This window comes from Chelonoidis abingdonii, chromosome 3 (assembly GCF_003597395.2).
Source record: "Chelonoidis abingdonii isolate Lonesome George chromosome 3, CheloAbing_2.0, whole genome shotgun sequence".
In the NCBI taxonomy this organism is placed as follows: domain Eukaryota; kingdom Metazoa; phylum Chordata; order Testudines; family Testudinidae; genus Chelonoidis; species Chelonoidis abingdonii.
Genome location: NC_133771.1, coordinates 203,601,551 through 203,745,729, shown reverse-complemented (window position 1 = coordinate 203,745,729; position 144,179 = coordinate 203,601,551). Strand labels below are relative to the sequence as shown.

Below are 144,179 nucleotides of genomic sequence, written 5' to 3'. Positions count from 1 at the left end.
TACTGCTGAAAAAGTGTGAGACTCTGTGTGGCAAGGCACATGACTATTAGAGCATGGTTTGGTTGATATATATTATGAAGAACAAAATAAAGACTGTATTATGTGACCAGAGGTGCTGCTCCACATAGCACTAAAACTCATAGGAAAATGATCTCCTTTAAAAATTATGCCTTTGCTGCCCTTTAAAAATTGTGGCTTTCCTTTCTTGTACGGAATGGTCAGATGATCGTGAAAGCAGCCCCAGACCAGATGACTCTCACTCATAAGATATAGGCTATGTCTACAGTATGGACCTTGCAATGGCAGCTATGCTGCTGTAAGGTCTCCTGTGTAGCTGCTCTTTGCCGGCAGGAGAGCATAATTAAACAACCTCCAACCCATGAGGTTAGCTATGTCTCCTGCTGACATAGCACTGTCCACACTACCACTTTTGCCAGTGAAACTTCCATCCAGCGGGGGATGGGGGGGGTGTTTTTTCACATCCCTGACTGACAGAAGTTTTATCGACAAAAGTGGTATTGTAGACAAAGCCATAGTAAACAAACGGTGTCTACTTTCTTTCCAGGGCTGGTTCTCATGCATTGTGAAACTGATAGAGGAAGCTGTGCTCTGGGCTGGGAGTAGCCCCAATAGGAAGACAATGTTATCTGCATGTTCCTCATTTATCTAGACCACACTGAGAGCAAAGGTCTAATCAGGCTTCCATTAAAGGCCCATGTGCGACTGCTGCTAGCAAATACCTCCAGTGGCTGGAGATGGGGACACTAGATGGTGAGGGCTCTGAGTTACTACAGAGAGTTCTTTCCCAGGTGTCTGGCTGGTGAGTATTGCCCACATGCTCAGGGTCTAACTGATCGCCAGATTTAGGGTCAGGAAGGAATTTTCTCTCAGGTCAAACTGGTAGAGACTCAAGGTTTTTTTTTTGCCTTATGCAGCATAGGGCACGCATCACTTGCTGGTTTGAACTACAGTAGAATGGGAGGTGGATTCTGTGTAACTTCAAGTCTTTAAATCAGGATTTGGGGATGTTAGTAACTCAGCCAGTGGTTATGGGCTATATAGTAATGGGTGGGCGAGGCTCTGTGACCTGCGATATGCAGGAGGTGAGACTAGATAATCATGATGGATTCTTCTGTCCTTAAAGCCTAAGAGTACAGTCAATAGGTCTTCAATAATAATAGGGTGGCATGAGCTATCTGTACTGCACATTACCTTCTGGCAGTGCTCCTGATGCTTGAATTTCTAGCAAGGACTTTCTGGAGCTGTCTGCTGGTCTGCATTTAAATTTGCCATCTAAGCCCTCCACTCTTTCCCTTACTCCTTTGACTGCTTCTTTTGCACCTTGCGCCTCTAGTGGTGTGCAGGAAACTGAATAACTGATTATAAGAGAAGTGGCAGGCAATCAAATAGCCTAAATCGCAGTAGGAGTGTGATGTGCTAGAATTGGTCCCGTTTACTTCTCACGTAAATTGCATATTCATTGATGGGGAAAGTATCACCAATCAGGGCTGCTGCACAGTCTCCATCTCTCAAATGCGATGGAAGCGAGATAAACTGGACAAGTGAGGTTTCAGGTAATCAAGCACATGTAACGAAATAAAAGATGGGGGAGAGAAATATGGCCTTTTAGGAAAAATGGGGTGTATGATGACAGATTTGGATAATTCAGGCTGTACTTTCTATCTTAACAATTAAGACGATAGGTGAGAGGTGTCAGACTGTAACGATACAGAAGGCATAGATACATTCATTTGTCTTCCTCCATTCTCTTACTATTAATTATAACCCACTTGAAAGATTCAAGGGTGCAATGGAAGTACAGGATGTAAACTGCTGGGAATTCTTGTCAACTGAGTCCACAAAATTAAATGTTATGCAGGTGCCCCTGGTCTAAAAACACTGGAAATTGTCCAATAAAATAGAGGTGAGAGCCTGTTTTTTTATTTGTTTGCTTTACTAATGACATCAAAAAATGATCTGACCCAGCCAACCAACAATCTTACTCAGGGGCGGCTCTAGCCATTTCGCTGCCCCAAGCACGGCGGCACGCTGCAGGGGGCGCTCTGCTGGTCACCAGTCTCGCGGCTCCGGTGGACCTCCCACAAACCTGCCTGCGGAGAGTCCGCTGGTCCCATGGCTCCAGTAGACCTCCCGCAGGCATGCCTGCTGATGCTCCACCGAAGCCGCGGTACCAGCAGACCCTCCACAGGCAAGTCTGCGGGAGGTCCACCGGAGCAACCTGCCACCCTCCCGACAACCGGCAGAGCGCCCCCCGTGGCATGCCGCCCCAAGCACACGCTTGGCGTGCTGGGGCCTGGAGCCGCCCCTGATCTTACTATAATCCGAGTCAGATTGGTGTGCTTGGCAGAATTCATTTAAATTTTTTAGAATTTAGATGGATAATATTGCTGCTTATTTTTAAGCATTTTTAAAACTTATTGATTTAACTTTTCAGTTGAGCAAAATTCTGTGGTTTTAGCATTTTTTTTATTTTTATCATTTCAAATGTTAAGAATTATGGGAAATTATGGGAAGCCTCAGACAATAATTATGTAATGACATGAAGTTATGTAAGATTCAAAAAGTTAAAGCTTTCTAACTGTTAAAACACAAATGGTCAACATGTGTAAAAATATGCAAAGTAAAGATCCTTAAATCAAACTCTAATAAGTTCTCAAGCACCATTTTTCTTCATTGCCTATCTGTAAATTTCAGTGATCATAGATAGAAATATGTTTCTGTTGGTTTGTGCACATACTGCAAAATGGACATTTACCAACATTTACCAAATATGTAAGACCACTGCTTACCACAACTATGAAGTTCCTTTAGTGGTACATACATGTTTTCCCTTTTGGATTAAGAAACAACGTCAGTTATAGTCAATTGTATAGTTTTACTGCCTTATTCATTTTGCATTTTGAAGTGACAGTCAACACATTGTCACAAGGGGGAAAAATCAGATGCAGACTAAACATTGACACATTAAAAAAACACTGAGCTCTGCCATTGTTCCTGTGCAGTAGAAGGCTGGAATAAAAAACCAATATGAGATTTAGTAAAGAAATCAAGAGTTAAAAAGAGACATGTACCCATGTCTACAGCAAGGGGGTACATGGAAAATCCAAGATGAAGTTTTGTACATGTCAATAAATCAAGAAAGAAACAAATATTTTCCATCCCTCTTCCTCAGTGGGAATTTTTCCATCCCTTGACACACACTCCTTTTGATTGAGAGCATCCTGGGCGATAGTTATCAAGTTATTATTTAATGTAATAAAAGAAATAGAGGAATCCAGGTACGGTGAAGAGACTATTGATATGAAATGTCAGCGTTGGGCTTCTGCCTCCACACAAACACCCAACTCTCCAGCCAGAGTGCCATCCCTGATTCCTCATCCAGGGTCCTGTCTAATTTCAGGGCCATTGAGTGCAGCAAAGATTTCATCCCCAAACTGCCGCCTTCTCCGCTTTAGCTTAGCCCTCTGGCTTACTGGTAGAAAGAGGTCTCTGTCATCACTAGGTGACTGGGTGTGTGGCCACAGGCTGAAGGCCAGTTGCAAGAAGACAGGAGGCGGTCAAGTGTGTTGTGGATACACAGAGCTGGAGAGATGGAGATGGAGGAGGAATTGGCTAGGCTCTAAGGTATAATACTTTACATAGTCCCATCAATCCTTGGGACAGCTTGGGATAATTATACCAAACATACAAGGTGCATGGAAACTTATCAATAAAAATAAATAGACCCATCAACTACCACCAACAGAGAGAAATAGAGAGGAACTCCCTAGAAAGAACTGATTATTCTAACCTGGAGAGAACCCTTTGTATACTTGGACATTCGAGACTGAGGACCAGAGAGTCTGGTATTGGTGTCTCAGACAAATTAAAGGCTTTTTCAATGAGAGCCAAGTCTGGCGCAGCATTAATCCAAAGTAAATGTGCAGGAGGTTTGGCCTACTTCCAAAGCAAAGAAATAAAAATACATGGAGATCAATAAAGAGAGATGAATGTGCTTGCATTTATAGCGACTTTCAGTTGTCATTACAATATCTTGACAAAGACAGATGGTAGCTTAGCAGGAAATGAGCCCCTTGCAATATTGTATACAACTCCTGAACTCTGCAAACTTTCTGTCTTATTATAATCTTGATTATTTATTATTCTACAGTTCCATAGTTGCTTTGCAGAGAGAGAGTCGACAAAGGGCCAAATTCAGACACAAGTAAGTTTAGAAGTAATCTAAGCTGTAGTTTACAGTGTCTGATCACTTTGTATGATTCATCACCTCATGTACTGGAAGGGACAAATTCCCCTCTACACCCCCACCCCCCACTGTGCCTTCCTGATCTCACTGTGTTGCTCCTGCGTCCTCTTTGTGGAGCTTGTGGCCTGCTGCTGGCCATAGAAGGCATGCTGCCTGCCCCGGGATCTGTTTCTTTGGAAGCAAAGCCTGCTCAGCTGCCTTGAGAGCTGGTGCTGCTTGGTGTTGTCCCATGGAAGAATATGTACCCTCTGGAAAGGGGAGGAGGGGAAGGGAGACGTATAGCTTGCCAAAGGGTTTTTGTGGATTTTGAGGCAATTTCCACTGTGCCCACAGCTCCAAAATTCTTTAATCTGTCCCTGCCTACACTGGGGAGTCTGCTGATGCATACATCCGTTCAGCGGAACTGGTGGTAGCATCTGCACGTAGACATGGCCAAGACCTACTTATTCTCTCATAGTTGCTTAAACTCTCACTCACTTATCGACATGAAACGTGCCTTTCCCCCAACACAGTATCCTCTCTCCATTTTCTCCTCTCTGTCTAAGGGAATCTAAACTGATATTACTGACATGCCAGCAAAAAGGAGTGGCGCAAGAAAAGCATCTAACAAGAGCAGGGAAGTAATACCTTCTTATAGCTTCTCAGACTCTGAGTGTAGACTCTTTCACACTCTCACAATGGTAAATGGTGCAAGCAAAACCACATGTTCTGTGTATCATGGTGGGCCTAAATTAGGAAGCGAGAACACACAATTATGTGATACTGTCATCCATTCTACTCTCTGCCCCCCCCCCGCCCCCTCCGCACACCAGTCCAATCAGTAGAGCTGGTCGGAGAAACTTTGACAGAAATATATTCTGTCAGAATTTGCTGTTGAAATTGAAACGCTTTGTGAAATTGGGTCAGTTCACCGGAATTTTGTTCAGAACTCGGAGGGAAAAAGTTCCAACAATGTTGATACTTTGGGAATGAAACTTTTTTATTTGTTGTTTTGAATTGTTTATTTTAGAGTATTATAGATTATAACATAATCCAAAATAAAGTCAAAATTGAAATGTTTCAATTGACCCAAAATGATTTTTTCCTCCCCAGAATTTCCCTTCATGGAGAATTTCAAAATGTTCAGGTTTTGTTCCAATTCAGAATGAAGCTAGATTTAAATTCAGTGAAACAGAACCACTCTACCAATCAGCACAGTGTCCATTGTAATTTATTTTCATGTTAAATGTGTTTTGTGCTGCCACCAAACTATCAGTGTACTGCAGGTTTGTGTATTGAAAATGCATAACAGCAGGAGGTGACTGAATTTGGGAGAGGGTTTTGAATTCTTCATTCTTTTTGCCAGTGAACCTGAACATCAGGTCATTGCCCCACTGCATCCTGTCCCTACCACATCTATCAGTGAGTGATAAGCGCCTTATCATAATGTTTCTGCACTGGATACTTCCCTGACCCACTGATCATTACATACGGTGCAAAGTAAATACAATTTATTAAACAGCAATCAATTTTTAAAAATAAGGAAAAAATGAGAAAGGTGAAAGGAAAACACATAACCCTGCTCTGTGGCAAGGGGACATCACAATCAGCATCTCTGGAATGTAAGGGAAGTTCATACTGTTCCTCACAAGTCTCCTTCTCAGGCCCTCGCTGTGCTGCAGGTCGGACGCTTGTTCTGGTGGTGGCGACACATGCTCAGGCTCTAGGAGGCAGGACCCTTCTTCTCAATGTTGCCCCCACCTTGTTGGGGTTACAGTCCCCCTCCAAGTCTGGCCTGCAAGGCGTCTTGGCTGCTGGCATCTCCCTGTGCTGGTCCTGCTGCCCAGGTTCACTGTCCCCAGCTGTTCACCACACCTGGCTCCAGACTGCTCCAGCCCAACTCCACTCTGCCTCAGCATTGCTGCTGCTGCTCTGCATACAGCTCCCTGGGTTGCTTTTCATAGAATACCCAGGTTGGAAGGGACCTCAGGAGGTCATCTAGTCCAACCTCCTGCTCAAAGCAGGACCAATCTCCTGACAGATTTTTACCCCAGTTCCCTAAGTGGTCCCCTCAAGCATTGAACTCACAACCCTGTGTTTAGCAGGTCAATGCTCAAACCACTGAGCTATCCCTCCCCCTGACTTTGGTTGCTGCAGCTGGGCTCCCAGCACAGGTCTGCTTTCTGGGCTGCTTCTGTAACTCTGCTTTCAGCATTGACCTGCTTCCTGGGCTGCTTTTCTGGCCTCTCTGGCTGGCCCGGCTCTGTTCCCCAGCTCAGCTTGGGCCCTTTCTCTCTCCTTAGCTCAGCCCCACTCTGTCTGACCCAGGCAATTCCAGCTCACATGGTCAATGGGACCCCCGGCCTCCTGACTCCCTGATTAGCCTGCCCGCCCTGCCAGTCAGCCTGACCTGGAGCATTGGCCTCTCCCCATTGTGCTTGGGGACTGTCAGTCTCAGGGTCCTGATTTCCCAGACCCTTTCCCTGTCTTTTGATACTGGGAGATAGCCAGCCAAAACACCCCCCGCTTGAGTGTTAGTAAAGGGACAACAGTCCCCTTACACCTAAACTAGTCAAAAAATGAAAAAAACACACTTTGAAAGAAGTATCAGGTAACAACAACAATAAAACAAGTTTGTGTTGGGAGGTGAGTGTGAAAGTGTGTGTGTGTGAGAGAGACGGAGAGACAGAGACACACTCTGTGTGTGTGTGACAGACACGCGCTGCCCCTTTAAGTATGCTGTCCTTTTAAGTGGATTGGCACCCAGCAGTCTGAAGCCTGCTTGTTCAGACATAGCAACAGCTACCAGCAAGCTCCCTCCATCCTGAGCCCTGTTGTGTCTTCCACGCCCCCGCTCTGTGGAGATGGGGTACACAGGCAGGGGGGAGGGGGATATCCTGACATCAGTGCCCTATCCTCCCTCCCTGCAGCTCTGCACAGCAAACAGGAGGCTCCTGCGAGCAGCTAGCCAGGGGCTCCAAGGCAGAGGGCAGGAGCAATATGGCAGTGGCAGGAGGGACACCTGAAGTGCACAGCACTTGACAGCCTGCTGGGAGGCCATGCAGCCACGCAGCTTAGAGGGAACTGAGGTGCTGAGTCATGCTAAATCATGAAATGATCCACCTTAGTGCACAGCTAACATCAGGTATTAGACAGTGACGCTACAGGCCAGGCTGAGTCATTGGCCAGAGCAAAGGAGGAATCAGAAAGGGAAGAAGTGAAACCAGGTGGGGACAGTCAGGCAGAAAGAAGGAAAAGGAACTGGGTCAAGATAATTAGGGCAAGGAAGGGAGGAAGAACCGGGAATGGAAAAAAATCAGGCAGAGGGACAGGCAAGAGGAAACAGACCGAGTAGGGGAAAGTGGAGGAAGGTGAGAACCAAGCACAGTGTGGAAACTAGTAAAGGAGGAAGCTAGACAAATGGGGTAGAAAAGAACCAGTGTTTGGGGTCAAGAACCAGTTAGGGGGAGACAGGTTTGTTGGGGAGGATAGAGCAGAGATGGGAATTACTCCAATGCGGAGCTCCCACTCCACTGACCAGCAGCAGTGCTATGTGGGTTGGCCCAGGAGCCCTGACTGTGGTTGGCTCCATGGAGCCGGGGCCATGCTCAGAAGGGGCCCCTGCCTGCTCCAATGCACTGTTCCCCAAGACCCCACTCCTCCCCTCACCCACCGCTTGCTCCTCTTGGCCTGTCCACCGGCTGGCCAAGGGTTCCTCTCCGCCCCCTTCTCCTTTCTGCCCGCTGGTCCAACCCCAGTGCACCTCCGACTCCAGGCAGTCTCTGCTTCCCACCACCTGTAGGGCCCTGCCTGCCTCCCCAGAGCTGAGCCGCCTGGGACTGGTGCAGAAGCCTGGCCAGTTTCAACCGGGGACGTAGGGGACGACAGTGGGGGGGGCTTGGCTGGGCCCCTCCAGGCAAGTGCGTCCGGAGGGATCCTGGCTGGTGCAGGCCCTGGCCTGGCTGATCGTGCCATTCCTGAGGGGCTGGAACGATTCCCAGCCCTGGGACCAGCCCTGGCTATGCTGCTGGCTCAGCCTAGCAGACACAGTCGCCTCCCAGCAGGGCCGATGAGTGGGACCAAGAGGCAGGGCGTGGGGGAGTGGGTCGGTGGGGATGCTCGGCTGTAAAGTAGTGGGGAGGATCTGTGTGTGTTGGGGCACTAGGGAGTGGGGTTTCTCGGAGCGGGGAGCTGGACAGTTGTGGTGAGGCTCTGGGCAGGGGTGGGGTTGTGCAGGTTGCTATACATTTGTGGGGGAAGTCTAGGGGAGCACTGGGCATAATGGGTCCGGGGGGGAGCTCTGGCCATAGGGATCTGGGCAGTTGTTAGGCTGGGTGTGGATGGCATGGGTCTGCCCCTGAGGGGAAGGGGCATGATGCCAACACAGGGCCAGGCAGGCCACTGTGCATATGGCAACTGCTGGTTTGTAAATAGTGCCCTTGCACTGGGCTGGGTGAAGCGGGGCCACCCTTGCCATGCCATGCCCCATTGACTCTGGCTGGCCCCTCGCTCTGGGGACTGACCTCCCTGCGCCATGCTCCATTGCCTCGAGGGGGCCCACAAATACGTTAGGGCACCAGGCCCACAGAAGGTTAATCCGGCCCTGGTTGGGCCAACAGGAGAAACTGGGTCTTTACCACCTTCCTTCCAACATGAGCCCAGAATGGCTAGAGGGCTGGCAAAACAAAATCCCACCTCTCCTTTCATATCTCCTCTGACTGGGCAGTGGTGCTGCCATTTAAAAAGGGACTGCATGGGCTGTGGGAGAGGGCCCAGCAGGGGCACAACAGGCTGGGTGTCTGAGTTTAGAGCTGGAGGACAGGCCTGGCAAGCCCTATGCATTTAATAACTATAACAAATGGGAGGAGGTGCTTTAGTCCAGGATTAAAGAACCAAGCCCGAATGTGTGGGCAAGGAGCCCTCTTACTAAATCAAGGAATCCACCTACACTGGCTTTATGAGGCCCACTGAGGCATACTTGAAAAGTGAGGTACAGAATCATATTCTCATTGTTTTGGTTGCTTTGAACTACACCGGATGAACTGCCGGGCAAAAAGATCCTAAATTACGTGACTTTTCTTATGTGCATCTTTTTAGTGCTTTGCTAAATAGAATTGGACTGTGGGAGTTGGAAGCTAGAGCGAGCTTTCTGCCAGACTTGGAAAGGAAAACTCCAGGTCTGGTAGAAATTGAGTTATACCTAGAAGGTAATGTAAGGATAGCGTACCAAATTAAGGGCTCACCTGCACCAAAAGATGGTATAGTTAGTGGCACAACACCTCAGGTGAGGGGACAGTTACATTGGTATGAAAGTGCTTGTACTCATGTACCTTATTCTTCTTGCCGTACAGGGATAAGCTATGAGCTCCCGTCTATTGATATAATTGCATCCACAATATAGGTGGTAGTAGTCTAACTCTTCTGGTTAATAAAAATAATCAGATCTTTGATAGTGATACCAATATTAATATTGTACGTAGTCCCAGGCCTCAGGCTAACAGAAGCTGTAGATCTGAGTCAATGTTCATTCCAACAGAAAATGCTAAATACTTTCAATCTTAAGACTCAACAATAACAACATTAATTAAACAAAAAGTTAAAATGTAATAAGTGCATACAGGGAAGATAAGCTTTAGTCCTGCCTCAAAATTTCTATGCACCATGACTTAAAGAAGGTTACAGAAACTAGGAATTTGTCAAATCAGCTGTGCAGTAGCCTGTTGTATATTCAGTTTCAAATTAACTCTTTATTCTCCTGGAGTACCGAGCAAGCCCTTCTTTTGGTTGCTCCACAAAAAAATTGAGATGAAACAGTAAAGTTTGTTATGCATCATGTACCTGACGTAAACCCAGAAAAGATAGGAAATGAAAAGTTAAGCCACCTAACAATACATAACCTTTACTTCTCCACCCATGAGCAAATACCCACAACTACCATACACAACCACCCACCAATACCTTAACTCTACTTACCCAGCCCTGCAGCACCTCCTTTACCAATCACATCAGGCTACCTCAGTCCTTATCTTCTGCACACCCCTTTCCCACACTGTTGTGAATGTTTGGTGTAGTAGTTTTGGTGTATTTGTCTACTTTCCCTTTGTAACTTTTGGAGCACAGACCTTTATTACTGAGCCAGTGATTGAGTCCAGCCAATTTCCATGATACACCACAGCGGGAGTGCTTCTAACAAACTATTGGAACTTTTTTTTGCCCAAGACTCCGGCTGTGCTATGGCCTGAGGGGAATTCCAAGGGTAGTAGGGATTGTAGTGGATTGGGTGTGAGGGTGGGTAGTAGAAGCAGCACCTCCCTGTTCCATCCACTGGTTTGCCCCATTTGCATTCTCCCTCCATTCTCCTTTCACATGCCCTGAAATTCCCAGCTTCTCACATTCTCTCTCCTGCCAGCCCTATATTCTCCTGAACCCACAATTGACTGCCCGTGCTGCCCTGCATATTGATGCTGGAACAAATGATTAAACAATCTGTTTGTAAGTGGGAGGATAATAGAGTTCTAAGGAATAGTCAACATGGATTTTTTAAGAATAAATCATGCCAATCCAACTTAACTTTGTTCTTTGATAGGGTTACTGGCATAGTGGATGGGGGGGAAGAAGTAGATGTGATCCATCTTGATTTTAGTAAGGCTTTTGACCCAGTCCCATATGATATTTCAGAAGCAAACTAGGGGAATGTGGTTGAAAGACCATACTCAAGAAGTAGATATCAGTGGTTCATTGTCAAACTAGGAGGACATATCTAGTGGTATCCCAAGGGGTACATCCTGCATCTGGTATTGTTTAACATTTTCATTAATGACTTGGATAATGGAGTGGAGAGTATGCTTATAAAATGTGTGGATGACACCAAGTTGGGAGAGGTTGTAAGCACTTTGGAAGACAGAATTAGAATTAAAAAACTACCTTGACAAATTGGAGAATTGGTAAGAAATCAACCAGATGAACTTCAACAAGCACAAGTGCCAAGTACTGCACTTGGGAAGAAAAAACATCAAATGCACAAATACAAAATGGGGAATAACTGGCTAAGCAGTAGTACTGCTAAAAGGGATCTTGAGGTTATAGTGGATCACAAATTGAATATGAGTCAACAGTGTTATGCAGCTGCAAAAAAGGCTAGTATCATTGTGAGGTGTATTAATGAGTCATATGTAAGGCCTGGGCACCAGAGACGACCATACCTGATGATGGGGAGTGGGGAGAATGGACAATTTAAAGGTTCAGCCACCCCTGGAACAGCTCAAGTCATGCTCCTGCCCATGGCACTTCCCCTGTTATTCCCAGTCTCCCCTCCCAGAAAGCAGTGGCCCCTCCCTGCAGCTCTGAGTTATTGTTCCTGCCTCTCCCCATGGCAGCTGCCATGCAGGGAGGGTGCCCAGCTGCACCATGTGACTGAGCAGGACTGGCAAACCCTGGCAGAAATCTGGGGGGCCATGTGACCACATCTCCTCCTTCCCCCATGTATCGCCTCTGCTGGGTACCAAACTTTAAGAAAGATGTGGACCAATTGGGGAGAGTCCAGAGGAGAGCAACAAAAATGATAAAAGGTTTAAAAAAACTGACTTATGAGGAAAGGTTAAAAAACTGGGTGTGTTTAATCTCAAGAAGACTGAGACGGGGACCTGATAAGTCTTCAAAATGCTAAGGGCGGTTATAAAGAGGATGGTGATCTGTTGTCCATGTCCACCGGAATTAGGAAAAGAAGCACTGGGCTTAATCTGCAGCCAGGGAGAATTAGGTTAGATGTTAGGAAAAACTTTCTAACTGTAAGAATAGTTAAGCACTGAAATAGTCTTGGTGGTTTTAAGAACAGGGATGGGAGGTATACTTGGTCCGGCCCCACTGCAGGGTTAGATGACTTTTCGAGGTCCTCTCAGCTCTACATTTCTGTGATTCTAAGCCTGGCGGGGCAGTGGAGTTGGAGACTGATGGAGGCAGAGTTTCTTGTAGGCACCTGGGATTCATGCCATACTCCTATTGACTATTCTTCACAATGACAGTGGGGCTTCGTACATGCTAATAAAGGCACTGAGCTAGATCTGTGTTTTGCAGCAATTCCTGGGGGACTTCCTCTCTACCCAAAGGTAGTAAGAGTTCGGAAAACCCAGCAGAGAGGGGTATCTAAGTACACCAGCAAGAGTCCTTACCTGACACCTCAAAAGACCCAGCTCCTATGGACTATCCATCAGATTACTAGCTGGTTTATAAGGAATTAAAATAACAAGGGCTGACTGAACACTGAATGGCAGAACCTGTACTTTATCTGTAAAGCGCCATGCTTGTCTATAGCATTATATAAATAACACAAACTACGGTAAACAAATATTATTCAGGTTGCAAATTCAACATGCAAAAATTAGGAAATGCAAGAGTTAAGGTTTCCTGTGAAAGGATATAGGGTTCTTTAAAGCAAAAATGTGAACTTGAACATGTTTCTGCTATTAACGTGAAATCCACTGTGAGAAAACCAAACAGAATTGTATTGTCCCACCCAATCCCACTCCAGCAAACCCCTGAGTTCCCGTTGACATGCTATAGGAAGAAGGAGCTTCCATGTCTTCCCAAGCACCATCTTTAGTCGGACAAATCTGGAGCTGTCTTGAACAGTGACAGGAGCAGGACAGCGAGTCACAAGTGGCAAGATAACCACTCAGAGCAAATGTCAAATGAGCCTTTCACTTCACACACAGGGAGGAAGGCTTCCCCCTGACTGACAGTTACACCACCTCCAACTTGTTTGTTATTTCTATTGTGGTAACACCTAGGAGGCCCAATCAGGGACCAGGGCTCCGTTGCGCAAGGTGCTGTACAGACACAGAATAAAAAGATGTTCCCTGCCCCAATGCAACGATAAGTAGCTACAGGCAGACAGATTGGGAAACGCAAGGGAAACAATATTGGTCAGCATGAGAGGCAGTGGTCATAGCACATCAGCTGCCCAACTTGTCAAGTTGTTTTATAGACATCATAGCAAAGAAGAGTTTTAAATTCAACTGCTATGGAAACTTGAGTCCACTCTACAGAGCATGCTTGCATTAGCGTGAGTTGTTCACTTCTCAACCACATGACTATTCTTACAGCTCAGTGGAGGAAATGGGTTACACTAACATTTGAAAAGGGCCAATTTAAAAAAAAATAATCCAGGGGGTCTGGAGAGCTTTGTGGGTATCCTGATGAATACTAGGTCATTTTTTTTCTTTTACGATATATAAAATGTATTCAAGTATTATTTTAAAGTGTCCCCTTAGCTGGCTTTCTATTTTTGTCTATAGAAAATCTATAATGTTCTAGTAAATTAATTATCTTAATTTCTTATAAACCAGTTTCCAATCTTGACTTCTGCTTAATGCTTTTATGTTACATGCACGGTACACAGAGTGGCTGGGGACAAAGTTAAGGCTGTCTAAAGTATTTTACCTGTGAATTTCCGTAATGCCAAATTCCTGAGTTGTTTTAAAAATGAAGTTGTAACATGGGCAGACCCGGGTTGTTGGCAGCAGGGATTGAACTTGGGAGCTCTGCAGCTTAGTGCATGAGCTTCTACTGCATAAGCTAAAAACCATGTGCTTCTTAGCCAAGGCTGTAGAGTGGACTCATTAATCTCACTCTCTAAGTGGTCTTGCTGCCACTAGATGGTACAGAGCACCACACTGAGGAGATGTCTGGATTACACAGTGTAAACTGGGAGTGTCTTAGCTTTCTAATATGTGTGCATGTTTTTTTAAATGGCAATGTTCTAATAGGTTGTTCTCTTAAGTTGTTCCTGGAAAAGATACTGTCCCAAAACACACTGAGAACAGCTGGTGCAGCAGCCTCCAGGCATTTCAGTCTGGGAGCTGGCAGCTTCAGTATCTTGTGATCTCAATTGCTGAGGCAGGGTGCCAGCAGGAGGGTGGTCCTGCAGATAGCCAGGATCCAAATCCCCGTGTGCAGCCCATTCTAAGGCTGAACATAAAGATGTGTATGCAGATGATGAAGGGAGATGAGAAGAGCCAAAGGATGTCAAACCGCACTGTCACATTTTTAAAGCAAGCTATGCTCTCTCTGAGAGGGAGATCAATAAACCAAAGCCTCCAAAACGTCACCTAGAAACAACTTACTAGCTGACTTTCCAACTAAAATTATCCTTTTTTATTTCTGTCACATGATCTTGCTCGTTTAGGGCTAATTACTGCCTGAGTAGTCCTAGTCCCATGTTAGACTCATCTGGTTTTCATTAGGATCTGCTGCCATAGCAATGCTGCTAAAATACTTCTGAATTTAAAGAATGTGGTTGGTCCTCTCAGTCACTCGGGTCTACTCTAAGCATATTGCTAATCAACAGCTTGTAATTTGTGAGCTACCAGACACATAAATGAAGAGTTATGCAGCTGTGTACGAGCCAAGAAAATATCCCAGCCAAATCTTAAAGAAGTTGACTGGAAGGAAGGCACTTCACTGACAGAGGCAATTTAATATATTTATGAGGGCTCTCGTGCTGTCTCTTTCTAATGTTATAATGTGTTCTGCCCACTCTTTGGGTGATGCTAGCAAGGTGCCTAGTATTTTAAATGTCAGGTCCTTGCTCCAAGGAGCTTGCTGTCTGTCCAGGTCTACATTGGGACGGGGGAGACCGATCTAAGTTATGCAACTTCAGCTACGTGAATAACGTAGCTGAAGTCGACGTACTTAGATCTACTTACCGTGGTGTCTTCATTGTGGTGAGTCGACAGCTAACACTCCCTTGTTGACTCCACCTGCACCTCTCACTCTGGTGGAGGACCAGAGTCGACAGGAGAGCATTCAGTGGTCGATTTATCGCATCTAGACTAGATGCGATAAATCGACGCCGCTGGATTGATCACTGCCTGCCGATCCAGGGTAATGTAGACAAGCCCTAAGGGTCTGATCCAGCTTCCATTGCAGTCAGTGACTGATCAAACCCTAAATGAGACTTAACAGAGCAAGTGATGACAATAAACAAAGGGAGTCAGGAAAGGGTAAAGAAGCATGCAGGTTGCAAAAGTGAAAGATTATGAGATGTGCTTAATATCATGGCTCCTTTAAAAAAATGTATTGACTGTTAATGAGATTTGGAGCCCATTACCAGCCCTGCTGAGCAGTTACTTTCACAAGTGCTCCCACTGACATCAGAGGGACTGATCTCCTGAGGAATTTCTCACCAGTGGGAAGAAGGGGTTCACAGTCTTGTCCTGTGTTAGGGCTTGTGGTGTGCACAGTGTTGTCTCATGAATTTGGTGCAGGAATAGATGCATGTTCTTTGGGCCACCATAGCTCAGTATTTTTAATATTTTCAAATACTGTTTTAAAATGTGCCCTTAACTGGCCATCTAATTTTTCTCTTTAAAAAAACTGGACCACTCTACTAAATTCATTCTCTGAATTTCTTACAAACCAATTTGCAGTCTTGACTTCCGTTAAAGATTTTTGTATGGGAATTAATCTAACTGCCTGAAATCATTCAACTAGTGCAAAACTTACTCTGTGCAAAATCAGGATCTATATATAGCTGGATATACCCTCATAGATTTGCATTTAGATTATTCAACCGAGAATGCACTTGTTACATCTGGTTCAGAATAGCCCTTTGGCATGCATATTATTTTTAACATCTGGAATTCCACACCTGTAGCAGCAGTAAAAGAGATTAGAGGTTGAATATTGGGGGTGTGGGGGGGAATCTGCACAATATTTCTTTAAATGTTTTGCTTCAAGCATATTCATACCCTTGGTGTTCACTTGACCTGAATATTCTTGCAAACAAATTTAATATGACTGTAATATTCACCAAAACAGACAGTTTTAAACTATTATTGAATTTTAAATTTTTAATTGCAAGTGTTTGTATCAGAAACATGATTCTAATGCATCTGACGAAGTGGGTATTCACCCACGAAAGCTCATGCTCCAAAATGTCTGTTAGTCTATAAGGTGCCACAGGACTCTTTGCTGCTTTTACAGATCAAGACTAACACGGCTACCCCTCTGATACATGATTCTAATTGTCACACTCCTCCAACCAAGGGAGCAGAAACACACAATATGACTTATGTCCAATCAAAACAGGTTGCATTTAGAACATCAAAGGTAAAATCCTGGCCCCTCTGAAGTCAGTGGATGTTTTGCCATTGATTTAGTTGAGGACAGGATTTCACTTCAAATACTTGTAACAAACTGCTTGTTAACAAACCTGTGACCAAGAATTAGTCACTGAAAATATTCAACACATACTTTTGAATATCAGAGGGGTAGCCGTGTTAGTCTGGATCTGTAAAAGCAGCAAAGAATCCTGTGGCACCTTATAGACTAACAGACGTTTTGGAGCATGAGCTTTCGTGGGTGAATACCCACTTCGTCAGATGCATGTAGTGGAAATTTCCAGGGGCAGGTATATATATGCTAGCAAGCAAGCTAGAGATAACGAGGTTAGTTCAATCAGGGAGGATGAGGCCCTGTTCTAGCAGTTGAGGTGTGAAAACCAAGGGAGGAGAAACTGGTTCTGTAGTTGGCAAGCCATTCACAGTCTTTGTTTAATCCAGAGCTGATGGTGTCAAATTTGCAGATGAACTGAAGCTCAGCAGTTTCTCTTTGAAGTCTGGTCCTGAAGTTTTTTTGCTGCAGGATGGCCACCTTAAGGTCTGCTATAGTGTGGCCAGGGAGGTTGAAGTGCTCTCCTACAGGTTTTTGTATATTGCCATTCCTAATATCTGATTTGTGTCCATTTATCCTTTTCCGTAGAGACTGTCCAGTTTGGCCGATGTACATAGCAGAGGGGCATTGCTGGCATATGATGGCGTATATTACATTGGTGGACGTGCAGGTGAATGAACCGGTGATGGTGTGGCTGATCTGGTTAGGTCCTGTGATGGTGTCGCTGGTGTAGATATGTGGGCAGAGTTGGCATCGAGGTTTGTTGCATGGATTGGTTCCTGAGCTGGAGTTACTATGGTGCAGTGTGCAGTTACTGGTGAGAATATGTTTCAGGTTGGCAGGTTGTCTGTGGGCGAGGACTGGCCTGCCACCCAAGGCCTGTGAAAGTGTGGGATCATTGTCCAGGATGGGTTGTAGATAACAGCGTTTTTGAATAACAGCGTTGAAAATATTATCTGTACCTGCATCATTTATTATTTATCTGTCATTTGCCCTGCTCTAATAGACATTGAGTATTAATCTGTTTAGCGGCTTTAACTGTTTTGACACTGCAGTCCATAACAATCTCTGCTGTGATGAATGTACTGTGGTGTGTTTGGTAGCTTTTGATTTATTCTGTTTGTCTGATTTTCCCCAAGACAAACTCAGTAATGTTGAGAACAGGAACTGCTGTCTCCTTACCAAGAGCAGCTGCCATCTGCATGTAAGAGGAAAAGGTGGTGACATGTTTTTAATCTTATGGTTTTGAAAAAAAATGTTACTGCTTCCTGATGCAGCACAATGTTCAAAACATCAACCCTTTCACAAGTACTATTCACACTTTTCCTGGAAATACTTTAAAATGTCTTTATTAAGACCCCTTCACCAGCCCTCGCAGCCCTTACTCAGTGTCACCTAGTCCTTACCCTTGCAAACTCCCATTGAACCAGTCAGCCATACTGGCAAGATTTTACTTTGTGCTGGAGGCAATGAGATTTTTGCCTGAATAAGGATTACGTGAAAACTGAGCTAGTCTGGCTCCATATCACTAAGGAAAGAGATGAAATGAGTTTATTTGATCGTTTGACATATTTGCGGAATTTTCTTAATTTAATTAAGGCAAATTCTGTACCCTGGGTACCTACATTTGTTTTCTAAGATATTTGAATGTGTTTCAACCAGTGATAGATTTTGTTTAATCTATTCGGCTGTGCCTTAATTCACAGCCATTTGATTGGGGTGCTGCAGCCCTTAAAGGAATTCTGGTTAACTTGATGTGACATACTCAGGGTACAGCCTAGACTAGTGAGTGGCTCTGTCATCCCTGACCTGGGACCTGGGATGCCCTTTAGGCTACTTTGCTGTTGTTGCCTCCAGTCCTGGACTGCTCACAAACTGCTTCCAGCATGTTATGTCTCTCTATACACTTGCAGCCTGCCAGTCACACTCAGGGTTTTACCAGCCTGAATTATACTCCAGGGTGACCCCAACACACTCCCAGTCACAGGCTTTTCCCCAGTACCAGTACGTCTTACATTGCCCATCTCTCACCTGGAAAATACAACCTCATATAAAGTCCATCGTTTTATTAATGCAAATGATAGGTGCAAATCTTGTTACCCCAGATAGTCTCCCAAACACTTCAATTCAAACACACTGGTTTAGATAAAACAATAAAACAAGTTTATGAAATACAAAGAGACAGATTTTAAGTCAATACCAGTAACGAGGCACAACAGAAATGTAACAAGAGAAGAAAGATAAAACACAACTAATGCCTAACTTAACAAACTATGCTAAATTCAAAGCAAAGTTTTTCTCACCACATGCTCTCAGTAGTCTGACTGGCTGCTTCCTTTATTCCTTCAATGGACAGAGAAGAGGAGCAGGGGTGTTCTTAGATTGTCTTTGGGAAGAATCTCCAGCTAAGATTCAGGAGACAAAAGGTCTGTGTGGATGGGAACCGCATGCTGTTTGGTAAAATGTAGAATTTCTGCCCACGCCCCCTTTCCTGCCAAAGAATGGCCATTTCACAGGTAATGGCTCATTGACCTTGTTTACACCTGGCAGAGGTGTCAGCTTGCCCTTTGTCTCTAAGGAACTGGTTTGGCCACTCCCCAGACTTGGAGCATGTTTTAGTAACACCATATCATGAAATCTTATAACTTTACATACAATTTTGCTACACATGTTTTACCAGGACAATAATGACCAGCAAATTATGTGTTTTCAAATGGCACTTCACAAGTCATTCTCTTTACAAAGATTATTACAATAACTTGCAAGGGATGAATACAGGGGTACAGTTTGTCACATGTGGCCACCACTCAAACCGGGGCTATGGGACAGCACACACTGCACCAGAATCGCTTCTAGCTTTGAGTCGGTCCCATCTTCCATCAATGCTGGGACAGCTCTGCTGGCTGATGCATGACCTGCACACATCCCTCTGGGGAATGCAGTGCTAACCTAGCATAGTGCCGGTGTTGGTATTGTGGGTGCCCTCTGCACAGATGTATGGTGCATGTCATCTTCTCCACCTTGCACTGGCGCAGGGCCAGACCCCAGCTGTCGCTAGGGTTCTATTTGTTTTCAGTCTATGGATTTTGATACCAGTTACTCCGAGAATATAAATACAGATATTTGAAAAATATTGCAATCATCTCTCCATTTTTACATCATTTCTTATATAAAAACAGTTTTCTCATTTAAAATAAAGTTTGTAAATCTAAATGGCTTTTCATATCCTGTGCCAGTGGGGACTAAGGCGAGAGACTGCCTAGCACCTGGCTTGAGGCAAGTAGAAGGGTATTGTCAACCAGAACTCCCTAGAGATGCTCTGCCCACTCTTTACATCAGTACTGGATAATTAAAAGGCTACACACCCCTATGAGGAGCTATTAATAAGGGGGTCAGACCTGGATGGCTCAGGAAATTGGTGTGATCTAAATCACTGATTCCAGTTGCACTCAGATGTGCAGTAGCTGAAAGTTGTTACCATCTCTCGACAGTTCAGTAGCATGTTTGAAATGAGTTTGTAATTTCCCAGTAGACAGGCACCACATATTTTACGCTAATTAGCACTTTCCCCTCTCTGTCCCCCCCACGCCACCCTCATTGGCGGTCTCAGCACAAAGACCAAGAACTGAATGGTTGTGGGGACTAAATACATCTTATTTCCTGAGGGTGGTTTCTCACATCACTGCTGCGGGAGGATGACGACAGCAGGGCTGTGAGACTCGTTTATCTTTGGGCTTGCTGTATCTGTTCTGTGGATAAGTAAAGGGCTTTATTCTCCAGGACTGTCACTCCAGTACCTTTCCTTCGCAGGACAAAAGAGAAAGGAAAAAGATTTTATAGAACATGGCAGTTAAATGCAATTAGGCATGTACATAATCAAATCTGTATCATGTATCCAGTTAGAGCACAACAAAAGCCAGTATGTGAGTAATGGACTGTGTTTATTAAGCAGAACCATAGACATGGACAAGGTGTGTCTTGGCCAGAGATGGGCTTGAGGAGTTTTAAGTACTGCTGTGAATTCCTTTAAGCTGAGGTAAGGATCGGTTTACCCAGGACCCTCCTCAGATTTTTATGGAAAGTCACTTTTATATTTCCACTGGGGGTTTGCCCTGATTACAGCCAGCAGAGGCCAGCCATAAACGTGACTGCATCAGTGCAACCCCTAGTGTCGACAGGAAACCTCCTGTTTGCAGTGGTGGAATCAAGTTGTGCTTGAAGCTAGAATAACCTTCACTGATACAGCTGTATCTCAGTGGTGAATATGTGACAGCTCCCTCTCTGTGCCAGACCACAAAGGATCTGAGTCGTTAGAGCCCTTAGCAACAGTGGTTTAGCTCAAGCTATAATCTCTTGTGCTTTTAGCTCTGGAGATCCCCATTTCAATCCCCAGTGTCTTGGCCACCAGGGTGGCCATCACACGAACAGTAGCTTTTCCTGTCTGCACAAGGGAATGCACTGGGGCAGGTACAGGGGTTGCTGGAATCAGGTAAACAGTATAGAGGGGACCTAAGAAATATTGCGATCCTACTTCCAGTGTTTTTCATGAATGGGGACTAGTGACATATTTTTTACTTAGGTAAGATGGATAGTATGGAGAAAGTGGCAGGAGGAACGGCTATCAAATAGCAGCGTAAGAGTGGCATAGAGACCTTACACGGTTTTAGAGTGACTTTGCTTGACCAGCTTGAATAGAAAAAGAGTTTCTTTGACTCTGATACGGCTTTGGGCAAGAGTTTGTTTCTGGTGCTTGGACATGATTTTGAACATTTTCAGGTTCCTGAACCGTTCCACAGGGATCAATTAGAAATGTTAATGCCTAACGAAGAGTGAACTTAGGTGTATATATAGACTATAGAGATAAACACGGCCAGCATACAGCAAGCGCTTTTCTTTTTAAGAGAACTCCACTGCAGCCAGATGTAAATGATATTTTTTTGATTTCATGATCACAAATAAAGGCCCCTTCATGGAGCAACAGCTTGTGTACACAGAGTTTAAAAATTCTTCTTGTGATGGGGTTTGCTTTTGGCTCTCAAACAAAGATTAGACTGTGCAACTTGATTGTGTTGAGTCTATGGTTTCAGTGGCTTTTTAGCTAAGGTGCAGATTTTTACGAAATTTCAGGCAGATTTTTTTTTCTTTGTCCTCATGAAGCCAGCGACAACTCAAATATTCCGGCACAAAGAGGAAATGGAAAAGCATCTGAAACCTGTAATTATGTTTGATGGTAATACATATGAATCTTTTATAATAGAGTGACAGAGGAAGAGATACCATGGTAAAAAAGATGCTTCTCCTGAAATATATATTTTTTTGGCATATGTATCTCTGGGCGGTATTCCTGAGACTGTCACACATGAAAGCCAGCAAGCTGGGTTTCCCCAAGGTACCTAGAATACTGTACCTAGAGGGAGATAATACAATGAGTCAATCCAGTTTCATTGTACGATACTATATCTATGTCAGAAGATCATCTTTGGGAGCCATATTGTTGGTTTTTCCCCCTGTGGCATAAAGGGATGATGTTATATCAGGGGAAAATGTGAAGGAGATATTGGGCGAGCTCTCTTGAGGGCCTGAGTATCTGTAATAGTGGTTGTGGATTGTCAGCACCTACAGGACCAAGCCCAACATCTGGAGGGGGAAATAAAATCCTGGCGGCAAATCCTGAGGCCTTTATTTTTATCCAGGAAACCTTCCCTTCCCTGCCTTGGGTTCAGCGAGAATTTGTCTGAGTAAAAACTGAGTCAGGACTCAGAACTTTCCCAAAATAAGGAGAGAAGAGGTTAAAGAATATTTAGATGCTGGATGTACTCAAGTTGAGAGGGCCTGACAAAATTCATCCTACGGTACTTAAGGAACTAGCTGAATCAATCTTGGAATCATTAACAAGTATCTTTGAGAACTCATGGAGGATGGGTGAGGTCTCAGAAGACTGGAGAAGGGGAAACATAGTACCTATCTTTTAGAAGGGGAACAGGGAGGCTCTTGGGAATTAAGTCAGACCAAACTTCAATACCTGGAAAGATATTGGATTTCAAATATGTTAAGGGATGTTATAAAGAAGATGGGGATCAATTGTTCTCCATGTCCGTTGGAGGTAGGACAAGAAGTAATGGGGCTTAATTTGCAGCAAGGGAGATTTACGTTAGACGTTAGGAAAAACTTTCTAGCTATATAGCTAGTTAAGCTCTGAAACAGGCTTCCAGATACTACAGCGAAGATCATGGCACAAAAACACATATAGACTAGAATTTTACTCTTTTCCCCCCTTTGCTTTAGGACCAGATTGTGGTTTGCCTCTAGACATGTGTGCACAAGGGAGGAGGCACAAGAACTCTACATTCTGGAGCTTGCAGCAGCAAGCCCATATGTTCCATGACCAGGGCGATGCTTCTTGTTAGGGATTCTGCGGGTGCTAGTCACCAGGGAACAGGTGTGGCCACAGCCTCCTAAGGGTATAGCATTGGGTTTGCTTTTCCTCCATGCTTGAGACCCAAGGGTTTCCCTAAAGCATAGTGTCTGTCTCAGCATCACCTGGGATGGTCTAAAGCTGCCACCGGTTGTGCTTTTGAAAAAACAATGGACTTTAAAATTGCACATTTCAATACAACCAAGAAACCTGCCTCAAATGATCATTTTCAGATAATCATGACCAGGCCAGATCTCATGGTAATTCCACAGGCTCTGAGTTCCCTGGGCAAAGCACTTACTCAAATTAGTGAAGTACTGTACACAAAGTAGTGGCATCACTGACCAGATCTGTACTTATATAACACTGGCGAAGCTCCCAAGGTCCTCTACTAGCACGTCCTAGTCTCCAGGTAAAAGCTGGTATAAATTCTCTGATGTCAGTCTCCTAATTGGTTGTTCTAAAGTCCTAATTCAGAATAGGGAGGGAAGATCCCAGGACATTACAATGAGCCAGCAAGAACACAGAGGGCTTTCCTATGTAGCCTGTTTACCTTTTTGCTTGTCAAAACCTATGTTGTGCCACATTGTTCTAAACATGCCATCGCTGGATATACAACGCCAGCTCAGAAAGTCCCCCTGGGAAACAAGCATTTCCAAATTGCTTTCAGCTCCATAAGGCTACTTTCTTTAAAAAAATGAAAAGAAATATTCATCCTCAGCCTCAATGTATTGTCATGGAATTAAAACATGACAGAGTGGAAAAAGCTGATCATGATGTCATTAGGGATTGTGAAATTATTAAGGACTCCTTGCCAGAACTCCTTTTGTGCACATTTCCACCCAGGGAAACTAGGACAATTCCTCATCTTTCATTTTCATTATAGCTGAGAGACACATAAGAGGCATGACAGATGAGCACCCTGCAGGATATTTGATTAGTCACAGGCAGAGTTGCTTTTTACTCAGCACAGCTGCAGTCATTTGCATGAATTACTCCACAACAAAGGTAAATAGGAAGGCAGCGGTGTAAGACTTGTTCTCTAAGAACAGAAAACCCTGCTGCGGATACTCAGCATCATGCAGCCAAGAATGGCTCAGTGTAGATGCAGTGGTGATGCTGCTGCAGGTGATGACTTAGCAAACAGAAAAGACAGCAATTACTATTAGAATAACAACTACCTCTGTTCTTCTAGTACCATTCAAGCCTTTATTGGTCCCAGATGGTTCAATTACAGCTTGCTCGTATGAAACAAAGGTAATAATGTTATTTTCAATGCAGTTACATAAAACCCCTTCATGACAAAGTCCCTATTAGGAAGCTGCATTGTATCTTATGTAAGGAAAATGTGGATTTAAAGGGAAATAGCCAGGTAAACTCTCTGAGGCAGGGATTGATTTTTGAGTAATTTGTCTGTATAGCACTTAGAACAGCTGGGCCCTGATTCTTCTAGTGAGAGACAATGGTCACACAAACCATAAATAACAATGATAATACCAGTACTAGTGCATCTCAAAAGGATCAGGCTCCTTCCAGGCTGGTGGCAGATGCAGGTGCTCAAAAATACTTGAAAAAAATCACTTGCCCAGGGGGTAGAAACATGGAGTGGGCTGACCGGGGCCAGGAAACAGAGCCCTGAGGGCAGCTGGCATCTTCTCTGAATGGAGGAAAACTTAGTTAAAGTGTGTCCCAGGGTCAGCTGCTCCTTTAAGAGGATAGGGAGCAGGAGCTGAAGCAGAAGAGTTCAGGAACTGCAGCTGTTTTTTTTTCCAGGAGGGAGCAGGAGCAAAATGACCCAGGGATGGGAGGAAGAGGGCTGTGGTGCAGAGCAACTGGAGCCACTCCTTGCTGTGGCTGTGCAGGTATTTTTCACAACGGCTTGTAGGTTATTCCTTGAACTAATAGGTATTGAGGGAATTCTTCTAGTCTGGATTCAGCCCATCGCTAAGAAGTATTTTTCTCCTAAGCTGCCCTCCTCAAAACAGTTTAAAATATTGATTTCTCTTTTGAGCATGGCACCACCCCAGAATGGAAGAGTGCAGCCCCTACAAACTGAATTCAGCATGGCACAACAAGCGAGGGATCGAAACAGACAGAGAAGGACAAGGTATCACATGACTCCTCAGTAAGGTATATACACATCCTGGTAATTCCATTAAGTAGTGTGCAGGGTCGGCTTTAGGCCAATTCCACCAATTCCCCCGAATCGGGCCCCGCGCCTAAGAAGGCCCCGCGCCCAGTGAGAATTTCTTCCCTGGCTTGAGGCAACTTTTTAATTTTTACTCACCTGGCGGCACGCCAGGTCTTCAGCAGCACTTTGGCAGTGGGTCCTTCAGTGCCGCTGAAGATCTGGAGCGAGTGAAGGACCCGTCGCCGAAGTGCCACCGAAGACTTGGAGCACCACCCAGTGAGTACAAGCCCCACATGTTTTTTTTATGTGTGTGTTGTTTTTTTTTGTTTTCCTTGCCGGGGCCCCATCGAAACTGTTCGAATTGGGCCCCGCACTTCCTAAAGCCGGCCCTGGTAGCGTGTGTGAGAGAGAAAGAGAACTTCCTCCCCCCTCCTTCCTCAGGCTTCATGGCAGAAGGGAGTTTCTGGCAGGGATGTGAATGTGGGGGAGATGTGGCTTGGCAAATAGGTTCAGGGAAAGCATCCCAAGAATAAGCAGTAGCCTGACAGAGATCCTGGAGACATCTGTGTGAGAAGGAGACAATGGAGGGATGGAAGCTGGTGTTTGTTGGGGGAGCGTGTGCAGAAAGAGACGAGAAAATATTCAGCAAACTCACTGCAGCTCACATAAGCCATGCTATTTCCTGACTCTCAGCAGCTTATCCTTCCTGTCCTGCCCCCCTCCTGCCAACGACCCCTCTCCTTTACCTCACACCAACAATGCTCTGAACATCAGAGTGCAGAGTTTACTGCTAATAATGTGACTGTTGTTCTGCTTTTGTTCCCTTTGTAGCCAACTGCAACATTCCCATAGACTAAATGGGAGACTGATGCAGAGTTAGCAGCACATCAGCAGAAAAATTATCATAGTACAGAGAACTGGAAGCAGCCTTCCTTGATCATTTCCAACAAAGGCTGAATTCCACTCATGTACTCCCTGTTATTTAGCCAGAAAAATGCTCTACCCCTTTCAAACATTCTCTTCCTGGACTGGGTCTTCTCTTCTCAAAAGTTCTGAACCTCAGCCAGCTCTTGTGTACATTCATCTCTAGGAGCTATTTCCAGTATGACTAACCGAGCACCAGCTGACTCAACAACTCCAGTTACAGATTGGCCATATCCCTATATGGCTTTCATAAAGATTTGCCGTAGGAGGTTCCAGCAGAACAGTCACGTGATCATGTTCAAATATGCTTTCTGTATTGGTAAATTTATGACTTCACAGTGGGAAGAAAACTTGTCAGCCCATTCTGCCTCTGCTGTTCAGAGTGCTTCCATGCCAAGCCAACAAAGCATTGAAGTCGGAAGTTTACAAGAGGGCCGGGCCCAGGAGCTTGGAGACATTGCACAAATTAAAGCAGATTTTCAGATGACGGAAGCCATCAAACCCATTGCTTTTTCCAGCGATTAATTAAAAGTAGGGAGGACGGTAGTGGCAAAGGGAAAGTCTGTAAACAGCCTTGTTGAATTATTTATTAGCCACTTCTGGGTGAAAGGACTCTTCCTTTTACAGTCCCCATGGCACAAGCCCTGAGAAGGCTGTACATTGATGTATTTAGGGTTCATGTAAATCCCAAACCCTGACTCGTGATGCATGTCAATCTGAGTTATAATATAATATCAGCGATCAGGTTGAGGTGTTTCCTAAGAGTCAGATGTTTGGGTTTTACTTGCAAGAGCATTATTGGAGAGAACCAACTCCTGCTACGCATCATGTCTCTTATGTATGTAGAAAGCCCCAGACCAGCGGTTCTCAAACTTCATTGCGCTGCAACCCTCTTCTGACAACAAAAATTACTACACGACCCCAGGAGGGGGACCAAATCTGAGCCTGCACGAGCCCTGCCAAAGCCCAAGCCCCACCACTCTGGACTGGGGCAGCCAAAGCCCAAGCCCGACAGCTTCAGCCCCAGGCAGAGGCTGGACCTGAGCCCCACCACCCAAAGCTGATGCCCTCAGGCTTCAGCTTCAGTCCTGGGTGGTGGGGCTGGGGCTGGGGCTGAGGCTGAGGCTTTGGCCCCAGCAAGTCTAATGCCAGCCCTGAAGACCCCATTAAAATGATGTCCCGACCCACATTGGGATCCCTACCCACAGTTTGAGAACCGCTGCACTAGATGCACTGAAACTAATGCAGTGCCCACCAGACAGACAGACAGTGCCTACAAACCACAGTGATGGCTGTGCAGGCAGACTCCATGCTCCATGTGTACCACACAGGTTGACTTCTCTTTGCAGCAGCAAGGGGTGGAAATGGATTGGATATGACCTGGGCCTGTCAGTTTGCCCATTGGAGTCAATCAGGGTTTCATCTGAGTAACAACTTGAGTAAAGAGTGCAGGATGCAGCCCATAGCATGGAATCATTGTTGACGACAAATTGGGTTGCTTTCACCTTATTGCTTTGCAAATCTGTTGTAGCCACACACCCCTCATCCACCCAGAATCTGGGCACTGATGATGACTCACATTTCTTGAATAGCCTTCGGCATTGCAAAATGTGCAAGTGTTCAGGTTGGTACAGGTGTTTTTAGAGAAAGGAGTGGGTGTGTTGTGTCAGAGAAGAGGAGACAGGACAGATTTTGGTGTGGGAGTGGCAGTTATGGTGTGTGTTGAAGGACCAGGTCTTTCTGTAGAGGTGAGGGGCAGGCTTGTGTGTTTGATATACAGAGCGAGATGAAGGGGAGACTAGAGGAGGGGCTTGTCTGGGTGACAGGAGGGGAAGGGTGGAAACGGAGCAGATGTTTTGAGTGTGCTGCCATGTGAACAGAAACAAACTCTTAAGCCTGGATGTGAGAATTATGTAGTCACATATTTACTGAAGAAGTGAGTGACATAGCAGATTAAATGTTGGATTTATGGAGGAAAATGAACTCGAGAACCCTTTTCTCTCTCACCCTCCCACGCCACTGCTGCTTAAGGAAAAACCAAATGCTTATTGCTAAAATGTTAAGTTTTTCTAAGTAAATAGGAGAGCCGAAAGCATGCCATGTGTACAAGATTCAGGAAGTATGCAAATGCATTGCCAATGCACTTGTTAGTTGGAACTTGGAACTTTCCCTCAAAAGTAGTTGGTACTTAGAATCTTGTTTGTTAAAGGGTTGCCTGAAATGCTCTGGCTTGCTAGTGCTGGAAACTGAGCTAAGCCGCTGAACGGTATGCAGAGAGTATGGCACGGCTATTGCTCCCCGCACTGCCCAGAGAATGTGCCTCAGTCCTGAACATGGAGGGACCATGTCTAGGGCTGAGAAGGGTAGTTCAGTCTCCATGCTCCATTAATACTGAGATTGCCAGTCTGTGCTTTCTTGCAATGCTTCTCTACTTGGAACTAGATTGAAACCCACAAACTCATAACGCCTGAGACACTGAACAACTGTCGAATGGTAGAAAATGTTCATCACTATCCAACCACTGGGCTAGGGGGAAGATTCCCATAACTAGAATTTATGGAGTAACTCTTCTCTGAATTGCTGGGACTCAGTGTCCTCGCATTGTCTATGCACAAATATTTCTCATGGTAATTGTGAAGGATCCTTGAGATGATCTGCATGAAGTGCACTACAGAAATGCAATATTTCTGCGTTAACTTCCCTGATTGTATCTTAGAAACATTCTTTGAGACTTTGAAGGAAGCTCTGCTCAGTTCTTCTGATCAGAGGAAAGGTTGTGTCAACACAGGACCAGTTCAGCAAGGAAGTGGGAGGCAGGGGCGGCTCCAGGCCCCAGCACCCCAAGCATGTGCTTGAGGCAGCATGCCGTGGTGGGCGCTCTGCCGGTCGCTGGGAGGCGGCAGGCAGGCTGCCTTTGGCAGCATGCTTGCGGAGGGTCCACTGGTCCCGCGGCTCCGGTGGAGATGCAGGACCAGCGGACCGTCCGCAGGCACACCTGCGGGAGGTCCACTGAAGCCACGGGACCAGTGGACCCTCCGCAGGCATGCCTGTGGGAGGTCTACCGGAGCCGAGGGACTGGCAACCAGCAGAGCGGCTCCTGCAGCATGCCACCGTGCTTTGGGCGGTGAAATGTCTAGAGCCGCCCCTGGTGGGAGGGCAATTGCAAAGTGATATAATCAGCCTTCATGAAGGTGTCTAGATATAACTCAGCCTTTCTTAATGTAAGGGGCCTGTCTATACCAGAACAGCAACCATGTCAGAGGACTCAGATACAATATCATTGTCTCCTTACACAGTTAAACACAGTTCCATTTTGTACTGTAAACAGGATTACAGTATGTTGTAATGATGTTCCTGAATTGTGCTGTTGCCTTGGATAGAAAAGGGAGTTAGTTCCCATCTGTGCTGCAAAGCAAAGACATGTTTTACTCATGTTTGGGTACAACATGGTGATTTTTTTAATAGTGTAGCTGGGCTCTGCATATCATGGGTTTCCCTTTGTGATGCAAACAATGAGTGATTGGCATGGCTGACACACGTAAGCTGGATTGTCTTTAAAAGGCCTCATTACTAGAAAATGACCAAACATATCCAATAAGGGCTGGATTTCCACATGCATTTGACCTAATGTGTAATTTCACAGACTTCTTTGGAGTTACCCTGATTCACAAAGGAGAATCGGGGCCTCGCAGTGTAAAAACATGAAGGAGAAGGCTAGAAGAATAAATGCCATATACAGAGAAAATTAGGATAGACAGTAAGATATTCTTCAAATACTGAAGAATCGGGGCCAGCCGACTGGTCTAATGCATATAGCGCCCATGCTGGCTCTGTGCAGAGAGCTGCTGATCTCATGGCACTGGATCTCTCATTCCCAACTACCAAATCTTTCCTTAGCATTACTTTTCCACGTAAGCATTTGCTGTGCTTGTCACAAGGATGGTAGCTGATCATCCATGGGAAGGGAGGTGATGCACAGAATTAGGAACACCAGTGGGAAGGGAGATGTCGTCCCTTCGACAGTCTATTCAGATGTGATCCATACTACACATGTATGTGAGAACCCCTGCTTTAGTGATAAGGTAACACAGTGTCCCTTGTGCGTGGGGTCAGAATCTGAATCTAAAGGCTCAGTCCTTTGCTCCCAGCCAGGAAGGTTTTGCAGAGACCATGGCCCCAATTTTGAGCTGTGTTCAAACTCTGCTGTGTGCGGTATTGTGTGGGACGCAAAGGTGGTTGTATGTTACCTATGTGCCCCCTTGCTCTGGACTCTGGGGCCACCTGGGGACCAGTCTGATCTCTGGGATAAACTAGGGCAGCCAGCAGGAGCCATTGCAGCAGCTAAGAATACCTGGAATAATACAGAAGCCTTCTGTCTACCCTCCACTTCTCTGGCGAAACCCGGAACATGCACCTAATGAGTGCACCTAGGAACATGCACCTAGGGTAGGTTCCACCAGTTGTATGACCCCTTCTCCCCTGCAGAGTCAACATACAGGGGGTCCAGTGTCAGCCAGAAATCAGGGCCATTCAGCCCTAGGTGTGGGATGGGAAGGAAAGCACCTTGTATTACTGGACAGTGACCCAGACCTCCTGTAGGTTCAAGAGTGGTCTTGACAGATTCCAGAGACATTTGAAACAGGTGTCTGTATCTTGAAGGACAGTTTTCATAAAGAGGAGTTCGAGTTTGAAGTTAGAGAACAGAAGAAATGGGGATAAATGCTAGAGGCTCTGAGGCCTTCCTCCAAGGGAATGATCTCTGCATGTCAACCAAAAAGCCATGCAAGAAATCAGGTATGATTCATAGACTTTAAGACCAGAAGGGACCATTGTGATCATGTAGTCTGACCTCCTGCACATTGCAGGCCAAAGACACTCTCTCACTCCTCTATAGACCCCTAATCTCTGGCTGAGTTACTGAAATCCTCTAATCATGATTTAAAGATGGAAAATTACAGCGAATCCACCATTTACATTGTTTTAAACCTGCAAGTGACTTGTGCCCCAAGCAGCAGAGGAAGGCGAAAAAAAACCAAAAACAATCTGGGATCAGGAAAAATTCTTTCCTGACCCCAAATATGGCCGTCAGTTGGACCCAGAGCATTTCAGCAAGACCTACCAGTCAGACATCAGGAAAGAATTCTCTGTAGTAACTCAGATCCCACCCCATCTAGTATAACATCACCAGCCATTGGGGGTATTTGCTACTAACAGTTGCAGATTGACTATATAACATAGTAAGCATCCCCTGCATAGACTTATCAAGCTCAGTCTTGAAGCCAGTTGGCTTTTTTTTGCCACTCACTGCTCCCCTTGGAAGGCTGTTTCAGAACTTCACTCCTCTGATGGTTAGAAACCTTCGTCCAATTTCAAGCCTGAACTTGTTGATGGCCAGTTTAAATCCATTTGTTCTTGTGTCCACATTGTTACCTAACTTAACTCCTCTCCCTCTCTAGTACTTATCTGTCTAATGTATTCACCTATGTGAAGCTGCTGAAAGATAAGCTTGATGTTGTTAGGAGAGGGAAAGAATCCTTGGCTCAGTATCTACAACAAAAGCTGAAGCGTTTTGGAGTAAGGAACACCCAAAAAGCTCAAAATCAGGGCCATGGTCTCTGGCGAGCCTTCTTGACTGAGAGCAAAGGACTGAGCCCATAGATTCAGACTCTGGTCCCATTCATGAAGGGACACAATGGGGTCCTGGTCTATGACTGGAGCCCCTAGGGTCTATTGCAATACAGCTAATGATGATAATGTCACAGTCTGGCCACTAAGTGTGTGTGTTTGTTTTTTCCTGGGAAGGGAAGGTGAAATGTTGAAAGGGTAGTTGATTAGTGATAAGAAAGGGACATCTCTGTTACATGTAGACAAAGCATCCACCCCAGGTGGATTAGGGTCAGAATTCTGAAGGATGGAGAAAGAGGAAATAAGAACTCCTTTAGCAGAGATTTTGAGAACTTGCTAAGGATGGAGGATGAGTCGATAACATTGCTAATCAGCTTGCATCTTAAACCAAGGCCCTATATACGCGACAAGTACAACCATGTTTTAGTAAACAGTGGGTGACACTTTTATCTAGTTACCTCAAAAAGAATTGTTGCTGACACCTCCATGTGTTAATAATGTTTATGAATTCCCCCCACCAAGCATCCCAATCATGTTTGTTCTGGTGCATTCTAGAAAGAACGGGCCAGCTGCTCCTTACCACCTCAGGGGGGATAGAGCATTCAATGCACATTGAGTGCCAAAAATTACACATGGGGCAATGGACTCAGGGATGCCCTCCTACACTGGGCACTGGGAGCAAGGAGGATCAGCCAACCTGGTTACAAAGTGATAGTCAAGGCTCCTGTGAACACAGCAAAATCAGGGTTACAACTTGGGTAAAAAGCAACAAAGAGTCCTGTAGCACCTTAAAGACTAAGGGCTGGTCTACACTAGGGGAGGATGTCGATGTAAGATATGCAACTTCAGGTACGGGAATAGCGTAGCTGAAGTCAACATATCTTATTTCAACTTACCTCCCGTCCTCACGGTGCAGGATCGATGGACGCGGCTCCCCTGTCGACTCCGCTTCCGCCTCTCACCCTGGTGGAGTTCCGGAGTTGACGGAAGCATGTTTGGGAATTGATTTATCATGTCTAGACAAGATTGATCGCTACCCACCGATCCGGCAGGTCGTGTGAATGTACCCTAACAGATGTATTGGAGCATAAGCTTTTGTGGGTGAATACCCACTTCGTCAGACGCACGAAAGCTTATGCTCCAATACATCTGTTAGTCTGTAAGGTGCCACAGAACTCTTTGTTGCTTTTTACAAATCCAGACTAACACAGCTACACCTCTGATACTTAACTTAGGTAAAGAAGACAAACATGCCAACCAAGGCTGCTGGCAAAGGCAATAGCTAGTTAATATCCAGAGTTACGAACTGAGTATTAACCATGTGATGTGAAGACATAAAGCACACTTAGCGTCAACAGCGCCTCTGCGGTGTTACAAACTCTATCAAACGTTATAGCATAGGATGGCCTTGCGGGGAAGGGACTGGATTAGACCTCAGGAGACTTAGGTTGAATTTCTATCACAAACTTCTTGCCTGGGCACGGGCAAGTCGTTTGATCTCTCTGTACCTCCTGTCAAATGGGTGATAATACCCACTTCCTCGCCTCACAAGGTGTGGTGAGGAAAGATTCATGATATCTATTAGGTGCTCAGATACACTAATGGGGGTTGTGTAAGTACCTCGGAAGTCAGAGGGGACACCGTTAATCCCCATTGTCATTAATTATTTGCATTGTAGAAGTGCCTAGTACTGGGAAGTAACGGACTAGCCCAAATGAAACTAAACTAAAAAATAAAAAGCCCTTCAAAATGAAAATGGCCTACAAGGCTTCCAATGATTTGCAAACATGGTGCTGGGACTTTGAGTGAGAAGTCGCCCGCAAGCCCTTGTTTGGCAAAGATAAGGAAATTCTGACATTAAAGATCATGTTATCCCCATAGCCCCTACATTGCTGAAATAAAAATCAAAGGTTCTGATGATATCTATATACTGAATTCTGATACTGAAATACAAAGATGAAGAAGTTGCTGAATGGTTACAAATAAGGGTTGTGTTCGTTTACTTTAATAGTTTATTATTATGGTTAATGAATGAGTTTGAATAGGGCAATAATTATGCAAAGGCCTTGGCCTAGCTTTTGCCTGGCATGTGTGTTGTCTTGACAATCTCCTTGTCTTATATAGACGTGTTCAGATACTGCTTATTGCTGACAGGCCATAGGTGATGTTTTGTTTCTGCACTGGAGGATTTAGATAAAAGGAAGCTAACTAGGGTAATAAATACACAAAAAGTAATGCTAAAAGCCTTTATAATGGTAAAACAACAGCAAGGTGACATGAAAACATAATGCCATGAAAAGAGTGTAGACAGCAAAAGTTGTGTAAATTGAAGCTTGTACATGCGTATTGTATGGGTTATCTGAGACATAATGCTTAACGTAGACTGGAAGAAAGCTAATGATTATGTAATATGAAAAAAATATAAGAAACCAAGTGAACAAGGGTCCAAGATGGAGAAATAGCGGACCAGAAACTGAAGGATTAAGACTGAAGGACAAGACCAGAGGCAAGACACTGAGATGACTATCATGAAGTGCAGGAGACGTTCCTGGTACCCCGGAGCTCAGTAACTTGGGCCCAGCGGTTCTACCTTATCCAATTATTCTCTGTCATTAATATACGGTCAGAACCGATACCTGACAATAATTCTGTCTGAACATTTATAAATAAAGGTGAAAATTGATACTGTCTAAATTGGGTGGACTTGTAACTCAGTTTCCCACCTTACACTAGGAGCGCCAGTCTTGGACCAGGCCCCTAGTCTGTTAGGTGCTGTGTAAAGAGAACAAAAAGATGGTCCCTTCTCCCAAGAGCTCACAGTGCAAGTAAACTCATAGGCTGTAGTTGGAGACGATTATTTTATCCTTTCTCATCAGCTCAGTTTAGTGTTCAGAACTCTGCATACTTTTCTGGTTCTTTTGACATATTTCACTCATGGGGGGGAGCGGGGGAGGAATCTCCAGCGTGATTAGCAAATGGGCTAAGAAAACTGAACAACGCCTCAGAAAATTCACTACAATGCTGTTCTAGCCCCTGGGGGACATGGTGTAACTGTGGGAGACTTACCTCTGAGAACTGTCTCATTTGATGTGGTCAAAATGAAGCCCATGCTGGCTTTAGTAACAGCGGGCACCTTCCCCTTACAACACTTGAGTTAGTGGAGTCGGCCGAAGGGTTTCTCCTCTATTAGTCAGCCAGGCAAAGACACTGGAGGTTCAAGATGGAGGATGGGCAATTCAGTAATGATCTAATTAACACAGAGAACAGGTTGCAACATCATTGTCTCTGTATTTTGGGAGTGCCTAGAGAGGAGGACTGGAGCATTCTTACCCTTTAAAATCAGTTCAGTAAGATCCTGTTCCCCCCCCCCCCCAACAAATTGTAAAACATGGCGATTGGGGGCCTGCATTGTGAAGGAGGTCAGACTAGATGATCATAATGGTCCCTTCTGACCTTAAAGTCTATGACTCTAAACGACTTTCATTTCAGATTGTGGCAAACATCCCAGCGAGAATGAGTGGAGTGACTCACTCTGGAAATGAAACCCAGAAATGGCGGCTACCTCTGCAGCACATGGGAGTGTTTTTGCCACCTTTCGAGGTGCAGTACACACACCAGAATGACACTATTTCCTTTAATTACATAGCTACATGCAGCACAGCACATCCCTCTTGGTCATCTGCCGTTCTGTGCTGTAGAAACCCCATCTGTAACAACTAAGCTATCAGCGGTAATGGCTGCTGTTCAGCTAGAAGTCTGAGTGTTATGCCCCTTTTTGTACTCTAGGTGTTCCACAGAGCCTGGCTTTTTCTGTGATCCAAAGTTTGCTAGCTGCACTTCAGCTGCTTCCTTTCCTCCTTGTGTATTTTCATCTTACCACCATTCTTGACTGCTGGATTGGAGCCAGACTTTACAAAAACTCTTTTCATTTCTTCAACCCATTTCGATCAGACCCACCATAACGGACTCTCACTCCATCACTTCATTCTTTCCTTATCTCTTCCAGATAGTGCGCCTTCCTCTATCAGATTTATTTTTGTAGTCATGTAAGATACCCAGTGCATAACTGATTGAAATGCTTATCTATAGGGCTCTACCAAATTCACGGTCCATTTGGGTCAATTTCACGATCATAGGATTTAAAAAATCATACATTTTATGATTTAAGCTATTAAAATTTGAAATTTCATGGTGTTGTAATTGCAGGGGTCCTGACCCAAAAATGATCTGTGTGTGGGGGGGTAGGGTTGCAAGGTTATTGTAGGGGTTGTGGTACTGCTACCCTTACTTCTGCACTGCTGCTGGTGGCGGTGCTGCCTTCAGAGCTGGGCAGCTTGAGAGCCCATCTCTGAAGACAGAGCTGGTACCAGCAGCAGAGCAGAAGTAAGGATGTGTTTTTCATGGCCAAGAATTTGATAGGGCCCATAGGCGCTGACTCCAGGGGTGCTCCGGGGCTGGAGCACCCATGGGGAAAAATTAGTGGGTGCTCTGCACCCACTGACAGCCAAGCTCCCCACCCAATCCCCTCCTCAGCTCCTCCCACCTCACCTCCTCCTCTGCCTCCTCCCAGGGCGCCGCATCTCCGCTCCTCTCTCTTTCCCTCCCAGTGCTTGCCACTGTCAAACAGCTGTTGCAAGCTCTGGGAGGCAGGAGCGGGAACGTGGTGCACTCAGGGGAGGAGATGAGGAAGAGGCGGGGCTGGGGTGGGGATTTGGGGATGGAGTCAAATAGGGGCAGGGAGGGGGTGGAGTCAAGACGGGGCTGGGGGAAGATGGGGGTTGAGCACCCGCCAGTGCCAGAAGAAGTCAGCGCCTATGGTAGGGCCCTACGTATTTACAGTGCAGTTGCAATGCAGGCAGTCTCAGTAATCCTGATTGGAATGCCTACTCGAACTCTATTCAAAGACTGTGGTGTGCAGCCCCATCTAGGAACTGGGCTGAGGTGACAGGACTGATCTAATCACATAGGCCACTGAAGTGTTATTCGATTCTCGTGACATTCAGTTGTTACTGGACTGAACCACTGTTAGGATCAGTGACCCTCCAGGAAAAGGCTGTGTATCCTCCCCCAGGGAAAACAAGGAAAGCCACATACATGAAAGGGATTATCCCAGATTTGTGAGGAAACTGGCAGAAGCCAAAATTGCCTTATGTGGCTTTATGTGCAAATTGCTTCCTCAGAAGCTGTAACTGTGCTAAGAAGATCCTTTTTATCTGCTCCTGAGCATTAAGGGACGGATTCTCAACTCAGCTCCCAATCCCGGTCCCAGTAGCTGGGCCTGGGAGCTATGCTGGAGGTGCTCCTCTACTCTCACCACAGCCCTGACACTGCAATGGCCCCTAGTGAGGGGATGAATGTGGGTAGGATACGCATAGCAGCATAGCCTCCAGCCCTGCCCTGCCTCGCCCCTCGATTGCCCACGTGGTCCCACACATGCTAGTGCACAAATTGCAACTTGCAGAGCTCAGCAAAGCTCAGGGGAACTCATCCTGTTTACATTCCCCTCCCTCAACTCCTGATCTTCTCCCCAGGGAAGAAGAGCCGTAGCCAACAGCCCCTTCCAAGAGATAGGGAGCAGGACTTGCCATTGACCTAGACTATTAGATTTTTTCCAGGACTGTATTTGTTACACGAGTGAGAACCAGACCTGGCTTCCTTAAGCAACTGTAGTGTATGGCACACTATCATTAACTGCTGTATCACGTCTTGAAATACCACATGCAAATCCATAGATAGGAAGCAAACCCCGCCCCATACTCTGCTCTCTGGGTAGCGTATTGCTAATGAGATGAAGCTCACAACATCCTGCCAAAAACTGACATACATTTTCCATCGGCTACAGTACGAACTGAAACTAAATATGAGACCCAGGATAACCCAACCACTGCTTGGAAAATGACTTTGCCAGGGTTTGTCCGACTACGGTAAGGGTTTGTCCAACTACGGTAACGTTGGCGTTGCTGCGTTGAATGATAGAACATCATCTGATCTGGGAACACTTCCGTCGTCATGGAGTTTTTAAATCCTCACCCCCATCTGTGTTCATGCTGCAATTGGCAGTGATGTCTGACTGCTAAGTGGGACTTAAGATAATGTGGTTAGAGCTAGATCCTTCCTCCCTCTGCTACACATTGCTTCTTCCCAGGGCCTGCTTATGCCTATTCCACCAATTCCCCCGAATCGGGCCCCGCACCTAAGAGGGCCCCGCGCCCAGTGAGAATCCCTTTCCTGGCTAGAGGTGCCTTTCTAATTTTTACTCACCTGGCGGTGCTCTGGGTCTTTGGTGGCACTTCGACGGCAGGTCCTTCAGTGCCGCCGAAGACCTGGAGCGAGTGAAGGACCCACCACAAAGACTCGTAGCACTGCCCGGTGAGTACAAACCCCACATGTTTTTTTTTACATGTGGCTGTTGTTTTTTTTTAGTCATCCCTGCTGGGGCCCCGTCAAAACTATTCGAATTGGGCCCCACACTTCCTAAAGCCGGCCCTGCTTCTTCCCTTCTGGTACAACGAGCAGAACGAGCTCTTTCCTCCGCTCTCAGAACAGCGATTACAGGCCATTCTCCAGGCTGGTTGGCACATCAGAGGGGGTTCTCAGGACAAATTATTTGGTGGCCTTAGCGTGTGGCCACCAACTCTTGCTGGTGGCCTCTGTCACACTTTTCCCTAAAATATTTAATTAGCTTTAAGAAAAACAAATAAATATGCACATAGACACATCCAAATCATTTTAATTTATTTATTGCCAGCTAGTAATTCTGTTGTGAAAAGTGATACTAACAAACACACAAGTATCACTTTTCACAGTAGACTTAGGCTATGTCTACATTACTGCTGTAAGTCAACCTACACTGCGCAACTCCAGCTACATGACTGACGTAGCTGGTGTTGACGTACCTTAGGTCGAGTTACTGCGAGGTCTACAATGCTTTACTCTTCTCGTCGGGGGTTCAGTACAGGGGTCGACTGGAGAGTGATTTGCAGTTGGCTTGCCCAGTCTTTACTAGACCAGCTAAATCAACCACCAGTGGATCGATCTCAGAGCGTCGATCCCGGCTGTAGTGTAGACCTGCCCTTACTCAGCCCCAGCAAACCTGGGGACAAATTAAGCCCTAGATGTGGGGGTCGAGGGAGGCAGCAAGGCCAGGGGCAATGAGGGTGCATGGATGGGTGGCCAGGGGAGACAGCAGGGGGGCTGGAGCCTGAAGCCCCATTTCTGGAGGATGGGGCTTGCTGCCATGAAGCTGTAACCCAGGGCTGGAGCCTGAAGCCCCGTGACCTGAGCCGCTCCACCCCTGGGAAGTGGGACGCTTATTGGCTGCCTGCTCCTCCAGCATTGTGCCCCAGGTGTCTCCAGAGGTGGACAAGACCAAGTCCTTGCTGGTGGCCCCAGCAACCAACACTAAGGCGGTGGAGCCAGGAGCACCACGGAAAGGGATGGACTGCTGCTTCCTTCCACTCCACCTGCATCACAGCCCAGGAGGCTGTGGCCACAGGAAAAGCCCCTGGTGGCTGCATGCAGACAGTGGCTGCATTAGAGAATCTACGGAGCCTGGTCTGCAGTGCAAGGGGTCAGCTCACTTGTGTGCGGCATGTGCTAGCGAACGGGGCACGAGATTCAAAATGTGACCCAGTGTATGTTCACTTGGCTTGCCCCATGGAATTCTATCCTGGCTGGTGACCTCTAAGAACTAGAGAATGAAGCCATCAGCATCCCTGCTCCTCTAGAAGTGCTGACAGAGGCAGGACTTAATAGCAAACTCCCTCATTGACTTATGATTTCTTGCAACGGGATTGAGCTTTATGGTTCTTAATAATCTGAATACATGTTAAAGATCCAGGCCAAACATGCTGTTTGGGATTGAAATGTGACATACATTTCTAAAATGTTAAAAAATTAATTGTGGCCTGTGCAGTAGCATTAAAGGTAACATTCATTTTATGGCTTTGTTGCAGACACAAAATTTCTCCTAGTAATGCGAGTGATCGTTAATGTAGTGACATTTCTCTGAGCACAAAATGGGCCAAAGCCAGCCCTGGTATAATGACAGGGAAGTCAATACAATTATACCAGGATAACTTTGGCCCGTAATTTTCAGCTGTGCTAAAATATCATATGTTTTCCATTCCAGATTAGTCTCCCCTCATTTTGCAGGCAGAGAGCTACTTAGTTAAAAGACATTACATTATCACCAGCCCACTCTTAGATCAGAAGCCTTCAGTGAAACTTAGTTCCTATAAATATGATTGCTGCTTAGCAAACATCTTGTCTGCCTCTTGTTTGCCCCAGTCTTCGTTTTTATGTGACAGAAAGGATGTGTAAGACCAGAGATTATTCTTCATTGTGGGGTGACAAAAGGGGATTTCTGATAGACAAGTGATCTGAGGCTATTCACTAGAGCGAGAAGATTATTATTATTTTTGTTTATTTATTAGAGTAGTATCCAGAGGCTCCAGCTTTGGTGAGGGCTGCATTGTTGTAAGCATTATACAACTACATAATACGTGACAGGCCCTGGCCTGTAGTACTTTAAAATATCCAAATAGGCAAGACAAACAAAGGGCGGCAGGAAGGAAATATTAGCTCCATTTTACAGATTCGAAACTAAGGCACTGAACTAATATAATGTGTCCAGTTTGAGAACCCTTGTTCTCATCATCTGCATAGTTGTTTGTACCAGCCTCATGAGCTGGAGGGTGACAACCCTTCAGGCAGCCCACTCTGAGAAACCATGACTAAGGTCATCAAACCGGTGACCAAATGTTAACGGTTGACCTCTCGTTCAAAAGAGCAACTAAATAAGCCTACCATGCTCATCACCATTGTATCGAAATGTGTACCATTCCCGTGTTGCCAACTTTCATGGTTTTCATGGTGAGTCTTATGACAGCTGGTGTTTTTCTAAGTTGCCTCAGCTCCTGGAGTCTTTTGAATACATGAGAACCTCGCGCTTTCATTTTTTAAAAAAGGTAACATGACCCTGGTGTAACCTAAAGGCTCAAAACCCAGAAGACAGAGAAAGAACCCAGAATGTCGGGTTCTTTTAAAACCAATTTCATGATTTTTGAACATTTGGGGGTGGTACTACTGTGTTCCCACAGAGAAAGTCAATTGCCGGGTGCAGGTTTGAAATCCTAACCACTTCGGCTTGGTCTACACTACAAAGTTAGGTCACCATAAGGCAGTTTACATAGACCTAATTATGTCAGTGTCTACACTAGCATGCTGCTTCCACTGAAGTAAGTGGCCCATACCCCAACGTCATAACTTCCATCTCCACGCGAGGAGTAGCACTGATGTCGGTGTAGTTAGGGCGATGCAGTGTTCAAGTGGGGCTGACAGCTGGGCTCCCCACCACCAGCTGTCAGCTGGGCACTGGACTCACAGCTGGGGCCCCCTTCTGCCCTGGCACTGAAAGCCCAAGTGCTGGGCTCACAGCTACCCCCCCCCCACATGTCAGCCTGGCACCGGGCTCACAGCTGGAGCCCCTCCCCTGGTGTTACATAGGGCCACCCAGAGGAGTCAGGGGGCCTGGAGCAAAGCAATTTTGGGGGCCCCTTCCCTAAAAAAAAAAAAGTTGCAATATTATAAAATACTATATTCTCATGGGGGCCCCTGCGGGGCCCGGGGCCTAGGGCAAATTGCCCCAGTTGCCCACCCCTTTGGGCGGCCCTGGAGTTACACCCCAAGCTGTAAGCCAGGTGCTGGGCTCAATTTCACAGCTTGGAATCTACCAGCAATGAATTTGACATTCTTGGCAGTTTCACGGCTCCAGCTGTGAGCCCCTTGCTGCTGACAGCTGGAGCAGAGACAATAGCAGCCATGAAACTGGCAAGAATGTCAATTTCCTTGCCGGTAGGCTCTCCTCCAGGATGGAGGACTCCAGCTTTGAGCCTCACGCAGCTGTCAGTGCCCCACAATGCCCCACTTCAGTCAATGCAAGCGCTTCTGGTGAGGACGTTCACCATCGGCAGAAGGAGGGTACTGTGGACACCAACAACTGATTGAATTACTGCAGAAGCTGTAGCTCGACCTAACTGCAGTTGACCTAATTTTGTAGTGTAGACAAACCCTCAGCCACTTGCTAAGTTCTACTCTTAGGAAATGCAGTTGTGTGAACCAAGCTACCTCTCTTCTTTCCCCAACCCCATTCATGTGCAGGTCTAGAGCTTAGAAGTTACAATACATCCCTGCTGCAGAGTTGATGGTGGAGGCTAATCGAGATTGCTGGATTTTGCAGGTTGTTGCTGTGCAGTTATGTACTTGTGTGTTTTATGCCACTTCCAGCCATGCTGTATCACTTTTCTAGGTGCAGTGAGGCTTTGGCAGCATGCACATATTGGGGGGGCAGTCACTGGCTGCCATGCCAAGTGAATCTCTTTACTGCTGCATTTTGGGCTTTTGTATCACAGACATTTAATCTTGTACTTGGCAGATGTACTGCAAACTGCGGGGTTTACTCAGATGGGGTTGGCAAGCAACCAGCACTCACTCAAGAATGAATAACTGGTCCAGGGAGTTAGTCCTTCCCACAGCCAGCCCTGCCCCATCTTGTGTTCCAGCAGACAGCTGCAGATTTGCACTTTGCAGTTCGGCAGTGTAGAGTCTGCCCCCTTTTACTTCTTATGCAGGTTTTACCCTGCACACCAAAGTCCTTCCCTTGTGTAAACGTATGGGATTGTTAGTCAGCTGCGCACCTTACAAAATTATTTGAATTCAGCTGGAAGAGAAGAGGGCATCTTTTGCCATGAGAATGAAACACTAAACTATATCCATGAATTGTGCATGATCAGTTATGTTCTTTAATAACACATCTGGAATTGGCTCTTTGTAACTGCAGCTGAAATCCTTAGAATCGTAGAATATCAGAGTTGGAAGGGACCTCAGGAGGTCGTCTAGTCCAACCCCCTGCTCAAAGCATGACCAATCTCCAAATAAATCATCCCCACAACGGCTTTGTCAAGTCTGACCTTAAAAACCTCTAAGGAAGAAGATTCCACCACCACCCTAGGTAACCCATTCCAGTGCTTCACCACCCTCCTAGTGAAAAAGTTTTTTCTAATATCCAACCTAAACCTCCCCCACTGCAACTTAAGACTATTATTCCTTGTTCTGTAATCAGGTAACACTGAGAACAGTCTAGAGCCATCCTCTTTTTGGAACCGCCTTTCAGGTAGTTGAAAGCAGCTATCAAATCCCCCTCATTCTTCTCTGCTGCAGACTAAATAATCCCAGTTCCTTAAGCCTCTCCTCATAAGTCATGTGCTCCAGCCCCCTAACCATTTTCATTGTCCTCTGCTGGGCTCTTTCCAATTTTTCCATATCCTTCTTGTAGTGTGGGGCCCAAAACTGGACATAGTACTCCAGATGAGGCCTCACCAACGCTGAATAAAGGGGAATGTTCACGTCCATCCGTCTGCTGGCAATGCTCCTACTTATACAGCCCAAAATGCTGTTAGCCTTCTTGGCAAGAAGGGCACACTGTGACCCATATCCAGCTTCTCGTCCACTGTAACCCCTAGGTCCTTTTCTGCAGAGCTGCTGCCTAGTCACTCAGTCCCCAGCCTGTAGCGGTGCCTGGGATTCTTCCTTCCTAAGTGCAGGACTCTGCACTTGTTCTTGCTGAACCTCATCAGATTTGCACTTGTCCTTCTTTGTCTTTTAATAGCCAGGCAATAATGACCTCCGGTCTGGCAATTATCTGACATTTAATGTCTGCCTGGAAGAGTTTGATTTCAGGTCCTAAACAAGCCAGTCAGCATGATCTAACAGACTGAGTATAGGACAGAAAGCTGGGAACTCCTGTGTTCTAATCTTGTTTTTGCCATTGATGTAATGTGTGGTGTGAGGCAAATCACGTTAACCTTTCTGTGCAGAGGTAGTAGTAATTAGCTAGGTGCTTTGAAAACGAAGTGCTAAGCAGCTAACTCATGATAGGGTGTGGGTGGCAGTCAAAGAAAAGGCACATCCCGTGGGTGCACTGAAATGAAACTGAGTGCCCAAGGTGTGAGTGTGTGTGTGTTTGTGCTCATGCTTTATTAGATCATACACCCTGGATGAAGCTCCCTTGCTTATAAAATGGCATATATTTGAAATAGAATCATTATTTTAGAAACCTAAATGTTTGTCAGCTGAATCCATTGAAGGAGATATAGTTCCTTTGCAGCGTGTTCACTTGATACAACGATAGGTTGCAAATCATTCAGAGGTAGCACGACTCCTGCCCCAGCAGCTGGTTTTGAATTGATCCTTTGTAGAGCCGAGATGGGCTCACAGCAGTGGCTTCTCCTTTGCATATCAAATGGAGGGTGAGGCATACCCTGTGCCCTCGGCGCACGCTGCCTGTGACCAAGTTATCTCCATGTTATAAAGAAATAATGTCAAAGATGAACATGCTGCGAACAGCTCACTGGCTTTATGCCCTTGATTCCAAGAACCCACTATTTACAGAAGTCACACAGGAGGGCTTCCTCACCAAACTGAACCACATCCTGGCCTCAAGCCACAGCTGCACCCAACCACAGCCCTCAGTGCAGCTGGTGCAGGGACGTGGCTCTGAGACATCTTTCTGCCAGCCCCCAACCCCCATCCTGGGGCTGATCCAGTCCCCAGTACAAGCTAGAGCAGCCCAAGAGCTGCCCTAAATTGAGCTGATTTATGGTGGCAGCCATGTTGCCAGTGAGCATTGCCATAATGCTCAGGTTCTACCTCCTCTTTGATCCACAAAATGCTCCTGCCCAGCCCTTCTGCTGATGGGGGTGGTAGGGCTAGGGGTAGAGCCAGCTATTTGGCCTTTACATCAGCTGAGGATTCTCCACACTTGGGAAATACTGTGTTGCTGTGACATACTGGGGCACAATCCAGACTAATGAGTACCTGTGTCACCCCGTCCAGTAATCTGGGGTGCCCTTTGCAATGCCTTGCTGCTGTAGCCTCCAACCCAGACTGCTCACAAACAGCCTCTGACATGTAAGTCACCCCCAGTTTATGTCTGTGTGTGCAGCAGCCGGCCAGCCACACCTTGGCTCTTCCTAGCCTTAATCATGCCACAGGGTGACCCCAACGCCCCCCTAGTCCTAGATCTTCCTCCAGAAATGTATGTCCTGTACTGCCCAGCCCTCTCCTGAACAGTACAAATATATTAAGTCCATTATTCCATTAAGGAAATAATACACCTGCTTAGTATTTTAAATAGTTATCCAGCCACTTCAATTGAAATACACTAGATTAGCTAAAACAATAAAAGACGTTTATTAATGACACAGAAGGAGATTTTCAGTGAGTGCACATAATGAGGCAGAAAAAGTCAGAAATAGTTACAAGAAAAATAAAGAGAAAATGCTTAGCGGTGCCTAACTTAACAAACTATATTTTGGATTCAAAGCAAAGTTTTCCCAGCACATGCTTTCAGCAGTCGTACTGACCAAGGTCAGGACCCGCCCCACCCCAGAGTCCAAGGGCTACTTCCTTTGTCTTTTCAGGCGCAGAGAATGCGATGGGCAGGGAGAGGGAAAGAGAGGGTGTGTTCTGGGGTGTCTGCCCTTACTTTGTACAGTCCTGTCCCCCCTTTAAGAAGCATTTCCAGCTGGATGCAAGGCTACAGGCAGTCTGTGTGAAAGGAAACTCCACGCTGTTTCTTTGCTCAGATGTAGATTTTTGCCCCTGCTCCCTGTCCTGCCAAAGAGTGGCAGGTAACAGTCCAGCAGCCTTGTTTACACCGGGCTGAGACATCAGCTTACCCTTTGCCTCTGAGGAACTGGTTTGGCCGCTCCCCAGAGTTATCTGGAAAACATACTTTAGTCATGAGCTCAGCTTATGTTCATGACTTCACATACAACGCTGCTATGCTCATTTTGCCATGATTTTATTGACAGATAGTGATGAGTTTTTAAATGATACCCACAAGGCCTGCCCTGTACAAACATTGCAATAGTTTGTGGGGTGTGCAGACAGGGCTTTAGTCTGTCACACCTCGGCTGCTCATGTAAGGTCACTTTCAAGTACCTTTTTGTTGGTCTAGCAGTGAAAAGGGACCTTAATGTGAGTCAGGATCTGGTACCACATGTGCAGGTGAATGAAAATCCCTCTAGAGCAGCGATACTCAAATGAGGGGAGGGGAGGGCAGGGAATGTATCAAGGGAGGCTGTGTGCCTTTTGTTTGAAGAGCTCCTGCTGTCAGCCCCGGGTAGCAGGGTTTGGACTGTCAGAAGAGCTGTGCACACCTGGGAGGTGGAGGGAGAGGAAAAAGGGGACAACTGGCATCCTGCCACCTGGGGCTCATAGGTGTCCTGCTGCCTGGGTTTGGGCTTCCTGCCCCACCCCAATCCTTCACTGGGAGGCAGCCCGGGCGTGGGCTCTCCTTTCTCCACTCCCTCACCTGGAGGCAGCAGCGGGACTCTGGTTGTCAGCCCCAGGGCAGAGGGGCTCCTGCTGTCAGCCCTGAGGTAACAGAGCTCTGGCTGTCAGCCCTGCGCTGGTGGGGCTCTGGCTGTCAGCCGTGCCAGCAGCAATGGGGCACTGTCTGCTGTGGAAAGCGATTGTGAGAAATATCACTTTTCACATTGACACCCCTCCATCTGCACTGCTGCTGGCACGACACTGCCTTCTGTGCTGGGTGGCGGTATAGGTACTTGTCGGGGGGGAGGGAAGGGAAGGGGAGCGTAAATGACAACAGACACAAAGAAGGGGGCGTGATCAAATAACCACTGCTCTAGAGGACAAGAGATGTTAAATGCACTCAGACCCTGACCTGGCTTCTACTGAAGTCAGTGCCAAATGTCCCACAGACTTCAATGGGTGTAGCCTTTAGTTATCAGCTAGGCCAAGGAGAACTACATCTTCTGGAACATTCATAGTCTGACTACCACAGGGCAGAGGAAAAGAAGCTGGGTAGGGGAAAGGGAGAGAGGAAAGTCCAATATTTCTGACAACTATCATAAACAGGCCCAGTGAGTGAGGGAGGGAAATTGTTCAAATCCACAATGAGCTTCTTTCACACTTGAAAAGTTAAATTTCTTTGTCTGTGGCTGGTCATAACAACTGTAATCCTGTGTACTTCAAGGGCCTGCTCCTGTGAGGCGCTGAACCAGTCACGGGCTCAGCTTACCACCTCAAAAGGTTGGGTTTTGCTGTGCTTCTGAATTCTTGTTGCATTCCTGTGGCTAACCAGTCACATAGAATTCTTCTCCCTCCCCCACCCCCTCTTCTTATTAACTTTTTAATGAACTCCAAGCAAAACAGCAGAAGTGCTATGAATGTTACTCCCCTGGGCTGTGGCTTGCACTGCCAAGAAAATCAAGAAGGCATGGGTTTTCCTCAGAAATAACTTTTTCCCACTCACATCCCAGGTCATTCACAGTCCATCTTCCTAATGTATCATCATTTAAGACTTACAAGGGAGAGACTGAGGGAGCCCCACAGGAGACTATGCCATGGCTCAGGGGTTAGAGCACTTTCCCGAGAGGTGGGAGATCCCTCATGAAATCCTTTCTTCCCACCCAGGAATTGAACCTGGGTCTCTTGCATTTAAAAGGTAGGTTCTGCTGCTTCTCTTTTCTGAGGCAGATGCCTAACTCAGTCCCTCAAAAAACAGCTCAGGTGCCTACGCTGCCTGACTCCAGATGGTGGGTTCCCATTTGTGGGTTACCAGGCAGAGACAGTTGCCTCCCTGCAGCCCAGACTTCGGCCAGGTCTATGCTAAAGGTAAGGTCAACTCATCTATGTTGCTCAGGGTTGTGAAAAACCCTTATCCCTGGTGTAGACAGCGCTAAGTTGACAGAAGAATTCTACCGCCTCTCGGAAAGGTGGATTCACTACAGCCCCTCCCGTCACTGTAGTGAGTGTCTATACTGAAGTGCTGTAGTTGAGCCTCTGAAGCACTTGAAGCGTAGACATAACCTGAGGCGCTTAGCTCCAAAAGAGGGGTGGGGCTTAGGACACGCCCTGTTGTCAGCCTCTCCCACTGCCTAGCTTAGGTGATGCCTCACCTAGCGTGCTGGCTTCTGTGGGTTCCATTCTTAGGCCCATTCCTCTCCCGTTGCACTGCACAGGGAGCCAAGGGGCCTAACTTGGTTTTGTGGATCACACTGTAGTTTCTGTGATTTTCTAGGCCCTGTGACGGTCAGCACCGCAACGCCTAAGTCCCTTTGTGGATCTCACCCTTAGGCACTTTAGAAAATCCCAGCACTTACCACTGTGGACTAGAGTGGTTTTCGGCAGTTCTGAAGGCAGGCTAGTCACAGTACTTGTCAGCAGGCTGCAGAAGAGTTTAGGCAGCAGAGGGTGTTGGATTGTGCATGCTTAGCAACAGGGAGAATGTTTCTTCACAAACTTCACCCACTCGTGACCACCTACCTGCTCCCCACTCTGGTCTCTGGCTATACTTTTTCCTCCCATTGTCCATAATGCCATAACCTGAAATGAACTTGAGACTAGCCACCGCTGTGTTGATTGCTGGTGTGGCATTTCCCCATGCAGCTGATCTTCTGCAGCCTGTACTCTGGGACTGGGCTTTACCACGGCATGTGGGTCATATTTTGTAGACAGCCACACATTGGAAACAGGTGACCTCTTCCACAGTCTGAGCTCTGGGAACGGGGTCCAAGTTCACATGTGGCTGGTGACCAGTGTACTTTGAACACTGCAAGTGCAATGCCACAACGAGGGCTTTTCTGAGTGTATTGCTCACTCTTGTGTTTATGCTGTAGGCATTCAAATTACTTCTAGCCTTGGTGCTGGGAGGATTAGAGATGAGCTTTATGTGCCACCCAAGTGGGATGCCGTTTACTTTGGCTCATAATAAAAACTGCGATGTAATAAGTGTTTCGTTAATTTGTTGTCTGATTTCCTGATCTTTTAAGTTTGGGCAGTAAATCCAGACTAAACGCAGAGGACATGAATAGGCTGCCGGCTGATGTACTAATGTGTCAGCGTACCCCTTTGGGCAGACAGAGCACTGCACCGAGTTGACTTGGTCCTGTTTGCTTTGTGCTCTTGTTGGCCCATTGGCTACCCAACTGTGAATAAACAAACAGTCCCTGGGCCAGACACAGAGTGCAAAGGACTCTGGGACTCTAGCAGTGCTATTCTGGGCTATGAAGGGTGTTAGTTTCAGTATGGCTGGAGCGCATGGGTTTCCCCTGATATTAGGTCTAGCTAGTTCTGGTCCTCAGAGGGTCTGGAAACCCTTTGTGGTTCTTAAGTCTCTGTTGGGTTGAGGGATCATTACAGGAACCCTGGCCCACCCACTCCACTGGTTTCCAGCTCAGGGTCTTTAAACCAGGCAGGCAGAAACAATCTTCAACAATTCCTCCTGCTGTACCCTGAGCTACTTCCTACCTCCCTTGGTGCTGTGGGCTTCTCCAGACCCTGCTCTGAGGTGCTGCTGTCTGGGTGGCTTCTCACCAGTTTGCTGGCAGGACTTTCCTTCTGTAGCCTGCTTGCTCCTCTGGCAGTCACTGTACTCATTCCTCTGCTTCTCAGCTCTTTTGTTCTCTTAGCTGCTCTGCCAGTCAGTGCTCATGATAGTTGCCGCATTGACTCAGGGGCTGCCTGGCCAGCATGGGGTCTCTACACCCCATGACACATGCACAGAGTTAAAACAAATCTCTATAGGACTGCAGACTTTATTGTGTGTGAATATGCTGGTAAGTATGACTAGGGTCTGCCAGTTTGGCAGTGCATCAGCCGGCTTTAACAGCAGCTTGGCAGAAGAGAGACCCATGTGGGACTGGGTGGAGGAGGAGGATGCCAAATGCAACTTGACAAATGTAATGGATGGAGAGTTAGTTGAAGTGACAAACAAAGATAATGATTTTGAAGGGTGCGTAGGTGTCCTAGAAAAACGCTCCCTGGGTGAAATCCACCCTTGTATGAAGGACCAGCACCGGGCCTATGTTCCACTCAAACCCTCAAAGTACGGCTTAAGTAGGACTTAAAAATGATGCCCAGGCCCTCTACCCAGGAGTGAATTTCACGCAGTGTGAACTGAGATCAGTATTAAAATTGGTGACAGGAAAAACCAGAGCAAAATACTGAACTCTTTAACCTCATCCTGAGGGCAAGTGTTACAGAGAACAGGTCAATGTAATCCCAGCATCTGATTGCTAAGAAAAGTAACACGTGAAAAACATGAAAACATCTTTAAAATAATAGTGATCAATCAAATATGGGGAAAGGGAAGTAGCCTAAGAGTCTGACAATATCAGGGAGGACACTGGAAGAGATGTTCACCGGGGAGGGGGTCTGTCAGTGTTACAAGTTGGGGCGGTGATGGGGATGGGGATAGAGAGAATTTTGCTCTGCAGCCTTAGCTAACAGCTAGTAAGCTTTAGGCTCATGCACTAAGCTCTAGAGGTCCCAGGTTCAATCCTGCCTGCCGACAACCAGGGTCTGTTGGCATTACACCAGCAGCAACTATTTAGTGGATATAAGGGCTGGATTTTCCTTTTGTTTACAGCTGTGTAAATCAGGAGTAACTCCAATACAGTCACAGAGCAACATGGGTGTAAATGAGTAGAGAGCCAGACCCAAACTACTGAAGCAAGTGACAAGTATTTCTAAAAAAAAAATTTGAATTCTATTGAGAGGTGGAAATTGATCAGAAATGTTTCTGAAAATATTTACTTGAATAATCAATTGAATTTGTTTGGTGGTTTTCACAGATCTTTTTGTATTTGTTTTCTAGAGTATTCTAGTAAACCCAGGACCCACAGGAAAGTTCATGTAAACAGTAAATTTTAAATAAATATCAGCCTACATCCACAGAAAACAAATTTTGCACTTAAAAATCTGGGAATTGGTACTGGAAGCTGTTCATAACCATTACAGTCAGAGAACAAAACAAAAACCAGGTTACCTCTGTATATGTCAAATCAAAACTAGCACATTTTGAGTTTCCAATATCAAATACGAGCAATGAGCTATTCAAGAAACAGCTATTTGCAGAAATTATTCAGTGAATAAATCTGAGCTGCTTGCTTACCACTTGTGAATAAATCTGACCTGCTTGCTAACAACTTACAAATAGAAAGATGCAAATTTCATCAAATTATCCACTAGAAATTATTCAGTCAGTTTTGATGTGCTGTCTGTGTTCTTATGCGGTAAGCACTGTGGTAAGAACACTTACACATGTGAATAATTTTTATGGATTTGAATAGTTCCACTGGATTCAAAAGAGTACTCAGGTACATACATATTTGTAGGATTAGAACATTAGTTAGCTGTCTCTGTTATTGATTGCAGTTTTCCGTCTGGAATTGTCAGATCATCACACTCATTCTTATGATGTCAGGATTTGGGGACTGTTCAGAAGATGAGGAGCCAATACATTTTTTTTTTTAAAAAATGAATGTCTGAGATCTGAGAGAGAGAGCTATCAAGTGCTGACCAGGAAGACCAGCCCAGACTGACAACTGTAAGAGTAATGGTGCTGTTGCTTTGAAGTAGCAAATATTTATAGCAGTCTGAGAACCAAAGAAGGTGTTGAACAGAAAGAAATGTGGTGTTGTGTCCTGCCCCAGAGGGACATTTGAAGAAAAAAGGCTGAGACAGTGATTTAATAGCTTTTAAAGGCAAGGTTGAAGTGGCATGGGAAAATGTATTTTCTTTGGGAACTGGAATGGGTGGTGCAGTCAGCAATGAGCATGCTTATTTTCCTAGCTTAATTATTAACAACAGTCTAGTATCCTGATGGCATGTTCTCTACTGTTGATTGCGTCTGCAACAGAGTTTGCTCTCTGAAGTGTTTGTTTCCACTCTGAGTTCTGCCCAGTAATATGTGCCCATATTAGTCAATTGTCCCTCAATATCAGAGATGTCCATCGCAGACCTTATGGGCCATGTTTACTGTAAATCAATACACCATTTGGCATTTTAAGCTTTCCATTCAGCTGTGTACACGGTGCCCTTTAGTTTAGGTCATAGCCTGGTATTTAGTTCTTGGCAGGTTCACGCTGACAAGTTTGAAAGGGCTCATAACGAGAAAGATTTCTGTCAGGTTGCCTTGTTTGAACAGTGCAGCTTGGAGACATGATTTGCTTTCCAGAGAGTACAAATTCTCCTTCTGAAGAATATTTTTCAACATTATTAGGGCCAAATCTTGCTTGCCTTATTTGATTCACAAGTGTATTCCCATTGGTGCAAGGGGAATCTTCCTGTAAGTCCCCTCAATCAACCTGCCCCTCAATCAGCCGAGACTACAGCTGTGCAAAAGGGTTGCGAGGGTACGTCAAACCACATGTAACTTGTTTTGTTCCAATCTGAAAAGTCAAACCATATTAACTAAAATGGTTCACTGATGCTCATGAGCCTTTCAGTGAACCTGAGTCATTCAGCCTGGGGCCAAGTGTCAAGCCTGGGTCAATTTATGGTTGAAGTAATGTGAATCATAGGACTGCAGTGGACCTCGAGAGGTCATCAAGTCCAGTCCCCTGCACTCAAGGCAGGAATAGGTATTATCTACACCATCCCTGACAAGTGTTTGTCTGACCTGCTCTTAAAAATCTCTAATGATGGAGATTCCACAACCTCCCTTGGCAATTTATTCCAGTGTTTAACTACCCTGACAGGAAGTTTTTCCTAATGTCCAACCTAAATCTCCCCTGCTGCAGTTTAAGCCCATTGCTTCTTGTCCTATTCTCAGAGGTTAGGAACAACAAATTTTCTCTCTCCTCCTTGTAACAACCTTTTATGTACTTGAAAACTGTTATCATGTCCCCTCTCAGTCTGAGTTGAGGAATATGAACATTTTGTCATCAGGCTTCTTATGAAAGCCACAGAGTTAGTTAAAAGAGTGATCCAGCTTAGAAAACACAATAAAATCTTAGATGACACCTGAGTCAGGTCCCACAAAAGTGTCTCTAGTAGGTATTAGTTATTTATTTTGTAAAACATAAGGCCATTGTCAAATCTAAGCGGAGATGGTTAGGTCCCCAGAGAAGTACATTATTCTACCTTATGGCAAACCCTGCCCTGGAGCAAGGAAAATTCCTACCTGTCAGGCTCCACCAAATCCACCCTTCTTAGCTTTTGCCTTTCTTTGCTTTTTAAGGTATCTTTTCTTTAGGGATGGGTGAACTGGAGGGAAGAAAAGGTGAGTGACTCCTGCAAGACCTGATGCTTCCATAGTAGCTCTCTCTCTGCTGTTGCACATCTTGGAGGGGGATCCTCTTCTTCTACCTTCCTTCCCTGCAGAACTGCCCCATGTGCAGCCCGGCTATCTAGAACAATTTAAGGAGTTTTCTTCACATTCCCCCCTGCTGCTCTCTCCATGGTTATTTTTTCCCAGAGGAGGGGAGATCTGGCTCAGTATTACCATACTCATGTTTCCTACATATCTGTTATAACAAAGGTCTTTCATCATACATGTTGTATGATGAGTCGGACTGGAGAAAGAGGGACAGGTGTCAGGAGGGACTTAGTTGTTTGTGACACCAGAGGCAGACAAATCCAGGCCCCTCAGCATGCTCAAGAAAAATCTTCCTACAACTCTTGTCTGCTGGTGCATCCCATATCACCTAATGAATCCGTGTAAATGAAGTACAGTGCTATAGACCAGTAAAGATTTGTCTCTAATTATGAAGATTTGCCCTGATTCCAGGGATTGTTAGCCAGCCACTTGAGTCACTGCACCAGTGCAAACCCCTGTTGTGGAGAAGAGAAAGCTGCTATTTGCACTGGTAAAGTTTATCCCTGCATGAACCAGTAAAAGTTGTGGCTTATACTGGTTTCCACTGTTTATGGGCTTGCCTTTACTCCACAGTTAGCTTGAGTTACGACATGAGCATTGACCCTAACTCAAATCCCATCCAAACACAAACACCCTTAACTACAGTGGTGGTGGTGCTTTTAACTTAAATTGGCTGGCCTGTTTGGGGGTGCAGGGTAGAGCTCAAGTTAGCACTGCTTGTCAGCTGCTAACTCAGTCCTTCTGCGGGGCTCATACGTTATTTTGCAGGATGGCCACTCTCATTCTAGCTGGGCTAACTACAGAGGTGTTACCATGAGTGTAGATAACTTAAGTTCACCCTGCAGTGAAGAGACTGCATACATGAGGAGGCTGCACTGGTGCAGCTGTACTGATGAGTGGATGCAAATTGCTGTAATTAAAGCGAATCTCCAGGGGCAGGCAAGCTCTGAAGGTAAGTGGTAATAGTCAGATTTCTTGGTCAGAATATTACTGGAAATCATTATCTACTCCCTGCTGCCCAGCCTGATCCTGAGGCCATTAACCTCACGCAGTAGCATTTATTGCAAACAGGCCATTAGGCTTCATGACATAATTAAGTGACCAATAAAAAGCTTGGTCACTGTTATCACAGCACCCCAGAGCCTTTCTGAGGCTGTGTCAGCATTTTCTTTACAGCTCCCTATTTTTAGGTGTTTATACAGCAGCTGTGCAAATTTGCTGATTGCTGAAGCTGGCAGGAAAGTTCTTGGCCCAGGAGCAAACTTCTTTGCAAAATAAAGGGGAAACAAATGACTTGCGAAGTCTACCAGTTCTAACAGAGCTGATAAAAGAGTAGGACTTTCCATTCTCTTTCCTCCAGTTTGTGACTGTGGTTACATCTACACTACAAATATCTGCTGGCACTGCTATGTTGGTCAGGGGTGCAAAGAGGTGTGATCCCTGACCAGCAGTGCCAGGGGTGCTGAGAGCCCTTGAACCAACCTGGGAGCCCTGGATATAATGGAAACCACTTCAAGCCAGGGGTGCTACAGCACTGCCACCACCACCTCCCGCACCCCTAGTTCCAGCACCTATGTCCCTGACCAACACCACTGTGCTAGCAGAGGTCCCTAATGGTGTAGATGCAGCTATACTGGCAAAACTGTTACCGGGATGGGTTGTTTTGCTCATGGGCAGTGGCGAATTAACAAATTTGCCGCCCCTAGGCTCTCAAAAAATTCCCCCCCGCCCCCGCGCCAGCTCACCTCTGCTCCCCCGCAGTAAGCCTGGGAAGGAGGCGGGAGAAGGGGACTTGCGGCGCGCTCAGGGGATGGCAGCGGTGGAGCGGAGATGAGCTGGGGCGGGGAGCGGTTCCTGACCCCCCCCCCCCGGTTACTCCCCACACCCATGGGCCCCAGCTCACCTCTGCTCCGCTTCCTCTGAGCTCGCCACTACTCGCTTCTCCCTCCTTTCCTCCCAGTGCTTTCGCATGGCAAGCCTAGGAGGGACGTGGAAGGAGGGAAGCACGGTGCGCCTGTGGGGAGGAGGAGGGCCGGGGATTTGGGGAAGGGGTGGAGTTGGGGAGGGGGCATAAGCAAATTTGCAATCCTAGGTTTAGGCCTCTTGGCCTAGGCAATAATATGCCACTGCTCATGGGGCGTGGTTTTACTGCACCAGTAGAAAGCACAGCTTTGCCAGTATAACTGCATCCATCCTAGGAGCATTTGCTGGTACAGTATCCTGGTATTCCTATACCAGTAAAGTGCTCCTAGCGTAGAAATAACATCAGCTGCTAAACTCTGCTTTTCTGTTGTTTTCATTGACATGTGGATGCTTTTCAATCAGATGTGCCTGGTAAAGTTCATTACTGCAGAGTCACCACTTTCTCAGGTAGTTCAACCCATTACAAACCTGTTTTTCAAGGAAGACAAAAGCTGGCTTTCCTCCACAAAGTTATGCACCTAGAATCATACATGTCAAGTGTTCATATGCAAACGGACCAGTTGAGGACAGCTTCTTGATTTTGTGGGCAGTAGTGCTACCTGCTTGTGCTAACTTGGATAATGGCACCCTCAGATAATGGTGCATGTATCGTTATGGGGTCAGGTTCCTGGAAGTGAATGTGCGGCTGGGTTTGTGATTAATGCACTGAACTGGGATTCGAGATGTCAGCATTCAGTTCCCAGCTCTGCTACAGACTTGCTGTGCGACCTTGGGTAAGTCACTGAGACTTTGACTTGGTTGTCTAATTCCCTTAGAAAACCTCAGCCATATCTCTGTACAATAGGGATAATAATACTGCGGTTTAGATTGTAAGCATTTTAGGGTAGGGCATGGCTCTTCCTATGTGTATGTACAGAGCCTAGCGTACTGGAGGCTTGAGGAGCTATTGTAATACAACTGATAAAAAGGAAAATTGGTCTTTATGAATGGTCTGCTTCACATTCCCCCCCTTCCACTAAAAGGTGTTTTTAAGCATTTGTGTGAAGTCACACTTCAGAAGGACACATCTAGTTTTGTGATAACAGCCCATTACAATCATTAGGGAATTGGATGTTATTTTTTTCTTCTGGAGAAGGAGGAGATTCCTCCCAGGTCAGAGTAGGGTGCAGAGATGGGTCACAACCAAAATGCCAGCGCTGAGCACCCAGACTTTCTCGATTCTGCCTAAAGGTGGCCAAAACAAGCCCAAATCTGATCATTCTTAAAGCATGTGCCAATTTGGATCTAGCTCCAGGTCTGACCTTTGCTGCTCAGACAGGTCTCTAGTCACTTGAGGCTATTGCAAGATTCTCCTTATTTCCCTTAAAGGCTGAGGGTGCCTCCTTGAAAAACCCTTCTGCTGCTGAAGTTTGACATCTGTAGCTGGTTCTCAGCCTGAGCATCAATTTTTTTCAAGCTTTTTTGTTAGGCTCTGTCATAGCTTCCTACTCAAATTTGAACCTTAGTGTTCATAAACTGAGAAGCTAGCATGAACCCTCTAAGCTTTACATAAAAAAGAAAGGAAAAAGACATAAACATATTCTCTGTATCAGGTTGACAATACAGGGTCAATTACTTAAAAGAAAAATATGAATAAACAGCCTTATTCAAAAAGATATCCAATTTAAAACATTCCAGCAAACTACACACATGTAAATACAAAAAAACAATAAAGTTACTGTCTTTTCTTCTTTTACTCACAACTGAAACTAGATAGAAGTTAAAGAAGATTCTCATAGCGAGAGAGAGCAGAGAAAACGGAGAACACACAAAAGCACACACCCCAACTCCCCTAGGCTATTAAAAAAAAATCGGTTTTCTGATTGGTCCTCTGGTCAGGTGTGTGGTTCCCTTTGTTAACCCTTTACAGGTGAAAGAAACATTAACCCTTAGCTATCTGTTTATGACAGGCTCAAAAGATGGTTTGGGTTGTTTTCCACACTGCTCTGAAGAAAAGCTGTTGAGTGTCTTGTGGAGTTTAGCCATGTGACTCCCCAGAGAACGCTTTGGCTGATTTAGACTTGGAGTTAGAGAGCTGTTTTCTAGATGGGAATTCCATTACTGAATAAAAAACAGTCTTGCCTCTGGCTAATAGTCTCAGCAAAGCAGTGATGAGGATAAAGAGGCTGGCGTCAGAGTCCAAGTACTCAGAATGTTGTTAAAAACATTTTATGTTTTTTTTTTTTAATCCTATTACACATCAGTTTATTCCCAGTAACCTGGATGTTGTTCTTGTAGCACCATGGAAACAGTCTGCCATCCCATGGTCCGGCAGCTCGCTGTGTTCCCACTGATCATTCAAGAAAGGAAACTAGGCTATTCAACATAAGGATAACGGAGACACCCACCGGAAGTTTCCATTAGTCCAATCACAGACCCTTCCATTCCCTTATTTCCAGATGTAATTAGCAGAACTGATACTAAAATATGCTCTGATTGCATTACATTGATAAGTGTGGCCTTCTACTGAAAGATCATCTGCAGTGTGACTGCCTTCATTAAATTAAGGCCCTATCTCTGCTGTAATTACACCTATGTTGGGGTATATGGTCACAACAAGACAGTTCCATTTGTATTGCAGTAACTCCTCACTTAAAGTTGTCCTGGTTAACGCTGTTTCGTTGTAATATTGCTGGTCAATTGGGGAACATGCTCGCTTAAAGTTGCACAATGCTTCCTTATAATGTTGTTTGGCAGCTACCTGCTTTGTCCACTGCTTGCAGGAAGAGCAGCCCGTTGCAGCTGGCTGGTGGGGGCTTGGAACCAGGGTGGACCAGCAGCCCCTCTATCAGCTCCCCACTCCCCTAAGTTCCCTGTGCAGCAGCCACCCAGCAGGCTATCAATTACTAGGGCAGTTCAGCTGTCCCTCCCCCCACTGCCATGTGCTGCTCCTGCCCTCTGCCCAGGGGCGGCTCCAGGCCCCAGCACGCCAAGCACGTGCTTGGGGCGGCATGCCATGGGGGGCACTCTACCGGTCACTGGGATGGCGGCAGGCGGCTCTGGTGGACCTCCGGCAGGTGTGCCTGTGGAGGGTCTGCTGGTCCCACAGCTCCAGTGGACCTCCCGCAGGCATGCCTGCGGGAGGTCCACCAGAGCAGCCTGCTACCCTCCCGGTGACCAGCAGAACACCCCCCCACAGCATGCCACCGTGTTTGGGGGCAGTGAAATGTCTAGAGCCGCCCCTGCCTCTGCCTTGGAGCTGCGCCCAGGAGCCTCCTGCTTGCTGTGAGTTGGGGGGAATGGAGAGGGGAAGAGCATGTGCCCCTCCCCCCATCTCCTGCCCCCCACTTAACTCATCTCCATGGGGGGTGCACAACAGGGGTTCAGGATGGAGGGAACTTGCTGGCAGTAGCTACTGTCTCAACTTGCTGATATACTTAAAAAGACAAAGTACTTAGAGTGAGGTAAGCATACTTAAAGGGGCAATGCGCATCTCTCTCTCTCTCTCACACACACACACACACACACACACACACAGGGAGTGTATCTCTGTCTCTGTCTACCATGCTGTTTCCCCTCCCTCCATTCATGCTGCCTTGTAGAGTGTGAGGCTACATTAACAGTGTGTTTAATCCTTGAGGGCTCAGCCAAGTGCTAGTTCATCATTTAGCAGTAAGGCAGTCCCTAGGAAATATCCCACCCTCTGACTCCACCACCTCAACCAAGCTTCACAACCATCATTGCTGTGTACAGTATTAAATTGTTTGTTTAAAACTTATACTGTGTGTGTGTATATATATAGTCTTGTCTGGTGAAATTTTTTTCCCTGGAGCCTATTTACATTAATTCTTATGGGGAAATTGGATTCAAGTAACATCATTTCACTTAAAGTTGCATTTTTCAGGAGCAGAACTACAACATTAAACAAGGAGTTACTGTATAAGGAGGCTTGGTCTTGCCTTCGTGGATCAGACCATCTCAGGTGATACCTGTGTTACAGCCCCTTTCCTTGCAGCCTATGCAACCTTAATTCAGTGCCCTTGTGCATATGCACTGTTTTACAGTCTTTGATTATGGGATCACATGCTCTTTTTTTCCATAGGACTCCTGCCTCAGTCAGTGCAGAGTATGGGTCTGGTTTTGGTATGAACCAGGCTTGTGTGGTAAAGGAGGAGGCTGTCATCTGTAGGACCCCTGTCTCATTTGTTACAGAAGCTGATAGATGTATGGATTGCAGGCGTGAGACTGCAGGGTCTTATGTTTAAGGTTGTTGAATGTTGCCGTGGAGAACTGAATTTATGTATTCAGAGTTCCTATGTAGGCAAGTCACTTAAACCAAACTTTTCACGTGTGGTCACTAATTGTATGTTCCTTCTTTCCTGGCCTGACCTGAACCTGTGAGGTGCAGAAATGCTGCACACTCATAGCTGCAACTGGAGTCACTGTAAGCTATACTTTGAATGTATAAAGTGCTAAATAATGCTATGTACGCTGAAAAATTAGGTCTTAGGTGACTCAGATTGAATAATCAAAACCAGTGAATATTTTCTGACCTCAGTCTCTCTGTGCCTCAGATCCCCATCTGTAAAGAGGGGATATCAATATCACCTCCTCACCTCACCAGGGTATTGTGAAAATAAATGGATTAATAACTGTGCAGAATTCTGATTTTATAATGGTGAGTGCCATAGGAAAGCCCATGAAGAAATTAAGAATTCTCTATTGAGAATAAGATTTGAGGAAGGGTCCTGCCCAACCAATTTTACTTCGGCCATTTCCTGACTTTTGAGTACCTGACTTTTCAACCTTTAGTAATACTATTTTAATGTACAGTAACTCCTTGCTTAGAGATGAGATGAGATACTTCCATAAAATCCTGGCATCTCCTAGTTCGACCACGTGCCTAATAAAGAGGTCCGCAACATCATCACCCAGTGTGCTGGGTCATATGAAGACCTCCTGACAATCGTGAAGGAGCACAAGCTGAAGTGGTAAGGCCATGTAACAAGATCTTCTGGCTTATCTAAGATCATCCTCCATGGGACAGTACAGGGGAGGAAAAGAAGAGGTAGACAGAAGAAGAGATGAATTGACAACATAAAAGAGTGGACAGGAATGGACTTCGCGGAGACTCAAGCAGTGACACACAATCTTCAGGAGTGGAGACAACTGGTTGATTGCTCATCAATGATGGGGCTCCAACAACCAATATGGTTATGGGAGTGGTGGTGGTGATGATGATGAAGATGAACTCCTCGCTTAACATTGTAGTTATGTTCCTGAAAAATGCTGCTTTAAGAGAAACTATGTTAAGCGAATCCAATTTCCTCATCAGAAATAATGTAAATGGGAGTGGGGGGAAGGAGTTAGGTTCCAGGGAAATAAATAAATATACACACACATGCGTGCGCACACACACACACACAGTATAAGTTTTAAACAAACAATTTAATACTGTACAAAGCAATGATGATTGTGAAGCTTGGTCGAGGAGTCAGAGGGTAGGATATTTCCCAGGGAATGCCTTGCTGCTAAATGATGAACTAGCACTCGGCTAAGACCTCAAGGGTTAACGCATTGTTATTAATGTAGCCTTGCACTCTGCAAGGCAGCACAAATGGAGGGAGCAGACACAATAGACACATGGCAGTGTCTGCAACCATTCCCTGCAGAAACTGAACGTGATGATGAACTCACACTATCCCACTGGAGCGCACCACTCTCTTCACTATCCAAAGTGCTGGGTAGTGGATGTGTGTGTGAGACAGAGACACACAGTTTGTGGGGGAGACACCCTGACATCAGCACCTCTCTTCCCCCCACCCTATGCACAGCAAGCAGGAGGCTCCCTGGAGCAGCTCCAAGGCAGAGGGCAGGAGGAGCACATGGCAGTGTAGGGAGGGACACCTGAACTACCCGGAAATTGATAGCCTGCTGGGCGGCTGCCGCACAGGGAACTTAAGGGAGCGGGGAGCTGATGGGAAGGCTGCTGGTCCACCCTGGTTCCAAGCCCCCACCAGCCAGCTGCAACGGGCTGCTCTTCCTGCAAGCAGTGGGCAAAACAGGCGGCTGCTAAACAACATTATACGGGAACATTGTGCAATTTTAAACGGCCACTTTCTCCAGTGGATCAGTGACATAACAACATTAACTGGGACGACGGTAAGTGAGGAGTTACTGTAGTTCTTTTGTGAATAACTTCCTAGGTTTTTAAAAAGCAAACTGAAAAAACAGAAATGCCATCATGTGACTTGGGTATTGACACTTACACATCCCAACATGTTAAGATTTACATGGTAACACTCATAGACAGAAGGGGTTTAAGAGGTGGAGTAGGGAGGGGGGAAATGAGAACACACTGCCCCTCCTAGAGCAGAGGGGAGATCTCCTTCCACTCCCTGGCCTGGCTTTCCATCCTCTGCCAGCAACTCCATCACTGAGCAGCAACTCCCTTTTTCTCCCTGGCCTGGCTGAGCAGCAGCAACTCCCTCTCTTTCTTGGCAGGAGCACCGAGACCTTCCTCTACTCCCATTTCTGCCACTGGTAGAGGAGCCTTTAAGAAATAATAAGAGAGGGATCCCCAAATCACTTTCGTCCAGAAAGCAACGTCCAAGTGGAGAAAGATTTTTCTCTGTGCTCTTAGCTCAGAAATTCCAAGAACGTTCAGTCAACTGTTTATGTCTCTACCACGCTGAAGCCACAGCAGCAGTTTCTGCTCCAGGCCAACGAAGTCACAGCAATAAATTCCCAGCATTTCACCATGACATACGTAGGTGAGGCCTGTAGGGGACAACGTTTTGGGGGCCAGATGGTGGTTGGTCCCTGGACAGATTCCCAAGGAGTTTTCCCCCACTTACATACCCTTCCCCAGCTCATGTGACAGGCTCTGTTGCAGCCCCTGCACTCTCCTGACCACACAGACGATGCTCCCTGATACAGCTGTTTGGGGCACGTCTTGCTAAAAGAGGCAGGGAGGAGATGGGATTATGACCCTGGCTCCCTTCCATACCATCTAGCAGAGCTGATCAGCTGCACAAAGGAGTGGCTTCTGCATCCTCCTAAAAAACGATGAGTTGGGGAGGGCTGGGGAGCTCCCAGATGTGCGGTCTGGTCCTAAGACCCTGACCAGGTTTGTAATAATAATAGCACCCTCGCTTAGCTGTCCTACATCACAGATCCTCTTCAGAGCACTTTTCAGCCAGCCATCAGCCAATTCATCCTTACAAGCACCTGGGAGGTAGATAAACAGGACTGTTCTCTAGCTTTGGAATTCAATCACCAGTAGCTTTCACACAGGATTCCACCTATTCAGACGGAAAGAACTATCACACCAGACTAACCAAAACGTTGAAGGGAAGGAATACAAACCACACATTCAAATTGCAGAAACAACTGCTAATCATTTCCCAATAGGGACTGAGTCACTACTTGACTTCTCCACGTTGTCCTCTGCGGTCAAAGTCACACCAGCATAAAACAAGTAGCGCAGAGGTGAATTGGGCCTGTAGTCTCTAAGGGAGCCACTGAAAATGAGCAAATGTGAGCATTTGCATTTCCTGTAATAAAATGAAAACAAGTGACGTAACAGATAGGAGTTTTCCCTCCTGACACTGAGCTGGTAGAAAGGCATTGGAAAAATACTAAAGTCAGGTCTGTGCGATCCACGCTGTTCTAAAGTAAAGCAACTCATTTCCAACAGTGACACCTTGTGCTAGACTGTCAAAGCTACATGCAGTTCTAGCAGAATGCTGTGCTTTGGTATCAGGGCTCTTGTATTAGGGACACTGCTCTGTTGAAATAAAGGTGAAATAAAGGTGACTCTTAAAGGGGACTGCAAGGGTCTTTGCCTGCCTGCTGGAAATACTGTGTTTCTCCATCACAAAACATCACTGATGCTTAGAACAGAGCAAGGAATACCACTTCCTATGCGTTTCACTGTGCTTTAAATGTTTGTGGAGGCATCGACTTCATAATTAAATTCAGAGTGAGGAAAAAATCACATACCAAAAATAAAGGTGTCAACTGGAGTTTGTCTCCTACAGACAATACATTGCACTTAGTTAGCACCTGCCCTCCAACCATCCCTAAGTGTCTGTAGTGGCCCATCTTCCTTTAGTAATCATGACAATTCCTTGCGGACTGTGCAGGATTTTATGGCCTAGTGAGGCTTACAGGAGGGAAAAGCTATAACGTAGCTATGAGTTATGTTAGGTACAGGGAAGCTGTAGTGGAGGTTGCTAAGTGAAGACTCCCATTCTCTTTCAGTGGCCTAGGCTCCTTCTTTTTGTAAAGCTCCTTCTTTTGCTTTCCTTACACTGTTCCCCTGGTGCTGTTATTTCAGTCTGTTTCATCAGCTACCACAAGACAGTAGTGGACATAAGAACGGCCATACTAGGTCAGACCAAAGGTCCATTTAGCCCCAACAGGTAATGATCAAGTGATCCATCCCCTGTTGCCCATTCCCAGCTTCTGGCAAACAGAGGCTAGTGTCCTGGGTTACATCCAGAAAGGCTAGAAGCTTCAATTTTAAAGGTAAAAAATAAAAGGCATGAGGGCTTCAATACCACAGTGGCTGTGAAAAGGACCTAAGGCTGCGACTCTGCTTCTTTGTGATCCTTCCAGGGTCTTAGTCTTACTATATATTACACTGAGTTTGAATCTCTGCACAGAATTGAAATGTTCACCGTGAGTATCAAGGCTATACCCATGTCTATTGTCTTGTAAACACTCGGTGCAAATTTTCTCTTTCCCTTTGTTATGTATCAATTCCAGGCAGAGCACTTCAGGGCAATTAACAGCTGCTTCCTGGGATCCTAAAGGAAATTCAGAAATGTGGGTCGTCATATGCAATATGGCAGCAAGATTTGTGATCTACTGGTCTAAGCACAGGACTGGGAGACAAGGGGGGAGATTGTCATACCCATGTGGTCCCTTGACATCTATAAAAATCACTGGAGCAGTCTAAAGGGGCCCTGAAAGTCCCGGGTCTGGCTGGGGGAGGGTTCCCTAATACAGACACTGTGGAAGACTGCTTTAAGGTTGCCCTCTGAGGACCCACTCACTGGCTTTTGGGTAGGGAGCAAGCTGGGGGCCAGAGGGGACATGTGAGGCTATAGCATGCAGCATTGCAGCCCATAGGGCAGTCCCAGGGAAGATGCTGTAACTTAGGTAATGGCTACACTAGAGAGTGCAGTGCAGCGCAGCTGCATCAGAGAGCTCTCCCATCAGCTTCCCTACTCCAGCCCCTGCGAGCGGCGGTAGCTACGTCAGCGGGAGACGCTCTCCCGCCAACATAGTGCTGTCCACACCGGCACTTATATCGGTGTAACTTATGTCGCTCAGGGGGTGGTTTATTCACTGACAGAAACTGCAGTATAGGTATAGGCTTAGAAAGACCCCAGGGCTGTCTAAATTATGCTGGGGACTTCTACAGCTGCTGGAGCACTGCAGGATCATGGAGGAGCAAGGCTGGCTTACGTCACCATAGACTTCCTCTACCCCTCTTTTGGCTGCGAGTTGAGCACAGCTCAGAATATCATCCAAGACCACTTAAGATGTAATTCCAGCTCTGACACATACAGTGTGGCTTTGGCCAAGTCCCTTACCTTCAGTGTCCTCAGATGTCAAATATTAATCGTACCTAATTACCTGCCTCACAGGAGGCTTTTGTATTCATTTTGTAAAGGTGCAGCGGCCAGTTCCATGCCACTGTGGTGTTCCACAATTCAGTGTTCTGAGAGGGGACAGATACCAGAGATCTCCACTGGCCTTAGGACCAAGCTACAAGACTGAGGCAAATTCTGTTCTTTCCCTACATAGAGTGGGTATCACTGTTAGTTTTTAAAACTTCATTAAATGGCCTTATGGTTCCAAAGCCATTAGGGCTGTCATGAATGCTCAGTGCTCCTTTCCCCCAAATCCTCTTTCAGGCTGTCTCCCACTAGGCTTTTAAAAAGTCTCTTCACTTGACCATTTGTGCTTTGCCCTAGCACTATCTTCCTGTGCCATTACCCACAATGCCTCTGCATCACTTAGCCTGGGAATTGCTTCTATCAGTGCAACACACCTGGGCAGCTGGGCGTGGGATCTTCAGCCACTCTCTTTTCTGCATAATAGTCTATTAATTGGTTAAATCTGCTGTTCCCATAGTTTAGCCAATTGGCCCAGAGACCCACAAACAAGCGCTTGAGGACACACAAGCAGCTTCCACACTGTTCGTTGTAAATAGCCTGTTTATGGGTTGGCGTCAGTGACTGGATCGCATTGACTGATTGAGTGAGTTTTTGGGCAAATCTGACAGATCAGTAGTTTTCCCACTACAATTAGGGGTCTTATCTCACTCATGACATTGCAAGTCACTTGATGGTATAAGACAGCTTTCAGACATTTATGACGCAGGCCAAATTTGAACCACTACTTTAGATGTGAAAATTCTGGATTATATTTCAAATCCCAAAAGCAAGCCAGTCCTGCCCATCCCTCATGCTGTTATCTGGTGCATGATTTTTGACTAATGAGTTGTGAAACTAGTACAAATTAAATTACATTAATGAGCTGTAAACATCCTGTAGCTACAATCTAACCTCAGAGCTAACATCTAACTCATCACAGTTGGTATTATTAGCAACCAGTTCTACTTTAATGGATATCTGTGCTGAAGAGATTTCCAAAAAACATAGGTTTCCACACAGTCTTAGTTCTCATACCTGGTAGGTCTTGGACTCACTTTACCCAGCTTTCTTGATGCTGGAAAAATGGCTACTCCATCAAGTAAGACAGAAGAAAAAAGCCCCCTTTAAAAATATCCTACTGTGATTGACAAATCAGGATGCTATTCCAAGACTGTGTTGCTAATCATGTGCACCTCATCCATTTCACAACACCTGGAACTTCTCCACATCAGGAACCACTGTTGTAGGTGCTCTGTCAACAATTTTTTTGCTTGCATTCAACAGTCTTTATTTCAGACTAACCTTGCCAACGGATCAGAGATGAAAAGAAACAGATATTCCTCCTAGCAAGGAACGCAGACTTTAAATTACCCACTGCATACCAGTTTCAGCTCTGCTTTGGAGCCAGCTCCTTATATACTGACACTATATATTTACGTGGTTTGCTAACAGAGCTATTCGGTTATTGCCATTATACAACTTACTGTCCTCTTCAAGAATGTGCATTCTATCTCTTTTTTTTTTTATAACGAAAACATACAAGTGTTAAGCTTCTTACTTGCCATTAAAAATGATTCAGCATGTAAATATGATGAATTTCAGGAGATTACTATAGCTAATTTTTAAGCAAGACTCTGCCTTGTCACAATGCTATGACTTCCTCTCATGGGTAATGAAGACCCTGGTCTTCCAGCTCTGGGAAAATAAACAATAGACTATTGACAAACAATTGCTTGAAATTATCAGAAAGCCCCGAGAAAACAACGTCACTGTAAATTTCTGTTCCAAAAACTATCATGCTTGTTTATTTTATGTATTTATCTGGCAGAAAAAACTAAAGCACTAATTCTTCCTGGAATCTGAAGACTGTAAAATGTGACCAGGCTTTATTTAGTGGCATTACAAACGCTATTAAATAATAAAGTAGATAAAGCTATGTCATGTGCATGGAAACTGGAGACTCATTCCTTTAGCATGTTAAAACTGCTCTATACATAGCCTAATGACTATATTACTAGGAACAATTTAGGTGAATGGACTAGGGCCCATATCCTCAAAGGTATTTAGGCCCTAAGTCCTGGGTCAAGGTGACCAAGGTTTGTCAAATCAATGATCCATGCAATAAAGTTACGCAGTATTTCTTGAGAAATCCCTTATATTTCATCACATCTAAGTTCACTGAATTTTGCAAATCTAAAACAATTCCCTCTAAGCAATGAGGCAAACAAATGGGAGTTGCAGCTGATGCTTAACTCAGGGTAGGTAATGCAGAGGTCTCTCAAGAGGGAACATTTTGCATATGTGTATAAGAGAGTAACTACTATAGCCACACTATAATCAACTTAAAATTGAGAGCCAAACTGCCTGTTGGCATAAATGAAGCATAGTTCTTTTGGGCTCTGTCCATTTACAACAGCATAGACATTGGCCCAATGTGTTTCTTTTAGCTCTCGCTTAGAGCAGGTTGAATTCTTTTCAGTGAAAACATTTTTGCTCACTCTGTCTTGCAGTACCTCCCTCCAAGGTCTTTGGACAAATCTGCTGCAAGGCCTACCTTAGAACCATGTAACTCAATCCAATCAACTTTGAATTAAGTTATCGTTAGCAAGTGTCAACTTCGAAGAACCACGTTTAAGCCAGCAATTAAAAAGATATTCAGTACTTTTCGTATCACAGAGACTATTGGTCTTTGACTCCCGCAAAATATCAGAAACCCACACACAGAAGACCACTCTTGAGAAAGCTGACATGGGTCAAATGTCCTAAAAAGACATATGCAGTGTTGTTGTAGCTGTGTTGGTCCCAGGATATTAGAGACAAGGTGGGGGAGGTAATATCTTTTATTGGACCAACTTCTGTTGATGAGCAAGACAAGCTCAAAAGCTTCTCTCTCTCACTAAGAAGTTGGTCTAATAAAAGATATTACCTCCCCCACCTTGTCTCTCTAAAAGACATTGTCACTAGTTTATGGAAAATTCAAATAAAACCCTTCTAAAAATAACTGTTGGAAAAAGGTCCAGCCCAAACAACGGGAAAAAAAACTGTTGCTCAAACATTTATTCATCAGCAAAATAAAAATAAACTCAGACTTACGATAAATGTCATCATCTACGCTTTCTCATTTACTAAGCTAGAAACAGAAATGTGCAAACAAGCCAATTACAGTAAACTTCCTATTTTTAACTGTGCTATAGGTCACACAGTTTATGAAATCTAAATCTTGATATAAAACAGTTGCTTTAAAGCTTATCAAGATGAAACTCTTATAAATTTTAAAATGTTATTTTGGATCTGTGCACCCATACAAGCTATTCTCCACAAAACGAGTAGTTACCTCTTCATGGACACACACGTAGTACAGAAACACAAAAGATGGGACAATTCATATTTTCGAGAGTGCAAAGATAACACACATGATTATGGATGGAGAAATCTCACTGACAGAAAAATTCCAGATTCTGATGGAAGTTTTAATTGAAAGAACCAGACATATGCATCCACTGACAGCAACCAGAAAAATGAAGATAGAAGAGGAATGACAGATTGCAAAGTATATTTATCTATAAAGCAAGAATAGCCTGGCTGATTGCAACCTCCTCCTTTCTGACTTTGACAAATACCATTCCCCCTTTCCGCCTCCCCCCCCGCCCCAATCTATTTTAAACACTGCTGCAAAGACCATCTTCTTGGCTTGTTATTTCAACCTTGTCACTCCCTCAATCCTTTGTATCCCTCCATTGGCTCCCCATTCTCCGCAGCATGAAACACGTTATTTTTCATTATTTTAAAAGTCCTTCCTGTTATATCCCCATCTTGCCTATCACCTCCTATATTCTATTCCGTCATTGACTTCTACTTCCATTCCACCAATGATACCTTTGTCAACCATCAGCCCAATATTCCCACGAGCTCCTTCGTGGTTTCTGCCGGGCCACCCCTTTTAAATGGGAGGAGCACCCTGTAAAAATCTGCCCGGTCACTACACTATCCTCCTTCAAATCTCCTCTTAAAACACACCTCCGCTGTGATACTTATAAAAGCCTTGATAATGATTCAACAGCTAGTGTACTGTTGATCACTGCTATAACCTCAGTGTTACCTTGTACTTCCCTCCATCCATCTGACGCATCCACCTGCTGTCTCTTGTCTTTGAGACAGGACTGCTTTTGTTGTTGTATGTGTGGTACAGAGCCCAGCACAATGGGGAATTAGTGCTATATACATAATAGAAAAGCCGAGTCCTAACACCTTCAAATGGGGAAGCCAAGTCATGGTGGCTGAATTCCTTATCCCTGAGCCTAAACCTCATCTTCAGCAGAGCACACAGACCCTGAGTGAGACTTACACACATGCTGAACTGTAAACCCTGGGAGTCGCTCTAGTTCAGTAGGGGTATTCACAAGGTGTACAGTTAAGCATATGCCTAAATCTTTTCAGGATCAGGTCTTAGCAGCCAAACAAGCCCCTTCCAGGGTTGGGGCAAGGGGAAGGCAGGGGAGGTTGGATTGGTTGGCACAATATGAACTTCAGCCTTGACCTTGGCTGTGTCTAAGGGTTTCTCTAATCCTTCCTCTATCCTTGCTCCCTAGTAGTCTCTCCATGTAGAGAATCACTAGAACTCCTTTGTGTCCTGAGCAGAGTAACTAGACTACACCTGCCAGCGGTTGTGTCCAGTGTTCCAACAGCAGCCAACATTGAGCAGGGTCACAGAAGAGTCCTGTTTATAGCCAGTTCGAGAGAAACAACTTTCAGATAAAGACTAAGATGGCAAAGAAGAGGGCATTATGGCAATCAAGTTTAGATGTTATCAATAAATGTAACAGTCTGGAAAGAAGGGAATGTGCAGCCTAAGAAACTGAAAACCCTCCTGATCCTGGCTGGAAGTCTTGCTCAGGACTAGAGCAGTTTGTTTTCTTCAGTGAAATAATGTATCCAGGGAAGGTAGCCTCCTTTTCAGTTTGTGGGTTATCGGCAGACAGACTTTGATTTTTATACATTTTCTTGTTATTTGTAAATGTCCAATGAACATTTTATGAGAACATAACTCAGCTCTTGGGCTATTAGAAAGCTATTTGCTTTGTCTAAATCTTCAGCCATACGGAATCGAGGATTGATGGTGTGACTGGTCAATTAAGCCATATGCTTCTTAATAGGCTGCCTGCTATTTTGTACAGAGGAGGGGAGTGAATAACAAGTATCTGTGTTTGCATAACAATCCTGTCTCCTACAATGCCTGAAATCCTTGCCAGACGTCATTCAGTCGTTATTCATGCAAAACTCCCAGTCAACCAGTGCCTGACATCCACACTTGGGTAAACTCTTTTTAAAAAAATAATTTTGCCCAAAGTAGGATTTCAGATTTTGGGCCCTGATCCAAAGCCCATTCAAGTCAGTGGGAGTCTTCCCTTTTATTTCATTGGGTTTAGGATCAGGCTACTGTCTCACAGCTTAGCTCAGTTTGTGTTTATCCTCCCCAATGTGTATTTGTGCTGTTACCTTCTGCTGAATGGAATGTCAGACTTGCTCAACTGTGCGTGGTCCAGTCACACTCTAGTGGCTAAGTACCGACACCTTGAAAGTGTGACTGATCTAATTACTCACTAGAGGCTGCAGACTCCAGAGAGTATAAAGTAGAAGCCTTAATACTGTTTCACAAGTGAAACATTGTGTGTATCTTTGGCCCCTACACTGACTTAAACATTTATGTGTCTTCTACTGGGCTCAAGAAAATGGACCTTGCCTTTCAGCATAGGTACTAGGGCCCAGAACCACAAAGATATTAAGACTTCTAACATCTATTGATTCCAGTGGATGTTAGGAGCCTGCATACCTTTGTGGAGCTGGACCAAGAGCAGGGGTGGGCAAACTTTTTGCCCTGAGGGCCACATCTGGGTATGGAAATTGTATGGCAGGCCATGAATGCTCACAAAATTGGGGGTTGAAGGGCAGGAGGGCTCCAGCTGGCAGTGCAGGCTCTGGGGTGAGGCTGGGGATGAGGGATTGGGGGTGCAGGAGGGTGTTCCAGGCTGCGACTGAGGGGTTCGGAGGGTGGGAGCAGGATCAAGTTTGGGGCATGGGAGGGGTTTGGGGGAAAGGCTCTGGGCAGCGTTTACTTACCTCCAGCAACTCCCAGGAACAGCGGCATGTCCCCCCTCCAGCTTCTATGAGGAGGTGCAGGCAGGCGGCTCTGCACACTGCCCTGTCCGCAGACGCCACCCCTGCAGCTCCTATTGGCTGCGGTTCCTGAAGAATGGGAGCTGTGGGGGCAGCACTTGGGGCAGGTGCAGCATGTGGAGCCCCTTGGCTGCCCCTATGCATAGGAGCCAGAGAGGAGACATGCTCCTGCTTCCAGAGTGGTTGCAGAATGATGAAAGACCCTGACCCTGCTCCCTGGCTGGAGTGTCAGAGCCGGGAAAGCCCCAGATCCCACTTCCTGACAGGAGCTCGAGGGCCGGATTAAAACATCTGGATGGCCGGACATGGCCCCTGGGCCATAGTTTGCCCACCACTGACCTAGAGGCTTATATATTTAGATCCAGATGTCCTAGGTTTGAGCAGATGATCTGACCAGGGCATCATTACACCACCATGAATGTCTCATAGGTTACTTCTAATAAGTGTTACGATCATTATAAGTGCCTTTCATTTCAAACGATCCAAATGTATCTTACAAATTGCTATAAGCAGGGATCATTTTGCTTGCCAATGAAATATAACCACCCCAGAGCCAAAGTACAACTGCTTAGGTCATGATCCTGCCCTGAGCTCCATGCAGGCAGTCCCTGTGCCCCCAGTGGAGCCCCACTGAAGTCAATGGAGCTGTGTGCAGATGCAGAGATCTGCTCAGATGATGCAATTTTCAGACTAAGTGCCTAAATGAGTTAGGTCCTGATCCTGCATGGATCTGTGCACAAGTGCAGGAATCCACCCACAGAGAACTCATTCCAAGAGCAGGGCCATCAGCTTTACCTTCTTAGAACCAGACTCTGCTGTAAAGAAAACCAAATCAAACATTGGCTTTACCACCACCCTGGATTTTTAATTGTGAGTCCTGTCATGAGAATAAAGAGATGTGCAGTTACCTGAACATCAGCTGTGACAATCTGAAAGATTTTTTAAAAAATTAGGATTGACCTTTTAAATTGACACTATCAAGTTAAAAACTCTAATTGCCTCGTGTGTGTTACCAATGACATGTTGAGAGTATTACAGGATAAAGAATTTTAAACATCTAATTTACATATGCCTATTTGCTTTTTGTGCTTCTTTCAGTTTATACAATGGGATAAGATTCCTTTGTGTTTCAAGTCTGATTCCCTTTCTCATCCACTAGCATAATGCTGCCATGCCTGGACTACAAACACAGTCAGGGAAAGATGTACATCTCAGCTTTCACTGACAGCTGGCTTAAAAATGTTCTTGAAAACCCTGATGTTTATAGTAGGTTTTATAAAAAACTTAATTGATTTTTTTCTAATTATGGCCCCCAGCTTGCTTAACTGTATGGATGTGAATAGTCCCCATTAACTACTCAGGTGTGTCGAGTTAAGCACATGCCAAAAATGTTAACAAGGTCAAAGTCTTTGTTTGGTATAAACCTCCTGACAGTGTCCCTTTAAATATCTCATTGAAACACACAGCAAAGTCCTCCAGCAGCAGGAGAGAATCTTTAAATATGCATTATAGTTCATTCCAAATGAAAGAGCTCTCTTCCTCCTAAGGAACGCTAGTGGGCAGCTGTGATTAGATAACAGACAACACCTGAGCAGACGGGAAGTGCTTAAGTTAGTTACCTCTCCCCCTACCCCTTCTATAATAAGGGAGGTATTTTCCAAAGAGGGAGGGTGAGCTGATGAACTAGGAAATCCAGAGTTTGTCGTACTAGCTGTGTCTGGGGAGACCTGGTTGTTTATTCTTTGAGAGGGAGTTTTGGTTTGTTTTTTTTCTAATGTAGGTTCTCAGCAAAACTTTGCCATGAAACCTTTGCTTTTCTCAGCATTTCCACTCCTTCTATTCTTGTCTTCCCTGGGACAGGTATTTAATGAGCAGGTTCACTTGGACTTAGTGAAGTCCAGCCCCAATGTGACTAAAGCTGAAGAGAGGGTAAGTACCAGAGAACAGTAGAAGGTTTGTCCTGAGTATAAATATGTAGATCACCCTCTTCCCCCCTAATAATGCAGTAAACTTAGCTCTCCACTATTCTGTCTCTGTTCTTCTATAAATCCCACTTTCCTCTCTACTCCTCATACACCACAGATGGAAACTAGAAACCATCAAAACTAGTTTTCTATAACCTGGCAGAGGTAGTGATCAGCTGCTACAAGGTTTTGGTTGAAGTGACCATGAGTAAGGAGATTTTCTTGTAACAAGAACTAACCCTCTTTTTTTTTCTTTACAGGCAAACAGGTCCTTGCAAGAGTCTCAGGAGGTGAAACCAGGTAAGAATTAAATTTTAACTACACCATTATTGTTTAAGCCAAGTAAGGTTTCAGTTAAGTCCAAAACTTGCACATTTCCCAGCCTTTGGAATAAAGGCCAGCAGTAATAAAGAGAGTTGCAGAGCTTGCATATTGCAGAGTGGTATTTGGGGGTACCTTACATCAAGAGCTATAGAAAAGTTCCTTCTCCACCCCCAAACTACAGAATACTTCAGAGATTCTTGTTGGAAAATTGGTGCCTTAAGGAAAAAAAACTTAATTGCAACTAATACTATTCCCTCAAACAATCAGTAAGTCAGGTGGCAGAGCCAGATTGAAAAAACAATCCTAGGTCTCTAGGTTGAACATATGTTAAGCCTCATAGGCCCTTCTTTCTTCAAGATACTTTTTTTATGGCAAATGCTGAACCTTTTCCTGCCCAAGGGATGGGTTTTCTAGTTCATTGAGTTAGCTTCTTTCTACCACTCCTAGTTTAACCCCTTTTTTTTCCTTCACCAAAATCTAATGGCTTTCCAGCTAAATTACTTCCTCTTAAAATGATGAGGACTAGGAGTGGGAAACAGTCCCCCAAAACTACTGAACTGATGTCAGTTACTGGGCCATCTGCTCCAAAAAATTCCTCCTCTGTACTGGGGGTGGATTTACTTCTGATTCTATACTTATACCAGGATTCATAATACAGGAGCTATAGAACACACCATCATTTTATGGCAGGCCTCACCAAGTGGTGGTGTTAGTCTTCCAAGTACTGTTCCTTGCTGTGTGATCAAGTTTTGAGACCTGGAAAGAGATGCTGCAGTGTTGCTACTTGTTATGCAAGGCTCTGTATAGAGGCAGAGTCCCAGGAGAAGGAGCTGTGCAAGCAGCAGGAGAGTTTGCTTTTCTGCTGTGATCTTCTTGAGGCAAAGCTGCTTCTTAGGAATGGGGTATTGGTGTTGGGCTGAGATTCCTTGAATAATGGATTTCCCTATAAGCTGTCTGACAATCTCATTTCAGGACTGGTGAATGAATGTAAGTAAAACAAATTACACTTAGACTCTCACTGATTTTTCTCCTCTTGGAAGCTGCTACTGCTCATTAAAGGGGAGACACCAGTATTGGAAGGGGCAAAGATACTTTTTTTTTTTTTTTTTTTTTTTTTTTTTTGCCATCTTTAGCTCTCTGTACCAGTATGTGCAGTATAGCATCACTGCATTCACCTTAATTTAGAAAATACCTTGAAAAATGCTCCAATGGAATGCAATTAAGTGCTTGTGGGTTTTTTTGGCAGCATAATGCTGTGTCAAAGGAGTGCAATTAGATATGGAGCGTTCAAATCAAACAGGGCTCATTTCCCAATTGTAGTGAAGAGATAAGAGAGACTTAATGGATTGTCTCATCTTCTTGTCAAAGGGCTCGACAAACCTACTGAAGCAGTTGTAAAGCTACCTTGCTCAACAAAGTTGTGCCTTAATAGCCCTTGCCTCTGTTTGGGGCCTGTATACATGGAAGTGTTTGGGTCAGCACATGTTAACCCCTTCACTCCTAGTGGATTGTGTTTGCCTTTGAATCTAAGTGAAACTGCATTTTTACGACCTTGCCTAATGCTGACAATGCAGGTGGCAATTCACATGACTCATTTGTTTGAATGCTTAAAGCAGAAGTTTATATAGATTAGGCAGTCTCCCAAAAAAGAAGCTTAACTGCAGTCCATGTGACACAAAGCACGTCTTGAATGCGTGGTGCATCCAAACAGCATTTGCAGCTACACGGGAATCTAAGGTCCCATAGTGATCTGGGTAAATCTGGATGTGCCAAATACGGCTGCTTAGTGATCTGCAAGTTGCAGCAGCATCTCCAGGCAGTTAAAGAGCTTTAACCTGCTCTTCAGACATTTTTTCAGATTAAAAAGCACTGAGTAACTTGTCTCCCAATTCAGCCGTGCACTGGCAGAGGCAGGGGGACATGGTTTCTCACTGTTTGCTTCTAGATGCTACCAGTTCCTGCCATCAGTGTCCAAATGTCCTGTCCCCAAAAGTAAAATATCTGTCTCAAAGTTACCTGAGAAGCACTGGATCACATGGAGCACTATTTACTGATTCCATTTCTAACCTTATTGACCTCTGAGTACCTAACTAGCTCTTAAAGTTTTGTACAGCTGGGAAATGAGTAATTCTTAGAACCATCCCAGGACTGGAGGTAACTTTCTTTAAATCACAATAAACCTAGATATGGATTGTCTATAACTTTCCATCTTCCAATATGAATTGGAAAGCTTCAGAGCTGTACTCTGGGGTGTGATCATTCTATAAAACATCTTTGGTAACTCAAGCTCCTGTGTTAGCCTAAGACTTTCTTTAGAGATAAGGCTATGTTTACACTACCATATATGCCAGCAAACCTTATGTTGCTCAGAGGTGTGAAAATTCCACCTCCTGGAGTGACATCAATTATGCCAGCATAAGCAGTAATGTGCGCAGTGCTATGTTGGCAGGAGAGCTTCTCCCACTGCCACTCATTGGGGATGATTAATGTCGATGGGGGAGCTCTGTTTCATTGGCCTAGAGTCTCTACATGAGAGCATCAGTACAGCTGTGCTGCTGAAAGTTTGCTAGTGTAGACATGGCCTTATTTTCACACCCCTCTACTTCCCATGCCACAGCCGCTGAGCCCAGATCCTCAAAGGCTTTTTAGGTGCTTTGCCCATTGATTTCAATGGGAGTTAAGCAGTTGAATAAGCCTGGGGATCTGGGACTCAGCTCCTAGCAAATTACTTGCATGGTCTTTTTAGTGTAATGGAGTCTTATAATATACCTAGTCACTGAGGGACAGGTGCAGGGGAGGGTGAAGAGCTTTTTGTCTGAAGCAGGAGAGTGGAAATCTTTCTGAGATGAAAGGGAACACTTTCAGGGAAGGCTTCAGCTTGAATCTCTCTCTCTCTCTCTCATCTTGTCTTCCAGAGCTTGGGCTCCCTTGGATTTTGGTGTATGTCCCTGTGAGAAGTTGCCATAGAGTCCTGAAGGAAAAACTTGGGGAGTTTTCTCCTCCAACATATAACCATTTTCAGCTAAATATTTGGTGCAACTGGACCATATGGGCAGGCTCCAGAAAACACATAATCATTTATATCAAAGAATTTGTAACTGATGAAGACTGTGACAAAAATGAGGATAAAATCCTATTTCAAGGAGTCTCTTCATTAGTAGAAAACACTGTCATCTATGCTTGTTGGAACAAGAAGATTCATGTCTTTGCTACCTATGCCCGGGCTGTCCATGTAGTATTTCTGATGAAGTATTCTTCAAACCCTAAAAACAAATACTTTAAAGGAAAGTATTATATATTCAAACACCGTGACATTGACTCCTCTTCTGAAAATATCTTAGTTTCTCAAACCCCTGTTCCAAAATCAAAGAAAACTAGTCACAGCACTCCTAGATCTAACAAAGTATCAGTAATATACCATGGAGAGACTTCAGATGATACAAACATTAGTACAGCTTCAAGTACTGAGAATCTTAACAAGACAACTGTACTTAATAACACAGGGTTATTACAGGTAGGGGGTGAAGGTCAAAATGTCACAGTTCTTGACAGTTCTCTTCCGCTTATACCTCAGCATGGTGCAAGGACTCAACCTTTCAAACCAGAAGTTCAGAGCTTGCTGGAGTCTCTCAATTTGTCTACAACATCAATGGACAAAGAGAAGAGTCTTGGCATAGGAAAGTCTTTTGAAAGACTACCCCAAACTGCAGCACCTGATATCTGGGAGCTGAGACCCTCAGAGTGTGAAGAGGTCCTGGTGGACTTTAGCAAGGTGTACAGGCCAAAAAGTCTTCCAGGCTTTCTTTCTGAGACTCCTTACTTAAGTGTTTCTCATCTAACTGATCCCTCGAAATCTATGGAGTTAGAAGGACCAGAGAGCGAAATGTCCTTCATACTCACTAGTTTGAAGCAAACTAATATGGAAGATTTACAACTAAAAATAAATCCAACACCTCTGAGTTACCCTGTTTTGGACTCGTATTTGCATTCCCTAGCCCATGACAGAGTAGAAACCATAGGAGATGATGATATTGGCTCTACCCCTTCCCAAAGTCTCAGCATGGTTACCTTGGTGAATGATGATCTTTTGCAGTCAAACATCTTGGCTTATAAAGTAGTGAGCAGTCACAGTGATAGCCTTGCGAGAAGTTCATTGCCTAGCCTCAGAATGACCAATCAGGATCAAGTGGTGCTTGGTGATCAGTCACAGCCTGAGACAAGGGGAATGGATAAAGCTGGAAGTTACCAAATAAGTTCGACTCAAAGGGTCAGTGGAGATGGGTCTGTAACTGATCTGGATCTGAGAACAACGAACCTCAAAACTATTGACCCTCTTGATGTTTCTGTTCTAGAAAGTTCTATGGAAGTCACTGACCAGCCAGAAATCACATTGGTTACTGCAGCACCATATGGTTTGTCAGATGGTGAGCACCACTTGAGGCTCCAAAGCAGTCAATGTGTGGATTCAGCTTCTGTAGAACTAGAAAGCATCCTTCCAAGTACAGAAGTGTCCCTGCATCTTGCTGCTAAGGTAAATGTGTCAGAGGTGCTCTATTTGGGCATGAAAAGCAGCCAGCAGATGGCCCTGGTTACAGGACTGGAGCCAGTTCCAAGTACAGAAATTTCTCTTCCTCTAGCTGCCTCAGAACTGAAGCTCACCCCAAGTACAGAAACCTCCCTTTCTGTCCTTCTCACAGAACTGGAGCCAGTCATCCCCTTTCCACATACAGAACCATCCCTTTCTCCAACTGCCTCAGAACTGGGCCCTCTCCTCTTCCCAAGCCCAGAAGTGTCCCTTCCTGTGTTTCCCACAGAAACAGAGCCTGTCATGCCTTTCCTAAGTACAGAACCATCCCTTCCTCCAGCTGCCTCAGAAATGAGACCTCTCCCCTTCCCAGGTACAGAAGTGACTTTTCCTCTGACTGCTATGGAACTGGAGCCTGTCATCCCAAGTAGAGAAGCGTCTTTTCCACCAGCTGCACTTAAAAATGAGCTCCATTTGAGAACAAAAAGCAACCACTACAGTGACACTGACACAGAGCTAGATCATATCCCTCTAAGTACAACTGTGCTGCTTCGTCCAGCTGCTCAGGAGGAGGACCTGTTGAAAGACAAGCCTCCCTCAAAGCCACACAGTGACTGCTGTGGGGCTCCAGCTGCTACAGAACACAGACGTGCCCTTCCAAGGACAACACAATCTCTTAATTTCTTTCTTCAAGAAAAGAGAATAGGTGTCCAACAATCAATGCTAAAAGGTGAGAGAAAGGAGAGCATCCATGAGGCAGTAACTGCACACCCTGGAAAGGCTGGTGAAAGGAACTTAATCACAAACTTCATCACTGGCAACTTCTTCTCAGACACCACTCAGCTGCAAGCCTTAAAACCAGAACCTGAGCTTGGATGTCTTAGATCTGAGGGCCATAGAAGTAAAGTTTCTCCAGTAACTGAGTACCTTGCTAAAACACCCTTAGTGGTAACAAGGATGGATAGAGTAAAGCAAAATGAGCTCATGTTTAAAAATAGTCTTATGACCTCTAATACTAGGGCTACTCCACCTCTGGAGCACATAGTCTTGAACACTAAAGTTAAATTGACTGAGCCCGTAAAGGAGATCAGTAACATAACACTGAACCAAATATTCCCAGATACCACAAAACCTCATGAAGTGCAGCAAACCACTGAGTGGAGCAGTGCCTCTCAGAGCTCTGCTAGTGCATATAGTAATGCTCTGACTCCAGCTAAAAAACTGGTACCGAAAGAGAGCGTAGCTTCACATACTGTCCAATCATCTTCTGCTCGCGCACCTGAGAATGCATCTTCTTCAGAAGCAAGAGTCCTCCTGAACTACGTTGGTATGTTTAACATTTACTGTGTATCTAGGTAAATCTTTGTCTCTTGGTTTAAATCATGAGCAACCATGTGGCTGGGTTGAGGAGTGGGGGATGCTGTGGATTCTGTAGCCCTCTGCTGTTGTAACTACATTAGCAGTACTCTGCAGCATGCATACAGTATTTGATGCTGAATTAGAAGTTTCTGTACACACACATCTGATGCTGAATGCTTGCAGCTGCTGTGCAAAATATGCAGTTACTGGCTTCTAATTATTCTTGTTAATGCTGATCAGCTCAGCAGATGAGTCCAAGAGAAATATGAAAAATAGGAGTTTCTTTGCACTAACATGCAATCTAGTCTAGGAATTCTAATGACTGGGATTGTGGAACTAGCATCCTAGCTGTAGTCTGAAGGGACAGTCGGAGTGTTTGGTTTCAAGTTTCATTTCATAACAACTAGGCAGCCCATGTGCCAAAATTCTTCCTCCCACCTAATCTGAAGGGCATCGTGTCCCCTTTTGAGTGCCCATCTCAATTGGCTCTAATAGAATAACAACTTTGTTTTGTTTTTTTCTTTCTCTCTGCAATCTGATTTTTGGACCCCAGTGTTCTTGTGACTGGCATTATTGGAAGTCTGATCATTTATACCCTCTTGTGATCACCAAAAAGGATGTTTGAGCTCTATTTGCTTCCTCCCCCTCTGCAGACTTCATTGTCCCATCAGTCCTGGGAGTGTGAGACTCTTTTGAACTTATCTTGTTCCTCCCCAGTCCTGTCTCGAGTGTCAGTGGCAAGGTTTCTTACACTAAACCTCTTTGCTACTGCCAGATCCTGATGACCCGGGGGACAGATTCTTGCTATCCAGCTAGCATGGCTCTTGGTGGAGCTGGCTGAAGTGCAAATATTTCAGTAACTTGACTGTTTCAATTATCAAACAAATGATTTACCCAGCAGTCTGCCCAGCTATAGAGCTGGTGGAAACAATTAAAAATTAGACTGACATGTCTCTGGTCATAATGAATAACTTGACCAGCTCTATCCTTAACCTTTAGAATTTTCCTCAAGTAGGAAGGGGTAACTGCACTGGTTCTTCAGAGAACTGGCAGAGTCATGCCTGTTTGCATAGCTAACCAAGAGCCCCAGGAATAGTTTTTACACTCTTCAAACTTTTTTAACAATTTAAAGCAAGAGAAGGTAGAAAAACAACCTGGCAGTAGGAATGACCTCAGACAGGTCTTTCTATAATGGAAGGAATTGACTTTGCTTGTAAACAAGGTTGGTTTGTTTTTTCAGTTTCTAGAATGAAGATTGATATTACTGATTTTCTTTTCCTTCCATGCATTATCCTTCCTCCTCAGTGCCAAAATTACCTTGGTTGTTGCTGTATCTTCCTGTAAGAAGTTGCCACGTCACCTTGAAAGATGAAATTGGGACATTTTCCCCACCAGCACATAGTGGTATTCAAACCAACATCTGGTGCAACTGGACCATTTGGGCAGGCCCCCAAAAACACATCTTGATTTACATAAAGGGATTTCAGGGGAAGGAAGATTGTGATGAAAACCCAGATAAAATAATTTTTGAAGGGGTCTTGTCAAGTGTGGAAAGAAAAGTAGTTTATGCTTGTAAGAACCAAGGTACTCTGATCTTTGCTACTCAAGCTTGGGCTGTCCATGTTGTGTTTCTGTCCAAGAGCAATTCCTTAAACCGTGAACGCACGTATTTCAAAGGACAGTATTATGTATTCAAAGACTATGAAACTTCAAGATCTACTGCAGCTCCTCAAGAGCCAGTTCAGAAAACAACTAGGAGAACTAAGCACGGCAGTATCCGATTCTACCCTAAATCACCCATAAAACGGTACAGAGGTCTTCTGGATTTTGTAAAGACCAGCACAGCTCATAATGAAAATCAACAGCTTAACAAGCTTCCTACGTTAGACAAAGAAGGTTGGCACAAAGATGGAAGCTCACCAAGACTAGAAACTTTCTTCAGGTTTGTTCTTGGGAACAACACACACATCCGTCTCTTAAAAGCTGTGGACAACATGACCTTCAGCACTCATGATCTGAAGTGGCAGCAGTTTACAAAATCTTTGGATAATGAAAACAGTAGGGAAGAAAAACGTTCTGACTTTCTAATGGTAACCCCAGCATTAAATATATTAAGGCTAAACATCCAAAATGAGAGAGCGCAAACTATTGCTTTTGGTAAACTTACAGACAGGCCAACAATCCACTCAAACCCGGTCTCTGAGACTCTGCATTTAAAGAAGCCCATGAAATCTGTGGAGATGCAAAGTGTCAAAACAACCAAGTCAGTAGGACCCCAGCACAGCTCAGTTGCTCTCTGGAGACCAGCTGCTATGGAAGACCTGCAGACAGAGGCAATTCAAGCTGTGCATAGAGATCCTACTCCTCATCGTGTCTTGCAATCTCTGCAGGGCACATGGGAAAAACAGAACATTCGAATGACCTCTTCTCAAAGCTTTAGAGCTGCGCCGATCAAAGACAGAGAGGTTCTCCAGTCAAACCATGTGAATGATGAGAGTGTGGCCAGTCATCCTGCTGCTTTTGTGGAAGACTTCCAGCCTAATGCAGGGCTGAGCAGGGACAGTCAAGAAGTAGCTGGTCTGGTACAGAATGTGATGAACTTGGAGAGAAGCATTCAAGAAAGCCATAGTGAACATCAAACACACAGAAAGGGAAATGACAAAAGTGATCTGTACATGAAGCCAGCTTCTGCCCTCAAAAATGTTAAACTTAATGTTGAGCCTTTTATTTTGGGAACTCCTAAGAAAGTTCTCAAAACAGAGTCCATCCTGGTTACTGTAGCCCTACCCAACATGCTGAATGTCTCTAGCAGTTACCATGCAGAGACCACTGCTACTGAATTCAAATCTGTTCTCCTGAGCAGCACCAGAAGTGGTCCATTGGGAAAGACAGCTGCTGCCGCACACCTTGGCACTCCAGGAACCCAAGACACAGAACCTCCACTGATCATGAGCACAAAATCACCTCCTTCCTATGCTGCTTCTGGTGGAGTATCAAAGGACACTGCATCCTTGAAAATAGAACATGAGAGAGATTCCTTTGGTAAGTAGTTGCTCTAATTAAGCAAACTTTATATGGTTAAAATATCTACTTGGATTGGCAGATGTTATTGCCTTAACATGACCATACAAAGACAGTGTTTCTAGAGTCTATGGGTGTAGCTTTTTTTTATCGCTTTAGAAAGATGCTTCCTGTCAGGGTCAGAAATAACTTTGGGAAGTGTTGGGTGACTTGACATGAAGATTTTTTCACCATCCTCATTGCTTTGAATATAAACAGCACATCTCCCTATAAACCTCTTCTTCCTCTGACACAGCTAGGCACAGGAAAGTTGTGTTTTTTTTTTTTATGCACTAGACATCTAGGCCCACGTTCTTCTCTCAGCATTTATAGCATTTAACAGGACTTGGGCCTACATTTGTGCCATATTTGTTGAGATTCTTATACCAACTCTTCACAGTTAAAACTGCAATGGTCTGCATTTGTCAGTGTGTTTCCTTGCCTCACCTCCTCCTCTAAAACCCACTCTTTTGCTTGCCTCAAAATTCACAGGTTTGGTTTGTAACTGATGGGGTGTTTTTCCTACCAAACTTTAGTGAACCTCGACTTTTTAGATGTCAGTCCAACATCTTTGAACGCTCCTGCCACTTCATGTGGTGGGAAGAAAATTTAGGGCCTGCCTATGCTGCCCTGAAGTCTGGATTAAGGGAGTGAATAGATGAGCACCAGAGTGCTATGCTGTAGCTCCCCCATGTGGTTGCTGTGGGTGTGAATGTAAAAGTCTTGAGTTTGCCTCTAACTCCAAACTGTGGGGCAGAGTAGACATGCCCTTAGTTTACTGGCCTCTCATTGTGAGATCCAACACATGGTACCAGACTCTAGTTTATTAAATAGAATTTCTGTACTTAGAGCAGTGCTATGGTACAGCTGCTCTAGCAAGTTCAAAGCAACACTGGGAAACCTCTTTAGGCTTTTGATGTGTAACTTGTCTTTTTGTGTGTGTGCTTTTTTTTTTTTAAGACGAGCTCAGGACTCCTCATTGCAGAAGCACCTCAGACTGTAACCTGATCACTAGGCCTATTCTTTATAAAGTATCACTAGCACAAATGGCGCTTCTATTAAAGTTATAATTGAATAGTAAAACTGTGTTCTTCCCTTTTTAGCTTTACTCAATGGTTTACTCAAATTGGCCTTTCTTTTTCACCCTGACAGATATGGCTTCCATCTTCACCTCTCTCAAAAATGATACCACACTGGAATCCCAGCACAATCCTGGAGGTAACTGACTTGGGCAGGGGAAGTGTTTTATTGTGGGTGAGGTTCTGAAATGAGACAAGCATTTAACATTTTGACCAGATCCCAGATTAAAGATGGGACATTAACCACTTGCTTCCAGCTAATAGTCATAAATTAGAACTGAAGACTTGTCAGGGTTTTAATGACTAAATATGAACAATAAAATTATATGGTATATACTACAGCAGAATACAATGCCCTTGATAACTAATGAAAAGCGGCTGATGCCTCCAGGGATGTGGGGAAGGAGATGGGGAGCCTGTATATGACATTAGGTTGAAAGCCTTGGAGTGGGCTCCCTTACTAGTCTCATCTTCTATGGTCACAGCCACCCCCGGTCAGCAGATTATATAGTACTTCAGAGGAAGGCTAACAAGAACCACCTACCAAACCAAGCTAATTGTGTCTAACCCCTGCTGGACCTGGAAAAATCCCTGAAGTAAAAGCAGGGGTAGCAGGGTTTCTTACCCAGGGCCAATGTGGGGGCTGGTGTTGTCAACCAACACATCCCCTCACAATCAGTATAAATTACTAAACAGATAGCCCAAGGTTGGATACACCTGTCCTCATTTGGAGCCTGGTGATGGTATAATCTTTCCAACACTGTTCTATAGAGCCCCAGGCCAGGGTTGTGATCCTGAATTCCCCTCTTGACTTTGACAGGAGCAGGATTGCAATTAAGGTTGCTTATCTTTGTAATTAATGCTGGAGCTGCATGCATAGCACCTGCATGTGAGGTCTGTTGGTTTATTATCTTTGTGCTTGTGTATATGCTGTTTCCTTGAACACTTAAAGAAACTGGTGCTCGTTCATCAGTGGTTATTTATGCAGTGTGCCAATGGACCTTCATTTATTGTGCTTTCCTTTATAACTCACTGGAGATTTCTGATCTCATGGGAACAGGACAGGGTGAAGGATGCTTAGTTATCTTGTCTATGCCTTTTAAAAAGGAAGTCTAATATAAGCAAGCAAAAGATCCCAAAGCATGATTCCTAAGAGTAGGTGTATTAACTAGAACTGGGTGGATACTGCAAAATTTTTCCCTGGATACTTAAGAACTAGATGCAGTTGTATTCATGCACTTGTTAGTCTATGACTAGGGTAAAATTTTTACCAGCCTGACTGTTGGGAGACAGCAACTTTAATATCTAGTGTTCAAATGCTCTTAGAAAGTCAACTTGTGTTCCATGAATTTGAGCCAGAAACCCAATCAAATGATGCTCATCCAATGAGGAACAGATATAAAAATCTGTCCCTTGCATGACCAAAAGCAACTTAAAAAAAAGCTGCAAGTCAGATTGTGAGCAGTGAGCCAAAGAACCAATCTGCACAAATAGTCAATCCTAATTTTTCTAATATTCATTCACATATGAAGAAGTTAAATGACATTGTAGCAAACATGCATCCTGGTAGTCTTAACTTTGGCATCCTATCCAATTTGCACTTGCAGCATTCTGCCTACCTAAACCACCCTCTGTGCAGCTTTACTTAAGAGACAAAAATATCAGGTTAAACAGCTTGTCATCCCAAGGGAGACTGCCTTGTTGGTAGCAAGTGGAAGGCTACAGATTGACTCTAAACTGCGCAGAGTATGTAACCTTGCATAACACTAACATTACTGCATAAATAGTAATCTAACTTGTGATTGTCTCAAACATTGTTCTGTCTGTGTGGCACAACTTCTAAAAGGATCAACCTAATATGGCACTGACTGACTTATTCAAGAAAGTTCTTGGTTTAGCTCTTCTGACTGCATTCTATTGGCAAGAACAGTTACTTAAATCATATCTACATAGCTAAATTCAGTACAATTGAAGCTCCTTGCTAAGGTCTTATTGGGTTTTATTTCTTTTGACAGATGTCTTGTTTGAAGTAACTAGTGAAATTGAACACAAGGGATGGATCCCACATAGTGGAGATGAGCTGAAAAAGGCTTTCATGGAATCCATTAAGCTTCACGTAAGTTGGATGTGTTATGTTGTGCTACTAAACTGCCTTGAGACAAGATCATCCCAGTGCACAGTCCCTCTGGCTCTCTGATGTCCCAGCTTTCACATCCAGAGACCTTCTAAATGCCCCTTCCTGTGCATCTTGCTACCATATGCTAATTTTGTTCCAAAACTAACCCTGTAGTGTCTAGTCCAGTGTCTTGCCTCTGCATTTCTGACAATGCTTAGTCTATGGTAAATTTTTCAATGTACCATAAAATTACAAGCTAATAGATGGGAATATGATACAAAGATCAACATTCGGACAACATAAGATCAGTTCATGGCCTTAACACTCAAGTTCTTTTTTTAAAAAAAACCTGCTACAGTAGCTGTCATCCAATGCTACTTAACTTAAGGAGAGCAGACCTACAAACGTTCGCCTTTAAGGCTGCTGCCTGTGGCTGTTTTCAAGAAAGACCCTGTTCCTCTACAGGAATGAAGTTAACTGATCAATTCTGTGGCGCACAGGACTGGTGTCTGTCTGACACTTCAGAGCTGGGACTTACATTTACATTCAAGTCCTAGCCATAGGTCATATACTCCAGATTGGGTAAACTGGCTCCATTGAGGATTTATACTGACTTTTGCTACTGCTATAGCTGCACTAGTGTAAATCGCTAGTGTAGACAGGCAAAACTGCTGTCTTCAGTGGGTGCAGCTTATCTAGCGTCAAGCACCAGTAAGATCCACCCATGCAGATAGCAGCTTTATTTGTCTTTGCTAGGGATTTGCACCACTGCAGCCACTCCAGTGGCTGGCTAGCTGATGGCTGGAATTGGGCAAATTCCCACTGAAGATAAGACCTCAGCATTTGGCATTAACACAGCTACTCTAGCAGCATTCACCTCCTAGCTTGGCTCACTGCAAGGAAGAAACAAGTACAGAATCCTCCTGGCCTACTGTTTGTAGACAAAACAGCTGCCACATTTACTACAGGATTTAATATTTTCCAAGATAAGGTACTGGGGTAGGGGGGGGGGGGGGGGAGAGAGAGAAGGGGAGGTTACAATTCCCCCTGAACTTCTCATATTGCTGTATGGGAGTCCAAACTAAACGAAGGTAAGGAGTTGCTGGCATGGAAAAGGATTGAAAACTGGTTTAGAGGACAAGTCTTCTTTGGAAGACTCCTCTTAGATTGGTGACTGAGTTTTCTTCCCCGGGGCTGCCACCCATCTATAAAACCACTAAAATACAGACCTCTGTCTTTGTGAGGAAGTCTGAGAGTAGGCTTGACAGTAGTATTTGGCTAAGCTTTGGCCATCCCCTTATGAAAATCAGCATTCTGTTACTTTGCAGATACAAAAGAACCTGAAACTCTTGGTAAGCAAAGTCAATGAAATCAAGTTAAAGGAAATCAAAAGGTATGGCTGGCTGATTGTGTGACCCCTATACCAACTCAAAATCACTTAAATGCAATTGATGCAGTGTCTTATCTAGAACTGTCATTTTTCATAAAAGGAAAATTTAGATTCTAGTTATCTGCTCTAACTTTACCATCCCTCCTCCATCTGTCATGATCAAGCAAGACTTCTACTTTGGATTGCAAATATGGCTTTTCCTGAGAGTAGGAAAACTTCAGATTGGCTGTAGTATGCAATCCCATAGGAATGAAATTGCAACACTACCTTAGGCATTAGTTTTGCACGGAGGCTTTATTGGTGTGGATTAAAATAAAATGATTCTGAAAGTCCCTCCCAGTTTCTGGTTGAAATTTTAGAACACATGGTGGTAGAAGAAGCCTCTGAAGGTAATTGTGTGGTGGTTTGTTTTGTTTTTGTTTCTCCTCCACCCCCCGGCCACTTCATCTAGGACATCAAGTAAACCAAGCTTAGGCTGGTTGAGACTGAAATCATTTGGTCTAATGGCCAGTCTGTGGCCTAGTGAAAAATGAATCTAGTGGTTTCAATCCAGCTCCATGTGGAGGGTTGTCTCAGTCACAACTCACCAAGAATTGAAAGGGGAAAGGATGACAAACTCCTCTCCCCTATAGAAGTAGTCCCTCTAGGGTTGAGACATACATCAGAGGAAGAATCTCTAGTACCTCATCTGTAGATAAATGGAGAATGACTTCCTACTGTACAACCCAGTTCAGTAATATGTACGCAGATGGACATTTCTCTTCTCTGGTTAGCTGAAGTTACTTTGCTTTAATGCAGGACAAATGACCTAAAACCAACATTCACTTTCTGGTTACACTTAAAACCAGAGGAAAGAAATCTGTCTGTCTTACTCCATTCTCAACTGAATGATCTCATTGGCAAATCTATGGGAGCTGAGAAGTTGCAGATGGCTTTATTGTCAGTTAGAGGTATGTGCTTTGCATTATTGAACTGTTTAAAGCTACTGCTGCTCCTTGTAATGGGCTTACCAATCAACATGATAGATCTGGCTGCGGGGGTGGGGGAAAGGAGAGCTTGAGTAAAGCTAGCTTGGAGCACTGTATGTATGTGTAACTTGATTCTTATGCAGTCTCATCCACGTTTTAAAAATGTGGATTGGGGTGGGAATAACACATTAGTTCAAAGTGATATTTCAAGGAAATCCTCTTTTGAAGAAGCACTTGTGTAGCTCTACGGTAGACGTGCTGCACCTGTTCTCTCCACTGCAGATGTGAATGAATGCAACTCTGGAATTGGAATGTGTGGTGATGAGGCTGACTGCCTCAACGAAGATGGCACTTACTTATGTCGCTGTAAAAAAGAGTACGAAGATCGCTCTCCAACAAAATCTGGCACGCTGTGTGTCCGTATTCCACAATCAGGTAGAGGAGACAAAATTATACTTATCTCCTTTCTTTTGAGTAGTGTTGGATTTTAAATTTGCAGCTTCATGCTCTTAAATACCATTTCAAATACAAGTACTATGTATATATTGACACCACACAACTGAATGAATTAATCCGTTATTGTTGTGACAACATATGCCAAATGAGTTCTTCATGTCCAGACGCTTACTCTGAAATGCTCTCAACAGGTATGAGTAGCAAGAACTGTTTAAATACAAGTACCTCACAGTAAGTGGCTAATCTCTTGGCTTTAGTCCTTTGTAACAATAATCACTATGAATCTTCACTTTTGTTGAAATGTGGATTAAGTTTGATTTTAGAAACAACTCTATTGCTGAAAGAATTCAGTCTTTGTGCCTAGCCCCGGATGAGGCAGCAAGGAACCTTTCCCATTTCTTTGCAAGGACTATCAATGCTGGCTGTCCGATGTACTCTAAGTTCTCCATGAGAAAGTAGAACTCCTACTTTGGCGTATTATCTTAAACTGATTTCTAATAGATCTAATGCTAACAGAAATCAGCCACTCTTAAAGTGAGGCTGAGTGCCCACTGAGGGGTTTGTATCAATTTAAAAACCACTTTAATTTGCTATTGTTCAGAGCAAGATTCTTCAGTGGTAAATTGTAAGTTAGGAAGAGACTCCTCTCTTTTCTCCTCCCCACCCCCGAGCTGTTGAAAACCAAATTTACTCTTAAAATTCTAATGATCAAACCTATCTACACTCTGCTGAGCAGGCTGAGGAACAATACTGTTGTGAGAACTTTCAGGGCTGGCTGGGCACAGTGATGTGAGGTAGTAGCCAGTACATGAAAATAGTGTTTCAAAATCCAGCATGTTGGCTTTCAGAATAAGGCTTCTGTTTGGCATGTTTTTATCCTGGGTTGACTGGCTTCACTCCATTAATTATGACAATTACACTCCTAATCCTTTCCCCTCCCCTAGATCTGCTGTAGAGATCTACTTGCTATGACTCGTCTTCCTACATTCTTGCAGAGTTACAACTTGAATTTGGCATACGGGTTTGCAAAAGAATTGGCCAATGGGACCGAGGAACCCTAATGACTACCCCACATTGTCTTGGAATTGTTCATATTTTAGTGGAACTCTGCAGATGACAGCAAGAAAGGGGTTCAGATTCTTCCAGTGTATACACCACTCTTGGGCCTAGTTGCAGAAGTCAAAACAGATGGCATAAATTGTGGGTCAGATTATACCTAGTTAATGTAATCATGCTGAATAGTTGTACATTGTTAATTTAGCCTTTCCTTTGTTAGCTAACTCTTCTCAAATTAATTGACTTCTGAAATGTTCAGAAAAATTTGCCAAACCATTTAACAAAATGAGCCGGCTCCAGATGCCTTTGCCAAAAACACAAGGCAAATGAAATTGTGCCCATATTCATGAATCCTTTTATTCAGCCAGTTCTAACCAAACTACCTTTTTTCTATTTTTATTTTTTTTCCAAAACTAACAGGAGAACAAAATGTACTATAAATCCCACTGGAATGTTTATAGAGAATAAATTGCCTAGGGAGGTTGTGGAATCTCATCTCTGGAGATATTTAAGAGTAGGTTAGATAAATGTCTGTCCAGGATGGTCTAGATAGTATTTGTTCCTGCCATGAGGTCAGGGGACTAGACTCGACCTCTTGAGGTCCCTTCCAGACCTAGAGTCTATGAATGCCCATGTGCTACCAAGTGAGCTCCCCTCTCTCTCTCTGCTATGAGAACTAGAATAGATAGATTGGGTCCCAAATTGTAATGGATTGTAAGTATTGCTAGTGGGGCTCTACCTCATTAAGAGAATCAGAGTAAAACATTATGCTGGGTCTGGAAACCATTCATAGGTCTAAATTCTTCTGCCAGATAGAGGATTGAAGTGAGGAGACCACTGCCTTTGTTCCAGACTACATCCCATCTATCGCCAATAAGAAGCTGCAATTGGACTTTTGCTGTTTAAGCAGAGCATAGAGCAGTTGCTTCAAAGGTGCATGCAATTAATGAGTAAACATAGTTAATGGGTAAAAGTCAGTCAGCTAATTGACTTAGAAGCCAAAGTCCCATATATATTTCTTCAACTTCTCCAAAGGAAGATAAGGTGGGCTAGATAACATCTTTTACTAGACCAACTTCTGCCTCATCCACCTCCTCTCTAATATCCTGGGAGCTACCAGAACATTGCCTGCAATAATCGCTCCAAAGTCACTTTTGAAAATGGCACGTGAACTATTGAAAGTCACTAGGACTCTGGCTCCTAAGTCACGTGGCTTTTGGAAAGTCTTAGCTAGAGGGACTGCCATGGAGGGTCATTCTGAATGTGGTTTGCCTTCAGACTAAAAGCCCCACTGGCAGTTAGCCTCTCAACACAAGACCCATAAACTATAATGTGAGGCTGAATATATAGACTGCCATCTTTCTTTTTAGGTATTGGTGGTTTGTTCAGCTACCTGGAAATTCTAGTCGGTACTACAGTATTCTTCATCTTCATCCTTGTGGTGGTGGCAAGCAGTCTGTGCACAATACTCAGGAAAAGATCCACGAAGAAGGTTTGTATTGAGGAGCCGGTTGCAAGTGAAACACCTTCAGCACAGTCTCAGCTGCCTGTATCTTCTATTAATCTGAGTAACCTTGGTGACCACCTGATCCTAGATCCCTTCCGGCCAAAGCTCAGAGCCAAGCCCCCAGAATGGACATCACAAGTGCGAGCCCACCCAAATGAGACTTATAGAATCTCCTGTGAGCAATCTGAATGTTTGTAAAGCAAACCTGTGCTGAAAGTTTGAGTTTTTTCTACTGATCGCCTCTTTACCATTCATGAACTGAAATGGCCTATTCCTTTCAACAGAACTCGAACAATCCTGGATCTCCTACACTTGTTTCTGTTGGCTGAAGTGAACAGTGCTGTGGCTCAAAAGATTTATTTTGGTTCTTGGTTGGATTCTTGACCCCTGTACTGTCTGTAGGTTTCATATTGCTGATTCTTTGTAACTGGAAGGAGTTGTTTCTGCAAACAGCTGGCCTGTAAATAAAGCTGGTATCTCACTCTGCATGGAAAATGTACACCTTGCGTACTATTAGTGTTAGATGCAAGGAGTGGGGAAGGATGGAAGACTTCTTTTCAGGTTTCCTGCTAACTGTATTATAGTTTTAAGAAAGTTAAATGCCTCTTGTTAGGCAAATATCAACTGAAAACCAGAAGTAAATTAAAGCAATACCAGGGCAATTCTAACTGTATTGCCCTTGGTCTTCCTGCACCTCCTTCCTTCCTTTTTTCTTTCCCTTTTGTTACCTGGGCACTCTGCAGTCCATCTTGCTTTCTTTGCCATCAGATCTAATCTTGTGTACATGTGCTAATGTAAAAATTTTTTTTACATAAAGGTGGTGTCTTTATAACAAATGTCCCATCTTGTCTTACCTCTAAACTCTAGCTGTACAGGATTCCAGCTTCATAATTTTAAATGAGAACTTCATGGAAATGACTTGTCTGAAAATAATGGGGTGTTTGAAATTTTATGGGGGGGTTTGGAGGGGGGCTGAGATCCTACTTAGCATGTGGGGAGGGGAGAAGAGCTTTGTTATGTCTTATCCTTGTCATTGCACTAGAATAAAATACACTTTATAAAATGACTGCAACTTAATTGTGAGGCTCTGAAGGCAATGAAAGAATGGCCTTTTTCAGGCCTATTTCCTGCTGGAGCTGCTCAGCCTTTGTAAATTTCCTGTTCTCATATCCTATCTCTATCTGACCCAGTCCCACAGTGGATGGCAGTGTCTTGTGCTGGTCACTGACTTACTAGTGCCAATCAAGGTTAAATTGTGGAGGAAGAAGAACCTGGGCTACTGAGCTGGAGAACCAGCTCCCCTGCAGGCCCTGCTGCATGAAACATGTCCAGCAGTGAACCAGGCCTGATGTGAGTATGCAGCTGCCAGGTTCTAGCTTGTTGTGTGGATGAAAGAGTCTCATTGCCTGGGCTGTGCAGCAGGAGTGACAGGGGAGATCTATTCCTCCCCCAAAGGGAGTAGAGACCTCTGTAGGAGGAAAGAGCCTATCCCCACCCTCACTATTCAGAAGCAAACCCCCCCCCCACACACACACTCTGACCTTTTAAAGAGGGCTTCTAAGCAAGTGTCCTGACTTTCCCAAGTGCTCAGCCCTCATTGACAGCAATGGGAGTAGTGACGAGCTCAGGGCTTTCTCTTAGACTAAGTCACTTATTTAGAAGCTTAACTCCTGACCTTGCTGTTCTTGGCAAAGAGCTGTAAGGCACTTGCATACCACAGAGCTGAAGCCTCTGTTTTGTTTTTTTTTAAAAATACCTGGGCTACAGTGATGTGCCTCAACATGAACTTCTGCTCTGTAATAAGGAGTATGCCTATAGTCATGTCAAATGCCAATTACCTAGGGGGTTTAAAGCCAAAATTGTACTTTAATTCTTGTATGCTGTACTGCTTTAAAAAAACAAACAAACCCATAATTTCAGTGGATTTGAGCAGAGCCTCGTTCTTTCTCCATCTTTCATACCTAGCCAATGACAGCAACTCTGCTTCATCTTCATTGAACTCTGTTGGAATGTTTTCTTGAAAAATATGCTTCCTGAATTTCAGTGCAGTTCTGTCAGACCACCAGAGGTCAGTATTTTCCACAAAAAAATCAGCTGCTGTATACTTTGGTAGGCTATTAGGGCACAGTGCCTGCTTCAATGATTCTTCCTGTGCCTAATAACTTGGAAATGCACTAAACCCTCCTTCCTTTCGAGGGAGGAGGGAAAGGATGGTTAACCAGCAGAAGTCCATCACCTAGGTCCTATGCCTGAAATGAGGACCACCTCTTTGTTTGAAAGTTCAAGCCAGCCATGGGGGAAGGGGTACCCAGACTGGGATACCTCTCAAAATAATGTTACAGCTACTGTTGCACTTCAACTGTTTTATTCTTTCAGGTGGCAACCATGTGTCATTGTATTGTTCCATTTTGATCTGTGACTGATGCGCCTTGGTACTAATGTAGTGCACAGAGATGCTGCCTTTCCACTTTAATCGGCCAGGAGTGTGTTTTCACAAACATTTGATGAACTGGGATGCAATACTACAGGTGCCTGCCAGGGACAGTGTCTGAGCTTCTCTGTCAGGAAGCTTAAAGAGTGTGATTACGAAAGCCTCATCCAAAACTGGAGTTGGGCTAATCAGCTCTGTGGGGTGAGTTGGCTGAGTGGTATCTTTGGTGCAAGGTGCCTGCATTCCTTTAGTGTAAAAGGCTAGTTCAAGTTGCTTTGTGCAACATGAGAGCTCCTGCCCAAATAGGTGCATTGAGCAGTTCCAGTTGCTTCCTCCCCACCCCTGTTGTACATCCCATTCTGAATTCAGCATTATTGGATACTGCCTGTGATTTGGCAACAAGAAGTGTAGAATATACCTCCTAGGGCAGGGGTCGGCAGACTATGGCCAAGGGGCCGACTCCAGCCCTCCAGCTCCTGCTGGGGAGAGGCGGGTAGGGCTTGCCATGCTCTGCACTGGTCCCAAAGCAATAGCATGTTCCCCTTCTGGCTCCTACCCATGGGCAGTCAGGGGGCTCTGCATGCTGCCTCTGCCCCAAGCACCACCCCCACAGCTCCCATTGGCCAGCAACCACGGCCAATGGGAGCTTCAGGGCTGCAGGCGGGGCAGTGTGCAGAGCCATCTGGCTGTGCCTCTGCATGGGAGCCAGAGAGGGAACGACCTGCTGCTGCTGCTTCTGGGAGTTGCTTGAGGTGAGCACTGCCCAGAGCCGGAGCCCCTCAGTCCAACCCTCCTGCATGTCGCCCCAGCCAGAGCTGTCACCCCAACCCCCTGCCCCAGCTTGGAGTCCCGTAGTGCACTCTGAACTCCTCATTTCTAGCCCCCCCAGATCCTGCACCCCCAGCTGGAGCCCTCATCCCCTCCTGCATCCCAACCCCCTATTTTGTGAGCATTCGTGGCCTGCCATACAATTTCCATATCCGATGTAGATCTTGGGCCAAAAATTTTGCCCACTTCTGTCCTAGGGTCATCCTAGTGCTGCTGCATTAGCTGTAACCTGCCCATTAAATGACATTGCACTTTCTTCTATGGAAAGTATTTATAGGGTGACTAGAGGTCCTGTTTTTAAAGGGACAGTCCCATCTTTAAACCCTCCTTTTTCTTTAAAACAGCAAATTTTCCTCTGTTTTCTGTCCCACCCCTCCCCCTCATCAGTACTGATGAGTATTGCTGCTGGTGGGATCCCTGCTCACCAGCTGCCTGGGCCGTGTCCCCCATCCCATTTTCTGGCTGCATGCTGTGAGCTGCACTGACTGGTGAGTGAGGGCAGGAGGCAGGCAGAGGCCAGTTCTGTGCCCTTATATGCTTCCCCCTCACTGTCCTCTCCCTGCTTTGCCCCTTCACTGTCTAACCCTGCTGCTCCTCCATATCACCCCTAGGCAGGGTACAGCTCAGAGCTGTGCAGAGAACCAGCCCCCTGGTCAGAGTGCTCAGCTTCCCACCAGTCTGGCCTGCAGGCTCCTTCCTTCTCCCACTGCCTCTGGCTGGGCCAGTGCCCCAAAAAGCCCCAAACCCTCCAGCCCAAGGCGCTGGCCAGGAGGAGCCAAGCCCTGCATGTGCCAAAGCCCCACACAGCACTGGCATGGGGAAGCCTCCCTGCCCCTCAGCAAAGCTCTGGAGTGGATGGGAGGGGGTAACTTCCAGCCTGTTCATGCCCTGACCCAGTGGGCTCCACAGCAACCCCCTAGGCAGGGGCTTAGCAACTTTTTCACCTGTCTTCCCCCTCCCAACACAGCCTGGGTCCTTTCCCCAGGGAGCACGGAGTTGATCTATCCCCTAGGCACCCTCTCCAGCCAGGGCCAGCTCCAGCTTTTTTGCCCCTCAAAGGGGTGGGCGGGGAAAGCCGCGAGCAGCAGCACTTCGGCAGCTGCTCTCCCACAACCGCTTCATTCGTTGGCGGCAATTCAGTGGCTGGTCCTTCCCTCCAAGAGGGACTGAGGGAGCTGCCACTGAAGAGCCCAATGGGCTGCCCCCTTCCCTGGACTACCCCAAGCACCAGCTTGCTGTGCTGGTACCTGGAGCTGGCCCTGTCTGCAGCTGAGCCACCTCTCTGGGCGGGTTCGCTGAAGCCCCTTCAGTCAGGTTCCCTGGGCCCTGCTGCACAAGGCATCCTTAGGACTCAACTCCTGCCTGCCTGCACAGTAGCTGGGGTACAGAAGGCTGCTGGGTTATGGCAGTGGCCAGCAGCAGCCTAGAAGTGTTAACTGCCTTTCGACACTATGCAGGCAGGAAAGGACAAGCTGCTTCTAGCCAGAGGGGGAAAGAGATGATCTCTGCAAAGACACGCGCTTGTTCATCCTCCACCCTCAACTCCCCCTCCCCTGTGACTGGAAGCAGCTTTCCCTCCCATACAGTGCAGAAAGTAGGGGTGGCTCTAGACATTTCACTGCCCCAAGCACAGTGGCATGCCATGGGGGGTGCTCTGCCGGTCCCGCAGCTCCAGTGGACCTCCCACAGGCATGCCACCAAAGGCCGGCTCCCTGCCGCCTTCCTGGCGACCGGCAGAGCGCCCCCTGTAGCATGCCACCCCAAGCACACGCTTGGTGTGCTGGGGCCTGGAGCCACGCCTAGCAGAAAGGCTATGGCCACATCGTGGTGTGAACCCTGTCAGAAATCTGGAGTGGGGGGCATTTGACCCTGTGGGCCCCCCATGTGTTCCCTTGGGAAGATGAGGTACTAGGAGAGGTGGCTCTGTGCTAGGGGCCCAGCCAGGCATAGAGTGCTGGGCAGGGAGTGTTGGCTCGGTCGGTCACTCCCCCTGTGAGAGAGGCTCACGGGAGTGTGTGTAACCCCTCCCCCTGTGAACTTTACAGATAAGAAGGTAAATAATAAAGAATCTAGCTACACGGTATTTCTTTTAACAGGGGCTCAGTCAACTTGATGTTAATTTGAATGTTTGTACGGCATAGTTCTGATTGATTGCCATTGAACTTCAGTAACTTTACCAGGTGTCCTGTATCCAGCATAGGGAAATATGGTCACCCTTAGTATCTACAAATGGTGAATTACCTCACTACCTCTGGGGGAGATGAATGTGTGTAGTCCCATGTTACGCATAAGGAAACCAGCACAGATGTCACTTCCCTGCTTTTTTCCAGATGTGCTGAGCAGGCACATGTCCCATCACAGTTAATGGAAACTGACAATCAGAAGAGACTCGCTCAAGGTCACCCAGGAGGTCTGCTGCAGAGGTTGGAAAAGAACCTAGGTCTTCTGACTTCCAGATCCATATGTTAGCCTGAGGCCAGCCTCCTCCTTGAGTCTTCTAAAGAGGTTCATTAGCGCAGGCTGCATGATTCTGATTGCTGTTAGTCCGAATGTCCCCAACCCGAGTCATTTAGTGACTCTCAGCACTAGAGGGGAGGGCAATGTGCCCCATTGAAGGGAAATGGGGATAACTTGTTGTTCAGCACCTCTTGTCAGCCATCTACAAACTGCTGATTTGCGGTCAGCTCCATTGAGGGAGTGCTGTGCTTTCTCTCCTGGCCCAAGCAGTGCTGACAGTAGCTAGCTGTAGTTACAGATGCTTTTGCTGAAAGTTTGGAAAGAGCATGTGCGGTGACTAGGGCTTATCATACCATGTTTTTTTTGTTTGTTTGGTTGGTTTTTTTTTTTAAAGAAAGATGTATAGGCTTATAAGAGCACACCCAGCATGTGCTAGTTAACTTCATCATGACACCAGGAGAAAGCTCTCAGGGGAGCGACAGAAAGCAACACCGATATTACAGGAGATGATTTACAGTAGGATTCGTATGGCTTCTAGATGAAGAGCTGGCTGAGTAGGCCTATGCAAACCTAGGGTACGAGAGGCAAGATGGGGCCTGGTGCAGAAGATAAAAAAAATGTGTACTGGGAGACTCACCTCAAGGCAAATTAAACTTCACTCAGGTAACCTGGGAATAATACAGGATGGTGAAAATGCTGTGAAGCCAGCTGAACATTCTTCTCATGGCAGTGAGTCTTCTGTCACTTAGCCAATGCAGGTGGCTTCCCCATAAACAGGTATCTTCCACGTTGTGTATGAAAACGGTTAAAATAGCAGTGCTAGTCTGACTTAAGACACAGTTGTAGATTAAACTTGCTCTGCTGTTTCTGGGTCTTACTACTGGTTTGAAATCTTACAGTAAAGAAACAGGTTATCTGTACTAGACAATAGGTGGGAGTAATCCCATGCTCATATTAACTTTCCTCGCTTGTCTCTCTCTTAGACCCTCTAATGTTGTTCTTAAGACAATTTTTCTATGTAGACTTTCCCCTGCTGGATTGCTGGTGGTGTGCTGAGAATTCTCCTGTTTCTGCCTCACAACCACCATCTGTAAGGCCCGAGGGTGCAACTTCCTCCACGGCAGTGCAGCCCTACAGGGAGGATTATACACCAGCCATGAAGATAATTGAGTATGGGGTTGAGGTCTTGGGAGAGGGGAAAGCAGGAAAGCTGGTGTCCCTACCCCGCCTCCTGGGAGTGAGCGGTGATGTGGTCCAGTGTAACAAGGCCCTGTCAGATGGGCTGACCAAAGGTCTTTTTCCTACCACCTTCACAGCAGGGCAGCACACAACCAGGCAGCTCCTGACTCTGTAGAAAATACAGCTGGGCCTTGACACCAGGGAAACTACAATGATCAACGTTTGTCAGCTGGGGTGTGATTTGGCAGTAGAGAAGCTGGATGTACTTTTTATCATTAAATCAGCCCCTGGGGCAGGAGGGATATTAAGTTTCAGCATCAGTGAATCTGAAGCTGTCTGCACTTGCCAGCAATTTCAAATAGTCCAAACTGGCTGGATAGTTGGGGCCAGAGGCTTCAGTGAATCCTGAAGGGTATTAACCGTTCCTTTCCTTTCCTAAATTCTGTAGCATGTGTTGCACTGAAGGATGGGAGGGTCTGGGGTCAGAGAAAAGAAGTTTTGCTCAACAAGTCGGAGTGGGAGCCGTTCCCAGCCAGGTTATCCTCCCGTATTGCTGGGAACTCCCTGCCTTTTGTTCTCCCAGTGCTACCTCTCTAACCTCCCGCCCAGATCACAGAAGCATTAGTGGGCACAGAGACAGCCAAGGGAAGGGAAGGTGTGTTAGGAACTAGTGATCAAGAAAGATGTTTTCAGGTAATATCAAGCCCAGGGCCAGCTCCAGGCACCAGCAAAACAAGCAGGTGCTTGGAGTGGCACACTTCTAGGAGTGGTATTCTGGTGCCGGTCATCATAAGTGCCGACTCTGGGGCATGGGGAAAAAGTGCCCCCGCCGCCCCTCCTTGCAGCACCAGCTCACCTCCACAGGCTCCCTTGAGCGCCCGGCTGCTACGTCTCTTCTCCCCACTCCCTCTCAGGCTTGCTGTGCCCAAAACAGCTGTTTTGTGCAGCAAGTCTGGGAGGGAGGAGAAGCCGAGCGGTGGGCACTGGGGGAGGCAGCGGTGGTGGAGTGGAGGTGAGCTGGAGTGGGGAATGGTTCCTCTACCCCTCCTTACTTCCTGCGTCCCCCCCAACCTAGCTCACCTCTGCTCCCCTGAATGCGCTGCTGCTCCACTTCTCCGCCATCCCTTGCCTGAGAGGGAGTGGGGAGAAGAGGAGCAGTGGCACACTGGGGGGAGCAGGTGGAGCAGAGGTGAACTAGGGTGGGAGGTTGTGGGGGCCCCCAGGAAGCAAGGGGGAGGGAAATGCTGCACATCCGGGGGAGGAGGTGGGGCTGGGGATTTGGGGAAGGGTTTCAGAAGGGGTGGAGTCGGTGAGGGGCTGGGGGGCATGGAAAAAAAAGGGGGGGGTGGCCAAAAATTTTTTTGCTGGGGGTTGCAAAAATCCTAGAGCCGGTCCTGACCAAGCCCTTTAAATAGGAAACCCATGCTGCAAAATTTAAATCTAGAGTTGGAGCTGAATCTAAATGGCCCAAGTCTCTGTGGGTGCAGTCCTTGTTCTAGGTCAGCCCATGAGAGTGACAGAGCCAAACCTGGCGGCATTCTGAACTTCACCTAACTTAGGTGCAGGTGGCCGTGATTGGGGCTAGTGCTGTGGTCTGTGCTCATCTCTGCTGAAGAGGAAAGCAGCTGATACACTAACACTACATACGTGTTAAATATGCTCCCTATTAAAAAAGATGGCGAAGTCCTGGGGTGAGAGTTGGGCCATTAGCTGCGCCAGGACTGAGGTACTGGGGTGAGCTGAAAAGTGTGAAGGTGTGAAGCCAGAACTTCCAGGAGAATTGCCAAGGCTAGGACCAGTTAGAGTTCTGGACCCCCTTCTCCTACCTCCCACACTGTTATTACACATTTATATGGCACACATCTGCACATAGCTGGTGTTTTATATGATGTTTAGTATAAGTGTATGCATAAGGCCTTTCAGTCAGTTAGGAGCAGTGAGCACCCTTGTTTACTCAGACAGAGGATAGAATATACGAATGGAAATACACTGCTATAATCCATGTTTACACAGACTTATAATTACTGGGTGAAGAGTAAAAGACTCCTAGCTGCAGACTTCTTCTCTGTCCCTTTTCTCACATTTCCTTTCCTTCCAAAATATACCCCATCTACACTTTACCCTTGAAGGTGTTGAGTTCCTCCTTCCTTCCTGGCACTAGTTACAGGACAGTTACTCATGGGGGCATGCTGTGCCAAAAGATAAAAAGTTCTGCACACAATATTTTAAAATTCTGTAAATTTTATTTGTCAAAGTAACGCTATATAATCACACCAGTTTCAATTATTTTAGTAATTTATTTCAAAATACCTGTCAGCAAGTATGTCTGTAACAATCCAGACACACACGAAAATTCCCCCCAGGAATAGAGAGTTAAAGAAACCCCTATGACAACCCAGTTCCTGTTTCTCTGCCACCTTTCCCCCCTACCTTGAACTCAGGTGGGTGTGAGGGGGAGACACCCACAACCCCCCCCAGAGCCCAGCCATGCTCCCCCCAGCCAATACACCTGAACCCTCTCCTCTCCAGAGCCCAGTCATGGGGAACTCCCTAGCCCAAATACCCACACGCATCCCAGAGCCCAGCCATGGCCCTCCCAGCCCAGAGCCCAGGGATCCAGAGGGAAAAACAGCCTGATGCTTGGTCCCAGGCTTGCACAGAGTTTCCTGTATGCCTCTCTCTCCTTCCCTTGGGGCATGCTGGGAACTGCAGCTTCCAGGAACCGTCTAGCTCTCCGCACCCTGAACAGTGTCTTCTATGTGCGAGCTGGGCTCTGCTGGATCCAGCAGCCCCTAGGGGCAGCTAGCAACACTGCAGCCCATTTCTGTAGGAGGAAAGGAAATTCTGCACATACAATGTTAATTTCTGCAAAATTCTGCATTGCGCAGTGGCGCAAAATTCCCCCAGTAGTAGCCTATGACCAGGTCTGGTCCAAAAGCAGTGCCAGTGAGGCTCATTCTTTGCTCAGATCTGATCATGCCACAGGCAGTGTGGGGGACATAAGCAGGATCAGACTCAGGGTTGTACTTGGAGCGTCTCTGTCAACTTGATCAGTAGTAGGAGGAGAAAACCCGCTCCTACGTGGTGCATCTGGCTCCTTAAAGAAAATAGAAAATACAACTGAAGCCTGTTGTTATGCAAGACTGAGGCCATGTTAGCTAGTTAGAGAGACAGGTTTGTTTGTTGCCACCTGGGTACACTGTAAAGAGTGAAATATGAAATAATGGGAGAAGGAGAGAGAAATCCAGAAGTGAAGAGAAGGTAGAAAAGTATTTTTATCAGATGAAATCCAAAGACTACATCATCAGCTGCTGTGTCACTGAATATGCTTTACTTAAGAGGCTTGATGTAACTTATGTACAGAGAGGGCTGTTTCTCTTGTGCTAACGTGCTAAATTCCAGCATTTCCCAAAAACACTTTAACTCTTTCCCCAGAGTTTCTCTTCTCTTCCAAAAGCAGAAAGGTGTGAAATTGCTCTTTGTGTCAAATGTGCTGTACGTCTAGCCAGGCCCTAACTTGCTTCATGATGCAGTTCCTACCTTTCTGTCTAGATGCTGGCTTGGGGAAATAACGCTGAGTTGATGTGCTATGTGCTTATATGGACTATCACATTAAATATAATAAAATTACCTTCCAATAAAGTGATGCTGAACCTAAAGCTTGGGTGCTTTTGATTCCTTTACATGTGGGATTAATTAAGAGCCTGGCCTTGGAGTCATTAGCCAGGTGAGATAGTCATTGACCTTAATAGTTTTGCCTGAGTCATGGATAGAAGCTAAGGCCCTATAGTGGAAATAAGTCTGGGGGCCACAGTCCATGGGTGGCCCCCATTGAGAGCCGTCGGGGAAACACAATGCAGTCTTCTGTACACATGACATTATGTTACAGAGTTAAATAAGCAATGATAGCAAAGGGAGAGCTACATGAAGAGGGGGGATATGAATAGAGGTTTGGCTCTTGGTGTACTCGCTAACGTTAGAGTGTCACTGGAGGCTCATGCTAGTATCATTAAGAATTCCTGAGATCATCTAAAGAGAATTTCCAGACTATAATTGGGTGGAAGTGGAAAAACGTTGCTTTTTGCCTCCTTCTGAGTCAGATAGTTTAATTCCACTGTGTTTTGGGCTTTCTGCATATTTTCTCAACCCCCACCCAGTTCCCATAACACTCTCCTGTCAGCATTTTAACAAAGAGCATCCATCATATCACACACTTCTTGGGAGAAATCCAAAGCACAACCGTTTTACAGAGCACTGATTTCCCCAGGTTTCATAAACTGTACCCAGGGCTTCTGACTATGCATCATCCTTAAGGCTATGTTTTAGTCACAGGTATTTTTATTAAAACTCATGGACAGATCACAGGCAGTAAACAATTCACGGCCTGTGACCTGTCCATGACTTATACTATATACCCTTGAATAAATCTTGGGGGAGGGGTGGCCCAGAGGTGCTGCTGGTGCTGAGGGGGGTGGTCTGAGACCCCTGCTGGTGCTGAGGGGGGTGGGACAGCAGCGCATGGGCTGGGACCCCCACTTGTCCTTGGGGGGAGGGTGGCAGGGCTGGCAGGTTCCCTACCTGGCTCCGCGCCTCCCCAGAAGTGGCGACATCCCCTTCCTTCTGCTCCTAGGTGGAGGCACAGCCAGGAAGCTCTGCACGCTGCCTCCGCCCCAAGCACCAGCTCCGCAGCTCTCATTAGCCAGGAAACCTGGGAGCTGAGGAAAGGGAATGTCACTGCTTCCGTGGAGCCCTCCCTTCCCCCCGAGGTAAGTGCCAGCCAGAGTCCTCACCTCCTCTCACGCTTCAGCCCCCAGGCCTGAGCCCTCTCCCACATCCAAACTCCTGCTGCTGCTGGGGAGCAGGGGTGTGATAGCCTGAGACTGCTCCAGCAGCGGCCGGTGCGGCTGGCCAGGGAATGCCTGAGTTGCTCAGGGGGTCCTGGGGTCAGCCGCACCAGCCACTGGAGATGTCCCGGAGGCCCCAGAAAGTCTCAGCGTCCCCGACAAAGTTGCAGCCTTAATCATCCTTCACCTCCTTATGGTAGCAATGGAATGCTAAACTGTATTGTGCCGTTCAGCCACTAGGTGGCACTGTGTGTAAAATACCTTCTTGAGTTATTGAGCTATAGCTGGCTGCATGTTTCAAAGATCTTATGATGAACATACCTGGCGTGCATAACCAAGCTCTGCAGCCCGTCCAGATCTGGTACAGGAGCACGACCTTACCTTGAGTACTTGCACCTTGCTTCTGCCCTTTGTCACTGCCTGTCTTTCTAATACCACTGGGTGAATGGTGGGGTGAAGCTCTAGTGTGACCTTCACCCTTTGCATTTTCAGCTCCATTTGGATGAAATGTCTTGCTCTGCTGGGTAAGATCAGCACGCAACAAACCGATGGTTGATGCTGCAAGGCTCTCTAAAGAATGGCGCTGTAGATAGTGGAAAGATTAAATAGTGAGCCCTTTCCTACCTTAGCTATGCCTGACTGTTTGCTGCTTCTCATGCCAGCATGGGTAGACTGAGAGGCAAACCCTCCCTCCTCACGTCTAGGTCTTGACTGACAGCTGTTTTTCAGTGTGCGCTGGGGGTAGGGTGACCAGACAGCAAGTGTGAAAAATCAGGAGAGGGGGTGGGGGGTAATAGGAGCCTACATAAGAAAAAGACCCCAAAATCGAGACTGTCCCTATAAAATCGGGACATCTGGTCACTCTAGCTGGGGGCGAAGTGGGATGTGGAGAGCCCAAGCAAAAAGGAATTTGCAGCTCCAGTGTGCTGCAAAGCTGGGTTTTGTGGGGCTGGAAGAGCCAGCGTGGGGGGTGGCTGCAGTAACAGAATCTGTGCAGCCTTGATGCTGCAGTCATGGCTGCTGTTTCCTTAGTGGGGGAAAGTTCTGTTCCTTGTTGCAGAGAATTCTCCCATGAGCAGTATGATTGTCCCTCTAGCTCTATTTCATCCTTTGCCCTCGGGCAAAGGCTAAGGGGGCTGCTACCAGCAGAGGCACTAACTAGAATAAATTAGCCTGAGTCAGTCTGGCCAAGTGGCTGGGCTTTCCCTGGGCCCCATCATCACAGGGAAACCATTTCATAACTTGTCCAGCTGCCAGCACAATATTGTTTTCTCCTGGAGAAGAGCAGTCAGTCCCTTCCCAAGTACCTATATCCTTTCCTGGGGGCTGGAGAGTCCCCATGGAACTCTTAAGCAACCTTGCCAACGCAGCTAATGTGAATGATGCTACTTCCATGACAACGCCTGACTCCAGGAACCAAAGGAGGCCTTGTCTGCTGTCACTCTTCAGTCTCCTGTGGAACAATGGTGCCCTGCCCCGCAGTTCTGGTTGGTCTCTGAAAAGGACTGGATGCAGCAGACGTAAACGAAGAGAATGTTTAGATTTTAATATGTAAGACCATGTTGAGAAAAATAAAACAAAATGAAGCTGGGCAAATGTAGTGAGATTAGGAGTCTGACCCTGAGCAGCGACCAAGCCAAATTTCCTGAAAGAAATGAAACCTGTAATTGCATTAGATCTATTCATGAACTACATCCCATCAGATGTTATTTAACAGTAAGTTATATATAGCAAAGCTCTCCACACACTTGACAACTATCAGTTGTCATGTCATCTTGAGGTTGGGGATTAGCTCCATTCTACACATGAAGAAACTGAGGCAGAGAGAAGTCAAGTGACAGTCCCAGTTCACATGGGTCATCTTGAGCAAATCTGGGACTAGAAGGATAGTTTTGGGATTCAGGCACTGGGCTGGGACTCAGGGGATGTGAGTTTGATTCCTGGCTCTGCTATAGGCTTCCTGTGTGACTTTGGCAAGTCACTTAGGAAGTATTATCCGCATTTTACAGGTGGGAACAGAGACACTAAGGCCCAAGTCTACAAATGTATTTAGGTTCTTAACTTCCACTGATTTCAATGGATGTTAGAAGCCTAAATATCTTTGTATATCTGGGCCTTAGCATCTCTATTCCCATCCATAAAATGGGGATAATACTTCCTTTCTCCCACCTTTAGTCTGCTTTGATTGTAAGCTCTTTGGGGTGGGGCTGTCTCCTACTGTGCATTTGGACAATGTCTAATACAATGGGGGCTGGCTCTCAGCTGGCGCCTCTAGGCACTGCTATGTAATACAAATAAGAACAACCCAGATCTTCTGACTCCCAGTCCTGTGCTCCAGCCTACTTCATTCTCAGCCTGAAGGCACGTTCTGTGTGCAGGAACCCCAGCATGACAAGTAACTCACTGCAGCGAGTTACGCTGGGATGCTAAGAAGAGACTGTTTGCTGTTTTAATATGTCAATAATAATGTGCTAATCCCTGGCCTGGCTTTTCCTTTCCCTGCCTTACAAACATTCTCCTTTGTCTCTCGGTTTGTTGAGTTCCAATAAAAAGCTGCAGCTTTCTCCCCACTCGCATGTGACAAGGACGGCCGCATGCCAGATTAACCACCAACTTGGTGGCTCTTAAAGAGGCTGTTGTTGTGCTCAGAGAGGGCTGTTTGTATCTTGGGGCACCGAGAATTGCAAGACCGATTGGTCAGCGCATTGTGAAGCTCACCCCCGCTTGTGAATGTGCTGATGCACATGTATGAGAGTTGTTCTTCCCTTTAAGTGAATAAGGTATCACACACAAAGGAGCGTCTAATAGGGTTACTGAGTAGCCGTCATCTGATTTCTTTAAATAATTTGGTGCTTGTGTCACAAGAACTGAGTTGGCCTGAACACTAGGAAAAGTTCCTTTTCATATTTGCAGTCATCAAAACAAAGCCCACACTCAAAAGTTCATCTGGCAACTTTATAGTGCAAAGATAATAAACAACCCAACCGACCTCACATGCAGGTGCTACGCATGCAGCTCCAGCATTGAATTACAAAGATAAGCAACCTTAATTGAAATCCTGCTCCTGTCAAAGCCAAGGGGGGGAATTCAGGATCACAGCCCTGGCCTGGGGCTCTACAGAACAGTGTTGGAAAGATTATACCATCACCAGGCTCCAAATGAGGACAGGTATATCCAACCTTGGGCTATCTAGCCCAATCTGTTTAGTAATTTATACCGATTGTGAGGGGATGTGTTGGTTGACAGCATCAGCCCCCAGATTGGCCCTGGGTAAGAATCCCTGCTACCCCTGCTTTTACTTCAGGGATTTTTCCAGCACTAGCAGGGGTTAGACACAATTAGCTTGATTTGGTAGGTGGTTCTTGTTAGCCTTCCTCTGCAGTACTATATAATCTGCTGACAGGGGCTGGCTGTGGCCATAGGAGACCTGAGGCTGGTAAGGGAGCCCACTCCAAGGCTTTAACCCAGACAACAGGATGGGGTGAGTCTTCTATGACTTTAGGATGGTTGGTTTCTTTCCCTGTACTGTGCTGTTAAGGAGGGTTAAAGTAGTAGCTGGACCAGTGATCCATCAGTAGCTGAAACTGGCTGTTGACCTAACGTTTTTGCTTTTCTCTTTTAAGAACCTAAATTAAACACAACACCCTAGGAAGTGAGGAGCCAATGGTTATTAGTATCCAGATACTGATAAATCTTTTACTGAGACGGGGGCCTGGTTCCTGCTGCAGTGTCTGGGCACCTCACCTTGAATTTTTCTCTAACCCTTGTGTAACTGAGTGGCTTAATCAAAGCTGATTTATCTCTGGCCCTGTGCTCTTCCTCTGGTGCTGGAGAGGGCATGCAGGAAAGTAAAGCTCTTAACACACTGTGTGAAGTCTGTGGTTAAGAGATGGGCTTTGTATTTTGTCCTGAACTTGTGAGGTTTGTGCTGGCTCATTGGTAGAAGTCTATTCCAACGCTGTGGGCTAGTCTCCAAGAAAACTCTGCCTTCCCCCTGCTCATAAGTCTCACCCTTGTGTGTGGGACAATTTCTCTCTTCCTGATGAAAATAGCTGTTGAGGCTGCTGAGTGGGAGATGGCTTCTGAGGTAGCAGGAACCTGGCCTACCTGAGGAGTTTGAAAACCTGAAATCTATCCATGGTTCAATGTATGATCATTGTAGCGCCCAGACACATCTCCCAAAAGAAGCAAAATTGTGGCTGGTTAGCAGCTGGTAGAGACGTGCAGGGAAAGGGAGAGGCTGCAGGCAGTGGTGCTAGTAACTTAGTGTTGACCCCAGTCCTTGGAGTAATTCCAACAGTGGCTTTGGTTGTGCAAGGATCTGAGGGCTGTGAACTCAGTACAATACCTTTATTTGAAGGCAATGGGAGACTTTCCATTGAAAACAGGATTGGAGTCTTAACCAGTAATCTAGTGTCTATACTTCTGTCATTGGTATAAAATATTCGTACTGAAAGCTCCAGTAGTGACACAGTACACATTGTTTGCTTTTCTGCACAATCATGTTTTCAAGATCACATCCCATTAAAACAAGTCTCTAATATCACTTTGAAAGGCTTTCATATGAGAACTGGGTTTACCCTCTGAATGACGCCATGCCGAAGCTGTGTCTGTCCCATGCTGATCTGATTACTATGACATTTGCCTTCATGACATCAGTTATTTCCCATCTACACTGTGAAAGGCTCTGTTCAATCCTGTCTTCACTAAGACCAAAATTTAGCAAAGTATCTAAGTTTAAGCATATGGGTAGAGCTACTAACACTGAAGTCAATAGAACTGCTTATGAGCTTAAAGTACCTTCTTAAATACCCTGAGAGACTGGGAACGACAAAGCCAAGTTTTAAGTGTGGCTGCTACGTTGGTTGTAACTAAGCACCATAGAAGAGTAACTTTCCATAGTGTGGCTGGAACCTTTGGCTGTTGGTACCCTGAGTACCAAAAAGCTGGTGGATCCGTCTCCCATAGGTAGTCCAGAAAGAAGCAGTTCAGAGCTTGGTGCAGACGGCCGGCTTCCCAGTGTATCTTTGTAGGGACACAGACTGAGTCTGAGAGTATGGTTTGAAGTCCCACAGTGGACCTGATTCTGTGTATTTTACTGAATTTCTGGCTCCTACCCTCTTAGGTCTGAGGAGACTGTTGTTGGAGTTGTGGGATTGCAGGAGGCATGGTGACTCTTTGCCTTTCTGGCTCCAGGCATGCGGAAGGCCCTGCCTTTTAACCAGAGGAGAGCCACAGAACTAGCCCTTTTTCGTCTGGTTTAACAACCTTTTGTTTCAGAAGGAATTTGCAAGATCACTGGACAAGTCTGTGCATGTTAAGCCAACTGTTCTATTAAATAATGAATTAGGAATAGTGTACTGTGTCTTAGCAGTATGAATAGTAGCTTTTAAAAAGTCAGAAACTCTGGATTACATAATACTGGAAATATATTTGAAAGTGATATATGCAGAGGGCCCAGACCTGCATTTGTTACCTACCTTGAAATCAGTGAGAATTTTCGATGTATAAGGACTGATGGATTTGACCTGGGAATGCAAATCATTGGTTAACTATGCAACTAACTACCCAGTTTGGGACCATGAGAATCTTGCGTATTTCAGATGCCAGCTGAAAATTTCCCCAGGGTGTAAAAACACCAGTTCTGAATGGAATTGTTTTTAACTGCTTCCATAAGAAATTGAGTGTAAGCCGTATGTCATTTATGATTGTTTTAAGTGCTAAAAATCTCTGATTCATGCTGCATGTTTATTTCAGGACCATTCTGCCGTAGCAGTGTGGTTAATAAGCAGATTGCAGTAACATAAATCATCTTATACAAGACAGAGGCGCAACTGGGACTTCTGGCTGCTCTGTTCTGTGTGGAATTATCTCCCCTTAATGGTCCGTACTCCTAACAGTGCTATTGCGGTATCCTCAGCAATATTACAGAACACCACTGAGATAATAAACCCAAGGAAAGAAGTAATGCTTGCTTACCATCTTGAAATTTGATTCTTTACTGTCTGCTGACAGAGTGCTGTTTGTGATTAACACAAAACCACCAGGACTTGAAGAGAAATCGGTCCTGGAAGTGACTCAAGCGGTTGTGTGAATTGTCCGGATCTGCTGTATTGTGGGAAAGTGAAAACAAAGATGATGCCGTTCTGGGAAACCTGACAACATCGTCTGCACTTTTCTTGCATGGGGCCCCATTTCCACCTGGATACATCCAGTACAGAAGTTAATGTCCTTTCTTGTGCTACCAGAGGAAGCATAGCAGGGCAAAAGTTGAGAGGGATTCTGTTCTTGGGTAGATTTCTGGGCAAGTTGCTTACATTTTTTTATGCTTCCATTTCCTAACTGGTAATGGAGAGAGTAATCCTTGCCCTAATGTTTGAAAAGCATTTTCCCATCCTAGGATAGAAGGGGCTATGGAATTGGAAGGTATTAATACCAGTCCAAATCATGAGAGGTACTCCATGGGAGAAATGGGAATTCAACAGGTGTTTGCAGGATGGGCCCATTGCATCTTAAGTGGAAGTAAGCAAAATCATCAATGCATTTTATTAAACCTCATCACACTCAGAGATGGGCCACATAACATTGGGTTTCAGTGACAGGCTGGGACATGGATTCAGGCAAAATCAGGGCTTAAGTATGACCTTGGATTCTGGAGTGCCAAAATATTGTGATCCACTCCTGTAGGCTGTCTGCCCCAAACAGTAGAAATCTCACAAACTTGCCTGACCTTGTGAGATTTTCATCACTTCAAAGAGTGGAAATCTCCCAGTAATGGCTGTTTTCACAAGAAGCCAGCCATGTGCTAACAAGAACTGGGAAAATAGGTCCTTTCTTGTTCTGCATCTGATCCAGAACCAAAGCCATAGCAATAGGTTCATATCTGAGACTGTCCCTCCCAGCCCACCTCTCATCTGCCAATAAAATACATTGAAAGGGTTGTTTAAATTTGAGGTCTCAGCCTGGACTTCTTTTTTTTAATCAGATGAGGAAAACAGCGGAGCTAAACCATAAGCTTAAAAACAGGCTAACCAACACTGGAACGATGATCACCCTAGTTAGTTTTTGCCACCATTTAAATCTGATGATAAATCTTGGCATGTGGCTTGTCTTTCAATTTGTGGAGAGCAATATTCCATGTTAAATCTAGCTACTTGCTCATATTTCATCTGCACTTCTTAAATGCTCGCTATAAATCGGCATAAGAGCAACCCCCTGCCCCCCGAAAGTATTGGCGACAGCATGTCCAATGCTGGAAACAATCTGACATTTACTAAATGATCAGCACACATGCAAAACAGGAACCTGAGGACCAATCGGGAGATAATGATGGGTACTGTGGCATAAACAATCAGATGTCACTGAGGTGACAAATTTTGTCATATCATCTTGGTTGAAAATGGAGAAGAGAATGAACAACTTTTCTGTGGCCTGTGTAAACAGGAAGGTTGCTGCCAGGAGCAGCATACTGCATGACTCACACATGTCCGAGGGAGGGGAGGAAAGAGAATAAGCCATGTGAATGGCATTGCAATTTCCTTAGACAATTGCTTGTTACTGCACAGACTACATGCATTTGAGCCCACTGATAGCTGTCTCCAGCTGCTTTCCAAGGGATGGTTACTGATAGACGGGGGATAAAGCAAGCAACACAGTGCTGGCTGCAAATGCTGATTGATTTTGGAATGTCTGAGTATAGTTAATTATAATGCTGTGCAACGCTGGCGGGGGAGACAAAGCAAGAACAATCTTAAAACATGTCTCAGCTCACACCCCTTAAAGATTTACAGAGGTGCCAACAGTCCCAGTTTGGCCAGGATGGTCTCAGCCTTTTAGAAAGGGGTCCCAACCAGCTGATGTCCCAGCCAACATCCTGAGCTGAGAGTGAATTAAAATGTTGGTGTGTTAGGAGTAAGGTGAAAGACATTAGAGAACCAGGTTCTGTATTTCTGGTGAAATATTAAAGCTTACTCCAGCAAAACTTAGCAGTGTCAATACAAGGCTCAGCTCAGTGAGAACTTGAGGTTTTGTGCTTCAATTATCACTACTGGAAAAGGGCTGGTACTACAGATTTGGATCTTGTTCTGGATTTCAAACACCCTCAAGATTCAGGGTCATTTGGATCTGGGGTTCTGATGCAGCTCATCTGCAGTCCAGGTGTTCCGGTTTAGCAAACACAAAGAGTAGCTGGCTACCTTCAGTTTGAATTATGGAGAACTGTTTCCTTCAGTGCTTCAGCGAGGGCACTCACTCTCGGGTTTCCAGCTCCCCAGCCGTTGCCTCTCCTGGGTGGCAACCGACATTCCTCTCCCTTCTGACCAGGGCATTCCCAGGCAGTGCACTGGGTAATTCCTAGCACAGGCAGGTTGCCTAAGGACACTTGGTTGCTTTCCCTTTGGAGACTGATAAGAGAGTGATTGTCAACAGACAGAAGTACCACGCAGGGCTTTCTAAGCAAGCTTACTGTATTCTAATGTAAAAAGCACTACAGAAAAATCATATCACAAACAATAAAACCGATTCTGGCAGGAGCAGACCTTGAAATCCCCTCCCCATAGGATTCCTTGTGGATGCAAATTCATCACCACTTCAGCTCAGAACAAGTACACTCATGACAAGTTTACTCCACCTTTTGTACAATTTGGGGGTCTTTGATTTGGAGTTTCCAGTAGTAGGTAATTAGTATATAATTGGTGCATCTTTTAAAAAGTTGGCTTTGGAGAATTTCCATTCTCCTTTTCTTAAGGTACTTACTAGGAAATCCATTTCACTTCTATTGTTCCAAAAGAGCCCTTTGAGGTTCCTAATGCCTTCCACAGAGTGCATTAACCTTGTCTTCCTGCTAAAGAACTGCAATATATGTACTATTGTGACATTGTAAACATTTGCAGTTTTTATACAACGAACGTCAAAGATTCTAAACTTAGTTCAATAAAGTTGAACTCGCTTCACTGAGGTTTGTCCAGCATGTTTCCATTATGGGGAGACAACAGAGCAGAGACAAAGGTGAAGACTCCCTGAGACAGCAACATGTAATTCCTCTGAAATGTGCTGTGTCAGCTCTGCCTTATGAACTGCAGGTTGTCCTGCAAACAGCAGATTCCTTGGGACAGATCCTTGATGGCCATAAATCAGCATGACTATATGGACTTTAATAGCGCTATGTTGATTTACATCAACTGAGTATCTGGCCCCAAGAGAACGAGATCATAACAGCAGCGAAGAGTCCTGTGGCACCTTTATAGACTAACAGACGTTTTGGAGCATGAGCTTTCGTGGGTGAATACCCACTTTGTCGGATGCATGTAGTGGAAATTTCCAGGGGCAGGTATATATATGCAAGCAAGCTAGAGATAATGAGGTTAGTTCAATCAGGGAGGATGAGATGAACTGAAGCTCAGAAGTTTCTCTTTGAAGTCTGGTTCTGAAGTTTTTTTGCTGCAGGATGGCCGCCTTAAGATCCGCTATTGTGTGGATAGGGAAGTTGAAGTATTCTCCTACAGGTTTTTGTATATTGCCATTCCTAATATCAAATATTCCAAATTTGACACCATCAGCTCAGAATTAAACACAGACTTGCCAATTACAAAACCAGTTTCTCCTCCCTTGGTTTTCACACCTCAGCTGCTAGAAGAGGGCCTCATCCTCCCTGATTGAACTAACCTCATTATCTCTAGCCTGCTTCTTGTTTGCATATATATACCTGCCCCTGGAAATTTCCACTACATGCATCCAACAAAGTGGGTATTCACCCACGAAAGCTCATGCTCCAAAACGTCTGTTAGTCTATAAGGTGCCACCGGACTCTTTGCTGCTTTTACAGATCCAGACTAACATGGCTACCCCTCTGATACTTGAGAACATAACAGTTTCACTGCTACATGTGTATGCAACAATGTGCAATGTTTGAACCCATATCTGGATTCAGATTAAAAACTACTCTAGGGATTTGGTTTGGATGCATATCTGACCACAGCCCTTCCTAAAAGTTGCATATTTTGGCATTTTCAGGTTTAGAATGCAATGTATTGAATTACACTTGAAGTTTCTTTTATTTATAATAAGGAGACAATTGTTTTACAATAACAAAGGCTACTCTGAGACACAGATAGGACCCGTGGCGCTATCATTTGACCACCTGTATTATTATAAGGCTCGACACGGAAGAGTTCTGGCAAGAAATTGCTTTACTTCTTGGCCCCATGATCTGAATCCAAGTTCCAGAGGTTAATACTCCTATCACGTGACAGGGCATCAGCAACCACTGGCTGCACTGTGTATAGACCCCATTTCAATCCACAATAGAGTGAATTAAGTAGATCTAGACAAGGAGTGAATCTGCTGACCTGGTAGATCTGTATTTTTGCATTAAATCCTGTTAAGATTTTTTTTTTCTACTTCTCTCATCCAGAATGAATCTGCCCCTCTGCACTGCAGCATTCTGTTCTTTCACAGGCTCAGCTAGCCTTATGACATAACCGATCATGCAGCTTTATGTGCCACGCTGTACAATTTTTGCTGTGGGACCTATCTTTCATGCATTGTGGCTGAGCTGTTGCAGTGTGTAAGTAGGTTTCGGAAGGCTTGTGATTAACTTGGAAGCTGGGAGGTATCCTGGGGGGCTGAGGGGAAAAGACATTCTCTGAACACAGATTGATTTTATAAATTCACCAAGTCCTAGCTGAATGTGTTTCCAAAATGCTTATGAATTCATTTGAGGTTCTGTATTTCAAAGCAGACGGTAATAGCCTCATTTAGCAGCAGAGCACTGTCATCAAGCATGAATCATCAGGCTAAAGACAGGATACATGGAGTGATACATACAGTACACAAAGGAAAAGCCCTTGCCAAATCCATTTTCATCTGTACCACCAGAAAAGCAATGAAGAAATCCAGACAGTTCATTTAGCACACAATTGCCACTGCCAGTGCCTCAACCATAAATAAAAAGCAACAAAGGAGACTTGGAGAAATCAGCCGCTTTGGCATGTGCTACTAGTGGGCTTGATATTGTAATCCAACAGAGGATTGAAAAAAGGGAAATTCATTTTCACAAATTGGTGGGAACGAAACACCTTTGCTACTACATTTCTAGAGCCGTGATAAGGCTATTTCAGCTCATAATCACCACTGGCGAGAGATCTTCAAAGGCCCAAGTGGCATCTAGGCACCAAATTTCCATTGACTTTTAACAGGAGTCTGGGGGCCCAACTGCTATTTGTTCCTTTTGTAGTATCCCCCTTTGGATTCATCTTTTATTATTATTTGTATTATGGCCTTCGTTAGCAGTTTGTATTGCTTCCAGTGGGAAAGTGAATGACTAGATTCCATAGTGCTTTCTCTCTAGGAAGGTGCACAGACCTCTCCCACTCCAGAACACACAGGCAAGCAGAGGGGAAAATCTTCCAGAACCAAATACTCACCACACATGCATGCAGTAACAGGCTGCTCTCTCTGTTTCTTCCCACACTTCCTCCTTTTATGCTCTTCCCAATCTTTTCACGACTCACTTCCTTTTGTGACATCCCTTTGTAACTCCTTGCAGTCAGCTTTGCACTTAACTGTCTTAAGTAATTTTGTATCATCTGCCAATTTTGCCACCTCACTGTTTACCCCTTTTTCAGATCATTTATGAATATGTTAAACAGCACTGGTGCCAGTACAGATCCCTGGGAGACACCACTATTTACCTCTCTCCATTCTGAAAACTGACCATTTAGACCTACCCTTTGTTTTCTGTTTTTTAACTAGTTACTGATTCATGAGGACCTTCCATCTTATCCCATGGCTACTTATTTTGTTTAAGAGCCTTTTGGTGAAAGACCCTGTCAAAGGCTTTTTCCTAGTCCAAGTACACTGAATCCACTGGATTGCCCTTGTCCACTTGACTGACCTCCTCAAAGAATTCTAATAGATTGGTGAGGCATGATTTCCCTTTACAAAAACCACGTTGACTCTTCACCCAAAATTGTGTTCATCTGTGTCTGATAATTCTGTTCTTTGCTTTAGTTTCAACCAATTTACCTGATATTGAAGTTAGGCTTATTGGCCTGTAATTTCCAGGATCGCCTCGGAAGCCTTTTAAAAAACTTCAGCTATCCTCCAGACATCTGATATAGAAGCTGATTTAAATGAAAAGTCACATACCTTAATAGCAATTTCACATTTGAGTTTTCAGAATTCTTGGGTGAATACCATCTGGTCCTGGTAACTTTATTACTGCTTCATGTATCAATTTGTTCCAAAACTTCCACTATTGACGTCTCAATCTGGGACAGTTCCTCAGATTTGTCACCTAAAAAGAATGGGTCTGGTACAGGAGTTCCCCTCACAAGATCCTCTGCAGTGAAGGCCAATGCAAAGAATTCAGTTAGCTTCTGCACAATGGCCTTTCTTCACTGCTCCTTTAGCACCTCTGTTGTCCAGTGGCCCGACTGATTGTTTGGCAGACTTCCTGCTTCTGATCTACTTAAAATATTGTAAGTACATTTTTTTCCCCCAGTTGGTTTTTGAGTCTTTGGCTAGTTGATTTTCAGATTCTTTTGTTGGTTTGCCTAATTATACTTTTACACTTGACTTACCAGAGTTTGTTCCTTTCTATTTTCCTCAGTAGGATTAACTTCCAATTTTTAAAGGATGCCTCTCTGCCTCTAACTGCTTCTCGTACTTTGTTTACTCTTTCCCTGGAGAGGTTTATATTTTACAACTAAGAATTACTGAATACTTAGACAGTGTAGGACAACGTACAACTCGTGTGCTTTGAAGGGTGGTGCAGGGATAGTGGACTATCCAGCAGTATCCAGAAAGGCCTCTGCAAAACTCATCTCAACCCTCCTTTTTCTATTCAGTGGCAGAGTTTTAACAAGGGGCTGTTCCAACTCCCACCATCCAACTCCTCACTGTATTTGCAACACATGTAACATGTTACTAGTGCAGCTACTATGGCCAAATGTCTGCATCTCTGTTACTAAGTGACACTCTACTTAATTTAATAATTACTAAGTGGAGAAGTAATTTCCCAGGGTGAGGTATCACTGTTTTGAAGTGTTTTCTAAGACCCTGAACCTCCCCTGGAACAGCCTAACCATTATGTTTGCGCTCCTTGTGTGTGTCAAGCAGTGTTCTGCAGTAACAGGAGGGGCTGCACCAACACATTTGTACATGTTGTTGTGGGAAAGCATTAAACGAAAACCATGTTGGTTCATACTGTTTTCTTCAAGACTTTGGGATAAGTTTGGAGGGGCTGTTCCAAAACTGGCCTTGTCTAGTCATGACAAAGGAAAATTGGTGGGTTAGAAGTCTTGTTACTGTGAAGGCTCCTGGTTCTAGGAGTACGCTTGGCTCAGTGGTTGGGTGACACTGCTTTGAGCTTGTAAAAATGGGGTGATTGCCTGATATGGTAGTTCTACAGAGTCTGTTTTTTAAACTCTGCATCAAAGTTTGCATAATTTAATCAGAACTAGGCAATATTCTGTGCAGTTGACCCTCAATGTGAATTGAGACTTTGGGAAAGGGCCCTTCATCAGCCAGTCCGAACTAACAGCTGAGTGTCTTCTGCATTTACATACAGATGGTGTAAAGCAGGAGTGGGCAAACTTTCAGAGGCAAGGGCCTCATCTACGTGGGGAAATTGTATGCCGGGCAGGAGGTTGGGGTGAGGGAGGGGGTGTGGTGTGCAGGAAGAGGCTCAGGGCAAGGGATTGGGGCAGAGGAGGGATGTGAGGTGCATGAGGGGGCTCAGGGAAGGGGTGCAGCAGGGGGATCAGGGCAGAGGACAGGGGTGCAGGATATACAAGGGGGCTCATGGTGCGGGGCCCATAACACCATGGAGGGCAATCCTGAAGACCGGATCCAAAGCTCTGAGGGGTCGGATCCAGTCCATGGGCTGTAGTTTGCCCACCCCTGGTGTAAAGGGTTTGAAACCAAGAGGAGGATTCAGTTGGATGGATAGCATGGCTTCAGTTGGTCGCCCACCTCAAAAGAGAGAGCAGGTTCCAGTGGTGGGTGACCCAAATGATAAAAGGCTTGGACAGACTTTGGTGCGCAGTTGAGAAGATCAGCACTGTTTAGTTCAAGTGAGGCAATAAAGAAGAGAGGTCATGACCTCAACATATAGACTATTGAATGATTCAGAAAGAGAAGATCAGGCCCCTCTGTTCACTCTCTCATAATACAAGAACAAAGGAGCTTCGATGAAATTCACTTGAAAGGCAAATTTGAAACTGATAAAAGGATATCACTGAGGTCAAGAGCAATAGGATTCAATAAAGAATAGGTGTTTGTATGAATAATGAGAATATCCACAATTACATTAGATAGAATTGTACAGCGAACGAATATTTCTTCTCATACTTTCCATTGCTGCACAGAATGGGTGGAAAAATAGATACGGATTATTGTACATTTAATGAGAAATAGCTTTTTCAAAGAGGAGTCCAAAAGTCACTAAAATCCACACCCTTAAGCGGCGTAGTTAAGACAACCTATGTCCCTGTGCAGACAGCACTAAGTTGGATGAATTCTTCATCCATCGGCCTAGCTACTGCCTCTTGGAGAGGTGGATTACCTGCACTAACCAGAGTGAATCTAGGCCATCCCTCTCCAAGAGAACCCCCTCCTGGAGATAGGGCTAGCCAGGCTTAGGCCCCTTTCTCATGAGAAAAAGAGAGCCCCAGTTATAGCCAGTAGCCCAGTGGACAGGGCATTCACCTGGGATGTAGGAGACCTGTTTTCAAATCACTGCTCTGCCTGATCTGAAGCAGGGAAGAACTCAGGTGTCCCACATCCCAGCTGAAAGCCTTAATCGCCAGCCCGTTGTTAGCTTTTGGGCTAAGGCTTTTAAATTAAATGTTAACGTGCTGCAGGAGAAACCTAGATGGTAAAATCTGGCATTGGGTCTGCATCTTTTCCGCAGGGACCTTGGAGATCCTCTCATATGATCTCTGTCTTCCAGCAGGCAGGAAGATAAGAGAAATTTTAATTTATTTTTCATAAATCTCAGGAGTCTGGTCAATGGGCAAGGACAGAAGTGCACAAATGCAGCAAATGGCACACCGGAGTGTGTCCTGTCGATGTCTCGGGTCTGGTGCTGTGCCCTAACATCTGTATCCCCTCTGAAGTGCTGAGTTGACAGATAAGGCCAACAGATGTGGTTATTTCAAGCCAGGGGGCAGGCAGCGTGAGTTGTACCTCTTCAGAGTCCAAAGTTTCTTTTCACTGCCCTTGTCTTTAACCTGCACGTGGCTGCTTAACTACAAAGATGACCACATGACAGGACGCAGTATGCCAGACTTCTAACATGTCAAGTATAAGCAGGGTCTGAATGAGTTTTCCCCTGACAGCTAGCTGGAATGGGGAAAGACTTCAGGAGCAAACTGTATTTACATGAACACACCTACTCTGCCTTTCACAAGCGTCTGGCATTGGAGCCCCTGACGTAGCAAGTTCCTTTCAACTGAGGGTGGCCCTTCAATCAGGACAGGCTCAGCACAGTTCTGCTCCGCTTTGTTCATGCAATAAAGATAACATGGATAACAACATTTCACGACCCCGGAATTCAGTACTACAGTGTTCTGTAACCCAGCACCAGCCAAAGTTGATCACTTTTGAGCAACAGCTGCTGTCCTCTGCTGGATACCTACTCAGAGTAGGTGTGTTCATGGAAATACAGTTTGCTCCTGAAGGCTTGCCCCCTGATAGCTAGCTGTCAGGGGAGAACTCATTCAGACCCTGCTTGCACAAGTAATATTACATGTCTTCGTGGCCTCGGTGGCAGACCACAGCCTAGAAAAAACATGACTCTGTTCCACCATTGATATCGGTATGTACTGAGATGGCTGCATTGTCACTATTTTTGTCACAATTGTACTGAGTACTCTGCAGCTGCCCTACAAGTGGATACAGGGTTTTCACGTCAAATGGGATATTTGATACAGCTTTGTTCCTCCTGTCAAATAAATCATTAGAAAACGCCTAGTGTTTGTTCTAGATAAAAGTGGAACATGCACTTAAAGCAGATTGCCTTTTTATTCATTTTTTTTATTTTATTTTTTTGGAATATTTGAAACTTCAACAATTTTACAGGAAGCATTGGTGCTTTTTTGATAGGCTTATAGTGCTGGCTGAAAGGCTTTTTTGTTTTGGGTTTTTTTAAATTTTCACTAAATATTTTTAATAGTTAATGGGAAAAAGTCACCTTTTTATTTTTCAAGCCAGTTTTCCATGAACTACCTTGGGGAGATAGCTCAGTGATTTGAGCATTGGTCTGCTAAACCCAGGGTTGTGAGCTCAATCTTTGAGGGGACCATCTAGGGCAAAAATCTGTCTGGGGATTGGCCCTACTTTAAGCAGGGGGTTGGACTACATGACCTCCTGAGGTCCCTTCCACCCTGATATTCTATAATTACAATACAACTAGGGTATCATTTACTAGGCTGACAGGAGTGGTCCTCTCCAACTTCATTTGCTCCCCCAGATTTTTCATAGGTCTATATATTCCATGTCTTCCACTTTTTGCTCCCCCAAGATTTTGCAAGATATAATCCTATACAATTTTCTATAGGCTGACACAACTTTGCCTCCCCACCCCCCGAAGTTTCCTGAAACAATGCCTCTGCAGCACAGGGAGCATGAATACATAAACAGCTGTCCCGTGCCTCCTGGTTAACATATAGGCCAGGTCTACACCTAAAACATAAGCTGACCTGTCTATGATACTCCAGGTTGTGGAAACGTGGACTCATGCATGGACCTACCCCCAGTGTAGACACAATAGGTCAACAGAAGGACTCTTCAGTCCACCTAGCTGCTGCCTCTCGGCGCCATGGATTACCTACACGGTGCTACAGTGGCACAGCTGCAGAACCATAACTGTGCCACTGTAATGGCTCTCATTCAGACATACCTGTACCTACAGCAAAGAGTCCTGTGGCACCTTAGACTAACCGATGTTTTGGAGCATGAGCCTTCGTGGGTGAATACCCACTTTGTCAGATGCACCCATGAAAGCTCATGCTCCAATACGTCTGTTAGTCTAAAAGGTGCCACAGGACTCTTTGCTGCTTTTACAGATCCAGACTAACACTGCTACCCCTCTGATACTTGATACCTGTACTTGCAACTCTTCAGAGCTAGCTGTTTGTATTTTGTGGGGTTGGCGGGTGAGGGCTGGAGAACAGCAAGAAGCATCTCATCTGCAACCTTTGCTTAATGCCACCATCACCCCGATTCGTGATGTGGAAACATGGACTCATGCTTTGAAACTTGCTGATTCATTGTCTCTGATTTGAGCAGAACCTGGTGAGGTATTCTGTGGGATCATCTCCATGACATCAGTGGAAACTTAGTGCTCTGTGTGAGAAGAGTGGCAGCATGTTAACTTTCCAGACAAGCAACTTTTCCTGTACAGAAAATACATTTCCTTTGCAGTCTGCAAAAAATGGAGAGCTGAACAAGCAAGTCACTTAGCATCATTGTGCCTCTGTCTCCTCATCTGTACAACAGGGATGATACTTACCTGTTGTAAATTGGGGTTGTTGGGATTAAAGCTTGGGTAAAAATCTGATTTTTTTTTTTCTGGTTCACCAGCAGTTGCAAAAAACTGCAAGAAAAAAAAATTAGGGCTGAGGCTAATGAAATCCTAAATATTCAGAAATTTTCAGCAAATCAACAGTCAGTCTGGGATCAAACTAACTGTTTTGTTCAACTGTAAACATTTTGTTTCTGAGGACTCTTTAAGGGCTGGATTCACAACATGACCAGAGGAGGCAGTGGTGGACTCCACCCTTCTGATAACTTTTAATGCAGTGGTCAGAGCAGTCACTTGGGATAGGTGAGAGCTGGGCTCAATTCCCCTTTGCTCTATGTGGAGTAGGGATTTGAACAGGTGTGTTTCACCTACCAAGAATGTGTTCTAAGCACTGGGCTGTGGGGTAGCCTGAGGCAGGGCACTCTGCCTCGCCTGTTGAAGCTGTTCCATTTGTATAGAATACTTGAATAGTCCTTGGAGCAGGGAGGTGAACTTGGGTTACCCCCTCTGCCTTTGATGAGTACCCTAACCACCAGCCTATGGAGTCATTCTCTCTCTCTCTGGCCCAACAACTATTCAAGTATTGCATGCAAAGTGGAAGAGCCTCAGAATACCTCCTAGCCAGGACACTCTTAGGTGATAGAAGACTCAGGTTCAAATCTCTGCTCCACAACAGGCAGAGGCGAGATTTGAACCCATATCCCCAGTTGAGTGTTCTAACCACTGGACAAAAAATTAGGAGGGCAGCTCCTCCTGCTGCTGTTTGAATCAAGCCCCATCCCCCTCCACACACACAAATGGCCAAAACTACTGAGCACATTTGTGTCAAATTTGCTAATAGGTTTGGGTTAACTATTCCTTTTTTTTTTTTTTTGGGTGAATAAATTTATTAGTGCAAAAAAATTCACCTAGCTCTAGTTAGAGCACTGGACTGGGACTCGAGCCATTTGGATCCTAGACCTGGCTTTGCCACAAACTTTCTGGGATCTTCAGCTGGCCACAGGCCATAATTTTCATGAGTGCCCACAAAGCTTTTTGAGTGCTATCGACTCCTATTTTAATGTTATTTACTATATGTTCTCTTCTGCTGGGAGCCTGATTCAGAAATACTAACAGCTTTCACATAGTGTTGACCAAGGAAAGCAAGCAAGCAACTCTGAACAAAGAAGGAACTTGATACAGCTAGTTCTCCTTTTTTTAGCTGTCAAATAGCTCCCTTGAATACAACACCTGCTGGGAGTTGGGGATGTAGTGCACATACGGTAATGCGGGCACTGTAATTGGTACCTGTGTTAAAGGGTACACACCACAGCTATTCAGCTGTAAAAGTATTTGTTCTACAGTATTCCTTGTCAACTACTAAGCCTATTCTGCCTATCTCCCTGTATTTTCTCTTTTGACTGGACACAGCATACTTCCTCTTTTCCTTTTGCTAAGAGTTAGGGTACGTCTATGCTACCTGCTGGATTGGCTAGTAGTGTTTGTATCGGGGATTGATTTATCGTGTCTCATCAGGATGCGATAAATCGATCCACAAATCAACGCCCGTACTCCACCTTGGCAGGAGGAGGAAGCGAAGTCGACAGGGGAGCCGTAGCAGTTGACTTACCGCCATAAGGACAGCCAGGTAAGTTGAACTGAGATACTTTGACTTCAGCTACGCCAATAGCGTAGCTGAAGTTGCGTATCTTAATTTGAACCTCCCACTAGTGTAGCCCAGGCCTTAGTTATGCAGCATGAAGAATGTTGGTTTCTTCATTAGAAACTGTTCTGTACTGTAGATGTCAGAGCATTATCAGCAGTGTGTGGGGGGAGGCGTACACTGTTCATAAGTGTACAAAGCATTCTTGGTTTGTATAGGTGAAATTTGCTATATAAATAACAAGACTTCCTGGAAAAAGACAGCACATGCTGTGAATTGGGCCTGCTCCCAGACAATCTTAACTCTTGAATGATTAGCTTTTAATTATTATGCTATAAATTACTTAAGTGAGTACTTTTTATGGCACCTATTGTATCACATGACATCCCCTAAGCTCTGTGAAATACACATAATTGCTATAACAGAAATGTAATTATAGATCTTATGTAGAATGGGAATTCTTGGATAACAGGGATTTTGTTGTCTCCCCTGACATCTTCTCCCCCATTCCCCTCCGTCCCAAAAAAACCAACACTACAATCCCCTAGGGAATGCAGTGTGATTTAAAGGTTAAAACTGGGGTCTAGGAGGGCTCGTCTCTTCGCTCTGCCAGTGATTCGCTTTGTAACCTTGTGCAAATCATTTAATTGACATGATTTTTCACTGCCTTGTGTCTTGACTGGATGACACTGGTGCAAAGTGCTACCAAATCCAATTTCACCTGTCGCTTATTCCAGTTAGTGTGTTAGAGAGGAAGGATGGCCCAGTGGTTTGGACATTAGCCTAGGATCTGGGGAACTTGTTGAAACTGTTCCACTGTATTTAAATATTCATTTTGCAGGGGAAGTGGATCCTGGCTCTCCTACCTCCCAAATGGGTGTCCTAACCCTTAGGCTAGACAGCCATTCTCTCTTGCTAGTCCAATGCTATTTATCCACTGTAGAATAGCTTTAGGGGAAGAGATTGAAAGAACCCAATGTCAGAATATCCCAGAGCTCAAAGGTGGGAGATCCCTGATCAAATCTTTTCTCCCCAGCAGGCAGAGGGGGGCACTGAATCCAGGTCTCCCCTGTCGCAGGTGAGTGCTTTAACCACAGAGCTAAAAGTTATACGGTGGGCACCGCCTCTTCCTCCAGCCAGATTTTGAATGGGACCCAATCTGCTAGGTGGTCTCTGAGCATACCTATTGGATCTACATGGGCCAGATAGGCAGACAAAGGCTGGATCTGGGCTTCAGCCTCATCTCAGTAAAATGGGACAATAGCACTGCCCTGCCTCCCAGGGATGTTGTGAGGATCTATATATTAACAGGGGTGGCTCCAGGCACCAGCGCACCAAGTGTGTGCCTGGGCGGCAAGCCGAGGGGGTGGCCTGCCGGTCACCATGAGGGCGGCAGTCAGGCTGCCTTCGACGGCATGCCTGCAGGAGGTCCACCAGTCCTGTGGCTTCAGCGGCAATTTGGCGGCGGGTACGCCAAAAGCGTGGGACCTCTCGCAGCCATGCTGCCGAATCCACATAACCAGCAGACCTCCTGCAGGCACGCTGCTGAAAGCCGTCTGCCTGCTGTGCTTGGGGCAGCAAAATACATAGAGCCATCCCTGTATATTAAAGATTGTGAGGCACTCATGCGGACTCTATCATTGTAACATCTGAGTACCTTAGACAGATACATCCACTATACGCAGGTGTAAATAACCACACAAAGTACTAGGCATTGGTGAACTGGTTTCTCCATTTGTCAAATTGGAATATGGCTTTCAAAAGCTCTTTAAGATCCTAGAGTGAAAAATGGTGTCAACACCAACATGAATTGCGTTCTGTACATCTTGCATTGTAGCTGTTGCAATATATAAGTAGGCATCTGGCTGGAGTGTGTATAGGGGCCCTCTTCCGAGGAAAATCAAAATGCTGTTTGTGTGTAACATGCTGTCAGTGCAGAACCTTTACAAAAGCAGTGCTGCTTTGCTGGATTGTACGTACTGCTGTGTGTCCTGATAGGGCCACTGCACTTCAAGCAATGCCTTTCAGCTTCTAATGCAACAGGCTTTCAGTTCCATTGTTCTGAGTCGTTAATATTAGAAGTATCATCCATGAAGAAGCAAAAAAGTGAATTTGCAACACTTTCTGTATAACTGGAGGCAGCAATTCCAGGTTACTTACACACCTAGCAAAACTAACTGTACTTCTTTGTTGACTAGAGAAAATGACTCTGGCTTCCTGGAAGAACTGCATTTCTTGCCATCAAGCCCAGGAACTGCTCCTTTACCTCCATGCAGTAAAGACATGGTTACCCTTATCTTCCCCCTTCACTGGGATTGTATTACAATCAATGCCAAGAAATAATGGGTCTGATCCTTTGTGGTACTCCATGCCCTCAGTTCCTATCAAAATCAAGAGGGGTTGTAGTTGCTCAGTACCTCCCAGAATCAGGCACTACCTCTAGGGAAAATAGCCTATTTTTTGAACTGTCCTATAGAATACGGCAGTGAATTCTATCCCTGCTATAGAATTCTATAAAATGTTTTTTTTATAAAACATAGAGGATGTCACCCTATTAAAGTCTATAGATTTTGAGTAACTTTTTTTTAATAAAACCTTATCAAATTGCCATAGAACATTATCTTTTTCATCCCAAGTACATTCCATAGAATTTTTCTAGAAGGGTGGCTTTCAAAGGCTTTCTTAATACAATGCAGAAAAGAAAAGAATGTTTTTGTTTGACGGGGTACTTCAGGTCAAAATATTTTCCACTGACCTAACTTTGTTTGTTTCTCTGAAGGGGCAGAGGTGGAGTTTCTTACCCGCACAGATATTTTTATGACCTCAGTTACGTGCTTTTTTAGATCTTGAAATGACTCATCTTAACTGTGGCTGGATTGACTTTGAGCATTTGAGCAATTTCTTCTGGACTGACCCAAGGTAATTGACTATGGAGTTGTGTGTGATCCTTGTTTGTTTTTTTATTACTATTAGTTTAAAAATGAAATAAAAATAACTTTTCCAAACCATGCAAATTGGTTTACAAATGAGGGGGAGGTGAGGGTGGAGAGGGAAAATATTTGACACATGCCATAGCGTTAAGTATAGGCTGCAGCTTTTAGGATTTTCTTAACATGGCTTTGAAGCCTGCCAATTGTTACTAAGATATACAATGATAACAACACGTACTCCAAAATGGCAGCCCCAAGCCTGGTCTGCACTTAAAATTTAGATCAACATAGCTATGGCACTGTCATGGAATACACCCTGTATTCGCACCTACATGCTATTGTAATAATCTTTCTACAAAGTACGCCTTGTAAGATATCATTGGAAAACTCATAATTTGCTGATCAGTATTGTCCTGGTAAAATGTGTGGCATTGTATGTGAAGATCCAAGATTCCCCTGTACAAAGTCATTAACACATGTTCCAAACCCCACAGCTCTGTATGGGCAGAAGTCAGGTCTGTCCTAAACAAAGGAAGGAATGTGTGCTTGCCTTAATTTGCATTTAAGCAATAAACAGAGTCATCAAGCAGGAAGGGAAAACAAAGGAAGTTCAAACAGGTGAAAAAATAGCAAGGGGTCTCAGATTGAAATTGTTTCAAGAGGGGGACTGAAACTATAATAAGGAGGAAATAACACTCTGAAACACCCCTTCCTCCACCACATTCTCTGTACCTGAGAAGACAGAAGGAAACGCACAGAGCCACTGGACTTTATGGAATGGCTCCTGGCCTGAGAGTTTCATCAGTAATCTGCTGGAGCGTGTGGTGAGCAAGTTTGCTTTGCAACTAAGAATTTAAGTAAATGCTAGTGAGTATTACGCCATTTATTTTTCTTGTAATCATTTCTGACTTTTATGCCTCATTACTTATATTCACTTAAAATCTCTCTTTGTAGTTAAAACAAGATTATTATCTAATCCAGTGTGTTTAAACTGAAGTGTTTGGGTTACTATTTAAGATCATCAACTGGCATATTATTCCCTTAAAGGAATAATAGGCAATATATTTGTACTCTCCAGGAGAGGGCTGGGCAATACAGGGCATATATTTCTGGGGGAAGATCCAGGACTGATGTGTTGGTGTCACCCTCCAGTATAACCCAGATTGGTGAGAGACAGGATATAGCTGGTAGCCTGCAGTTACACACAGACACTCAGGGTGTGGCTTGTACCCTGGAAGGTAGTTTGTGATGGCCCAAGTGGGAGTTACTACAGCAAGGGATTGTAAGACACCCAAGGTTGCAGGGCAGGAGTGACACAGCCCCCTACTAGTCTGGATTGTGCCCTGGTATGTCATAGTTAAGGGTAAGATTGTTACACATATTTTTCGTAAGTCACAGACTGGTTTCTTTATTGCCAGTGACCTGTTTGACTTTTACTAAAAATATGCATGACAAAATGGAGAGCTGAAGGCTCCGCACACCACCCAGGGGTACCTGGCTCACAGCTGCAGGGTCCCCACACCACAGGTGGCTCCAAGATCGGGGCACCCTCACCACCTGTGGTGGTTCTGGCTCAGAGCTCCTGGGCACCCCTGGCCAACCACGGCATTCCATGCTCCAGGGCACCTCCGCCAGCTGCAGTGGCTCCATGCTCTGGGGCACTCCCCACCGGCCATGGGGCCAGGAACTGTGCAGCACCCCCACTGCCTGTGGTGGCTGGGAGCTGTGTGGGGGCACAGTTCCCAGATGCCGGAGTGGGGGGACCCTAGAGCTCCCAGACGCTGGGGGCTCAAGTCACAGAGGTCTCCAGAAAATCATGGATTCTGTGACTTCTGTGACCTTAGTGACAAAGTCAAACCTTAGACATAGTCACTCAGGGATATGAAAAATCCAGACCTCTGAGTGCCATAGGTAAGCCAATCTCACCCCTGGTGTAAGCACAGCAAGATCATCAGATGAGTGCTTCCTTCAACCTAGTTACCATCCCTCATGGAGATGGTCTTCATGCAGTGACAGAAAACCCCCTTCTGTTGTTGTAGGCTGCGTCTACACTACAGGGTTATGCTGGCATAGCTATGCTGCTATAGTGCTCATAGTGTAGACATGGCTCCAGTGAAACTTCAGTGTGGGTTGTGTTACAATTAAACTTAAATCACTGCAATGGCAATGTGGAATTATATTAGGAACCTTGCATTCCTCAAAGGCCCCTCCAGTGTTGGGACACACCCTTTCCCCTCATTAAGATTAAAATGCAGTAAGATTGTGTGATGTTATCTGATTAAAATATGACCAGATAGAGCATTGTTGCAACCACTGTTATACATTTGCAGCAAACCTTGTATAAAAGTTGTCAAGTGCGGTGTCTATGAAAAGGTTATGATTTGCTGGTTATGATTATGCTATCTGTATGCATCTATCGTTTTTGTATTTGAAATTTATGAATATTGGCTCTATACCTAGATTTCAAATGTTTGCTCCTGGGGTAGTGCCCACAAGGTAGCTAGCCAGTAATCTTGGAGAGACTATTCAAATTAAGTGGCTCATCAAGAAACACTGGGTTGACAATGGACCACGGGAGATGGCTATCTACACTGCACTGTGATGTAAATGTGCTATCTGGAGTGTAGGTAATGGCTTCCTGCCAAAACTGAGCAAAATTGGGCATGTCCATGTGATTCCAAACACCATCTTGTTACTGTAATTTTCCACAGTAAGAACAATGTGTTTCCGTCCACATGGCACAAGCTATAAAAGGCCCTGGAAACATCTCCATTTTGTTTTCGATCTGGCTTCTTTGGAGGAACTTTGCCACAAACTGAAGCTCTGAACAAAGGACTGAATGACCCATCCAAGCCGTGGATGTCCTCCAGAGACATGACTTAAGCCAGCGATTAATTCCATCACTGCTACAAGCCTGAAGCAAGATCTTTGCCATTACTGTATGTATTTGATTCTTTTAACCAACTTTTTAACTTTCTTTCTATAAACAAACCTTTTGATTTTAGATACTAAAGGATTGGCATCAGCTTGATTTTTGGGTAAGATCTAAGTTATACGTTGCTCTGAGTGTGTGGCTGAACTTCGGGATCAGAAGAACCTTTCATTTGGTGAGACTGGGGTGAAGAACCACTCCTCTCTAAATCCAGTATTTTTGGTGGTGATATAAGAACTGGAGTGCCTGAGGAAACTGTCTTTGTCTTCTTGTTAGCCAGTGTGGTGAAACACAAGTTTACTTTGGTTGCTGGTTTGGTATATCTTATGAAAGATTAGCCACCAGTGTTATCTACCCTATTTCTCAGCAGTTTGTCCTGAATTTGGCATCCTCAATTGTGACCCACAGAGGCACGGTTACAGATTGAAATACCAACATGTCCTTTTAACTCTGGGTCTGAGTGTTGCCTACATGTTGAAAAATGACTAGGGACCTGGGGTATCTCGATTTTTGGATCTCCAACTGAACATTGTAAATGGCCTGACTTTTCAGAGGATGAGTAATCAGGCCTTTCTAAGGTGTGAAGTTGGGCACTCAAAATCACTAGTAATTTTTCAAAATCTAGGCCATTTCACTTTAATAAATGAGAGAAATATGTGAGGTTCGCCATCCTGTTGAGTTCTGGGTGAAGTGTCAAACAGCCTCCCCCTCTATAATCCAAAATATTAAAAATTAACACAGCCCTAAAGTTAAGTTGTAAATGCTTGATTCAGATTTTAAATCCTTGATTGTTTGTTTGTTTTTCATTGCTAACAGAAAAATCCAATATGCTCATCAGCTGGCAGTTGACATGAAATGTTTGCTGTCAAAGGACATCTCCAGAAATCTTGCTTTCGTACAACATTCTAGGCAATTAAGATCACCATCAAATACTTAAACCTCACCCCTTTGCATTTAAGTGTTTGCACTGTTGACATGTACTGCTGCTTTCTAGTACAACTAGAAAGCCTTAAGTAGGACTGCAGCAAACAATCCCAGCAGAAGTGTTCAGAATGTACCTAAACCGCTCTGCATTGTGATGAACCACACAGTTTAACTAACTAACTTTAATACAGGTTGTAACTAAGATCAGGAGTTATATACTGGAATGACTCACAGTTAAAAGAATACAATATGTTAGAGACAGAGCTGGAAAACATGGTAATATTTTAAATGTATTTGTAAACAAATGTCACTAGAAGATTATTCAGGTATTTTTCAGTTATTTGTTATTTTCAGATTTCAGGTTTTTAAATAAATCAGTTAAAATACTGCAAGAACAATTTCTGAGGTTCTGGGATTTAAAAAAACCAGCCAACTGTATTTTTAGAATTAAAAGTTTCAACTTTATGTAATTTCAAGTTAATCTTATGTAGAAGTTGGTAACGTCTACGAGGAGCTGAAAAAAAAATCCCACTACATTTCTCACTCAAGCGAGTTGACATCAGTTGCATCTTTAATGCTTGCTCCATGTTGCTGTGTTCAGGGTCTACATTAATTTTTAAATATGTACAAACTGTGCGGGAGCAAAGACAGCCACCAGTGTAGGTGTTAGCAGAACCTTTGTGAAGGTAGCAAATACCCTGTCTGTGAAGGCACGGCAGGGCTGGCTCACTCGGCTTCTGCTCAAGTCCACAAACAGCTCGTCGGTCAGGCAAAGCTCTTCCTAATGAGGTCTGCTCTGGAGTGAGTAATTAGAGCTGCAGCAACAAGAGTGCTGGATCAGCTGCTGTTGCCCATCCCCTACAAAGTTTCAAGACCTCCTTGTCAACCTCCTCCTGGCACTGGCCAAAGTGTCCAACTGTAGCAACAGGAGGAGCATGCGGGACAGGGAGGTGCTCTGTGACAGTGGAGCCCACTTCTATTCCTCCCTTGTTTCATGCATCCAGGCAGAGTTCTGGGTCGTGTCTGCTGGCTCCCTAGACAATTTTGAAGAGCAGAGGGCACTGATTTTTGTACTATGACCATCACTCATGACCCTATTATTCATCAGTTGTCCCCTGTCCTTATTTGAATCCCAGGTCTGGTAGCTCTTCCCCTTAGGCTGTGAGAGGCCTTCAGCTGCAGGTGGGTGCAACTTCAATAGATGCTATTGCCCAGCCCCCATGAAGTCAAGAGACCACTTCATCAACCTCCTGCTGGTGCTGGCCAAAGTGGCCCTCTATAAAACCAGGAGGAGGATGCTGGATGGGGAAGTGCTCTGCAACGGTGGGGATTATCTCCACTGCCGCCTTCGATCATGTGACTGGGCAATGTTCCTCTGCCCTGCACTTGTTGGATCCCTAGACACCTTTGAGGAGCAGTGGGCACTGTCCGGGGCACTGTTCTCAGTAGCCCCATCCGGTTTCCTACTTATGGCTGTATGACCTTATTCCTGTTCCTGTTTTCTTATTGTCCCCCAAAATAATTTGAGCCCTGGGTTTAGTCAATCCTCCCCTTAGGCTGTGGGAGGGGTCTTCAGAGTTGGGCAGGCTTGTGTCTGCCCATCTCGGTACTCAATAAAAGCTGTTGCCCAGCATTCCGTCACAGGCGGACTTTTATATTAGCAAGTGGATGACAGCCACTATTGAAGATTCTAGCATTGGTTTTTCGACTGACCAATAATATATCAGCAGCAGCAAACGGCCTAAGTAAGGTGACAGCCAGCCATGTGGTGAAATTAAAAAAAAATAAAAAAAGTCCCCTGGATTTTCAGATTGAATGATGAAAATGCATCATTTAGTCCTATTCTAATAATAATAGTTACCTATGTGTCATTGGTCTTGTTCTTGTTGCTTTCTATTTGCTGACGATGAAGTCTGGCTCGGGAGGGGAGTGACGTTCCTCGGGTGTGAGGTAGCTGCTCACGTGGGTCTGTGCACCTTGCAGCTCCCTGCTGCTAGCCCAAGTGGTGGAAGAGGTATAGAAGGGGTCATGACAATCTTCTGGCACCCTAGCCAGGGCTGTGTTTTCAGTCCATGGTGGATATTACAGCGTAAGTGAGAGCAGCGCCGCTCAGGTACACTGCTGAAGAGCATTCTGGGTATGTCTACGCTACCTGCCAGATCAGCGGATAGCGATCGATCTATTGGGGATCAATGTATCACGTCCCATCTAGATGAGATAAATCGATCCCCCAACGCGCTCCCTGTTGACTCCGGAACTCCACCAGGGCAAAAGGCAGAAGTGGAGTCGATGGGGGAGCAGCGGCTGTTGATCCTGCGCCATGAGGACGCAACGTAAGTCAATCTAAGTCTATCTAAAATACGTCAACTTCAGCTACGCTATTCTCGTAGCCGAAGTTGTGTATCTTAGATCGATTTCCCCCCTTCTCCCAGTGTAGACCAGGCCTTTAGAAAAAATGAGCTGTTTCCTCAACAGATGATTATAAGCTGTACTTGAAAATATTAATAATACAAATATTTACAAATCTTCTCCATGCATTACAAAGCTCTGACCAGGGCTGTCCAGAGGGGGGACAAGTGGGGCAATTTGCCCCAGGTCCTGCAGGGGCCCCCATGAGAATATAGTATTCTATAATATTGCAACATTATCTTTTTATGGAAGGACCCCCACAAAATTGCTTTGCCCAGGCCCCCTGAATCCTCTGGGTGGCCCTGGCTCTGACACTGCTCCCCACCACATCAAATGCTACACCCTGTACCAAATACAGAAGTTAAACAGCAGTGCTCTTGTCATCATTTGTCTTCAGTGCCCAGTCTCGCTGCATAATCCTTTGTGTCAATTTACTATTTGTGATGTTTAAGACCAAACCAAATTATTCATTCAGCACATTTAAAATAACCTCTTCCAGACTTTTTTTTTCCCCTTGGCTGTGTCTCCAATCTTGGCTTATCACTGTAATATTTCATGCTTTATGCTTCTGAAAAAAAATTCAATATTCAAGAACAAAGTAATCCACAGCTTTCCTTCATTTCAGTCTTTTATGTCCTAAGGCTGTCCCAGCTCAACGACCCAGTTTTTACATTGTGTCATTTCACTGTTGCTGGCTACTACCAGTTTGGCTAATCCCTTCCCTGCCTCCTAATCAGTAGTTTTTTTGTAATTCATTTTTTTTATTTTGTCCACTCCACCCTCAAAGCTTTTAGTTTTTCCCCTGTAGGAAAGTCACTACTGCCCTTTATGCTCACTCATTCTAACAGCTGGTTAGGAACAAAGACAGTCTTGTGGTTAATGGCTGCAATCTGTTTTAGGCAGCACTGCATTTGCTTCAAAGGTAGGGAAGAAACTCAACATTTCTCCAGAGCTGACCCCTGAAAGATCGTCCCTATTGATAAAAGTGGGGAAAGGGAAAGGCACCTGCATCCTCTTGAACTGATTGTGATGAGAGAACCTGTATCTTTCAAGGCTTCCCCACGTTGATCTGCCCAAATAAATTGTCCTGTCCCTGATGTCTATGGAATACAGTGAATGAACAAAAGAAGACAAATCATCTGTGTGGAGGAGAAGAGGGAAACGGACTGAAGCATTAGTATACATTTATTGGCATAACATCTAGAAATGGTCTATTTCGGTATCTGAAATGTAGCACTTCAGCATGGAAGCAATAGTATTATACAGCCAGAGCCCCATTACATTTCACAATTCTGCAGGCATGGAACTTATTGCAAAATTTATCCCATGCCAGAGAATTGTGTTCCAGGATCTCAGCTTTCATGAAGAAATGTTTAGTCCTTATGATTGTTGGTAACCTTGAAAAGCTGAACAGTGTAAAACCACACAGTGATGTCTTTCTGAGTCTGCGCAGAGTCTATGAACAGGTGTGACCTGCTCCATCCATGAAGCTTAATGGAGTTTTGATTCTGAAATCTCAAGCTGACAATCAATGCCATCTTGAAAACTGAAATTGGACGGAGATCTCAAAATGAACGGAATTTAATGTAAAAATAACCCCCCACGGGAGTACAGTACTGTTTGATATTTTTCATATTTAGTTCAATAATCTTACATTTTTTAAATGTATCTGAAGCTGCTACATGTGTTTTTGGTTCAGCTTGCCATGGAGTATATAGTATCTAGATCGTAGTGAAGGATGGGATAGGAGCCAGACTACCAAGATTACAGATGTGAACTAGTTTTGTATATAATATCTGATCAAAACTTGAGCCAAACCTTTTCTGAGATCCAGATTCCCACCCCTCTCCACATCTAGAGAAATTATAGCTCCACCAAGGGACATGCCCTGAATTTGGGGCCCCTCACCCGCTGCATCGATGCTCTATACTCTTCCACCAGCTCCGACAGTACCACCATTAGAAATGGGATCCACCTTCTGACAACTCAGAACTAGGAAAACAACAACCTTTAGTTTACCATCCTTATGAAACACGGAAACCACCTCATCCATGGCAATGCTTACCAGCCCAGCCACCAGGGAGACAATGGTACCCTATGCCATGGGGACCCCCACCACCTCCATCAGATCTGACCCATTGGCCATATTGGGGACCCCCACCACCTCCATCAGATCTGACCTATTGGCCATATTGGGGACCCTAGGCACAATACTCGCTCCCCTTGGAACTGGCCCAATCACAAGGGAATCATTACCTGCTTCCCCCTTGAGGGATTCTTCCACCAGGCATACAGACCTGGTGGTGGAAGAACTTTCTAGCCTGGTTCCAGCACCTCTGCCAGAACCAGCAAGATTCTCCTCTTCCTCTCATGATGACATGGTAGCTGCATCACATGCTTGCCTGCCAGATGACTTCAGACAATTCCAGGAGCTGTTCAGGAGAGTTGTGAGGGAACTCTAAATTCCTTTAGAGGAGAGCCAAGATCCTGACCTTTCCAGTGCCATGCCTGTCCTGGGAGCTTAGCTATCAGTATAATAAACATGCTGCTTTCTGCCAAACTCTGGTGGGTCATTAGTCTTCCCTAAGTTTACTAACTGGCCCAATTCTGGGTAACACGCTGCTCCTAGAGTCTTCACCAAAATAATCTCCGTCATAGAGGTCGACTTCAGGTGTTATGGCCTCCTCACGTTTCCACATCTCAATGATTGCCTCCTGGCTACCAGATTCAGGCAAGATGCCCATGCATCAACTTCAATGCGATTTAGCCTCCTCTCTTCTCTCAAGGTCTGTATCGATGTTGAGAAATCAGTCCTCAAGTCCACACAATTTCTGTACTTCATTGGGGCTACCATAAACTCTATCACAGCTTGATCTTACTTACCAGACAGATTTCAGACAATGAGAGACATCATAGCTGGCAACAGGAACAATCCTCCCGTGCCCATCAGGACTTGCTTGTCTGTTCTTGGTCACATGGCTTCGTGTACCTATGTGACCTCCTTGGCATGTCTGAAGGGACTGAAGGTAGTCATGTCTCCAGTCCATTTATTCACCCAACTATCACTCCATGGACCTAATGTTGACAGTCCTGACAAGGTACTGTCATCCCACCATTGGTGGACAGACTCATGTCAGGTGTGCCTGGGAGTTCCCTTGCTTCCCTTCTCCCCAGACAAGACTATCATCACCAACGCATCACTCTGGTGCCCACATGGGCAATCATGTGACACAGATCATGTGGTCTCCCCAAGAATCCAAGATGCACATATCCGGAAATTCTAAGTGGTATGAAAGGCCAGCCAATATTCTCTTCCATTCATTCACTCCCACCACGTTCTGATCATGTCAGCCAACACCATCACTGTCTTCTATATCAACAAACAGCATGGAAGGAAATTGAATGTTCTATGCACAGTTGCCATCAATCTCTGGAATTGGTGCATCAGTCACCAGATCCCCTTATCCACAACCTATTTTCCTGGGACATAAAATGTACTTGTGGACTCACTCAGCAACCATTTTGTGATCGAACACAAGTTGGAACTTCATGATTCCATAATGCATGACATCTTTACCCAGCGGGGGACCCTGACCAGAGACTTTTTCACTTTGCAGATGAACCAAATGCACCACATACTGCTCCAAGAGAGGCCTCAGCCACCACTCTGAGTGACTGTTGCCTACTTTTGGATCAGACCAACTCAGCTACACCTTCGTCCACTGCCACTCCTGCCTCGGGTACAAAATAAGATCCAGTGAAGTAGAGCAACGGTCACTCTGATCACCCCTTGCTGGCTCACACAGTTGTGGTTTCCCAATCTCCTCCACCTGTCATCTCACCTACTTATTCCTATCCCCAGCTTCCCTGATCTGCTGACCCAATACAACGGCAAGATTTGACATCCCAATCCACATGCACTACACATCAGAGTATGGTATTTGGATGGGCATCTACTTTAGCACAGACATGTTCTTCAGCTGTACAAAACATTTTTCCAGCAGCAGCAAAGACTCCACTAGGTAATGTTACCAAGCTAAGTATAAACGCTTCTCATCTTGGGCTCAACACAAAGGAGGCTTACTAGAATTGGCAGGGATCCCCCTCATCCTGGACTACTTTCTTTCCTTAAAGTCATCAGGTCTTGCCCTCAGTTCTTTGACAGTTCACCTGGTGGCAATTAGCAAGTTCCACCCTCAGGTGGAAGGTTACTCTGTCTTTATGCACCCTGTTACCACTAGGTTTTGGAAAGGCCTCATCAGAACCTTCCCCTGTTGCACCCCAATGGGACCTGAATCTAGTTCTTTCTATGCCAGTGAAGCCACCCTTTGAGCCATTAGCTTCATGCTCTGTCCCTCCATTCCATGAAAGTTGCCTTCCTGCTTGCAATTACTTCCACGAGACAGGTTGGTGAGCTCAGAGCTATGACGGCGGACCCGCCTTTCATGGTGTTCCACAAAGATAAAATCTCCCTATAGCTATACCCCAAACTTTTACCAAAGGTGGTCTCCCAGTTTCACATCAATCAAGCCATCCATTTAACAATTTGGCTTCTGCAACATGCTTCTGCACAGGAACATGGACTCTATTCCCTCAGTGGGAATAGAGTTCTGGCCTTCTACCTGCAGAGAACGAAACCTATCAGGAAGTCTCCTAGACTATTTGTTGCAGGAGCAGTGAGACTCTGGACAAGACAGTCCACCCTGGGAAACACCAAAAGGATTTCTGTTTGCATTAAACTCTTCTACCAGCTGTGAGCTCGCTCACAGGACTCACACCATGAGATGGCTCAGGCTTCAACTACAACCTCCCTTCAAGATGTTCCACTTGTAGACATATGTAGAGTGGCCACATGGCGTTCAGTACATACTTTTGCAGCACAGTATATCTTAGCGCAGGACTCTGCAGCAGATGCCTCCTTCAGCATGGAAGTTCTCCATATGATCATTCCATCTTCATCCTCACACCCTCCTCCAACATAGGTACTGCTTGTCAGTCACCCTCCGTGGAATACAATAGGGACCATCACTTGAAGAAGAGGAGGTTCTTCACGCTGTGTGGTCCCTATTTTGTATTCTACTTCCCACCTGCTTTCCCCTCTGCTGCGAATTGTTCAATTCATGGTAGAGAAGGAACTGGATATAGTCGGTCCACCACACCCTTTATTGCTTTGGATGGAAGCACGAGGCAAACCAGGGCACATGCACAGACCCCCAGACACTACTTTCAAATACTCCGACTCTCGATGCATGGCGTGCATGTTTAACCCTCAGTGGAATACAGTAGGGACCACAACTATTGAAGAACCTCCAATTTATGGGTAAGTAACCTTCTCTTATTACTTCCAATGGGGCAAGAACTGACTGCGTACCAATTTCTGCAAATTTTTCTGCTACATTAAGGACTTAGAGATTAATATTAAATCTATTCTAGTATAGCTGATGAGGGTATGAATAAATGTGTAATCTCATTCCACTGGATATAATTATCTCCAGAAATCTGAGAGATTGACTTGTTGGTATAGAAAGGTTAACGCTGCACCTGTTTCCTTCTTTTGTCTTTTTATTAGCTCTGTCTCAGTGAAGAATAGGTGTACAGCTGAAGTCTCCTCCAAGTATAAGTTCCCCTTCCTCAAACTGTTGCAATATTTTAAAGAAATCCTTTTCAATTTTTTTTTATTTTACTTTTCCTTTTGACTAGGAGCATATGACAAGCCCACTGTCATTAACCCACCAACTATGCTCCATCTTTAAATTGATCTTTAATCTGAAGAGGTATGTGGTCAGCAAATATTATGCCCCCTCCTCTTTTCTTTGTCTGAAGCAAAAAATTTCCACTGAAGCAGACTACTTTTCATGCCCAGAATTTGCCCCTGTGGAAAATTAGTTTATTGAAGTAAAATGATCTGAGAGTGGGGGAGGCTGAGTTCTGACAGGGCGTTTTTCCTTTTAATGACATTGTTTAGGACTTGGACATTCAAAGATGTTACATTAAAGGGAAGAGCCATTGAGAATAACTACTTAGCTTATTGAAAATTTGAAAGTTGTGTGTGTGATTCACTGCCTGTTTGATGGCATATGAACCCTTTAGTGTGGCACACCTCTCTCAATCCTAATTCTAATTGTATTCACCATTCCATGCATAAATATGGCTTGGCTTCTTATGATTCAGCTCCACTTCCCCAGTTCCCTCCCGTGTCCTACCTTACCCTTACTTTAAATCATAGAATAAAAAACCAAAATAGCATATAAATCCATCCCCAAGGAACAGCTGACTGACGGAGCTGAGTTAATGGCTTCTGAAAAGCTCCATACAGCTGAAGATTATGGTTTCAGTCATGGAGCAGGAATCAGAGAAGAGGGAGTGAAGTAAGTCCAGAACAAAAACAGCAGAGAGCCTGGCAGGGTCTGGAGTGAGGGGATAAAAAGGGATAGACATTGAGAGAGCACAACTGGCAGAAATGAGGCACTGCTTAGAGAAATGTAAAAGACCAGAATGGGAGGAGTATGTGATACATGAAGGGGGAAAGAATAGCTCCCTTTGATGAACACCCATCCAGTCAGATAGCTGTGAAATCCCTCTTAGTAGCTGTTCTCTGCTTGCCTTACCTGTAAAGGGTTAACAAGCCCACAGGTAAAAGAAAAGGAGTGGGCACCTGACCAAAAGAGCCAATAGGAAGGTAGAACTTCTTAAAATTGGGAAATAGACTTTCCCTTTGTCTGTTGCTCTCAAGTTTGAACCAGATATAAAAATCATCAGATCATATCTAGAACTACTTTTAACAACCCAAAGGTGTAAGTAGATCAGACTGTTTAGCTAGACACGATCAGGTTTATTTGTTTATTTTTTAATTGTGGATCTCCTCTGTGCTAACTCCAGGTGCTTTTGTTTGGTTGTAACCTTTAAGCTGAACCCTCAAGAAAGCTACTTTGGGTGCTTAATTTTTGGAATTGCTCTTTTAAAATCTAGCAAAGCCTAAGTTCCAAATGTATATTTTCCTTTTTGTTTTTAATAACATTTACCTTTTTTAAGAACAGGATTGGATTATTGGTGTCCTAAGAGGTTTGTGCATGTTTGATTAGCTGGTAGCCACAGCTAATTTCCTTTTCTTTGTCAGCTCTTCCCCAGAGGGGGGGGGGGGTGAAAGGGCTTGAGGGTACCCCACAGGGAGGAATTCCCAAGTGCTCCTTCCTGGGTTAAAAGGGGTATTTTTGCATTTGGGTGGTGGCAGCATTTACCAAGCCAAGGTCAGAGGGAAGCTATAACCTTGGGAGTGTAATACAAGCCTGGAGGGGCCAGTATTAATTTTTAGAACCTTTGTGGGCCCCCGCTTTCTGCATTCGAGTGACAGAGTGGGGATTTAGCCTTAACAGTGGGTAATGTTGAAAGTGTGTGCGCTCCTCCTCCATCCCACAATGTAGGTTGGCTCCCCAGACTAGGGTTAGGGTTACAAAGGGCAGAGCTCCCAGGGTGAAAGTTAGGGTTAGAAAAAGAAACACTTGCAATGCTGGAGTTAAATCCGGGGATAGGATTCCAAAGAATAGGGCTGCTTGCCTAAGGATTAGAGTTGGGATCAGCAGGGCTCCCTGGCCTAGGGTAAGGGTTGGAAAGAGCAGTGCTCTGGCCTAGGGTTAGCGTTGGGGTGAGTAGGTCTCCCCGAGCTAAGGTTAAGGTTTCAAAGGATAAGACTCCCAGCCTACGATTAGGCCACAAAGGGTACATCTTCTCGGCGTATGTTCTGCATTCAGCCCATAGGGATTCTAGGACTAGGGTTAGGTTGGGATCACTAGGACTCCCTGACCTAGAGTAAGCATTGGGGTTTGTAGGGCTCCCTGAGCTAGAGTTATGATTGCAGTCTGGAGGGCTCCCTGGCATAAAGTTAAGGTTACAAAAGTTAAGGCTTCTTGACGTAGGGTTAGCATTGGGGTCAGAAGGGCTCTCCTGCCCAGGGTTAGGGTGACAAAGGGTCGTGCTTGCCTGGTTAGGGTTAGAAAGAGGAGGCTCATGGGTTATGGGCTTGATGATGAGTTTTGGTAGGTGGGAAGCACCCCTCTGCAGAACCCACTTGAGGAAAGTAAGAGACGCATGAGGCAAGGCTGCCTTCACGTCATGGAGTGTGAGACAGGGTGGATAGCCCCATGTGCTGTCTAATCTTGACAGCATCCACCCATTCCCTCTGATCGTAGTCCAGGAGGGCTGAGTCAGGTGGCACCAGCCAAGATCAGCTTCTGGCACACCAAGAGGGACTAAGGTTGGAATTTAGCACGGATTCTGCAAGGAGGTCCTCCCACTGGCAGGCTACAGACCTGGTCCAGGTTCTGAGGAGGTTCTGGTAAAAGACTGCAAGCTCAGAGGTCTCAGGGGAGCTGCCACTTGTATCAGCACTCTTGAAGGCATGCTCTGGGCACAGCTGCCTGAACTGTAAAGAAGTCTTTGCAGGGCCTGATGATGGAAGGCGTGCACCTGGTTGAGGATGTAGACCAGGCATGTCCGTCCTCCCACGAGGGGCAGCCCAGGACACATGCAGAGACCCTGTGCAGCCCTGGCAAGAAAAATTGCAGGATCTTCTTCTGGAGACTGGGCAGGGTCCCCAGTAACAGGCTCAGGATGTTGAACCAGAGCACGGACAGAACTAGATGATTCATCACCAGCACCCTTCCCTGCAGGGAAATGCACTGGAGCAGCCCCATCCACCTTCACAACCAACCAGACAGCTTGGCCTCTAGATTTGGTCCAATTCTCCAGCAGGAAGTAGATTGTTGGCAGAAAGGTCTATGCCCAAATAGAGCAGTGGGCCTGTGCCCCGCTGGATGTCACAGAGCACAGGTGGGAGATAGCCTGCCTGCCACCCTTTCCCAACCATCAGGCCAGAGCTCTTGACCCAGCTGACTTGAATGGGGAAGGAGGAGGTAGTGAGGCCTGGAGAGACCTTGCCCAACAAGCCAGGGAAAACATGACAGCAGACCCTCAGGGAGAATAGGGCTATACCCAGTTGAAACTGGGGAAGAAGACTGCACTAATTGTATTTTGGTTTGAGGTACTTTGATAAATGTGACTACTTAAAGGGCTCCTGAAGAGAAATGATGGCCAAAGAAGCAGGGTGCCATAGAGCAGGGTTTCCCAAACTTGGGACGTCGCTTCTGTAGGGAAAGCCCCTGGCGGGCCGGGCCGGTTTGTGTACCTGCCGCGTCCACAGGTCTGACCGATCGCGACTCCCACTGGCTGCGATTCGCTGCTCCAGGCCAACGGGGGCGGCGGGAAACAGTGGCCAGTATGCCCCTTGGCCCGTGCAGCTTCCCGCCACCCCCATTGGCCTGGAGCAGCGAACCGCAGCGAGTGGGCGCTGGGATCGGCCTGACCTGCGGACGCGGCAGGTACACAAACTGGCTCAGCCTGCCAGGGGCTTTCCCTACACAAGCCGCGTCCCAAGTTTGGGAAACACTGACATAGAGCAACCTCTCTCCACAAGGGGGCACTCTAGAGTTACAAGCGATTACAAACATCTTAATCCCTTTGATTTTTCTCCAGCACTGAGGTTCTGTTCATTGAATTCTACAGCTGGCCAGTTTATTCAAAGTCATCATGCATCTTGGCATTTCAATTCTTGTTCCCAAAATTGTGGACTCTCCAGTACCTTGATGGGAGCTGTCAGCACTCTGAAAATGTGTCGTCTTTGGCATCATTATCACAGAACAGGAGCTCTCTACCAGATGTGGATGAGGGCAGTTGCTGATAATGGCCACTGTGGGCAAATGTGGAGAATGAGGGCCAAGGAGACCTGTATGCAGCAGGAGTTAACTTTCAGTCAGGAAGCAGGGAACAAGTAGCTAGACAACAGGACACGGGACCCTAGGAGAATTGTGGGGAAGGCACTGGAGGAGTAGCAGCTCTCACTTGTTATCACAGCACTAACCTAATCAACACTACTGAGAGGTTGTGTTGGGGGCTAAGGAGGTAAGCTCACTCAAGGTCTGCTCTATATCCCCACTTGTGCCAACAAATTTGTGTTAACATACACAAAAAAACCTGCTCACTTATTTATGGTTATGGGTAGGATGGAGTTAACAAACACTTGAGTTATACCTTGTGTTAACTCACTAGTGAAGCCAGGCACAGTAATTGATACTCTGGTTGGCCTGTTGAGGTCTTTTGTTCTGTTTCTGAGTCCTTATTTTAATTGCCTCTGAAAAGTTTCTCTTTGAGTTGACCTGGGCTCTGATCTCTAGCTGTTGATTTAAGCTCAGCTTTGTGCTGTAGTTACACAGAGGCAAGATGACAATGTGTGCTACTGCATACAATTGTGCATACAGTTAAAAGGACATTTTATTTTAGAAAGGAATTCCCAGGACTATTGGGGGAGGGGGGGGAGGATTTTTCAAATGTAACTCTTCTCACTACAAAATTCATGGGCAGGGCCAGCGATCCTATGCTTAAACCTTAGCAGCATCTCCCTTACAGACTCTGAATGAAGGACCACAATTTTACTACTACTTCAGATACTCCTGGTAACTTCCTGCTTACAAATTCCTTCCAATTTGTCATATTTCTGCAAAATAAGTCAAATCCAGACCTGGTGCAAGTTGAAGCAACCACTGCTGCAAGTACTTGCTTCCATCAGGTTTGAATGTTAATAATAGATAACATTTAAATGAATAGCTTGCAGAATCTAGTCACCCAACATCCTTCTCTCCTGCCCACTTAGGAAATCCAGTTTTGATATGAGACAAGGCCACTATACATTCCTCTCCACTGTAAGACTCCTTAACCCTATAGCATCTTTCCTTCATAGTGCAATTAGATTCCTTCTCCTCTTTGCCCTTCTCCTTTTCGTTAACTCTGTGTCCATGTACCACCCCTTCCCTGCACCAATATGCAACTGCCTATACTCTGCTGAGTGCCAGAGAGATCCACAAGAAGAAATTAAATTAACTTTTGATCACCAAAGACTGAGAAACAAACTTTTAGCCATTACCAGAATGGATAGTCCAGACATTAATACAAAGACCTGCAAATGAGACCGGGGTTATATACCTGGCTCTGACATAGATTTCCTGTATTCCCTTAAGCAGATCACATCTCTAAATGTTTAAATAGCCTGTAATTTTGTGCGGCTCAATTACTGAGTGCTTCATTTTAGACAAGTAGGCCCTAACTATGAGGTGCTGGGTACCCAAAACTTCACCTAAACCAAATGGTGTTTTCTTGAATTAACAGTTTCTCTGACTAGAACTCCTAATAACTAAGTCATCCAAATTAAAGGTCACTTTAGAAACTTTGTCCATAAAGCTTTTTAAGTTCTTGTAGCATGACCATCACTCTAGTTTCTGCATACTTCCTTTTCTTACTGGCCTAGTGTGAGGCTAAATTCGTTGTTTATAGTATATTCAGATCTGTAGATAGAAGAAGCTATATAGTGTGAAGTTTTATTAAAATGAATAAAATATGAATTTATTGTAAACAAAATATCCTTGTGCAATATCATGAACAGTAAATATCTTTTGTACATAATTTAAAAAAATTAAAGTTTGCATAAGTATAAAACACACACTGCAGGCATTTCATCCAATGAATAACTATATACAAATGAAGTCAACTGTATAACTGGCAGAGCTAATGTGATGTTCAAGCAAAGTTCAAATCTCCCATCTTTAATATTGGCTGTGGCAGAAGAACTACTTTTAGGATCTCTGAAAACTAGGAAGGTTGAGAATGAGCCAAAGAAATGGGAACAAAGGGACTATAGCAGCAAGAGACGTTCATCCTGAGGCTCTATCCTAGTAACCTGTCAGGCCCTCAGTGCAGACTCCCAATCAATATTTGATGGAGAAGGCTCCTCAAAATTTTGTCCTACCCGCCATGGAGCCTGTACCCTCTTTTTCTCCCAGGATAGATAATCAGATGTGGGGTGATTGTTCAGCTGGTCAAATTCATTAAGGCTGAAACGAACTGCCAGCTGGTTCACCATTCTTTTCAAGGCAAGAAAAGCTGCAATGATCTGGAAGGTGAGGAAGAGGGCAAAAATGATGTGGACTGCTCGCTCCAGGGGCTGGATCTTCAAACCTTCATTAAAGAGCACGAAGAGGATTATGGGCAACTGCAGGAGGAGACTCAGGAGCCAAAAGCCAGCCAGTTCAGGTACCTACAACAGAAAGACATTACGTCTAACATCAACGGTTATTATAGTATAGTTCTGTTGCCATGCAAGCCATGTGTACACAGTTGAAGTACATACCAAAAACACGTATCCTGTAAAAATTCATTCTCCCTCTTCGCAAAGCCTGCATATGCTATGGAACTGCTAAGAAATAGGACTGGTTGAAAATTTTCTGTCTAAACTATTTTTCAATGAAAAATTGGGGGCTTTTTGACTAAACTCAATTATTTGCCCCAAACCATCTCCTTTCTGTGGAAAATTTCTATCTTTCATCAAAAAACAAATGTCCCACATCTGAAAATTTTTAACTGGTTACACAACTGCTGTGCCTCATGGGAATTGTAGTTGAGTTGCCTCATGCACCCCTTCTTATGGGCTTGGCTCCCACCTGAACTTCATCTTCCATGATGCAGTGTGGCTATCCAACTCCTATGATGCCCCAGCTCCCTTAAACAAGAGAGGAGAAAGTGGTATATCACATATGATACAGGTAACTAGTGAGCAAAGCTGATTGAAAATAAGAGGAGCATATGGTACCTGAACCACAACTCCCCTGATGTGCTATGGTAGCATTTCAGAACTGAAATATTTTGGTTTTAAATTTTTGCTAAAAAGTCAAAATTTTCAGCAGGGTACACCCCATTTTCCAGCCAGCTCTACTATGAAACAAAGAGACAACATAAATGTTCAGCCAACAACTACTCAGAGAGCAGTTTACTACTCAAATTTTTGTTTCAACTAAATCCATGGCTTCAGGGAGTTAAATTCAGTGGACAATCATGGGATTCCCTAGTGTTCCCATCACCTTCTAAAATCTCTGCAGAGAAGTCCTAGCCCTGCTGCTGCACCTAGTGAGTCCAAAACATCCTGGTAACAGCAGAAGCAGAGTGAAATATGGTCACTGGCCTTCCACTGTTCCTGCCAGAACTGCCAGCCAAGTGTGATCCTCTTTAGCCCCCTTCCCCCACAGTGACAGGGAGAAGTGGACACAAGGTTGCATCTCTGGCAATGAAGTCTACAAGATGTTCAGCAGCTCAGGTGACACGTGCAGTAGCAGAGTAAAACTAGTGGGGATAGTTTGATTCTCATCAGTTTCCCTGTATCAGTATCATTAAGGTAGTGCTAAAGGCTAGAGCAGGAAGCACAGTCTTCCAAGGGGAATTAAATTAACAGAGCAATAAGCCAGGACAGAAGAAAACAACAAACAGAGAGGCAGAAAAAGGAGACTTGCACTGAAAGTTTAGCATCAGTACATATCAGTATGGAACAGAGCCTGGTCCCTTGCTCCCTGGAGCCACTCTAGGAGCATCACATGCTACACTACTCTATCCTATAATACGTCTAAGCAGACCCACCATATGACGGAAAGCTTCCAGAGAGGTGCATGAAGCTGAAGAGGATGGTTTCAGTGATGTGAGGTCGCTGGAGCAGGAATTAAAGAAAAGAGAGAGGGAAAATGAGGTTTGTATCCCCATACCAAAAACACAAGAAAGAGGGGAGGAACTGAAATGAGGGGATGAAAGGGATAGACAGACACGGAAAGAGTATAACTGGCAGAAGAGAGGCTTAGATTGGCGAAATGCATAAAACCAGAATGAGGGAAGTAAATTATTTAATATGAAGGTGATTTTGAAATGTGTGTGCTCCGAGTCCACGCCACAATTTAGAA

General features: G+C 45.1%; 2 protein-coding genes across 2 annotated transcripts in view; one reads left to right on the top strand and one right to left on the bottom strand.

Annotated features, from left to right (window-relative positions):
- The first annotated feature begins 49,163 nt into the window (after nucleotides 1-49,163).
- LOC116815173 (uncharacterized) lies at nucleotides 49,164-90,801 on the top strand. Its single transcript, XM_075063491.1, has 11 exons — nucleotides 49,164-49,437; nucleotides 72,230-72,378; nucleotides 72,674-72,713; nucleotides 75,653-78,589; nucleotides 79,927-81,663; nucleotides 82,834-82,899; nucleotides 84,776-84,876; nucleotides 86,205-86,269; nucleotides 87,065-87,216; nucleotides 87,517-87,669; nucleotides 90,117-90,801. Exons 1-11 carry the CDS (start codon nucleotides 49,164-49,166, stop codon nucleotides 90,449-90,451), a joined length of 6,009 nt encoding a protein of 2,002 aa, XP_074919592.1. The 3' UTR covers nucleotides 90,452-90,801.
- Nucleotides 90,802-141,758: 50,957 nt separating this feature from the next.
- Nucleotides 141,759-144,179, bottom strand: part of TMEM17 (transmembrane protein 17) — a 6,338-nt gene continuing 3,917 nt past the window's right edge. The window contains exon 4 of the mRNA XM_032763293.2: nucleotides 141,759-142,495. Coding sequence (XP_032619184.1) covers nucleotides 142,142-142,495 — 354 coding nt within the window. The 3' untranslated portion in view covers nucleotides 141,759-142,141. The remainder of the gene's footprint in view (nucleotides 142,496-144,179) is intronic.

Excerpts from the sequence above, each read along its gene's own strand:
- LOC116815173 (XM_075063491.1), top strand. The coding sequence starts at position 49,164 with ATGACTAGGGTCTGCCAGTTTGGCAGTGCATCAGCCGGCTTTAACAGC. Across the intron at positions 86,270-87,064 it reads AAGTTAAAGGAAATCAAAAG|GACAAATGACCTAAAACCAA; the intron begins GTATGGCTGGCT and ends GCTTTAATGCAG. Across the intron at positions 87,217-87,516 it reads GGCTTTATTGTCAGTTAGAG|ATGTGAATGAATGCAACTCT; the intron begins GTATGTGCTTTG and ends TCTCCACTGCAG.